The sequence below is a fragment of the Oncorhynchus masou genome, chromosome 31 (assembly GCF_036934945.1).
Source record: "Oncorhynchus masou masou isolate Uvic2021 chromosome 31, UVic_Omas_1.1, whole genome shotgun sequence".
Classification (NCBI taxonomy): domain Eukaryota; kingdom Metazoa; phylum Chordata; class Actinopteri; order Salmoniformes; family Salmonidae; genus Oncorhynchus; species Oncorhynchus masou.
This window is the reverse complement of record NC_088242.1, coordinates 42,558,891-42,703,069: the sequence shown is the minus strand read 5'-3', so window position 1 is coordinate 42,703,069 and position 144,179 is coordinate 42,558,891. Positions and strand designations below refer to the sequence as shown.

Genomic DNA, 144,179 nt, shown 5'->3' with positions numbered 1-144,179 from the left:
TAAAAGCAACACAGCTCATCACCCTGAACACGCCATACCCACTGTCAAACATGGTGGTGGCAGCATCATGGTTTGGGCCTGCTTTTCTTCAGCAGGGACAGGGAAGATGGTTAAAATTGATGGGAAGATGGATGGAGCCAAATACAGGACCATTCTGGAAGAAAACCTGATGGAGTCTGCAAAAGACCTGAGACTGGGACGGAGATTTGTCTTCCAACAAGACAATGATCCAAAACATAAAGCAAAATCTACAATGGAATGGTTCAAAAAATAAATAAACATATCCAGGTGTTAGAATGGCCAAGTCAAATTCCAGACCTGAATCCAATCGAGAATCTGTGGAAAGAACTGAAAACTGCTGTTCACAAATGCTCTCCATCCAACCTCACTGAGCTCGAGCTGTTTTGCAAGGAGGAATGGGAAAAAATGTCAGTCTCTTGATGTGCAAAACTGATAGAGACATACCCCAAGCGACTTACAGCTGTAATCGCAGCAAAAGGTGGCGCTACAAAGTATTAACTTAAGGGGGCTGAATAATTATGCACGCCCAATTTTTAAGTTTTTGAATTGTTAAAAAAGTTTGAAATATCCAATAAATGTCGGTCCACTTCATGATTGTGTCCCACTTGTTGTTGATTCTTCACAAAAAAATACAGTTCTATATCTTTATGTTTGAAGCCTGAAATGTGGCAAAAGGTCGCAAAGTTCAAGTGGGCTGAATACTTTCGCAAGGCACTGTATGTCTGACGTTCTTAAAGCACAATATCATCTGACACAAATATTGCTTGAGACATGCTTCCACTGTATTTTACATGTGGCATTGAGCTGAGCATATTAATGTGTTGTACTGTATGAACAGGTTACCACAAGGTTCAGCCCTTGTTTTCTGAACGATGCACATGCACACCGGACTACCCCACCACACGACATGCTCCAATTATATCACACCTTGTGTCTCATCCGTATGTAGAAGGAGACCATCAAAACCAAAACCCAGTGAGTAGTGAGATCCTCCCTCAGTGAGTAACCTCGTCATCTTCTGCTATTCCCCAAAGATGCATCAAGTGCCCAAACACTTCAGAAGCAGTATGGAGACCGTGTGCGGGTGTGCGTGCGCACACCGAGAGTTGAAAGTAAGAGCAGATGAGATATCTGTGATGATGTGTATCCTAGCTGAGATCCTCCTGCTACTCTGACCAGACAGAAAGAGCATCTTCAGACCAATGTCGTCATGTGACATTGACCTATAGTAACCCTGATTGAGGTTGTTAAGTCAAAACCTGCTTGAGGTTGAACTAGAAACCTATTATTTGATCCTGCCCTAAATCTACGTTTACGTAACATGGCTGAAACAAGCAAACCAACTGATCTAAACAAATGTGTCTGCTTTTGAATCAACTGTAAGTCAAGAACGTGTTAACTGAGAGTGTAGCACAATTAAATGGATCATATTAATTTTGAATATGAATGAATTATAAATGAATGAATCATCATTAATACATTCCTAAGAGATATTTGAATGTTCAATCAATTGTGCTGTATGTCTATATCTTATTGTATCAATCACATCTGTAATTTATGGTCACAAATTAACCAATGTGTTGCAGAAGTTAATTTGCAATAAAAAAGTATGGATCAAAGGCCCGTAACAGATATAGTAACCTCTGGTTATGGCAATGAGCAAGTACAATCAGACCATTATCAACATGGAGGCAAAAGTTAAGTGGTGAATAGGACAAGGTTTGGATTCAAAGACCTTGGCTGAATTGATAAGAATCAAGTCGCCACATGTAGAGTAGTCCGAGGAGCTTAAGTTATCAGGCTTTTCACAGACTTTGAACAACAACCTCACCTTGAACTGTAAATCGTCATATACATTTGTAAGAGTACACTGGAATATTGGGACAGCAGATTTACGGATAAAAGTTTTCCCTAACTACTGACACATGGTCAGATAATTTGTCCACCTAATGGTGAAGGTGAAGTTTTAGGGTAGTTTAATCTGATCCTAGATCTGTGGTTGGGAGTTGTACCTCAAGCTAGATCTCCAGTAGGTATCTCACAGCAGTAGAAAGGGGAGTAACAACCCACCGGGCACAAAAGTCAATTCAACGTTTAGCCCACGTTGGTTCAACTTAATTTCATTGAAATGACGTGGAAACGTTGAACAAACCAGTGTGTGCCCAGTGGGTACATTCTTACATGTAAATGGCATGCCACGGCTTGGGTGTAAACTTGGCCCATTCAAGGATCTCAATCTGAAACTGCCACTGGCATTTAGTAATCATTCATTGTTCGAGGCTCAACATAGGAACAATCGTTTCAATGCTATTGTTCCCTATTGACCTCATTCACTCTCCTAATGTGAGCAGATTTGAGTTACCACCTGTGAAAGAAAGTGATTCTGTTCTTGATTAGTGAAGTTATTTAGGTTGTTGAAATCTTCCTTTTGTCAACTCTTTTATGGGAAAATATGAAAGCGTCTTTCCAAGTTTCAAAATGATGTTTCCTAGCAGTATTATCCAATTGTTATGGTATTTTTGATGTTGATACTCTCTCAAAGCATGTAGTGTATATTTTTGTATATGTTGTATTCTGTGAAGCTTAACTTTGTACTTTTACACACACTTGAATTGTGTGAAATGAATGTTTTTGAAGCTTTATTAAAAACAGGAAGTGACAGTTTGTCTCTAGTTGCCAGGTAAATGAGTTAATTAAAGCTTCCCGGAATGTTTACTGTGGTGAGTCATCCAATCACCTGAGGAATCTCCCACACTTCAGCACCATTACCATTACTTGTTCAAACCTTCACCATCTCCAGGGGTTGCATGTTCGGCAACCTCAATGGAGTGGAGGTTTGAGATGGTTTGTCAAGGTAACTAAAACACAATTAGAACCTGTCATAGTTTAATAGTTTCTATAGTTTATTTAAATCTGCAATATGTAACATTTTGGGTAACCCGATCTAATTCACATAGAAATCTGAGTTATAGATCTGTCATTCTCATTGAAAGCAAGTCTAAGAAGTGGTAGATCTGTTCTATGTGTGCTATTTCGATACTTTCCATTATTAAGTTTAGTTTTGCACCTTTTACTTTCGGTTTTGGACACGAGCTTCAAACTGTCATGTCTTATTATGTCTGTTCCTGTCCTTTCTCTTCACTCTGTCTCTCTCTGCTGGTCTTATTAGGTTACCTTCTCTTTCTCTCCTTCTCCAGCTGTTCCTCATCTCCCCTAACTAGCTCGTTCACCCTTTCCCCACCTGTTCCCTTTTTTCCCTCTGATTAGGTCTCTATTTCTCTCTCTGTTCCTGCTACTTTCGGTGTCAGATTCTCGTTTGTGTTTCTCATGCCAGAAGCAAGCTATCGTCTCGTTTGCTTCCTCCTAGTCCTATCCTGTCGGAGTCTGCCTGGCAGGTGCATCCTGTACACTACTAACTATCTTTTGTTTGCACCGTGTCCAGTTCATCATATGCTACGTGTGATCAGCTACCACCGTTCCTCTGTGACCCGCACCGACCCAGAGCGACCTGCAGCCTGTCGCCGCTACCCAGCTATTCATCAGAGGGACTTTATGTTTCATTTGTCACCCTCTCTGCGGGTATTCTAATGTGCCATTGACAACGTCGGAAGAGGATCAATGCCATTCCTGTTTTTTCATTAAAAGAACTCTGTTTCTGTTAAACCGCTTTTGGGTCTTTACTCAAGTACATAACAGAAGAATCTGACCAAGAATGGACCCAGCGGCTCCGGACCCTTTTCACTCCGCCGTCGAGATCCAGGGAGCGATGCTAGGCAGACACGAGGAGGAATTGTCTGCTGCTCGACATGCCGTTGAGACCCTGGCCGCCCAAGTCTCCGACCTCACAAGACAGGTTCACCAACTCCACCTCGATCCACCGCCCACTTCCAGGGTTTCCGAGTCTCCGGAGCCCAGGATCAATAACCCGCCGTGTTACTCTGGGGAGCCCACTGAGTGCCGCTCATTCCTCACTCAGTGTGATGTGGTGTTCTCTCTCCAGCCCAACACTTACTCCAGGAGCACAGCCCGCATCGCCTACGTCATTTCTCTCCTTACCGGACGGGCGCGTGAGTGGGGCACGGCAATCTGGGAGGCGAGGGCTGAGTGTATTAACCAGTATCAGGACTTTAAGGAGGAGATGATACGGGTTTTTGACCGTTCTGTTTTTGGGGAAGAGGCTTCCAGGGCCCTGTCTTCCCTATGTCAGGGGAATCGATCCATAACGGATTATTCTATTGAGTTTCGCACTCTCGCTGCCTCTAGTGACTGGAACGATCCGGCTTTGCTCGCTCGTTTTCTGGAGGGTCTCCTCGCCGAGGTTAAGGATGAGATTCTCTCCCGGGAGGTTCCTTCCAGCCTGGACTCCTTAATAGCTCTCGCTATTCGCATAGAGCGACGGTTTGATCTTCGTCGCCGAGCTCGTGGAAAGGAGCTCGCGTTCTCCGTTGCCCCCCTCTCCGCATCACTGCCACCTGCCGCATCATGCCACCCTCCTCCGCCGGCTCGGATGCTGAGCCTATGCAGCTGGGGGGTATCCGCATCTCGGCAAAAGAGAAGGACCGGAGAATCACCAACCGCCTCTGTCTCTACTGCGGCTCCGCTGGTCATTTTGTCACCTCATGCCCAGTAAAAGCCAGAGCTCATCAGTAAGAGGAGGGCTACTGGTGAGCGCAACTACTCAGGTCTCTCCTTCAAGATCCTGCACTACCTTTCCGGTCCATCTCCGCTGGACCGGTTCATCTGCTTCCTGCAGTGCCTTGATAGACTCTGGGGCGGAGGGCTGTTTTATGGACGAGACCTGGGCTCGGGAACATGACATTCCTCTCAGACAGTTAAGGGATCCCACGGCCTTGTTCGCTTTAGATGGTAGTTCTCTCCCCAAGATTCAGCGTGAGACGCTGCCTTTAACCCTCACTGTCTCTGGTAATCATAGCGAAACCATTTCTTTTTTAATTTTTCGTTCACCTTTTACACCTGTTGTTTTGGGTCATCCCTGGCTAGTTCGCCATAACCCTTCTATTAATTGGTCTAGTAATACTATCCTATCCTGGAATGTTTCTTGTCATGTGACCTGTTTAATGTCTGCTATCCCTCCTGTTTCCTCTGTCTCTTCTTCACAGGAGGAGCCTGGTGATTTGACAGGGGTGCCGGAGGAGTATCACGATCTGCGCACGGTGTTCAGTCGTTCCAAGGCCACTTCTCTCCCTCCACACCGGTCGTATGACTGTAGTATTGATCTCCTTCCGGGAACTACTCCCCCCGGGGTAGATTATACTCTCTGTCGGCTCCCGAACGTAAGGCTCTCAAGGATTATTTGTCTGTATCGCTCGACGCCGGTACCATAGTCTCCTCCTCCTCTCCCGCCGGAGCGGGGGTTTTTTTGTTCAGAAGAAGGACGGGTCCCTGCGCCCATGCGTGGATTATCGAGGGCTGAATGACATAACAGTTAAGAATCGTTATCCGCTTCCTCTTATGTCTTCAGCCTTCGAGATCCTGCAAGGAGCCAGGTTTTTCACCAAATTGGACCTTCGTAACGCCTACCATCTCGTGCGCATCAGGGAGGGGGACGAGTGGAAGACGGCGTTTAACACTCCGTTAGGGCACTTTGAATACCGGGTTCTTCCTTTCGGCCTCGTTAACGCTCCAGCTGTCTTTCAGGCACTAGTTAACGACGTCCTGAGAGACATGCTGAACATTTTTGTTTTCGTTTACATGGACGATATCCTGATTTTTTCACCGTCTCTCCCGATTCATGTTCAGCACGTGCGACGCGTCCTCCAGCGCCTTTTAGAGAACTGTCTTTATGTGAAGGCTGAGAAGTGCACTTTTCATGCCTCCTCTGTCCCTTTTCTCGGTTCCGTTATTTCCGCTGAGGGCATTAAGATGGATCCCGCTAAGGTCCAGGCTGTCATTGATTGGCCCGTTCCTAAGTCACGCGTCGAGCTGCAGCGCTTTCTTGGCTTCGCGAATTTCTATCGTCGTTTCATCCGTAATTTCGGTCAGGTGGCAGCTCCCCTCACAGCCCTTACTTCTGTTAAGACGTGCTTTAAGTGGTCCGTTTCCGCCCAGGGAGCTTTTGATCTTCTCAAGAATCGTTTTACATCCGCACCTATTCTTGTTACACCTGACATCTCTAGACAGTTTGTTGTTGAGGTTGACGCGTCAGAGGTGGGCGTGGGAGCCATTCTTTCTCAGCGCTCCCTTTCTGACGGCAAGGTCCATCCTTGCGCGTTTTTTTCTCATCGCTTATCGCCGTCAGAACGTAACTATGATGTTGGTAATCGCGAACTGCTCGCCATCCGCTTAGCCCTAGGCGAATGGCGACAGTGGTTGGAGGGGGCGACCGTTCCTTTTGTCGTTTGGACTGACCATAGGAACCTTGAGTACATCCGTTCAGCCAAACGACTTAATGCGCGTCAGGCTCGTTGTGCTCTGTTTTTCGCTCGTTTCGAGTTCGTTATTTCTTATCGTCCGGGCTCAAAAAACACCAAGCCTGATGCTTTATCTCGTCTCTTCAGTTCTTCTGAGGTCTCCACCGACCCCGAGGGGATTCTCCCTGAGGGGCGTGTTGTCGGGTTGACTGTCTGGGGAATTGAGAGGCAGGTAAAGCAAGCACTCACTCACACTCCGTCGCCGCGAGCTTGTCCTAGGAACCTTCTGTTCGTTCCCGTTCCTACTCGTCTGGCCGTTCTTCAGTGGGCCCACTCTGCCAAGTTAGCCGGCCACCCCGGCGTTCGGGTACGCTCGCTTCCATTCGCCAGCGTTTCTGGTGGCCCACTCGGGATCGTGACGCGCGTCGATTTGTCGCTGCTTGTTCGGTCTGCGCGCAGACTAAATCTGGGAACTCTCCTCCTGCCGGCCGTCTCAGACCGCTTCCCATTCCCTCTCGACCGTGGTCTCACATCGCTTTAGATTTTATCACCGGACTGCCTTCATCAGCGGGGAAGACAGTTATTCTTACGGTTGTCGATAGATTCTCTAAGGCGGCTCATTTCATTCCTCTCGCTAAGCTCCCTTCTGCTAAGGAGACGGCTCAGATCATTATCGAGATTGTTTTCCGAATTCATGGCCTTCCGTCAGACGTCGTTTCGGACAGAGGCCCGCAGTTCACGTCTCAATTTTGGAGGGAGTTTTGCCGTTTGATTGGGGCTTCCGTCAGTCTCTCGTCTGGCTTCCATCCCCAGTCTAACGGTCAAGCCGAACGGGCCAATCAGACTGTTGGTCGCATCTTACGCAGTCTTTCTTTTCGTAACCCTGCGTCTTGGTCAGAACAGCTCCCCTGGGCAGAGTACGCCCACAACTCGCTTCCTTCGTCTGCTACCGGTCTATCTCCTTTTCAGAGTAGCCTCGGGTACCAACCTCCGCTGTTCTCATCTCAGCTCGCCGAGTCCTGCGTCCTCTCCGCTCAGGCTTTTGTCCAGCGTTGCGAGCGCACCTGGAAGGGGGTCAGGTCGGCACTTTGCCGTTATAGGGCGCAGACTGTGAGGGCCGCTAATAAGCGTAGAACCAAGAGTCCTAGATATTGTTGCGGTCAGAGAGTATGGCTCTCCACTCAGAACCTTACCCTTAAGACAGCTTCTCGCAAGTTGACCCCGCGGTTCATTGGTCCGTTCCGTATTTCTCAAGTCATTAATCCTGTCGCAGTGCGACTTCTTCTCCCGCGATATCTTCGTCGCGTTCACCCGGTCTTCCATGTCTCCTGTGTTAAGCCCGTTCTTCGCGCCCCCGCTCGTCCCTCCCCCCATCCTTGTCGAGGGCGCACCTATCTACAGGGTTCGTAAGATTTTGGACATGCGTCCTCGGGGCCGTGGTCATCAGTACCTAGTGGATTGGGAGGGGTACGGTCCTGAGGAGAGGAGTTGGGTTCCCTCTCGGGACGTGCTGGACCGTTCGCTGATCGATGATTTCCTCCGTTGCCGCCAGGTTTCCTCCTCGAGTGCGCCAGGAGGCGCTCGGTGAGTGGGGGGGGGTACTGTCATGTCTTATTATGTCTGTTCCTGTCCTTTCTCTTCGCTCTGTCTCTCTCTGCTGGTCTTATTAGGTTACCTTCTCTTTCTCTCCTTCTCCAGCTGTTCCTCATCTCCCCTAACTAGCTCGTTCACCCTTTCCCCACCTGTTCCCTTTTTTCCCTCTGATTAGGTCTCTATTTCTCTCTCTGTTCCTGCTACTTTCGGTGTCAGATTCTCGTTTGTGTTTCTCATGCCAGAAGCAAGCTATCGTCTCGTTTGCTTCCTCCTAGTCCTATCCTGTCGGAGTCTGCCTGGCAGGTGCATCCTGTACACTACTAACTATCTTTTGTTTGCACCGTGTCCAGTTCATCATATGCTACGTGTGATCAGCTACCACCGTTCCTCTGTGACCCGCACCGACCCAGAGCGACCTGCAGCCTGTCGCCGCTACCCAGCTATTCATCAGAGGGACTTTATGTTTCATTTGTCACCCTCTCTGCGGGTATTCTATTGTGCCATTGACAACTTCGGAAGAGGATCAATGCCATTCCTGTTTTTTCATTAAAAGAACTCTGTTTCTGTTAAACCGCTTTTGGGTCTTTACTCAAGTACATAACACAAACAGCTGAAAATATAATATTTTTGGGGGTCATGGAAAATATATTTCACAGTGGTTTAGATGGTACAATGATTCTCTACACAATCACTGCTTGTTTTGTTACAAACTGAAATTAGGCAAACTATTAGAATTTTTGCAACCAGGAAATGGCTGAGCGATTTCTGCATATTGCACATTTAAGTAAATTAATTGTTTGACAATGACAAGTTACTAACAGTCACAGTCAGCCAGACAGCCAACAGTTATTCCAGGATATTCAGATGCATTATGTGAAACATATAGTGTGTGTAAATAAACTCAACAAAACATACTTAGGCATGGACTGAAGATCTGCATTATACAGTAGGGCAAATGACAATTCAAATTCAAAATCAGAAAAATGGTCCTTGGTAATAAAACATTTAATCTGAAAAAATGTAAGTTTTGGTCTCAAAACCTTCTGGTTCAGTGGTAACATCGAAACCTATACAGTGTGTCAAGTAGGTTCCCTTTCAGTTTGTCAACTAGGTACAACACAGCTATTGGGTGTTCACAAGCTAGAGCCCTCTACTGAAGAACATTAAAATCACTCCTGACAATGCCAATTCTTCCGTGCTGCACCTCGAGCTGAGCAGAACAATTCAAAAAAACATTTGGAAACAAACATTGGAATACTCCAACTTAACTGTCCCACTTAAGGATGCCGTGCTCATCCTTCTAGACGTTGTATGTTGCATACTAGTTTTGTGAAGTTCCTTACCAATTTGTTAGTTATTCTTCTTTAGCCTCACTAAATGGATGTAAGTAAGATGACAAGCACGAACAAGTCCATGAAGGCTGGGTTCGTGTTCACAACCTTATGTCTTGGAATGATTCATATGAGTGTTGTCTTGTATGTCTTGGCTGGCTGTATGCTCAAGCTGCCCTGGTTCAAACCAGCTCGTGTGACACGTTGCCTTCCTTAGAAGGCTTGATAGAACTGAAGTTGACTTTCTTCCCCTGGGTACCTGTACCTCAGCGGAGTCTCAGTTGTAGGATACAAGGGTGGATCTGGGCTTGTGGTCGGATCCCATGAAGCTATCCTCCCAGCATGGTAATATAGAACTGGCTGATATCTCGGTCTCCTTCAGTGTTACACGGGAGTCAGGACTTCACATTCGATATTTCTGAGAGAGAGAGGGTTTGGCTTCTCAGCAGCCACACATCACTCCTTTGTATGGAGTAAGGGATTCCCTGGCTTCTAGTGCGCCACTCATTGATCTATGTCGCCGAGTGGCTGCATGCTTGTCAGTGGAGTGTCCGCCCACCCCCCACCCCACGGCGGAAGGTGTCTAGAATTGGTGGGAAATATCTGCCACAGGTGCTAACAGCAGTCAAACACCACTTGCCTTTATCCCCCCAGACTTGGACCCAACCACATTCTGCCAAGCTGATGTTGCATGGGTATTCCCACTTCTTGTATTTTGAGGGGATTGAGGGGGCATGGCTTATCCACATACCTCCTGTAGATGGGAAGCTAGCTAACGACCTAGCCTTGTTGGCTAACAAAGGCATGGCGAACTCCAACCCGTCGCTCCCAAATAAGCAGTCCTTTTTCTGGGGCGTAGCTGGACAAGGTGCATAGGGTCACAGTTCTGCAGGGTTACCAGAATGAGCTGTTGGTGGACCTGGCCACGGTTCTGGCTGCTGGGGAGCCCCATGCAGCGATCATAGATGATTTGTGCTATGGCCGATTTCGTCTTGCGCATGTTGCACGGTGTCGGAGCTCGGGACGAGCATGGGGGCTACATTGGTGGTGCATCCTGAACCTTTGATTGACTTTGTTACAGGTGCCTGAGAGAGACAAGCAGTTGTACTTGGATGAGATGATTTCTCCTACATGGTTGTTTGGCTAGGCCCTGGAATCTATGCAGTTTCGTTTTGAGGAGAAAAAGAAGCAGGAGGATGTCGTATTCCTTCCTCGGAGGACCTTTGCTGCTGCGGCGGCATCGTCCTCTAGAGGATCTTCAGAAAAAAGGCCAATTCTGCTCCTGTTTATCCTGTTCCACAAGAGCAGCGCCAGTCTGCTTGGCACAAGTGTGGTTTTACTTCCAAGGGTGAAGTGAAAGCTGGTCCCTCTGCAGCTCATCTAGAACAATGAGAGGGAAGGTGGCACGGTCCCCTCCCTAGATGTTCTTCGTGACAACAGTACCCCCAAGAGGCAAAGCCAATCGGGCTACGACACTAGTAGCCAAAGCCCCCACACCCAGAATGGGCCGAATACATGCAAACGTCGGAACTTAAACACCTTGTTTCTACCACAAGTTCCACAGTGTTCACAGGCGTCAAGAGTGTTGTGTCCTCCATGTGAGCTGAATAAAATTAATCCCTTGCCCACAGTCAGACACTTCATTGTCGAGAGTGGTGTAAATAAATAAAAAATCACCACTTAAATACCCTGGCCAGCAACCAATGAGGGCCTCCAATTAAGCTACATGTGTATACCATTTAAACCAGAAGTGCATAATAACACGCTGCTTATCTTTCAAACACTACAGCTCCTCCCTTGTAACCTCAACTAGTTTTGAAAACCTTACTCTCTTATTTTACCTTATTTTACCTTTAACAATAACATAACAGTACATACCCCATTTACGGCATTTTAACATTCCCTTTTACAGGTAAGAGGATTCTTCAAAACAAGTTGTTACAAAGGACTTTGTTTACATGTTGTTGTTTTTTTCAAAAAGTATTTTTCCAGTAGTCCTTTTACAAGTTCATCCTCTGTGGTGGGCGTTTTTTACGGACAGGACGGGGTCTCAGAACAACACTCTGAGGCTGTGGTGGAGGCACCTCAACTGCTTCAGCAGCTGTGCTCTGCAGCACATTGATCGCATTGTCCATATCAATGTCAACAGCATTCTAGATCCTCCCACATAAAGAGAACCATCTCCCTGTGCAGGAACATCACCTTGTCTCATTGGCTTGATGTTCAATATCTGATTCACATGTCTATTCACACAGTTACCCTCAACATTAACCATGTATGTGACAGGACCCAGAACCATTTTTCTCCTCCCCTGTAATTCTTTAACAAGACCTTGTGATCAACAGAGAAGGATCTGACCTACTGTAGTTTGTCACTGTTGATTTGTGACCACCTCAATCTATACACTCGGCGAGAACTGTGATTTGACCAGGGACAGTTGTGTACGAACCTGTCTCTTTAAGAACAGCTCTGCTGGCGTTTTCCGTGTACTAGTATGCGGTGTGTTAAGGTAGCCATATAGGAAGTTAGTAACACAATGCAGTAACGTCATACCACCTATTGTTCAGTTCTTAGCTAGCGACTTCTTAAGATTGTGTACTAGCCTTTCAGCTAACCCATTTGAAGCTGGGTGATATGCAGGTGACGTGGTATGCTTGATACAGGAGTGGGCAATTTTCTGTGACTACTTCCTGGTGCAGATTTCTGAGTACCACAACAGTTTTAGCTGAAGTAGTACTCTGCCTGTGTACAGTTTCTGCCAATCTAGCATAAGCATCCATAACAACCATAAACATTTGCTTGCAGTCTTCTGCAAAGTCTAAGTGAATTCTCTCCCATGGACCTGATGCCCTTTTTCATGTACACTGCCGTTCAGAAGTCTTGGGTCCCTTAGAAATGTCCTTGTTTTTGAAAAAAAGTCCATTAAAATAACATAAAGTTGATCATAAATAAATTGTAGACATTGTTAATGTTGTAAATTACTATTGTAGCTGGAAACAACTGATTTTTAATGGAATATCTGCATAGGTGTACAGAGGCCTATTATCAGCAACTATCACTCCTGTGTTCCAATGGCACATTGTGTTAGTTAATCCAAGTTGATCATTTTAAAAGGGTAATTGATCATTAGAAAAGCCTTCTGTAATTATGTTAGCACAGCTGAAAACTGTTGTCCTGATTAAAGAAGCAAAGAAACTGGCCTTCTTTAGACTAGTTTAGTATCTGGAGCATCAACATTTGTGGGTTCGATTACAGGCTCAAAATGGCTAGAAAGAAAGAACTTCTTCTGAAACTTGTCAGTCTATTCTTGTGCTGAGAAATGATTGCTATTCAATGCGAGAAATGGCCAAGAAACTGAAGATCTGGTACAACGCTGTGTACTAGTCCCTTCACAGAACAGCACAAACTGGCTCTAACTAGAATAGAAAGAGGAGTGGGAGGCCCCGGTGCACAACTGAGCAAGAGGACAAGTACATTAGTGTCTAGTTTGAGAAACAGACGCCTCAAAAGTCTTCAACTTGCAGCTTCATTAAATAATACCCCGCAAAACACCAGTCTCAACGTCAACAGTGAAGAGGCAACTCCGGGATGTTGGCCTTCCAGGCAGAGTTCCTCTGTCCAGTGTCTGTGTTCTTTTTCCCATCTTAATCTTTTCTTTTTATTGGTCAGTCTGAGATATGGCTTTTTCTTTGCAACTCTGCCTAGAAGGCCAGCATCCCAGCCAGCATCCCCTCTTTTAACTTCCATTTTCAGGACATAGATTTCCAAATAGATTTTTTTCAAATCTTTAACTCAGCCACTCATGAACATGCACTATATTCATTAACCTCTGTAAATATTTTTGTCACTATTGGCTTCATGGTGAAATCCCTGAGCGGTTTCCTACCTCTACGGCAACTGAGTTAGGAAGGATGCCTATATCTGTGTAGTAACTGGGTGTTTTGATATACCATTCAAAGTGTAAGTAATAACTTCAATGTGTTCAGTGTCTGCTTTTAAACTTTTGAATCTACCAATAGGGCTCTTTTTTGCAAGGCATTGGAAAAACTCCCTTGTCTTTGGGGTTGAATCTGTGTTTGATATTAACTGCTCAACTGAGGGACCTTAAAGATAACTGTATGTGTGGGGTACAGAGATGTGGTAGTCATTATAAAATCATGTTAAACCCTATTACTGCACACAGAGTGAGTCCATGCAACTTAGTGTGAGTTTTGTTAAGCACATCTTTAATCCTGAATTTATTTAGGCTTGGCATTACAAAGGAGTTGAATAGTTAATGAGTCAATACATATCAGCTTTTCATTTTTTATTCATTTGTAAAAAATGAAATATAATAATATGTTGTATTGTGTGTAGGCACGAGGATAAAAACAAAATGTTGAAAAAGTCAAGGGGTGTGAATACTTTCTGAAGGCACTGTAGCAATGGTACAGTGCCTTCATACTTTTTAACCAAATCACATTGTATTTGTCACATGCGCCGAATACAACAGTATACCTTACTGTGAAACGCTTACTTACAAGCCCTTAACCAACAATGCAGTTCAAGAAATAGAGTTAATAAAATATTTTGTAAATAAACTAAAGTACATTTTTTTTTATATCAATCAAAAAGTAACCCAATCAATTTCCATAAAAATAACGAGGGTATATACAGGGGGTACCAGGACCAAGTCAATGTGTGGGGGTACAGGTTAGTCAATGTCATTTGTAAAGTGAATATAAATAGATCATAAACAGCGAGTAGCAGCAGTGTAAAAACGGAATGTCGATGTAAATAGTTCGGGTGACTATTGGATTAGTTTAATTGTTCAGTCTTATGACTTGGGCGTAGAAGCTGTGAAGGAGCCTTTTGGTCCTAGATTTTGGTCGCTCCGGTACAGCATGCCATGCAGTAGCAGAGAGAACAGTCTATGACTTGGGTGACTGGAGTCTTTGACAACTCTTTGGGCCTTCCTCTGACACGCCTAGTATATAAGTCCTGGATGTAAGGAAGCTTGGCCCGAGTGATTTACGAGGCCATACGCACTACCCTCTGTAGCACCTTACAGATGCCAAGAAGTTTCCATACCAGTTGATGATGCAACCGGTCAGGAGGCTGTCGATGGTGCAGCTGTATAACTTTTTGAGGATCTGGGGATGCCAAATCTTTTCAGTCTCCGGAGGGGGAAAAGGTGCTGTTGTGCCCTCTTCAGAACTGTCTTGGTGTGTTTGGACTATGATAGTTTGTTTGTGATGTGGACACCAAATAGCTTGAAACTCTTGAACTGCTCCTTTTCAGTCCTGTCGATATTAATGGGGGGCCTGTCTGACCCTCCTTTTCCTATAGTCCACAATTAGCTCCTTTGTCTTGCTTAAATTGAGAGAGGTTGTTGTCCTGGCGCCACACTGCCAGGTCTCTGACCTCCTCCCTATAGGCTGTCTCATCGTTGTCGGTGATCAGGCCTACCACTGTGGTGTCCTCAGCAAACTTAATGATGGTGTTGGAGTTGTGCTTGGCCATGAGGTTGTGGGTGAACAGGGAGCACAGGAGGGGATTAAGCATGCACCCCTGAGGGCCTCCAGTGTTGAGGATCAGAATGGCAGATGGGTTGTTGCCTACCCTTACCACCTGGGGGGTGGACAGTCAGAAAGTCCAGGATCCAGTTGCAGAGGGAGGTATTTAGTCCCAGGGTCCTTGGCTTAGTGATGAGTTTTGTGGGCACTATGGTGTTGAATGCTGAGTGTCCGGGATGATGAACAGCATTCTCACAGTGGTGTTCTTTTTGTCCATTTGGGAAAGGGTAGCTTGTAATGCGATTGAGATTCTGTCATCTGTGGATCTGTTGGGGCAGAATGCGAATTGTGAGTGTTGACCTTTTTAAAGGTCTAGCTCAAATCAGCTATGGAGAGCGTGATCACACAGTCATCTGGAAAAGCTGGTGCTCTCATGCACGCTTCAGTGTTGCTTACCTCAAAACGATCATAAAAAGTATTTAGCTTGTCTGGTAGGCTCGCATCGCTGGGCAGCTCACGGCTGGGTCTCCCTTTGGAGTCCATAATAGTTTTCAAGCCCTGCCACATCCGACGAGTGTCAGATTCGGTTTAGTAAGGTTCAATCCTAGTCCCGTGTTGACACTTTTCCTGTTTGATGATTCGTCTGAGGGCATAGCGCAATTTCTTATAAGCTTCCGGATTAGTGTCCCACTCCTTGAACGCGGCAGCTCTTGCCTTTAGCTCGGTGTGGATGTTGCCTGTAATCCATGGCTTCTGGTTGGGAAATGTGCGTACGGTCACCCTGGGGATGACGTCTTCGATGCACTTATTGATGAAGCCGGTGACTGAGGTGGTACAGGAATCAAGAGGATAGAATTATGGTCAGATTTGCCAGACGTAGGGTGAGGGAGAGCTTTGTATTCGTCTCTGTGTGTGGAGTAAAGGTGGTCCAGAGTTTTTTTCCTCCTCTAGTTGAACCTGTGACATGCTGGTAGAAATTAAGTAAAACTGATATAAGTTTGCCTGTATCAATGTCTCCGGCCACTAGGATCACCGCTTCTGGATGATCCTAGATTAGCATTCATAGTCTTGGGCCCAGAAGTAAGCAGCATGTTAAGAGGATGGTTGAAGTGATGGTGAATAACCCAGTTACCAGTATATCCCTGGGTTAGTTGTGTCTATAAAAGCTTGAATGGAAGCATGGAATAGCAGTTTGACCATACTGCCACGGCCATACACTGAAAAAAGAAAATGGTTGCGACAACCAATCATATCGACATCTGCAACCAAGAAGTAACCAAGAATTGCACTCAGCCAAACAATCCGAGATGCCAGTGCAACCAAGAAGTAACCAAGAATTGACCAAGGAGGATAGAGCTATGGCGGAACCTTTAAATACTAGAAGACGACCATGCAAAAATATATTTACCCAGATAATTTTCGCGAGTTATCTTTCCACAATTTTATCTACAATTTTTTGTTGTTCCCTGTTTTCGTTGATCAACATCATCGATTGGAATATCTAGCAGGTAAGATCAGTGTATTAGGCTACAGTAATATGTTAGCATGGTTAACAAGATGTACAGTGTAGCTACAGTAATATGTTAGCATGGTTAACAAGATGTACAGTGTAGCTACAGTAATATGTTAGCATGGTTAACAAGATGTACAGTGTAGCTACAGCAACGCTACCTAACGTTAGTAAACTGTCACATCTACTCACGCTCCTCCTCTCTGGCGCTCGTTGTCAACAGTTGTCTAATCATTACGCACACCTGCCACCATCGTTACGCGCACCTGCGCCTCATGACACTCACCTAGACTCCATCATTTTCTTGATTACCTCCACTACTGTATATCTGTCACTCTCCTTGGTTCTCAGGTGTTATTGTTTCTGTTTCAGTGTTTCATGTTTTGTTCCATGTTTGTTTATTTATTAAGCTTCACCTGGAATGCTTTTCCTACAGTCTTGAATGAGTTCCCACATATGCTGAGCACTTGTTGGCTGCTTTTCCTTCACTCTGCGGTCCAACTCATCCCAAACTATCTAAATTGGGTTTAGGTCGGGTGATTGTCTGATCTGATGCAGCACTCCATCACTCTCCTTCTTGGTAAAATAGCCCTACCACAGCCTGGAGGTGTGTTGTGTCATTGTCCTGTTGAAAAACAAGTGATAGCCCCACTAAGTGCAAACAAGATGGAATGGCTTATCGCTGCAGAATGCTGTGGTAGCCATGCTGGTTAAGTGTGCCTTGAATTATAAATAAATCACAGACAGTGTCACAAGTAAAGCACCATCACACCACCTCTTCCATGCTTGACGGTGGGAACCACACATGCAGAGATCATCCGTTCACCTACTCTGCATCTCACAAAGACAGGTCGGTTGGAACCAAAGCTCTCATTTGGATTCATCAGACCAAAAGACAGATTTCCACTGGTCTATGTCCATTGCTCGTGTTTCTTGGCCCAATCACATTCTCTTCTTCTTATTGGTGTCCTTTAGTAGGTGGTTTCTTTGCAGCAATTCGACCATGAAGACCTGATACACGCAGTCTCCTCTGAACAGTTGATGTTGAGATGTGTCTGTTACTTGAACTCCATGAAGTATTTATTTGGGCTGTAATATGAGGCTATAACTCTAATGAACTACCTCTGCAGCAGAGGTAACTCTGGGTCTACCTTTCCTGTGGCGGTCGTCATGAGAGCCAGTTTCATCATAGAGCTTGATAGTTTTTGCAACTGCATTTGAGGAAACTTTTATAGTTCTTGACATTTTCCTGATTGACTGACCTTCATGTCTTAATGTAATGTTTGTTTATTTGAGCTGTTCTTGACATAATATGGACTTGATCTTTTACCAAATAGGGCTATCTTCTATACCACCCCTATCTTGTCACAACACAACTGATTGGCTCAAACGTGTTAAGAAGGAAAGACCATTCACAAATTAACTTTTAACAAGCCCCACCAGTTAATGGGAATGCTTTCCAGGTGACTATCTCATGAAGCTGGTTGACAGAATGCCAAGAGTTTGCAAAGCTGTCATCAAGGCAAAGGATGGCTATTTTGAAGAATCTCAAATATAAAATATATTTAAATTTGTTAAACGTATATTTTTTTGTTACTACATGATTTGAAATGTGTTATTTCATAGTTTTGATGTCTTCACTATTATTCTACAATGTAGAAAATAGTAAAAATTAAGAAAAACCCTGAAATGAGTTGGTGTCCAAACTTTTGACTGTACATTCAAATACCTTAACATGTAGTGTGTGTGTGTGTGTGTGTGTGTGTGTGTGTGTGTGTGTGTGTGTGTGTGTGTGTGTGTGTGTGTGTGTGTGTGTGTGTGTGTGTGTGTGTGTGTGTGTGTGTGTGTGTGTGTGTGTGTGTGTGTGCTGGGGAGTTGGTTCGTTGGAGAACACAGAGTGGTTACACATGCTGTTCATGTCAGTTCATACACACAACATGTAGGTCACATGGGGAATAGGAGTTGTGCCGTGAGGTGCTGCTTTATTTTTTGAAACCAGGTTTGCTGTCCACTTGTGCTATGTAAGATGAAAGTGAGTCTTATGCACTCATGGCTCTGTATAATACTGTACATTTCCTTGAATTTGTTCTGGACCAGGGGACTGTGAAAAGACCCCTGGTGGCATGTCTGGTGGGGTAAGTGTGTGTGTCAGGGCTGCGTGTAAGTTGACTATGCAAACAATTTGGAATTTCCATCACATTAATGTCTCTTATGAAACAAGAAGTGATGCAGTCAGTCTTTCCTCAACTCTCAGACAAGAGAGACTGGCATGAATAGTATTGATATTAGCTCTCTAATTACAATGACGAGCAAGACGTGCTGCTCTGTTCTGATCCAGGTGCAGATTAACTAGGTCTTTCCTTGCCGCACTTGACCATATGACTGGACCAGAGATTGTGAGTGGAATTGAGCGTTGGAAATCCCGCTCATCAACTTGCTCATCGCTCATGGAGCGCAGTGCTCCACATCCTTTCCAACCTCTCCGCTAAAAAACACTCCGCACTCACAGGGGGGAAAAATGCAGCTTAAAATTCACTCCATTCATTAAAATCACCATTTAACCCATCTATTTTTGTGACTACCTGGACCTACCATTTGGTTTTGAAGTATTGAAACCAAACCACATGATTTGCATGAACAGTATTCGAATTAATAATAATCAAATCAAATTTATTTATATAGCCCTTCGTACATCAGCTGATATCTCAAAGTGCTGTAGAGAAACCCAGCCTAAAACCCCAACCAGCAAGCAATGCAGGTGTAGAAGCACGGTGGCTAGGAAAAACTCCCTAGAAAGTCCAAAACCTAGGAAGAAACCTAGAGAGGAACCAGGCTGTGATGGGTGGCCAGTCCTCTTCTGGCTGTGCCGGGGGAGATTAAAACAGAACATGGCCAAGATGTTCAAAAGTTCATAAATGACCAGCATGGTCAAATAATAATCATCACAGTAGTTGCCGAGGGTGCAGCAAGTCAGCACCTCAGGAGTAAATGTCAGTTGGCTTTTCATAGCCGATCATAATTTCAAATAGGCTACATGTCATATTAAACAGCATATAAACACTCTAAATAGGTCCGGAGCCAGACAGGGAGCCGAAGAAGGAACAAAAATGAACTATTTAGGCTATATTATTTCATTTATTTCAAGACTAAAGCCTACAAAGAAATACATTGTGAAGCGCTTTTACAAGTGCGACAAAATAGCCTGGTAAGGACATAAAGCACTCAGCATTTAAATAGCATTTTATTATAGTAAATTGCGCATATAGGTTGTGACTTAGAACTAAATACAAATGAAATGAAAATGACTCATTGGTGCCTTTTGAATTCATTTTTAGCACAAGTGGCTTCAGACTCATGCGATGGTGGCTGGAGAGCCGGTCGGCAGTAGAGAATATCCTCTCCACACTTGCAGAGCCACTTGGGATGCTAAACACCCCTTTTGGCTACTCTTATCAGGCTTGGCAGAAATGCATAGTTATTTTTTATTTTTCTATAGAAAAATACAGCTTTTTAACCTGTCTCTCCTCTCTGTGGAGGTTCCCATTGCTTGGAAGACAGCCACGGTTAGTCTTTTATTTAAAGGGGGAGATCAAGCTGATTCTACCTGTTATAGGCCTATTTCTATTTTGCCTTGTTTATCAAAAGTGTTGGAAAAACTTGTCAATAAACAACTGACTGGCTTTCTTGGTGTCTATAGTATCCTCTCTGGTACGCAATCTGGTTTCCGCTCAGGTTATGGATGTGTCACTGCAACCTTAAAGGTCCTCAATGATGCCACCATTGCCCTTGATTCTAAGCAATGTTGTGCTGCTATTTTTATTGACTTGGCCAAAGCTTTCGATACAGTAGACCATTCCATTCTTGTGGGCCGGCTAAGGAGTATTGGTGTCTCTGGGGGGTCTTTGGCCTGGTTTGCTAACTGCCTCTCTCAAAGAGTGCAGTGTATAAAGTCAGAACATCTGCTGTTTCAACCACTGCCTGTCACCAAGGGGGTACCCTAAGACTCGATCCCACGCTCTTCTCAATTTACATCAACAACATAGCTCAGGCAGTAGGAAGCTATCTCATCCATGTATATGCAGATGGTAGTCTTATACTCAGCTGGCCCCTCCCCTGATTTTGTGTTACAAATGCTCTACAACAAAGATTTCTTAGTGTCCAACAAACTTTCTCTACCCTTAACCTTGTTCTGAACACCTCCAAAACAAAGGTCATGTGGTTTGGTAAGAAGAATGCCCCTCTCCCCACAGGTGTGATTACTACCTCTGAGAGGTAGTATGGCTAGACGGTACACTGTCCTTCTCTTAACACATATCAAAGCTGCAGGCTAAAGTTAAATATAGACTTGGTTTCCTCTATTGTAATCGCTCCTCTTTCACCCCAGCTGCCAAACTAACACTGATTCAGATGACCATCCTACCCATGCTAGATTATGGAGATGTAATTTATAGATTGGCAGGTAAGGGTGCTCTCGAGCGGCTATATGTTCTTTACTATTAGGCCATCAGATTTGCCACCAATGCTCCTTATAGGACACATCACTGCACTATATACTCTTCATACCCATCGCAAGACCTACTGGTTCTTGCTTATTTATAAAAACCTTTTAGGCTTCACTCCCCCCGATCTGAGATATCTACTGCAGCCCTTATCCTCCACATACAACACCCGTTCTGCCAGTCACATTTTGTAAAAGTCCCCAAAGCACACACATCCCTGGGACACTTGTATTTTCAGTTCCTGGCAGCTAGTGACTGGAACGAGCTGCAACAAACACTCAAACTGGACAGTTGTATATTAATCTCTTCATTCAAAGACTCATGGACACTCTTACTGACAGTTGCAGCTGCTTGCGTGATGTATTGCTGTCTCTACCTTCTTGCCCTTTGCACTGTTGTCTGTGCCCAACAATGTTTGTACCCTGTTTTGTTTTGCTACCATATTGTGCTGCTGCCATGTTGTGTTGCTACCATGTTGTTGTCATGTTGTGTTGCTACCATGTTGTTGTCATGTTGTGTTGCTACCATGCTGTGTTGTCATCTTAGGTCTCTCTTTATGTTGTGTTGTGTTGTCTCTCTTGTCGCTGTGAGTTTGAGTTTGATCCTACATTTTTATTACATTTATTTGTATTTGTAATCACAGCCCCAATCCACACAGGAGGCCTTTTGGTAGAGGGTTATTGTAAGTAAGAGTTTGTTCTTAACTGACTTGCCTAGTTAAGTAAAGGTTCAATAAAAATAAATAAAAATAAAGCAAGGGGCTACAGCAGCACACAAGTAGCCTACAAATGCATGCTGGGCCGGGCATGCCCTGAGCTCGTGAAGTGAGCTCCACTGGAGTGCTACTGAAGTGAAATTGGAGCAGGTGAGAAGGCCAGCGCTCCAGCCTTTGGGAATCTTGCTTTGCACTCCAGTCAAATTGGGCAACCTCCACTCCAGCACCGCTATTGTCACGAATACCACCTAAGGTGGCTCCCCTTCCTGCTCGGGTGGCACTCGGCGGTCGTCGTCGCCGGTCTATTAGCTTCCACTGAAGGTGGCTCCCCTTCCTGCCCGGGTGGCGCTCGGCGGTCGTCGTCACCGGTCTATTAGCTGCCACTGAAGGTGGCTCCCCTTCCTGCTCGGGTGGCGCTCGGCGGTCGTCGTCGCCGGTCTATTAGCTGCCACTGAAGGTGGCTCCCCTTCCTGCTCGGGGTGGCGCTCGGCGGTCGTCGTCGCCGGTCTATTAGCTGCCACTGAAGGTGGCTCCCCTTCCTGCTCGGGTGGCGCTCGGCGGTCGTCGTCGCCGGTCTATTAGCTGCCACTGAAGGTGGCTCCCCTTCCTGCTCGGGTGGCGCTCGGCGGTCGTTGTCGCCGCTCTATTAGCTGCCACTGAAGGTGGCTCCCCTTCCTGCTCGGGTGGCGCTCAGCGGTCGTTGTCACCAGTGTATTAGCTGCCACTGAAGGTGGCTCCCCTTCCTGCTCGGGTGGCGCTCGGCGGTCGTTGTCACCGGTCTATTAGCTGCCACTGAAGGTGGCTCCCCTTCCTGCTCGGGTGGCGCTCGGCGGTCGTCGTCGCCGGTCTATTAGCTGCCACTGAAGGTGGCTCCCCTTCCTGCTCGGGTGGCGCTCGGCGGTCGTCGTCGCCGGTCTAATAGCTGCCACTGAAGGTGGCTCCCCTTCCTGCTCGGGTGGCGCTCGGCGGTCGTCGTCACCGGTCTATTAGCTGCCGCCGATCCCTTTTTCCTTTTCGTTTGTTTTTGTCTACTTGTTTTCACCTGTTCCTTGTTGGGGTTTTGGGATGGGTGTTATTTAAGCTGGTGTTTGTACGGGCTTGTTGGTTTGTTACGTTTGGTGATGTATCGTGTTTGTTTTGGGTTTTCGCTGTCCAGTGTTTGTAACTAGGTTTTGGGTTTGTTTAGCGCCAGTGTTTTAGGGCATTCACCCATGTTTGGACCTGTTACGTTTTGAAGGACATTAAAGCGTTTTTCCCGTTCACTTTCGCTCTCTGCATTTGACTCCTCACTCATCACTCACCTGACATTACAGCTATGCTCCGCTCACATACAGTTGAAGTCGGAAGTTTACATACAATTAGTTTGGAGTCATTAAAACTCGTTTTACAACCACTCCACAAATTTCTTGTTAACAAACTATAGTTTTGGCAAGTCGGTTAGGACATCTACTTTCTGCATAACACAAGTAATTTTTCCAACAATTGTTTACAGACAGATTATTTTACTTATAATTCACTGTATCACAATTCCAGTGGGTCAGAAGTTTACATACACTAAGTTGACTGTGCCTTTAAACAGCTTGGAAAATCCCAGACAATGATGTCATGGCTTTAGAAGCTTCTGATAGGCTAATTGACATCATTTGAGTCAATTGGAGGTGTACCTGTGGATGCATTTCAAGGCCTACCTTCAAACTCAGTGCCTCTTTGCTTGACATCATGGGAAAATCAAAAGAAATCAGCCAAGACCCCAGAAAAACAATTGTAGACCTCCACAAGTCTGGTTCATCCTTGGGAGCAATTTCCAAATGCCTGAAGGTACCACGTTCATCTGTACAAACAATAGTACACAAGTATAAATCCCATGGGACCATGCAGCCGTCATAACGCTCCTAGAGATTAACGTACTTTGGTGCGAAAAGTGCAAATCAATCCCAGAACAACAGCAAAGGACCCTGTGAAGATGCTGGAGGAAACAGGTACTAAAGTATCTACATCCACTATAAAACAAGTCCTATATCGACATAAACTGAAAGGCTGCTTAGCAAGGAAGAAGCCACTGCTCCAAAACCGCCATAAAAAAGCCAGACTACGGTTTGCAACTGCACATGGGGACAAAGATCGTACTTTTTGGAGAAATGTCCTCTGGTCTGATGAAACAAAAATAGAACTGTTTGGCACATATGACCATCTTTATGTTTGGAGGAAAAAGGGGGAGGCTTGCAAGCAGAAGAACACCATTCTAACCGTGAAGCACGAGGGTGGCAGCATCATGTTGTGGAGGTGCTTTGCTGCAGGAGGATCTGGTGCACATCACAAAATAGATGGCATCATGAGGTAGGAAAATGATGTACACTGCTCAAAAAATAAAGGGAACACTTAAACAACACAATGTAACTCCAAGTCAATCACACTTCTGTGAAATCAAACTGTCCACTTAAGAAGCAACAGTGACTGACAATAAATTTCACATGCTGTTGTGCAAATGGAATAGACAACAGGTGGAAATTATAGGCAATTAGCAAGACACGCCCAATAAAGGAGTGGTTCTGCAGGTGGTGACCACAGACCACTTCTCAGTTCCTATGCTTCCTGGCTGATGTTTTGGTCACTTTTGAATGCTGGCGGTGCTTTCACTCTAGTGGTAGCATGAGACGGAGTACAACCCACACAAGTGGCTCAGGTAGTGAAGCTCATCCAGGATGGCACATCAATGCGAGCTGTGGCAAGAAGGTTTGCTGCGTCTGTCAGCGTTGTGTCCAGAGCATGGAGGCGCTACCAGGAGACAGGCCAGTACATCAGGAGACGTGGAGGAGGCCGTAGGAGGACAACAACCCAGCAGAAGTACCGCTACCTCTGCCTTTGTGCAAGGAGGAGCAGGAGGAGCACTGCCAGAGCCCTGCAAAATGACCTCCAGCACGCCACAAATGTGCATGTGTCTGCTCAAACGGTCAGAAACAGACTCTATGACGTCCACAGGTGGGGGGTTGTGCTTACAGCCTAACACCGTGCAGGATGTTTGGCATTTGCCAGAGAACACGAAGATTGGCAAATTCGCCACTGGTGCCATGTGCTCTTCACAGATGAAAGCAGGTTCACACTGAGCACATGTGACAGAGTCTGGAGACGCCGTGGTGAACGTTCTGCTGCCTGCAACATCCTCCATCATGACCGGTTTGGCGGTGGGTCAGTCATGGTGTGGGTTGGCATTTCTTTGGGGGGCCGCACAGCCCTCCATGTGTTCGCCAGAGGTAGCCTGACTGCGATTAGGTACCGAGATGAGATCCTCAGACCCCTTGTGAGACCATATGCTGGCGCGGTTGGCCCTGGGTTCCGCATAATGCATACCTCCAAAGTTGTGTCAAAATGGCTTAAGGACAACAAAGTCAAGGATTTGGAGTGGCCATCACAAAGCCCTTACCTCACCACTATAGAAAATGTGTGTGCAGAACTGAAAAAGTGTGTGCGAGCAAAGAGACCTACAAACCTGACTCAGTTACACCAGCTCGGTCAGGAGGAATGGGCCAAAATTCACCCAACTTATTGTGGGAAGCTTGTGAAAGGCTACTCGAAACATTTGACACAAGTTCAACAATTTAAATGCAATGCTACTAAATACTATTTTGGTGTATGTAAACTTCTGACTCTCTGGGAATGTGATGAAATAAATAAAAGCTGAAATAAATCATTCTCTCCACTATTATTCGGACATTTCTAATTCTTCTTTGGTGATCCTAACTGACCTACGACAGGGAATTTTTACTCAGATTAAATGTCAGGAATTGTGAACAACTGAGTTTAAATGTATTTGGCTAAGGTGTACGTAAACCTCCGACATTAACTGTACACTGGGCTGGTCAATAAGCAACATAAGATACAACTAGAGCCAGCAGGACTTGCTTTGTTGAGTGCGGTGTCAAAAAAGCAGAGCAGCTCTATATTACAGACAGACCTCTCCCCATCTTTACAACCATTGAACCTACACTTTATATGTTTTGACCAACGTTTGTATGACTAAATGCTGTTCAAATGTCCTATGAAATTAAAATGCCATTTGTCTCTACGTCACCTTGCAGTGGGCCTACAAAACAGTCCCCCAATGCAAATTGCCATTAAATCTGGACAGAAATAATGGAGATGCATTCCAATCTGCTTTCTTACGCTTTAAGGAGCTACAAATTTGCATGCTGGGAATATTAGGTAAAACTTAAATATAACATTTTGTTAATGTTCTAGAAATAATCTGAGAATCTCCAAGACAAGATACAATGTATGAACATCAATAGAATATTATGTTAAATCGAAAGCTAATATATTATGAACATCATAAAAACTGACTTATTTGAACATTTTGAAACATTTCTTTGTGTTTTCGGAACATATATTTTGTGATATCCCCACAATGTTCCCACCAGACTGTTCCCACAACCTAATGAAACATTCTGGTAACCTTTAAAGAACAGACAAAATGTTTTCTGGTAACATTCTTGTAACATTAGGTGAATGTTTTTTGCACCCTAAAAGAAACCTTGTGTAATCATGTGCACAACTGGACAGTGTTTTGGGAACATATCTTTTGTGAAGTCCCCACATTATTCCCACCATACTGTTCCCACAACCTAAAGAAACAAGTTGGAAACTTTTAAAGAACAGACTAAATGGGAATTTTCTGGGAATGTTCTTGAAACATCAGGGGAATGTTTTATTCAAACATTGTATAATCATCAGCATGACTGGACAGTTTTTGTGTTATGAGAACATTTTCCGCAACCTAGCAAATGTTCTGGGAACTTTCACGTAAACAATTTTGGTTTGCTGTGAAAATGTTACTGGTACATTTTGTTATTACATTACCTGGATACCTAAAGACAACCTTTGGGGAATGTTCTGTGTTGGTTGTTACAGATGTTGTTCACAATATTTTAGTGAATGTTAGGAGAACAAGGATATTTCATAAAAAAAATAAACAATGAAGATTTTGTCATCAAAAACATTTTTTGAATATTTTTTGAATGTTATCATCATAATGTGAGATAAAACCCTAACTACTGTAGAACTTAATGGGAATCTTAGCTAATGTTCTGGGAATGTTCCCGGTTTGTTGGTAGGACTATCATTTCTGTTCCCTTAAGGAGGGAAACAAGGTACAACACCTGTTCGGCTCCGCCCGCCCACTTCTGGGCTCGGTGAAGAGCGGTACCAGAATCCATGCCTCGGGTTTATCACCTGTGGAAGGTGGGGTTTCCAGTGAAGCACGGTGTTCATCTAATGCTCTTCAGTAGAGGGCAGTAGAGCACAAACTCCCCATAGCTGTATTGTAGCTCATTTCCCTCCTTCAGGGAACAGTAATTATAGTCATAACGGTATGATTCACACCACTGAATAACCCATAAAATTGGTCAACTGTACAGAAGAGACCCAGTCAAAAACCCATTCTCTGGAAATGGTCTTCTATGGAAAATGTCATTGGGGTGACATAGCTTACATCAATGATTATGCCAAATCTCTTTACGCCAGTACATTTTCAATATTTCCACTTGTTGTGCACATGCAGTCTCCAGATCTAGGCTATTTTTCCTATGAATAGGCCTACCCCAGTTTTATTCTGATTGTGTAATAATGTGTTCTTTCTCCCTCTGATTTCCCCCATACCAGAGAAGCTGAGCTCGGTTCTCTCATGTTGGCCAGCCCCCTCCCCCCTCATTGTCAGTTGCCGTGCAACAGCAAGTGACAAAGAGTTTAGCTTGCTGTACTACAGTCTGGATGACAGACAACTATCCAGAATATGGTGATAAAGACAGAATGAAAATCCCCTGCATCTGCCTTTTCACACTCTCCTCCTCCCTCGTCCTCTATTTTCATTGAGGACCTGACTGCTGTGCTGTCTCAGCTTTGTTGTGTTGCAGAGTAGCTGTTGTAACATCACTGTGAGAATGTGCTTTTAGAGTACCCTCCTGTAATACAGTACTGAGCCATTGTGCAGTTTGGACTATTGCTAGCTCCATGTTCGCCCATCCAAGCACTCATGCCTGTAGGGTTTTCAATGCTCCCTGATGGGCTCACTTATCGTTTTAGTGATTGTTAGCAGGGTCATTTTGTTACTATTGTAATTTCTACACAGCTTATATCTGTTTTTACTCATTAAAGTAGGTATTTTTCAAGAACAAAAAAACACATTCAATTTAATCGCTGGCCATTGTTCTATCTACAGTCTTTGATGAGGGAAACAAAAAGCCCATATTAAACCTTGAATAAGATGAAAATGACAAGCTTTTCTTCCAAATTCTGTTTTGAGTCTCAATACATGTAGAATTGAATCACAGATTGAGACAGGAGATTATGTGATCCACAACTAGCCACAGTCAAAGAAAGCAAAAACAGCTTCTCATGAAAACAATTGAGAGTAACATTTTGTGACGTGTTACTATACCCTTGTAAACCAATTAAATAGTGAAGAAAATGCTTGCACTGTGCAGTATTATTGTTTTGCCCACAGCTAGCTAGTATGATGATATTACTTTTAAAATGGAGCTGCAGCAAAAACCTTCCCTTGTGTTATCTTTTTCTCTTTTGAGAGAAATAACACTGATGCTCTCATACAGTAGCTATAGGATGAGAGAGCTGGGAAGTCAGGGGGCCCTATAAGTGTGCACATAGAATCCCCTGTCTCACATATTGTATCTCTGTTTCACCCCCTTAACATCCACTCATATCTTCCCCTCCTCTCATTCTCTCACGTTGTATCTCTCTCTTCCAGTTTCTCTCTCCCCACCTCCTCTCCCTCTCTCCCACTCTCTTATTCTCTCTCTCTGTATATTCCCCCTTTCTCTTCCCTCTCTCCCTCTACGTGCTTTGGCTTTGGGCAAAAGAGCGAGTGCTTGTGATTCCAATCATTACTATTGGTATGTAAGGGGGGGCGAGGGGTTAAAAAAAGAGAAAGAGACAATTAAAGAAAGAGAGAGACAGGTAAAGAAGGGTGTGTGGGGAAAGAGGAAAAGAGGGGGGTGGAAAGGGAGAGGAAAAAGGAGAAAGAGATACTGTTAATTAAAGAAAGAGAGAGACAGGTAAAGAAGGGCGTGTGGGGAAAGAGGAAAAGAGGGGGGTGGAAAGGGAGAGGAAAAAGGAGAAAGAGATACTGTTAATTAAAGAAAGAGAGAGACAGGTAAAGAAGGGCGTGTGGGGAAAGAGGAAAAGAGGGGGGTGGAAAGGGAGAGGAAAAAGGAGAAAGAGATACTGTTAATTAAAGAAAGAGAGAGACAGGTAAAGAAGGGCGTGTGGGGAAAGAGGAAAAGAGGGGGGTGGAAAGGGAGAGGAAAAAGGAGAAAGAGATACTGTTAATTAAAGAAAGAGAGAGACAGGTAAAGAAGGGCGTGTGGGGAAAGAGGAAAAGAGGGGGGTGGAAAGGGAGAGGAAAAAGGAGAAAGAGATACTGTTAATTAAAGAAAGAGAGAGACAGGTAAAGAAGGGCGTGTGGGGAAAGAGGAAAAGAGGGGGTGGAAAGGGAGAGGAAAAAGGAGAAAGAGATACTGTTAATTAAAGAAAGAGAGAGACAGGTAAAGAAGGGTGTGTGGGGAAAGAGGAAAAGAGGGGGGTGGAAAGGGAGAGGAAAAAGGAGAAAGAGATACTGTTAATTAAAGAAAGAGAGAGACAGGTAAAGAAGGGCGTGTGGGGAAAGAGGAAAAGAGGGGGTGGAAAGGGAGAGGAAAAGGAGAAAGAGATACTGTTAGTAAGTGTGCGGCAGGCAGTGCTGTAAAGTGGAAAGGGGAAGGCTACAGAAAAGTGTGGGCTGGGTTAGACTGCTAGCTACTTAAAAGGAGCTGGCTGTGGCGGCTCAGCATTGGAGGAACAGACAGTGGCAGTAGGAGAAGAGAAGTAGGAGGGAGACTGGGATGAGAGAAAACCAGGGAAGGTGTTCCTCTACTCTCCTCTCACTGCAACAAGTTCATTTTTAGACAGCTTCTCCTCCCTCCTCCTCCACTTTATTTTCTTGACTTTACTATCCTCTGATTGGAGAGACTACTCTAGGGCCAGAATGGCCAGAATGCTTTGGGCAGCGGTGGTGCTGGTACTGCCACTCTTGGGACTCTGTCAATTTGTCCTGCCACCCGAGTGGGTGCCAGAGGACTACCCTGCCACAGAGGTCGGGGCTGAAAGCTTTGTCACTGCCTACAATACCACCGCCGAGCTTGTCACCTACCAAAACCAAGAGGCCAGCTGGACATACCAGACCAACATTACGGCCCACAACTCCAACAAAAAGGTAGGACTCCTCCCCCCGGCCCCCCTTGCCCACTCTGCACACAGCACACAGAGGTGTTTCAATGAAAGGTTGACAGTTGTTGGATTAGTTAGGCGTTAGCCTCTTCAGTCCAGTGCGAACCATTATGCACCAGTTAGAGTTGTGGGTAGCACTTTACTGTAGCCCTCTTATGCATGCATTCAGAAATGCTTTGTGAATGTTGCACAGCTGTTATAAAGGCTTTATGAATGTTGCACAGCTGTTATAAAGGCTTTGTGAATGTTGCACAGCTGTTATAAAGGATTTGTGAATGTTGCACAGCTGTTATAAAGGCTTTATGAATGTTGCACATCTGTTATAAAGGCTTTGTGAATGTTGCACAGCTGTTATAAAGGCTTTATGAATGTTGCACAGCTGTTATAAAGGCTTTATGAATGTTGCACAGCTGTTATAAAGGCTTTGTGAATGTTGCACAGCTGTTATAAAGGCTTTATGAATGTTGCACAGCTGTTATAAAGGCTTTTTGAATGTTGCACTGCTGTTATAAAGGCTTTGTGAATGTTGCACAGCTGTTATAAAGGCTTTATGAATGTTGCACATCTGTTATAAAGGCTTTGTGAATGTTGCACAGCTGTTATAAAGGCTTTATGAATGTTGCACAGCTGTTATAAAGGCTTTATGAATGTTGCACAGCTGTTATAAAGGCTTTGTGAATGTTGCACAGCTGTTATAAAGGCTTTATGAATGTTGCACAGCTGTTATAAAGGCTTTGTGAATGTTGCACTGCTGTTATAAAGGCTTTGTGAATGTTGCACAGCTGTTATAAAGGCTTTGTGAATGTTGCACAGCTGTTATACAGGATTTGTGAATATTGCACAGCTGTTATAAAGGCTTTATGAATGTTGCACAGCTGTTATAAAGGCTTTATGAATTTTGCACAGCTGTTATAAAGGCTTTATGAATGTTTCACAGCTGTTATAAAGGCTTTGTGAATGTTGCACAGCTGTTATAAAGGCTTTATGAATGTTGCACAGCTGTTATAAAGGCTTTATGAATGTTGCACAGCTGTTATAAAGGCTTTGTGAATGTTGCACAGCTGTTATAAAGGCTTTATGAATGTTGCACAGCTGTTATAAAGGCTTTTTGAATGTTGCACTGCTGTTATAAAGGCTTTGTGAATGTTGCACAGCTGTTATAAAGGCTTTATGAATGTTGCACATCTGTTATAAAGGCTTTGTGAATGTTGCACAGCTGTTATAAAGGCTTTATGAATGTTGCACAGCTGTTATAAAGGCTTTATGAATGTTGCACAGCTGTTATAAAGGCTTTGTGAATGATGCACTGCTGTTATAAAGGCTTTATGAATGTTGCACAGCTGTTATAAAGGCTTTGTGAATGTTGCACTGCTGTTATAAAGGCTTTGTGAATGTTGCACAGCTGTTATAAAGGCTTTGTGAATGTTGCACAGCTGTTATACAGGATTTGTGAATGTTGCACAGCTGTTATAAAGGCTTTATGAATGTTGCACAGCTGTTATAAAGGCTTTATGAATGTTGCACAGCTGTTATAAAGGCTTTATGAATGTTTCACAGCTGTTATAAAGGCTTTGTGAATGTTGCACAGCTGTTATAAAGGCTTTATGAATGCTGCACAGCTGTTATAAAGGCTTTATGAATGTCGCACAGCTGTTATAAATGCTTTATGAATGCATGAACAAGGAGGTGGGTACTGTAAAGTCTTACTCAGTTGTGTTTGTCAGGGCTAGACTGGTTCCTTGTATGACAACAGCACCCATAGAGGGATGTTTGTTGGGTTGAGCCCCGCATGGCTTTACAACCAACCCTATTCATCCTCATCCAAAATGATATGCTCAGTTCCTCCCATTTCTGCCAACTCAGCTTGTATGTTTTCGGAAATCATCAAAAGAACCCACACACATGTGGTTTGAGCGTCTCCGAGTCTTGAATGAAGCCCGAGGGATGTGGGGTGTGTGTGGAGAGGGTAGAATGAGGGTCGTTGTTTTGTTAGATGCCTATAAGTTCAAATGCCTGATCATTTTCCAAGTATTGTACTGGCATCTGAGGAAAATGCAATTCCACAGGTTGATGCATAACATGGACTTCCTAGTACAAACAATTAAAGACGCTGTAGTGCGGTTTAAATGGGACTTTTCAGAGTGGAGTAATGAGACATTTGCATGCTAGTGCCGCCTGCTTCTCTTTTACTGCTCCTCCCGTCTCACCATATGCTATCAGGAGACATTTACATAACCCAATGGGCTGGGGAACAGTGTTAGCTAGAGACTGTGAAAAATCTGAAAAAGTAAAGCCATCCAGGCAGTTGGGAAGGATCAATGAAACTGCGGAGGTGTGAGGCAGTAATCTGTCGCTCTGAGAGAGAAACAAACACACACACATGCACAAACACGCATGCATGCAAGTGCACACACACACATGCACAAACATGCATGTGCGCACATAAACACACACACAAGCGCACCAGGCATCGAGCGTCTCTGCCAGTTATGAACGCTATTAATCCCCACACATCAAATATTGGATCAAGGGGAATCAGGGGTTTTGGTGTTCTATAAGATCTGGCAGGGTAGCCTTCCTGGTCTCTCTCCGAGTCTCCTCCCCGCAGGCTGTGACAATGGATTAGCATGACCCCCCATCACGCGAGAGAAAGGCCTGTTGACTGGTGGGGATGTACTGTAAAGTTAACACCAACATTCCATTCAACTTGGGCTGGGCCTGGGATTCCTACGTCACTGAGTTAATCTTTGTCTCAGTCCTGTCGTAGTGGATTAGTCGAAAATAGCAAAAATGTGCTGTTAAACTGTACCATGGTAAAGCATGGTAAGCATTTGAATTAGACTTGATGTATTCCCCTTGCACCTCTATGTGTACACACACACACACACACACACACACACACACACACACACACACACACACACACACACACACACACACACACACACACACACACACACACACACACACACACACACACACGCCTATGATAACCTTGCAGTCAAGTTATTTAATCTCAGTTCAAAGTGAGCTCAGACCGAGGAGAGCAAAGGATGAAACAGCAGTCAGGTCAGTCCGGGGGGGTTAATATCAAGTAGGCTCTAAAGAAATGCAATGCTCGAAGAGCACCACTGGTTGTGGGCCTCAGTTACTTTGACATGTGGATGGAATATCAACTATCCAAAAAGTACATGAAACGTGTGCACCCAGGGCTGTCAAAGCAGGTCCAAATCCATGGAGTTGTGCTTTCAATGCGTCTTCTTTCACTTAACTTTCACAGAGCACAACTGAATGAAACATTTGTTCTCCTCAGAAAATCTGAAATAATATGAAGCACAGTACTTTATTTAGCCAAACACTGAGAGTACCATTTGAATTTGACTGAGATTCCTCGTTTTTCCGAATTCCAACGTTCTAATTGGATAGGAACATTTGACTAACTCGTAACTAGGATATCTTTCCCTCCCCATTCCCCTTTTTACAAATGAACTTTATCTTGGTGAGCTTTACAAGAGTGAACCTTGGGCCATTTGGTTAATGATACTATACCTTACAGTCAGGTCCTCTGAATTACAGTCAATCTTTCATAAGTGAGTGAACACATTCAACAGCCTTGAGAGAAAGGGGGAGAGGGAGAAATATACAGAGAAAGAGCGAGAGAGAGAGGGGGGTAGTCAAAAACTTTTCACCTTATCTTTATTATCCTATTGAAAAAGAGAGGAGAGCTCAATCTGATGATATAATTGAGTGTGTGTGGCAGCAAAATCAAGTTTAAGAGAGGGAGAGAGGTCAGAGGTTAATGCCTCAACTCTGGTACTAGTTTTCCGTCCGGCCCACTGTTAATCAGTGGCGGTAGAGACACAGTGGATAAGCTGGACCTCAATGAAAACATCACGTAACAGAAGCTACTGTCTTGTCAGCCCTGACAGGATGTCTATGTCCTGGGCTGTGACAGACAGCCCCAGTGTCCTCCTGACAGTGACTCTATGTTTCTGTGGTTAAGATACAAATAATAACACAACTAATGGACTGGAGGTCCTGTTGGAGAATCTTCAACCCCTAATGCAGTGGACGTAGACAGAGTGCGCCGAACATCCCCTGTAGGAAATCACAAACAAGAAAGGCGGCTGGGGAACTAGTAGGTTTTCAATTAGAGTTTTTAACAGCGTGGCAAAAAACAACAGTACCCAAATGGGGGTTAAATGAACATTTATGGAGAGTGCACAAAAGTACACAACGGGACAGTTTACAATGGACCAGTCTACCCAGTCTAGGATCAAACACCCAGGAGGAGAAGGAGTTGCTTTGTGTGTTCCCCAAACATGATACTACAGTATAAGGAAACCCAAAACGACTGTAGCTTGTGGCATATTCACACTGGGTCCACATTGTAGCACACATGGGTGTGTGACTGCGTGTCATCCTGAGGTTATCATCCTCCCTGTTGGCCGTGTGTCATCTGTCTTTTGTCATCATACAGTACACCTTGTGTCTCTGTTGAGGCGTTCACTCGTACTGTAAAAACACTCTTAACCGATAACAAAGCAACACCATCTAATCTGTTTGTAATAGTCTAGTTCTTGGCAGGTAAAACACGTAAACTGTCAGAAGCAGTCACTAAGGTGAACTGAGGCGGTTTGGCTGAAGTCTCTCAACCCTTTGACGTAATTGTATTCCGCTTCAATCAGTGTCATAATGGACAGGATAACATGGTATGTGTGTGATGCGTTGAGTGGCCCTGTCTTCCAGCATCCCTCATGTATCAGCATTATCATTCAGCACAGCACAATGTTGAATTGACTGCATTCTACTCTAAAGTGGCCTTCCAGGATGATGTCAAGGACAGGTCTCACGTCTCATATTATGAGTTTATGTATTGCCTACGTAGTAAGAGCAAGAGAGCAGTATAATGTCTGTGTGTTGTCCTTTGACTGAGTGATTCTGCCGCTTTCCTAGTTAAGTAGTCGTCTACACTCCTTAATAAGATGCATAAGGAACTTTTTGATCCGGCCGGCCAGGGTTCTCTAGTCTTTGTACTCCCACTCAACCCCTGAGCTCTGACTGTTGTCACAAAGAGGGCCTTCTGGCCCACAGCTAACTGTCATGATCCCCATGAATATTCAATATGCTGTGGGCCTTTGCTTGGGATTTAGTGCAATGCAATCAGTCTTACGACACTAGACCAGAAGTAGGGAATAAGACAAATACAGTAGGAAAATGATTGTGTGAGTGGCCATGATATAGAAAGGGAGACTGTACAGTTAGTGGATTCCTTGTTTCTGGGAAGTAGTTTTGTAATGGCTATTCATAGTTTTCTGAACAGAATATACAGCATCATCAATTTCCCAAATGATTGGATGTCAATGGTACCTGTGCGTTCTACTTCCGACTTGGACCGTGACTACTCAAGATACAGGATGCTATGACGTGAGGGCCGTTGGGCTGCTACACTATAGTAACCCCATCACCTGTCTGTGGTTACAGGTGGAATCTGATGGGTTAAAGCAGGCCTTCACAGAAGCCTGGGGGAAGAAGGCCAAAGAAACCTTCTCTGATATGCTGGTGGCCACCTTTAATGATACTCTGCAGAGGCGTATCAAGAAGATCAACGTTCTGGGAGCGGCTAACCTACCTGCAGGAGAAAGAAATGAGGTCAGTCTCATATTATTGACATCTTTTTAGAGGAGCGCTATTACAAGCTTTGAGTCAGACTCAGAATAGATGTTGTGTATCCATGTGATAGTGAAATGTCAACATGTCTGTAGCAGATGTTATAAAACATCATATGTTTAGTTCAGCTGTTGTAGGATAGCATCAGCAAGGTCTGAATGGATTCAGAGAGCCAATTTGTCTATTCACAATCTTCTTATTATTTACCCAGTACAACGTCATACTAAGCAAGATGTCTGAAATATACTCTACTGCCAAAGTGTGTCCAAAGCCAGATGAATGCTGGTCTCTTGAGCCAGGTGAGTGGGTGTCTTCGTGTAATTACAGTTATAATTGCAATATTATGCTTATTGTAAAAAATGAATGAGGGAACGTTAAGGGAGGACGGAATAACAAGTTAGGAAAAGGATGAGGGCAATTACTTTGAAGAGGTCTCTGGAGGATGTGGTTTAAGCTCTTTAGGAACATTGAAATGGCCAACTACTGGTCATTACTACGGTGCAGAGCACGCTGACTTCATCAGTCATTCCCAATTACCTAGATGTTGGTTTAAACCCTGGCCTGTGGTTTGTGAGCTGTGCCCCCCAAAAAACTAATGTGAACTATCGTGTTGGGCAAAAAAACATTAGTGATTCAGTAATACGCCCACACAATAATTTTTGCACTTACTGTCAGTCATTTCCTAATGTCATGCAGTGTAATGGATGGAAATCAAGCATCAACAAAAGACAAAATGTTCTGACAGGCCTACTACACTGTGTACATTTTGACACCTTAGTTCAGGGTTTCCTAAACTCGGTACCCTAGGTCATGGAAATGGTTTCTGTTAATGTGTTTACACTCTAAAATTAGAGTCCACTTCCCCCAGATGATTCCTCATTTTACAATCTACTAAAGTTAACATTGGGTGGTCCAGGGTCCCTCATCCCAAAACAACGCCAGCCGTTGGATTACCAAACTCACTTTGTTCAGTGGCCTTCAACTTCCCTCTTTCCTCACCTTCACTTCCTGTACCCAACCTGTAAAATATATATGTTTTTTCAGGCCACTATCTGCCTCTGTCGTATCATCATAACTTAAGGCTAATCTCTGAGCAAATTTATATTTTAGGCACCTCTCCCACTGAGAGGAGAGCATGAGGTCATCTAAACACTTCTACACCTCATTGTTTAAGAAAAGTTAAAACTACCATTGTTCTCTTTCCATTGGCGCCGTTTGTAAATCCAGAAGTCCCCTGTTTAGGGAGTTTCTGTGTTCTGTAACTGAGGGTCTCTTTGACTTTGCCTCCACAGAGCTAACAGAGATCATGGCCAACTCACGGAGCTACAAGACACTGCTGTACGCTTGGGAGGGTTGGCACAATGCATCGGGTGTGCCACTCAAGGCAGAGTATCCAACGTTTGTGGAGCTTAGCAACAAGGCCTATAAAGCTGATGGTACAAAATATCACGTTGACCTTACATAAAGGTTAAACCCCACAACGGTGTCATTGTGAATGTCACGATTTCTAGCATATTTCATAGGCATTGTAAGTTTGGTCCATGGTTGTAGTGAGGGAGACAGAGGAGAGATGGACAAGAGGTGAAAGGTCATTGTTCATAAACATGTCGTTGTGCTGTCTCTATAGGTTTTGATGACACGGGAGAATACTGGCGCTCATGGTACGAGTCACCGACTTTCGAGAGTGACCTGGAGGCTATTTACAAACAGATACAGCCTCTTTACCAGAATCTTCACGCCTTTGTGCGCCGCAAGCTCTACAACCACTACGGCCCGAAATACATCAATCTCAAAGGACCTATCCCTGCTCATCTGCTAGGTGAGTTTACCTTTGCATTTCTTTTTGAACTTATAGCAAATGCAAAATGTTCAATCACTCATTTATCAGCTGTTTTGTCAACTTAATCTCACTCCATCAAAGCTTAGCATTAACTTTAGGTAGGGCCCTGACTTTTTCCTGACCACTTAGCCCTGACCTGGGCCGTGCTTATAGACGTTACTATCAGACACATAATGTAGGTTAGAACAGGCCCTGCGGTTTCCTGGTCAAGTCACGTAGTCAGGAAACATCAGATGCTAGCTATAGCCCATTGCTCACCGTGTTTGTGAATAGTGAGGCTCTGCCAGTAGATTTATTAAGCCTCTGGCTAATGCTAGGTGCGTGTGCTTCATTTCTTCAGGAAACATGTGGGCACAAACCTGGAACAACATCTATGGCATGATGATCCCCTTCTCCAACAAACCCAATGTGGACGTGACAGATGAAATGATGGCCCAAGTAAGCTGGTGAAATTGGAGAAATGGTTATCAGCTCAGTTTACATGTAGATCACTGGGTGGGAAATAGTTGAAAGTTAAGAAATGGTAATATATCCAAAAACAATATCTAAAACTCACTCTGTGTTTGTTAAAAATAAAATCCCAAACTCTTGTCTAGCCTAGTTGAAATCGTTTGTACCAACTCAAAATTCATCCACTGAAAGTCTGTTAAGCTTGGCTGTATATACCTGAAATACAATGATTTCCTCCTCCTAGAACTGGAATGCTACTCATATGTTCCGGGTGGCTGAGGAGTTCTTCACCTCCCTGGGGCTCATCAAAATGCCCCAAGAGTTCTGGGACAAGTCTATGTTGGAGAAGCCAGCAAATCGGGAGGTGGTGTGCCACGCATCTGCCTGGGACTTCTACAATAGAAAGGACTTCAGGTGAGCAAGTGGAAATGAGGTTATGGTAATTAACTCCGGAGTCGAGGAAAGAGAGGCTTCAGTTACCCGATGCTATGAAAATGAAATGTCTTCATATGTGATGTTTTCTCACATTCAGGATCAAACAGTGCACCACAGTCAACATGCAGCAGCTTTTCACAGTGCACCATGAGATGGGCCATGTTGAATACTACTTGCAGTACAAGGAACTGCCTTATAGCTTCCGCCGCGGGGCTAACCCAGGTTTCCATGAGGCAATTGGTGATGTCATGTCCCTCTCTGTGTCCACGCCTAAGCATCTGGCCAGCATCGGCCTATTGCCCAATGTGACCAATGATAACGGTACGCAAAAATATATCTATGGCACACTGTTATAAAACAATTCGATTTTTGGTGGTTCGGAAGTTAGTAGGTACAGTGTTGCAAAGTAAGTAAGTAAATAATTAAGAGAGTAAGTAGTATGAAAGTAGCAGCTTAAGTAAGAAAGTAAGTTAGTACGTAAGTTAGTAAGTAGTTATTTAGTTAGTTACCGACTTGCTTGCTTACGTACTTAGTGAGTAAGTTACTTACTTACTTAGTTATTGTGGTGGCTATTATTTTTGTGTGTGATTTAATTGGGTTGTTCATTGTAGAGAGCGACATCAACTACCTGCTGAAGATGGCTCTGGAGAAGATAGCCTTTCTTCCCTTCGGCTATCTCATTGACCAGTGGAGGTGGAGTGTGTTTAGTGGGCGCACCCCCCCAGAGCGCTACAACGCAGACTGGTGGCACCTCAGGTAAGAGCCAAGAAAATACTTAACATGACAAATGTTTGTGGAGGGAAATTGTTTATATCCAAGATAATAGTACATTTTATACAATGGGAATATGTTTAATTTAAAAAAAAAACATTGTCGTTTTGTCTTCCTTTGTTCACTTTTCAAGGACAAAATACCAGGGTATCTGTCCTCCCACCAAACGCACAGAAGAGCACATGGATGCTGGAGCCAAATACCACATTCCAGGAAACACCCCATACATCAGGTAGGATTCTCTTTCAAACCATCTCACTTCTTTCCTCATATCCACATACAGGTATTTTTATTGATGATTATTATACACATACACTTCAGGAATAAAGACCACTAAGGGAATATATATATATTTCAAATACGCATTCATTAATAAAAAATTGATCCTCAAATGCCATCAATCCTCAAACATTCCCAGAACATTAGATAAGATTCACATTAAGTTATAGTTTGGGTTTTATCTAACATTAGGGTGATAGCCTCCTAAAAACATTGAGATAATGTTTTTGATAACAACATATTTTTTTAACAAAACAAATATAATGTTTTAAATGAAATATCCTTGGAATGTTCTCCTAACATTCACTAAAATGTTAACTTTTAAAGAAAAGGTGACTGTTTTTTGCACCCCAAAATAAATATTGTATAATCACCTGGACAGTTCATATTTTGTGATATCCCTACAATGATTCCATAAGACTATTCCCACAACATTTAAAAAACAGTCAACATGTGTTCTGGGAGCGTTCTTACAATATCAGGCAAATGTTTTATGCGAACAAACCAACTTTGGTTTGCTGGGATGATTGATTCAAGATGTTGTTTGGTCTCCTGCAGATACTTTGTGAGCTTCATTCTGCAGTTCCAGTTCCACAAGAAGCTATGTCAGACAGCCAATCAGAGTGGACCCCTGCACACATGTGACATCTACCAGTCCAAGGAGGCGGGAAAGATTTTAGAGTATGTGTTCTGTTATTGCCTCTCTTAGAACATTCATTACAGCCATATAAACAATGGTGTTACCTGATCAAGTTAAGAGATGAGACACAAAATATATTTAATCTCAAATGACCCTAAAATGTAGCCCCCCCCCCTAACTGAATCAGTCATAAAACATTGTCCCGAGACTTGCTAAAGCTAAACCATACAAAGCTACATTAGTAAATGAGGCTTAACACATTTCCCCATGTGGCCTCTGTTGAATTTGAAAGGACGGTCCTTAAATCCGGAGAATCAAAGCCCTGGACACAGGTGCTCCAGGAAGCCGTCGGAACAAACAAGATGGACGCCAGCGCCCTGATGGAATACTTTGGTCCCATCATCACATGGCTGGAGGAACAGAATGCAGCGACGAATGAGATCCTGGGCTGGCCAGACTTTAACTGGGTTCCACCCGTACCAGAGGGCTACCCCGAGGATATTGGTAAGCCAGTAAACAGGTTTAACCGAAGGAGGAGGAGGATTTTTCTATCAAATAAAACATGGAGAATTCTAAAAGTCAACCTTTAAATTTGGTGGAGGAAAATGATCATCTTTCAATGTGATTTATATGGTTATTGATGATATAGCTGATGACAAGTGCACTATAATTAGCTTTTCAACATGGTTACTTTGAATTGGCAGAAGTCTGCCCCTCCTACTTTTGGCAGATGCATCAACGTTTTTTTCCCCACTTGATTGATTGATTAATTTTATTTGTCAGATAAAAAACATATATACACACAGTACAAAGATTCAAACAGGAAAATATCAAATTCAGTTTATACGATTGTAGGACAAATTAAGGAAAATCTTAATCTGTAAACTTTTGTTTTGTTAGATTTTTGATTTATTTAACTATTTATTCTAATTCATTTATTTGTGTATTCATTTTGTTTCTTCTTTTTTTTTATTCCATTTTCATTTCCTGACTAAGAACAGTGTTACAAACTCTCTATACCATCTATCTATAATTCTAATATGAACCCTTCATTGTTGGTGATTCATCTATTTTTGTTGTTGATTGATTCCACTTACATGTTGATGAAATTGTAGGCAGTGCAATTATTATTGCGATTGTTGTAATAGTTATTATCAATGAACATGATAACGATAATCATTTTGTTACTGGTGGTGAGTATTGTTTCCATTGTTTGGACATTACATTTAGAACTCTCATTGTTGCAAACTAAATTGAAACCTCGTGCTGAAAATCAATAAAACGATTCTTCAAACAAATTCACTTCTCTCTTAAATCATGCATGGATGTCACTGGAAGATGAACCTTTATACAAATTCAAGCTATACCCTCAGATCTTAAGTTAGAAATAGGCCACAGTCACATAGCCATGTAGCTTTAAATGTACCTGTACCTTTCTCATAACCTAGACAAGATTGCAGATGAGGTGCAGGCTAAGAAGTTCCTGGAAGAGTACAACAGTACTTCTGAGGGGGTCTGGAATGCCTACACTGAAGCATCGTGGGCCTACAACACCGACATCAATGAGGAGAACAAGCAGAACATGGTAAGAGTTGGGTCTGGTGTCTTAATGGAACATCGCCCTCGCTCGTACTGTACACATTGGCAATTGGCTTTCACACAACTAACCCACAGCTCAAAAACTGCTCTTAGTATTGATGAACCAGGGTTTGGAGGAGCTACAGGATGAGCAGGCTTTTGTTCCAGCCCAGCATTACCACACTTGATTCTACTGCACATCCTGTAGCTTTTCTAGCCCATTTCTTGCACTTGGACAAATCAATGGACCGTTGTGACGAGTGAGTGTATTCTGTCTCCAGCTGCAAAAGAACTTGGACATGTCTATCCACACACTGACCTACGGAAAAGAGGCCCGCAAATATGACACCACAGACTTTCAGGATGGTTCTGTGAAGCGTATCCTGAAGAAACTCAGTGACATCGAAAGAGCAGGACTTCCCGACGAGGAACTGAAAGAGGTAAGAATGGGTTGTGTGCTTTTATTGACCCAATACCTTCGAAATGATCCCCTGTTCATTGACAAAAATCAAGGGCAAAATCACACAGTACATTAACCTCAATCGTTAATGAAATGATGCTACAGCTATTTAACAGGTACGCAGGACTATAAAATGTTTTTAGGGCAGTCGCAAGTTCTTATGCCATTGATTGCTTTTTTATTAGTACAACATTCTGCTGGCGAACATGGAGACCAAGTACAGTGTGGCACAGGTGTGCAGAGCTAATGGGACTTGCCATCCACTGGACCCAGGTAAGATCCCACAATACACTTGCTGAAACCCATGCCTGGTTCAGGACACTAAAACACTTACCTAATTAAAAGGTCCATCTATTGTCCATTTTTCTAACTGGTTTGTATTATTAGTCCATGTGATATTTGTTTTACATCCAAGATATATATATATATATATATATATATATATATAGTATATATAGTAATAAATATAACAACTTATCTTGATAACATTTGGCAAAAGAGGTGGCAACTAACTCTGCAAAACCAGACAAATATGAAACTTCAAAGAGGTTTGTCTCAGTTTTTAACTGTGGTCATGTGGTCAAGATACACAAACTGTTTTAATTGCTTGGTCTGGCTCTTGCCTTTATACACTTGTTCTGGGTCTCAAACGGTTGGGTCTGATCTTGGTTTGAGTCTCGAGAGTTCTGGTCTTGACTCTTTCTCTGGTTTGTGTCTTGTTTCAGACCTCCAGCAGATTATGGCTGAGTCCAGAGACTATAATGAGCTGTTATTTGCCTGGCAGGGCTGGAGAAACGCCTCCGGCAGAGAACTGCGACAGGACTACAAGAGATATGTTCAACTGGCCAACAAAGCTGCCACTCTTAATGGTAAGGTCTTCAAAATAACAGACCCAAAGACATTTCTACAGAGGCTGGCAGTTGGTAGGTTTTCTAATTGGTTCAAGAAAAATGTAATGTACTAATATGAAAAAATAAGCAATAGGGAGCAGCCCTGTCGGTCTCCGCAATCTACTTATGTTCTATTCTGGCACTGAATTCTCCTTCCCTCTAATGCTTCTGTTCATAGGACACTCTGATAACGGGGCATTCTGGCGCTCCCTGTACGAGACCCCCACCTTCGAAGAGGACCTGGAGCATCTGTGGAAGGAGCTGGAGCCCCTCTATCTCAACGTGCATGCCTATGTGCGCAGGTCTCTCTACAAAAAGTATGGGGGCAAACACATCAACGTGAGAGGGCCCATCCCTGCCCATCTTCTAGGTGAGACCAAGAGTCAGAATCCCGCATGGATTCCAGCACTAAGGCCAAAACTCTTGTTATGTATGACCATTGCACATTGATATTCTGCTGTTGTTTTGTGGATGTTCCTTGAGCATGACATTGATTGTGACAGGTCCACCAGGCTAGGGATTGCAATGGCTCTGAATCTAAATCCCACTGTTTTTAGCTCTGTCAGGGGTACAAGACTGAAAGATAGCTAATACCTTTAACATTTGTTTAGTTATGGATAAAACAGCACAGCCATGTTTCTCTTGTCCTATCAGGTAACATGTGGGCGCAGACCTGGTCTGGCATCATGGACTTGGCCATTCCCTACCCCGATGCCACACAAGTAGACGCCACACCGGCCATGATAGCCAAGGTAACAAATTTGACCACTACCAGTTTTTCTGTTTAACGGTGGAATATTATTGCGTTTCCATGTGACCTGACCAGGTAAACCTTATAGGCTTTCCTAAACTTTCCCCACAGGGCTGGAATGCCACCAGGATGTTCCAAGAGTCAGACAACTTCTTCACTTCTCTGGGGCTGCTGCCCATGCCTCCAGAGTTCTGGGCCAAGTCGATGCTGGAGAAACCCAAGGATGGACGCAATGTGGTGTGTCATGCCTCCGCCTGGGACTTCTACAACCGCAAAGACTTCAGGTAATTTGGAGGGATGTAGAGTCTGTAGCTTAGTAAAACAACAGAAACTTTGCAAAGAGCTTTGGAACTCTTGGTGTATGCTGTTGGGACTCACATGTACAGGATTGCAGGTTCGAGTTTCACTTGAGGTACCCCCACCCGTTGTCGTTGTATTCTAACCCGTTCAACTTTCAAGATGTGTTTGCGTTCCCCATGAAAAACAAAGATGACTGCCCTTTTTGGCCATTAAAATGATGAGTTCATATGCTTCATTTTCAGGATCAAACAGTGCACCGTGATAACCATGGATGACCTCATCACCGTTCACCATGAGATGGGTCATGTGCAGTACTTCCTGCAGTACAAGGACCAGCCCATCTCCTTCCGTGAAGGCGCCAATCCAGGTTTCCACGAGGCCATCGGTGATGTGCTGGCCCTGTCTGTCGCGACTCCCAAGCATCTAAAGGAGATTGGTTTACTGGATGTGGTGGAGGACAACGCAGGTGAGCTCTTACTTATGAATCATTTGGACTCTGTCCTGCTTTTTGGTCCCTGTCATAAATATGAGGAAAATAAAAAAGCTTTTTTTTTTGCAAGATACATTTTCAATTCACTACTAAGACCTTCTTCGAACCGGGAAAAAAATGGTTATGTGACGACAGTATAGCTGCAAGACAGAGCATCAACAAAATGTAATATTTTAAAGCAGTCGGTGTGGCGAACATAAATGAACTAGCTATAACGCTGTGACTGCACTGTGAATGTGCTATGCACTCGAAACGTGAATGTGTCTGTTCATTTCCATAGAGAGTACGATCAATTACCTCATGAGCATCGCCCTGGACAAAATAGCCTTCCTGCCCTTCGGCTACCTGATGGACCAGTGGAGGTGGAAAGTGTTTGACGGGCGCATCTCTGAGGAGGAGTACAACAAGGAATGGTGGAATATGAGGTAAAGACCAGTACTTTTAGTGAATAACCTCCATCCTCCATATCTCATCTATCTAAAAGGAAGACTGAATTGTTTCTTTGTACTGTGTCTGTCCCTTCCAGAATGAAGTACCAGGGCTTGTGTCCACCTGTAGCCCGCACTGAGCAGGACTTTGACCCAGGGGCAAAGTTCCACATCCCTGCTAATGTGCCCTATGTCAGGTACGGTGTCTGCCATGGTGTCTGCCACATTTATTACTGGAGATGAAAGGAGATGAAATCAGTGGTGCAATGTACATGCTGAAAACAATAGTCAGCCAAATGTTCAACGTTAAGTTACCTAACTTCAATTTGATCACTTCTCTTTCGTGCCCATAAAACACAAGTAGGTCCACATTGCATTAAGTGACATTCGTTCATAAAACAGATTGGTTTTGCATGTGAGATGCAGTGGGAACGTCATGTGACTGTGTGTCTTCCTATCAGGTACTTTGTGAGCTTCATCATCCAGTTCCAGTTCCATCAGGCTCTGTGTAACGCCGCCGGTCATGTCGGCCCTCTCCACGATTGTGATATCTACCGCTCCAAAGAGGCAGGGAAACTTCTAGGGTCAGTACTGTGCACCCGCAAAACAAGTAGCATTCTATCACCGTGAGGACAGCACTGTCAATATTGGAATGTGATAAATGACGTTGTTTTGAAGTTACCGTATTTGTGAGACTATAGTGAAACAGACAGCCGTTCTGATAGACTCTTGGACTTGTTTCATCTGCTGTATCCATTCCGTGTGTTTTGCAGTGACGTGATGAAAGTGGGTTTCAGTAAGCCCTGGCCTGAAACGATGGCCATGATCACTGGAAAGTCCATCATGTCTGCCAAGCCACTGGTAGAGTACTTCAAACCTCTCACTGACTGGCTGGAAGCAGAGAACAACAAGAACGATGAGGTCAGAGGCTGGCCTGAATATGACTGGAAACCACCAAGTAAGTCTGATAGCTGGCTTTAAACGCTATCTTCAACTACAATTCAACTTCCTTCATTGATGGAAATTGCACTTAATTGCAACGTTATGCGTCAGGATTCAGACTCCCGCGCATAACTGATGTTTTGTTACGTCTGAGGTGTAACTGCGTTGGAGCTGTCAAAATCGGTCAGCCGGTGTTCTTGTGATCATTTGCACAAAGCCACACCCATCCCACTCGCATTAGAAGTTCAGAACGAGAAAGTGTAGTCTACAAGAAAAATAATGACGCTCAAATTGAAACTTATTTAAACAAAATAATTAGGAATTCTATCAGCCTAATCGAGGTGTAGATTGTGCTTGTGGATTTGACAGCTCTAATGTAGTTTCACATTGGACACAGACAAAACAACTGCTATCAATCAATCAAATGCATTTACATCAGCAGATGTCACAAAGTGCTTATACAGAAACCCAGCATAAAACCCCAAAGACCAAGCAGTGTAGATGTGGATAAAGGGTGGCTCAGAAAAACTCCCTAATAAGGCAGGAACCCAGGAAGAAACCTGGAGAGGAACCAGGCTCTGAGGGGTGGCCATTCCTCTTCTGGCTGTGCCGGTGGCGATTAGAAGAGAACATGGCCATTAAGGCTTCATCGTTCTTCAAGATGTTCAAACGTTCATAGATGACTAACCGGGTCAAACAATAATTACAGTGGTTATAGAGGATTCAACAGGTCAGCACCTCAGGAGTAAATGTCAGTTGGCTTTTCATAACTGAGCATTCAAAGGTTGAGACAACATGTGAGGTAGAGAGAGAGAGAGAGAGGGTCGTAATAGCAGGTCTGGGATAAGGTAGGAGCTCCGGTGAACAGGTAAGGATTCCATAGCCGCAGGCAGAACAGCAGAAAGTGAATCAGCAGCACGACAGGAACAGCCAGGAGTCGTCAGGCATGTTCCTAGGGCTCAGGTCCTCCGGGAGGGGAGAGAGATAAGAGAATTAGAGGGAGCATACTATCACACAAGACAGGAGAAATACACCAGATAGGACAGACTGACCCTAGCCCCCCGGCCCAGACTATTACAGCATAGATACAGGGGAGGGGTTGAGGGACATCATGGTCGCGTCCGATGACACCCCCAGACATGGCCAATCAGGCAGGATATAACCCCACCCACAACACAGCCCCCATACCACCAGTGCCAGACTATTTTTATTATTATTTTTTTACCTTTATTTAACCAGGCAAGTAAGAAAAGACTGAGCGTGCGCCACCTACATGCATCGGCAGACAATTTCATAAAATGTGAGCGCAATAAGGGATAGCCCTGCCTCCAGCTTAGAAATTCTAGGAACAATAAGGAGACCTGCGTGTTTTGACCTACACATACGTGAAGGTAGCGTTCGTGTAGGTATGTACGGCAGGACCAAATCGGACAGATAAGTTGAAGCAAGTTCATGTAATGTTTTGTAGGTTAGCAGTAAAACCTTGAAATCAGCCCTTGCCTTAACAGGAAGCCAGTGTAGAGAGGCGAGCACTGGAGTAATATGATTGAATTTTGGGGTTCTAGTCTACATTCTAACAGATGTACGTAGCATTAGCATTATCCCGGTAGCCGGAGAATAGAGCATTGCAGTAGGCTTATCTTGAAGTGACAAAAGCATGGATTAGCTTTTCTGCATATTTTTTTCGCAATGTTACAGAGTTTTGCATTGTTACAAAGATGGAAAAAAGCTGCTCTTGAAATATTTTTTATATTTTCATCTCTTTGTTTTTTTGGACCTAGAAATAGGTCTGTCTCTGTTTTGTCCGAGTTTAAACGTTTAAAACAATTGCTGCCATACACTTATGTCTAAAACACAGGCTTCCAGGGTAGGTTATTTTTGGGCTTCATCATGTTTCATCGAAATGTATGGCTGTATGTCATCTGTATAGCAATGAAAGTTGACAATGTGTTTCCGAATGATATCACCAAGAGGTAGCATATATAGTGAAAACAATAGTGGTCCTAAAACGGAGCCTTGAGGAACATCGAAACTTACCATTGATTTGTCAGAGGACAAACCATCCACAGAGACAAACTGATACAGGTGGACACCAATCAAGTTGTAGAAACATCTCAATGATAATCAATGGAAACCTTCAGAAAGTATTCAGACCCTTTGACTTTTTCCACATTTTGTTACGCTACAGCCTTATTCTAAAATTGATTAAATAACAAAAAATCCTGAGCAATCTACACAAAATACCCCATAATGAAGAAGCGAAAACAGATACCTTATTTACATAAGTTTTCAGACCCTTTGCTATGAGACTCAAAAGCTCAGGTGCATCCTGTTTCCATTGATCATCCTTGAGATGTTTATACAACTTGATTGGAGTTCACCTATCGTAAATTCAATTGATTGGACATGATTTGGAAAGGCACACACCAAGTCATGAGGTCAAATTAATTGTTCGTAGAGCCCCGAGACATGATTGTTTCGAGGCACAGATCTGGGGAAGGGTACCAAAAAATGTCTGCAGCATTGAAGATCCCAAGAGCACAGTGGCCTCCATCATTCTTAAATGGAAGAAGTTTGGAACTACCAAGACTCTTCCTAGAGCTGGCCGCCCAGCCAAACTGAGCAATCGGGGGAGAAGGGCCTTGGTCTGGGTGGTGACCAAGAACCCGATGGCCACTCTGACAGAGCTCCAGAGTTCCTCTGTGGAGATGGGAGAACCTTCCAGAAGCACAACCACCTCTTCAGCACTCTACCAATTAGGCCTTTATGGTAGAGTGGTCAGACTTGGAGGTTTCCAAAAGGCATCAACAGTAAAGACTTTCAGATCATGAGAGACAAGATTCTCTGGTCTTATGAAACCATGATTGAACCATTTGGCCTGAATGCCAAGCGTCACGTCTGGAGGAAACCATCCCTATGGTATGGTGGTAGCAGCATCATGCTGTTGTGATGTTTTTCGGTGGCAGGGACTGGGAGACTAGTCAGGTTTGAGGCAAAGATAAACGGGGCAAGGTAAAGAGAGATCCTTGATGAAAACCTGCTCCAGAGTACTCAAGACCTTAGACTGGGGCAAAGGTTCACTTCCTAACAGGACAACGACCCTATGCACACACAGCCAAGATAATGCAGGAGTGGCTTCGGGACAAGTCTCAATGTCCTTGAGGGGCCCAGCCAGAGCCCGGACCTGGACCCCATCTAACATCTCTGGAGAGACCTGAAAATAGCTGTGCAGCGACGCTCCCCATCCAACCTGACAGAGCTTGAGAGGATCTGCAGAGAATAATGGGAGAAACTACCCAAATACAGGTGTGCCAAGCTTGTAGTGTCATACCTAAGAAGACTCGATGCTGTAAACACTGCTAAATCTGCTTCAACAAAGTACTGAGTAAAGGTTCAGCCAAAATTGGTTTTTAGAAATGTTTAAAAACTGAAATATTATTCAATGTTATTATGGGGTGTTGGGTGTACATTGATGAGGATTTATTTTAAATCCACTTTAAGAATAAGGCTGTAAGGTAACAAAATGTGGAAAAAGTCAAGAGGTCTGAATACTTTTCGAATGAACTGAATCTACAAAAGTATGTGGACACCCCTTAAAATTAGTGGATTTGGCTATTTCAGCCACACCCGTTGCTGACAGGTGTATAAAATCAAGCACACAGCCATGCAATCTTCATAGACAAACACTGGTAGCAGAATAGACTCACTGAAGAGCTCAGTCAGCTCACCTGTCCTCGGGTTGTAACACTCAATACCGAGTTCCAAACTGCCTCTGGAAACAACGTCATCACAATAACTCTTTGTCGGGAGCTTCATGAAATCAGTTTCTATTGCCGAGCAGCCGCACACAAACCTAAGATCACCGCAGTGCCAAGAGTCAGCTGGAGTGGTGTAAAGCTTGCCACATTGGACTCTGGAGCAGTGAAAATGCGTTCTCTGGAGTGATGAATCACGCTTCACCATCTGACAGTCCGATGGACGAATCTGGGTTTGGCGGATGCCAGGAGAACGAAATAATGTTCCAACTTCTAGTGGAAAGCCTTCCCAGAAGAGTGGAGGCTATTATAGCAGCAAAGAGGGGACCATCTCCATATTAATGCCCATGATTTTGGAATGAGATATTTGATTAGTAGGTGTCCACATACTTTTGGTCATGTAGTGTATATTTCCGACAGATAAGATCTAAACCAGGTTTCCAATCGAAAAGATTGTGGTGATCGATGGTGTTAAAAGCAGCACCAATGCCTAGGAGCACAAGAACAGACTCAGTCTTGGTCTGACGTCATTAAGAGGTCCTTTTCCACCTTCATGAGTGCAGTCTGAAATCATATACATTATTTGTTTTGAGGAAGGCAGTGAGTTGCTGAGCAACAGCTTTGTCAAAAATGTTTTAGAGGAATGGGAAATTCGATACAGGCTGATAGTTTTTAACATTATCCAGGTCAAGGTTTCACTTTTTCAGGAGAGGCTTTATTACTACCACTTTTAGTGAGTTTCATACACATCCGGAGGATAGGGAGCCATTTATTATTTTCAACATAGGAGGGCCAAGCACAGGAAGTAGCTCTTTCTGTAGTTGAGTTCGAATAGGGTCCAGTAGGACAACTGAGGATTGGAGAAAAATGCATATTGAAAGAGGAGACTGTAATTTGTTTTCTAATGATCATGATCATTGCGTCAAAGAAATTCATGAATTCATCACTGCTGAAGTGAAGACCATCCTCACTTGTTGAATGTGGCTTTTTTAGTTAGCTTTGCGACAGTATCAAAAATAAATGTTGATTGTTTTCATTCTCCTTAATCAGGTTGGAAGAGTAGGCTGATCGAGAAGCAGTGATGGCTTTATGATATTGCACGGTACTGTCTTTCCAAGCTATTCGTAAGACTTCCAATTTGGTGGAGTGCTATTTCCGTTCCAATTTTCTGGAAGCTTGTTTCAGGGCTCGGGAATTTTCTGTAAACCTGGGAGCTAGTTTCAGGGCTCGGGAATTTTCTGTAAACCTGGGAGCTTGTTTCAGGGCTCAGGAATTTTCTGGGAACTAGTTTCTTATGACAACTGCTTTTGTTTTTAGCGGTGCGACTGCATCTAGGGTTTTACATAAAGTTCAGTTTAGATCATTAGTTAGGTAGTTAACTGATCTTTGTACTCCTAAATCCTTGGGTAGGTGGAGGGAGTCTGGAATGGCATCTAGGAATGCTATGCGGGTGTTGACTAGTGCAGATCTGATAGAATCTACCCCTAAAGCTCAATATTGAAATTACAGATGTAGGATCTTCATTTGAGCCTTTTTGCTACAGAAGGAAAATAATCCTGCAGCAACAGGAAATGTGAATTATTATGTGAATTATAATGAATAGATATATATACTGTACATACCGCACCAGTCAACAGTTTGGACACACCTACTCATTCAGGGGTCATTCTTTATTTTTACGATTTTCTACATTGTAGAATAATATTGAAGACATCAAAACGATGAAATAACACCTCCTGTATGGAATCATGTAGTAACCAAAAAAGTGTAAAACAAATCAAAATATATTTTAGATCCTTCAAAGTAGCCACCCTTTGTCTTGATGACAGCTTTGCACACTCTTGGCATTTTCTCTACCAGCTTCACCTGTAATGCTATTCCAACAGTCTTGAAGGAGTTCCCACATAGGCTGAACACTTGTTGGCTGCTTTTCCTTCACTCTGCGGTCCAACTCATCCCAAACCATCTCAATTAGGTTGACATCGCGTGATTGTTGAGGCCAGGTCATCTGATGCAGCACCATCACTGTCCTTCTTGGTCAAATAGCCTTTACACAGCCTGGAGGTGTGTTAGGTCATTGTCCTGTTGAAAAACAAATGGTAGTCCCACTAACCACAAACCAGATGGGATGGCGTATCGCTGCAGAATGCTGTGGTAGCCATGCTTGTTAAGTGTAAATAAATCACAGACAGTGTCACCAGCAAAGCACTCCCACACCATCACACCACCTCCTCCATGCTTCACAGTGGGAACCACACCTGCGGAGATCATCCATTCCCCTACTACACATCTCACAAAGACAGATTTTCACCGGTCTAATGTCCATTGCTTGTGTTTCTTGGCCCAAGAAATTCTCTTCCTCTTATTGGTGTCCTTTAGTAGTGGTTTCCTTCAAGCAGTTTGATCATAAATGCCTGATTCACGTAGTCTCCTCTAACAGTTGATGTTGAGATGTGTCTCCTACTTGAACTCTGTAAAGCATTTATTTGGTCTGCAATCTGAGGTGCAGTTAACTCGAATGAGCTTATCCTCTGCAGCAGAGGTAACTCCGGGTCTTCCTTTCCTGTAGCGGTCCTCATGAGAGCCAATTTCATCATAGCACTTGACGGTTTTTGTGACTGCACTTGAAGAAACTGTCAAAGTTATTGACATTTTCCTGATTTACTGACCTTCATGTCTTAAAGTAATTACGGTCTGTCAGTTCTCTTTGCTTATTTGAGCTGTTCTTGCCATATTATGGACTTGGTCTTTTACCTAATAGGGCAATCTTCTGTATGCCACCCTTACCTTGTCACAACACAACTGATTGGCTCAAACACATTAAGAAGGAAAGAAATTTCTAAAATGAACTTTTAAGAAGGCACACCTGTTAATTGAAATGCATTCCAGTTGACTACCTCATGAGGCTGGTTGAGAGAATTCCAAGAGTGTGCAAAGCTGTCAAGGCAAAGGGTGGCTACTTTGAAGAATCTCAAAAATCAAATCAATTTTGATTTGTTTAACACTTTTTTTGTTACTGCATGATTCCATATGTGTTATATCACAACTTTGATGTCTTCACTATTTTCTACATTAAAAATAAAGAACCCTTGAATGCGTAGGTGTCCAAACTTTTGACTGGCACAGAATGTTTTTTTCCGAATGCATCAGAGCTACCAAAATTCCAATGTCAACTTGAAACCAATGCCTTTGCAGAGAAACAACTGTTGTCAGAGCTTAAGCATTGATTTTTAGGGGTTTGAGGCGCCTAGCAATGAAATCAATCCCTCCAATCCATCATGTACTGATGAGTTCCTGCTGAAAGGAGGAGTTCGAGATTAGATAGAGGGGAGACAGGACTCAAATGAGAGAAATCCAATAGGTGGAGAGAACATTGGAGAGCAATACACTGGGATGTGGAAAAAAGCTGAAGAAGAGAACATGATAGAGGAAATAGAATGGGGTTAGAAAAGAGGGGGAGCACAAAATTGACAGACCTATGTTCTCAGACCCACTGACTGTACAACATTTAAATGGAGGAAAGGATACGAAAAATGTACTATTTCCTTTCTAAATATGCATCAAATAAGTTGTTCTGCGTTTCAACACTAGCAATCTTGAAAAGTAATGTAGGAGTGAGTCTTTTGTAGCTATAAGGCTATTGATGGGTGTATGATGCCACAACCTGATTTGCATCACTCACCTCTGTGTGTGTTCCCAGGTGACAGCTCAGAAACGCCCCCCCCAGCCCCAGAAGAGGGTAAAGTGGACTTCCTTGGGATGAGTCTGGATGGTGCAGGAGCTGCAGCAGGCCAGTGGGTCCTACTATTCCTGGGTCTGGTGCTTCTAGTGGCCACCATCCTCCTGGGCTACAAGTACAAAAAATCAAAACGGAGAAATCTGTCCTCATCTGAGCTGGAGCTGAAGTGAGTCCATACTTACTAACCTTATTGGAAGATCCCCTTCACCTGGCAACAGCAATGTCATCATCAGTGTTTGTTTGTACCGTGCATCCTGATTGGTTCATTTATTATTTTGCTCTGCTTCTCGCCTAAATTTGATGTCTGTATATTTATTGTATACATTTGGAGTCAAAATTATTTTGACTATGCAAAGAACAAAGAAGCTAACAGTTTTGTAATTTATTTGTAATATTTTAAATGCTGAGCCTGGGGAACAAATGTTTCAAGTAATTGTTTGTAAAGTCTTTAATTGTGTACACATTGTTTTTGTAATATTTGATTTGATCAGTGAATACTTTGCCTTTCTAGAATAAAGAGAGAGAAATGTCAATTTGCTCTGTATTCATTGGCCAATTATGTTCTGTGTGGCAAGATAAGATGGATAAAAAACAATCAAATTAATGTGTTCAATATTGCAGGTAATAATTAGTAATATATTCAAATCAAATAAGGGGTTATTTAAAAAAATATTTAATTATAGTACATCGAAAAAGCACAATATAAAATAACCACCATACACTATACATCCCCCTTCCTCCCCAGCCACTGTGTGAGTAAATTGAACCTCTGTAGCAATGACCACAGATGACTGGATAAAGAATCTCTTAGCAGAATGTCTCTGGTGTCTCAGGTGACGGCTACTGGAGTGATCACCCAACTGTCTGGATGCATACCAAATAGCACCTTATTCCCTATTTATTGCATTACTTTTGACCAGGGCTCATAGGGTTCTAGGCCCGGTTTCCCAAAAGCATTTTAAGGCCAAGTTCGTCGTTAGAACCTTCGTAGGTACATTGATACATCTCCAAGCTGTTTCCATCTTTAGTAAAGTTGCACTTGAAAAGGATCGTTATCATTCAGATCAAGCGTTAACCGGCGATAGCCTATACGCGCATAGCTGACGTTTTGGAGGTGTAACTGCTTTGGAACCTTCCAATCAGTGAGCAGCTGCTCTTGATCATTGTCACATGGGATTCTGCATGGGATTTCTCCTAATTAGACAACGGCAATGTCCACTTTAGGACAATGTCCATTTGACAGCTCTAACACAGTTCTACCTCGACACCACAAAAACAACCGCTATGCAGATGTTGGCTTAGGCGGATCTGATTGTATAGATCTGAACAAACAGATATGCTTTCGAAGTGCGTCGTTAGATTTTTAGCTATTTTTGCCTTTCTGCATCACTTTATACACAGAAGATCTCCGCTAAACAGAGAATCAAGCTGACAGACAATAACTTCGGAACGAAGCTGACTACAATTATAGAATTGGCAATGTCTTTGCAAATGTTACAAACAAGCAAAGCATAAAAACATGTTTCAAACGACCCGAGATGACTGCATTAAAATATACATTCAGTAGGCCTATAGGCTAAACAGGATTTATAAATTTAAATAAATGTCATGTTCAGTCTATTGAGTTATATTTTGCTAATTGTAGGCTACACTGTCAATTTTTTGCCTCAATATACAGTACATGACCAAAATTATGTGGACACCTGCTCGTCAAACATTTCATTCCAAAATCATGGGCATTAATATGGAGTTGATCCCTCCTCCACTCTTCTGGGAAGGTTTTCCACCAGATGTTGAAACATTGATGCTGGGACTTTCAGCCACAAGAGCATTATTGATTAGGGCGATTAGGCCTGGCTCGCAGTCAACATTCCAATGAATCCCAAAGGTGTTTGTTGGAATTGAGGTCAGGGCTCTGTGCAGGACAGTTAAGTTCTTCCACAACGATCTCGACAAACCATTTCTGTGTGGACCTTGCTTTGTGCACAGGGGCATTGTCATGCTGAAACAGGAAAGGGCCTTCCCCAAACTGTTGCAACAAAGTTGGAAGCACAGAATCATCTAGAATGTCATTGTATGATGTAGTATTAAGATTTCCCTACAATGGAACTAAAGGGCCAAGCCCGAACCATGAAAAACAGCACTAGACCATTATTCCTCCTCCACCAAATGTTGCAGTTGGCACTGTGCATTGGGTCAGGTAGCATTCTCCTGGCATCCACCAAACCCAGATTCGTTCATCGGACTTGCCAGATGGTGTGGCTTGATTTCCACTGCTCCAGAGTCCAATGGTGGCAAGCTTTACACCACTCCAGCCGACGCTTGGCATTGCACATGGAGATCTTAGGCTTGTGTGCAACATCTCGGCCATTGAAGCCCATTTTGTGAAGCTCCCGACGTACAGTTCTTGTGTTGATGTTGCTTTCAGAGGTAGTTTGGAACTCTTTAGTGAGTGTTGCAACCGAGTACAGACTCTACGTGCTTAAGCACTCCCGTTCTGTGAGCTTGTGTGGCCTACCACTTTACGGCTGAAGTGGATTTAACTTCTTAGGGCTGCAATCTCGTTTACGGGATCGATATGACAACAGCCAGTGAAAGTGAAGGGTGCCAAATTCAAAACAATTGAAATCTCATAATTACATTTCTTCAAACATGTATCTTATACCATTTTAAAGGTAATATTGTTGTTAATCCCACCACAGTGTCTGATTTCAAATAGGTTTTACAGCGAAACGATTATGTTAGGTCACCACCAACACAGAAAAACAGCCATTTATCCAGCCAAAGAGAGGAGTCACAAAAAGCACAAATAGAGATAAAATTACTAACCTTTGATGATCTTCATCAGATGACACTCATAGGACTTCATGTTACACAATACATGTATGTTTTATTTGATAAAGTTCATATTTAAAAAATCTCAGTATACATTGGTGCGTTACGTTCACTAGTTCCAAAAACATCCGGTGATATTGCAGAGAGCCACATCATTTTACAGAAATACTCATTATAAATGGCGATGAAAATACAATTGTTAGACATGGAAATATAGATATATTTCTCCTTAATGCAACCGCTATTTCAGATTTTAAAAAACTTTACGGAAAAAGCAAACCATGCAATAATCTGAGAACGACGCTAGGGGAAAAAAATGTATCCGTCATGTTGGAGTCAACAGAAATATCATTATTAATATTCCCTTACCTTTGATAATCTTCATCAGAATGCACTCCCAGGAATCCCAGTTCTACATTAAATGTTTGATTTAGTTCGATAATGTCCATTATTTATGTCCAAGTAGCTACTTTTGTTAGGGCGTTTAGTACACAAATCCAAACGCTCGTGCAGGTCCAGCGAACGTCGGACGAAAACTTCAAAAATATTTATATTACAGGTCGTAGAAACATTTCAAACTAAGTATAGAATCAATCTGTAGGATGTTTTTATCATAAATCTTCAATAACGTTCCAACCGGAGAATTCCATTGTCTGTAGAAAAGCACTGGAACGCAGGTCGCTATCATGTGAAATGCGCATGACCAGGACCTGGCTCTCTGCCAGACCACTGACTCAAAGAGCTCTCATCCTGTTCCACATCACAGTAGAAGCCTAATTCAAGTTTTCTAAAGACGGTTGACATCTAATGGAACCCTTAGGAAGTGCAACATAACCAATATCCCACTGTGTATTCAATAGGGGCTGGGTTGAAAATCGACCAACCTCAGATTTACCACTTCCTGTTTGGATTTCTTCTCAGGTTTTTGCCTGCCATATGAGTTCTGTTATACTCACAGACATCATTCAAACAGTTTTAGAAACTTCAGAGTGTTTTCCATCCAATACTGATAATAATATGCATATATTAGCAACTGGGACTGAGGAGCAGGCCGTTTACTCTGGACACCTTACATCCAAGCTACTCAATACTGCCCCTGTAGCCATAAGAAGTTTTAAGGTAATATTTTAATAGAGAAAGCTGTTATGAGAGCAGTGCTGCCTTTCTTTCAATCCTGTCAGTATCGGCACATGATCCAACGACGCACTTACCTAACGTTCTTTCTGTGTGGTGTTTTGGGAATCGCATTCTGCATCTGTTTGTAGGAACAATGCATTTTAAAGCACAAGGTCCATCGCTATCGGGAAACCTGGCCCTGGTCAAAAGTAGTGCACTACTGTGTGTAGGGAATAGGGTGCCATTTTGGACGCAGGGACAATATTTACTCTCTGTTGACTGAGAACTGCTCTGTGGGCATTAGTTCTGCAGGTTGACCGCAATAAGATCTGTTCTGCTGCCCACCAAACACGAAGCGCAGTAAAAGAACGGTGAAAGAAAACACACAAGTAAAATGTGACAACGTAAATGACTCAGGAGAAATGCAGTCATTCAGTCATTTGCACACTAGGGCTCTATTCAATCCGTATGGCGGAGGTTCAGCGCTCCAGCGTGATGGAAATGTAAAGGCAATGTTCCCACATTAGCCAAGACTGCATTCACGGTAAACGCTGCATATGTTCAATCGAACATTATCATCTCGCAATCTGTAACGCTTCAGCGATAAAGATTGGAGAGAGCCGTAGGGCTTATTAATTACTCAGAGAAAATGAAAACCTAAAACCCCTTCAATCACGCTCTGTAGGTTGTCTCTAGCCCGCCGATATTGCTGTCACACACAGTAATCTCATGCAGGTTACAGACCTGCAGTATACACTTGTGTCATGACTCCCTCTATACGATTACCACTAGACCAACAGCAACGGAGCTCTACTGTCATAACCACACAGAAATAAAGGATCATTAAGTGACGCGTCCATCTTCTGTCAGCCATTCAGAATTCAAATGCACTCCAACCATCCCATCACCCAATATGATCTAGTTCAAAAGATGGAGCATAAAAAACAAGCAACTCCTAGGCTATTCTATGTCTTCCTTCTGGAGTGCTTAGCAGTCATAATGAGAAGTAGATATACAGAGGATAGATAGGGCAAGCAGGGCCACCTAAACAATGCACTCTCATTTCTTTCTCTACTCCTGTAATGTGCTTTCTGTCCAACCAAAATCAACTGCAAATAACAGGGTCTTTAAACTTCAAATGTAAACTTTTAACCCTGCAAATATACAGTAGATCAAATTAGCCTGTGTTTACAACCAAACGGGGATTTTTGAACACACCCCACCCACAATGTACAACACTCCTTTCATCAAAAATAATTTAAACATTGTGATTTCCAAATCATATTTGGCGCATTGCACAAAAAATAACCAAAATATTTTGATGAAATCTACGAGACTTGCACACAGTGGAGAAAAGTTCCAGAATCAATCAGTCCATGTGCTGTGACCTCCAAGTTGTGTGACATCACAAAAACCCTTTTGTTCTTCCATCACCTCACTCCTGAGACGAGTGGAGAGTTCAGGGTCAAAGGTCAGGGTTTCAGTAGTAGTAACGTTGCATCTCTGTCCAGTTGGTGCTCCAGGGCTTTTTGCCTGCATCCTCCGTCTGGAAGCCAATGTTGAACTTGTAGCGCTCCGTGTTACGGTTTTTCACTCCATAGTACTTTGGCATAATCTGGTAGTAGATGGCCCGCTTGAAGAAGCCAAGCTGTTGGGAAGACAGACAACACATTAGGGAAAGCCATATTCAAATATTGTTGATTTTAGAATGGTTGATTTTTTTATGTAACAATTACAAAATCTGGAGGCTAAACTAAGGAATTAGACCAAATTAGACCATGTAGGTCAGATTGAAGAGGAGAGAGAGTAAAGACATTCATCCAGAGAGTGAGAGATGCAGTAGAATAGACACTTAGTAAATGAGGTAGAAAAGACAAGGAGAAATTTAGGCAAAGTACAATCTATCAGAGTGGGTGACATAAAAGCTCATTAGTGTCACGCCCTGGCCATAGTTTACTTTGTATGTTTCTATGTTTGGGTTGGTCAGGGTGTGATCTGAGTGGGCATTCTATGTTGGATGTCTTGTTTGTCTATTTCTGTGTTTGGCCTAATATGGTTCTCAATCAGGGACAGGTGTTAGTCATTGTCTCTGATTGGGAACCATATTTAGGTAGCCTGGGTTTCACTGTGTGTTTGTGGGTGATTGTTCCTGTCTCTGTGTTTTGCACCAGATAGGGCTGTTTAGGTTTTCACACATTTGTTATTTTGTTAGTTTATTTCGTGTATAGTCTCTCTATTGAAATAAAATTAATCACAACCACGCTGCATTTTGGTCCGCTCCTCCTTCTACAGACGAAAGCCGTGACAATTAGAATTGACAGTGAAGAAAAAAATTGTATAGGAGAAGTCCAAATTCCCCTTCAACACATGAATTGCCTATAACCAACTACATCCCACAATCTACACGCCATTACGTCTAGTGTGCCCGAAGCTGCCAGTGGCAGAGGCCAAAGGACTGCCAGGAGACCTAGAGAAGTATTGCATGGTCCCTCAGTGTGGGCCTCTCTTGTCTCAGTAGTCCTCAGTCAGCCTCTGAGGGCAGGATCTTACTCTCAGCCTTCTGGGCCTTGGTCTGCTGGCCCTCCTGAAGAAACCACACTGGGGGACCATGCAATACAGTTTACTGGAGCTAAATGGAGAAGTGAATGGCTAGTTAGCGGTAGCGAGCTAGTGCCACTCTCTTTAAAGGGGCAGCACTTATACATACTGTAGGTTATTTGATAGTGGTGTCATGCTAAAACTAGCCTGCTAGCGCAATTGAGTGTAATGGAGTATCACTGTACAGTACAACAACATATTTGATTAAAAAAACAGTCAATATGAAAAGGCACTCACACATGTACAGTAGGCAACATATAAATGTTTTTTCCCTTGGTACATTGGGGGAGACAGGATACTGTTGCATTGCAAGCAATATGCAAGATACAATATCATAACAGTTATACATTCAAAATTATATAGAATAAGAATACAAATACAGGATGAGATGGGTTAGCTGACAACATCACCAAAACAATGTGCACGCCTTTATGGGGTAGAAGTCCACGAGTTGTTGTGATTCTGGATGGCCAGATGGCTAGCAACAGTGACAAGAAACTGCCATGTTGGGAAGCGTAAATGGCTAGTTTCGGCTCGTTTCCTCTTGTCTTTTTCATGTCAATGCTAATATGGAGAAAATGTGCTAGCTGTGTAACTAACAACTGTAACGATATATTTGAGAGGCAACAAGTGCTCATTATGCAAATGTATTCATGTTTTCAAAAAACATTGGAGACAAAATATAATTTCCATGTTGTCAACATTCTAAACCAACCCTGTCTGTTTTGCCCCATAGTTGCCACCCGTCGGTTTTGTTGCTAAACAACCAACCAGTCTATACAGTAGGCATTGATCAAAAAGTAGTCCTTAGGGTTCTCACTTTCCATAGTATGATACTGATGACTCCTAACAGTAGGATCCCTGCTACCGCGGCAATAATGATGATCCAAAAGGGAACCTCGTAAGGTGTCTCCTCTTCAAGGACTGGGTCAATGTCCACTATGAACTGAAGGATGGAAATGAAAGGGAAGAGGATGGGGAGAGTGAAAGAGAGAGAGGCAAGGAGAAGAATAGCATGATCAACATCCATATAATCCATACCATTTGTCTACATATCATCATTATCATCATCAGCTACCATTATCATCAAGGCACTAACCTCTCTGGTCTCACTTTCCATCTTGATGGCGGGGTTGTCCGTCACCAGTTTCAGTTTGACCTGACCTCTAACCTTGATCCTCAAAGCATTGTTGTAGTCCTGTCAAACACACACAACAAGTTATGTTCATGACACTACTGGATGCAATACAATTTAGCAATTTGACTCTTTTGGTCCAAGAGTATTGGTTTAACCTCTGACCTCTCACCTCTAGCATAGTGCTGTTCCACACCCGTGACCTCACAATGATCTTGGCAGAGGTAGACATATTGATCAAGGGACAGGTGAACGTCACACAGCGGGCCGTCCACTTTGAACATTCCTTCACAACACAGACAAGCTAAAAATTAGGACCAGGCACTCTATCCGCTCCATCATTTTCAGACTGAAGTGAAAGCTCACCAACGTTGTGTCTATAGCCTCTAATTGACCATACATCTGTCTAGATGTTATGTTATATTCAGTATCAGAATTAATAGATGATGGACTAATGGTTAATTATTCTAATCTCCTGTCCTCACCAGTAGATAGGTTTCTTTGCGACGTGTCAGCACAGTAATGGCTGCCTGCGGCTCGATGATATGAGGTTGATCATCCTCCAACCCTCGTTTGGGACGCTTGCTCCTGTTCTCGGACAACTGGGGAGAGAGAGAGACAGACAGGAGAGGAAGAGAGGGGGAATAAGAGAGAAAAAGTGATTCGAGGAAGGGACAAAAAGGAGAGGAGGTGGGGGGGCAGAACAACATTGCATCACATAATTACTGGTATGGAAATAAAGACAACCCCTGCATAACTTCCCAAAATATCATTGACCTTTTCAGTCTATCTTTGTGCAGACATAATTCCTATTTAGCCTATTTTAGACTTGTGAGTCACGCCCAAGTCTGGTTTCATTGGGTGTTTTGTTCCAAATAGTATTCCTTATTCCAAATATTGGTGATTAACTGTGGGTGTAAACATAGATTATGTTAGATAAATCAAATAAAACCATTGCAAGAGAAGTCACCAGATCAGTTGAGGGACCTTTATTTTGAAGAGGCCTCCGCTGCTGGAACATGTGTCCCTTCCCCCGCCCCCACTGACTGCTTTGTTCTCACTCTTGGTTGTTACAAGCAGTGAGGCAGTGTGTGATTCAGGGGAAAAAGCACTGTGAAGCACCACAGTCATTACTCACTGCACTGGGGGGAGTAATTGTTGTTGGCAACAACAAAGCATGTTTAAGTAAAAGGTTTGTGAATGTGAATTAACTTTGATATGTGAATGAACGTGAGCGACTATAAGCTTTCTCCTGGCTAATAGCTAGTTTGCTTTACATGTAGATTTGTTAGTTTAGTAATTTTTTGCTGTGTCAGACAGGCAGAGAAGGAGAGAGGACACAAATCAACAGGTAAGAGATTGAGAAGTGCCTCTCCAAGCCCATAGAGTTCATAGGCTGATGATCTGTCATAGTGTGAATCTGAATTATCATATATGATCTCTGATGAACTGATAGCGCCTTAAGTCTAGAGGGTTTATTGCATGTGTTAACTTCATGAAGAGGAAAGTACCCCTTTCCGTGGCGCACAGAATGGGGCGGGGGCGGCTGTTTTCATTCCACCACGCTCGACACAACGTAGCATGCATGGTGATACATGAGCAGCCAGCACGCCTTTTCCACAACATGTACAGTCATTGCACTCTACGGCGCATTCGGAAAGTAGACACCTTCTCTTTTTCAACATTTTGTTACATTACGGCCTTATTCTAAAATGGATTAAATAAATTAAAAATCCTCTGCAATCTACACACGATACCTCATAATGACAAAGCCAAATCAGGTTTTTAGAATTTTGGCAAATAAAAAATGTAAATACCTTATTTACATAAGTATTCAGACCCTTTGCTATGAGACTTGAAACTGAGTTCAGGTGCATCCTGTTTCCATTGATCATCAACTTGATTGGAGTCCACCTGTGGTAAATTCAATTGATTGGACATGATTTGGAAAGGCACATAACTGTCTACATAAGGTCCCACAGTTGACAGTCCATGTCAACGCAAAAACCAAGCCATAAGGTTGAAGGAATTGTCCGTAGAGCTCTGAGACAGGATTGTGTCGAGGCACAGATCTGGGGAAGGGTATAAAAAAATGTCTGCAGCTTTGAAGGTCTCCAAGAACACAGTGGCCCCCATCATTCTTAAATGGAAGAAGTTTATAACCACCAATACTCTTGGTAGAGAGTGGGAGACTGGGAGACTAGTCAGGATCGAGGGAAAGATGTATGGAGCAAAGTACAGAGAGATCCTTGATGAAAACCTGCTCCAGAGTGCTCAGGACCTCAGACTGAGGTGAAGGTTCACCTCCCAACGGGACAGCAACCCTAAGCACACAAGAATGTCTTTAAAACCTGTTTTCGCTTTGTCATTATGGGGTATTGTGTGCAGATTGATGAGGGGAAATAATTTGATCCCTTTTGGAATAAGGCTGTAACGTAGCAAAATGTGGAAAAAGTCAAGGGGTCTGAATACTTCCCGAATGCACTGTATGTTTGTACAACTTGGAAAGTGTCATCAAAAAGTCAGCCCGCTGTTCTATAACAATGATGTGTAGAAACCCTGGATTGCTGATGCTATGTATTGGCCATTGAGAGGCTTTGAAGCCTTTTTATTGTTATGTTTAGCTCACATAATGTAATGTAAAAGTGTGCATTAAGGTGTCTGTTATAAATTAAATGTGGCAAAAATGACTGTAGTCAATAAATGCATTTCTATTTATGGGTTAGCTGGCATCTCATGAAACCGGCGTGTGCGTTTCCTTGGGGCAGAAGTCAACATGTTGTTGTGATTCTAGATGGCCAAATTGCTTGCAAAAATGACAAGAAATTTCCATTTGGAATCGTAAGTGTCTCGTTTCACCTCATTTCATCTTGTTATTGATACCATGTCTTGTTTTGAGGTGTTTTGACTGATTTCATGTCAATGCTAAAATGGCAAAAAGAAATGCTAGCTATCTTGTCAGTTTATCCATAATCTTTGGTTCTAGTGCCCTGTTCAGCTAGAGGACCGACATAACATTGGGCAACATTCAGATAGAAATGTATTATCTATAACAAACATGCCTCTCTGATTCTAAAGAATCATGTCAGTTCAATTCATGGCATTTCTATCAACAACAAGCCCAACACAAACCCACTGAGCTATATAATCCCCTCTCTGCCGATCGCTTGTCTGTTTGGAAAGCCTCAGGATCCCGCCCACAGCCGACCTGCTCCGTGTGTCGCGCGAGGGGTTTCTCTGGAGGAGAGGCAGACTTGATGATACCCATGGACAGACAGTTTGAGAGAGAGAGGCTACAAACCAACAGGTACGACAGTGAGAAGTGCCTCTCCAAGCTCATAGTTCATAGACTGAATGATCATAAATGGTCTCGAGGGTGTATTGCATGTGTGAACTTAATGCAGGAGAGAGTCGGCCACGATGATATTTTATTTGTGATCATTGTGGAGTGGAGATTGATTCATTTCAGTTTGACCTTTTTATAATTAAAACAGTTTTGAACTGTGCGTGTTGATGGTTATTATTACAGTATAATAACTGTATTATAAGTTGAAAATTTGACATTATGTTTAAAACCATATATTATGCAGAGCAGCATTAGTAACAACCTGGCAGGGGCAGAGAAAGAGTAAAAAATGGTTGTTTAATTGAATATATCCACATTAACAGTCAGACTGGTATTCAGTACAGTATGAATAGCCATGGCCCAAAGACTGATTAGACTGTACCAGAGTAAGTGCCCCTCTGCAAGGCCCCTTAGCCTTGTAAATTTGCTCATTTGTATGTTAAGATTTGTCTGTGTCCTTTTCTCAAAAGTCACTACAAATTAGCACCTGTTTCTGTGGCCTCTATAGACTCTGGTAACTCATCGTGAGGTTGAGCAGATTGACGATGTCCCCTGGAGGGACACAGTGTGTCTCAGTTGTTCCTTTGGTGACGATCTCAGTCAGGTAGAGAAGCCACTTCCCATTGGTCACCTCGTGGGGCCACTCAAACTCCATGGCCAGGGTCCCCAGCGCACCCAGAGGCTCTCCCTCCACTGGCACCTGGTGGTAGAACGGTGGTATCACAGCCACCACAGGAAAAACACATGGCAACAGAACAGATATAGATATGACAATGTATAGACAGCATACGGGATTTCTCATTCTGTGTGACTACAAAGCATGTCTATTCTACATAAATAATTTATATCTAAATGTTATGTAATGTGATCCAGTTAATTTGGGTCTCTTCCCCCACAACATCACAAGAAAAAGCAGTGTAGCTAGGAAGAAACCTAGAGAGGAACCAGGCTCCGAGGGGTGGCCTGTCCTCTTCTGGAGATTAAAAGAGTACATGGCCATTTATGCCAGATCGTTCTTCAAGACGTTCAAACTTTCTTAGATGACCAGCAGGGTCTAGTAATAACCACAGTGGTTATAGAGTGTGCAACAGTTCAACACCTCAGGAGTAAATATCAGTTGGCATTATGACACTATTACATGTATGTACAGAACATAGTTGACAGAACAATTAAAGTCAATGGACCTGTCAATTGTCAGACTTCACCCAACCCTTTGTAACCCTCTGGTGGATGTACCTGGGAGTGCACGCCAGAGTATCTGAGAGTGGGGGAGATGGAGATGTTGAGCATGGCTTGGTGGTCAAACTGTAGAAGACATAGAGAAGAGATGCCAATGCTTCATTTTAAGGGGTCCTTATTACATTGTAATTACATGCAGTATGTATGTACACTGTAATAAGTATCGTAATTAAATTGTAATAATTCATAGTTATACTGTACTAACAACATGTAGCTGGTGGTAATTGCAGTCTGTAATTACAGAGGCGTAGCAACAAATGCATGTTGCCATGCTTGTTACAAATGTTAAAGTTTCTGATAGCATTCGAAAGCACCATACTTCAGCCTGCACAAACCAACTGATAAGTGTTGAAAGCCAACCACCTCATTCACACAACTCTGAAATAAAGGGCTCTGGAGTCTGATCCCCAGGCTCCTCAAGCTTTTGTTTCAAATTCATGGAAGTCATTACACAATTAAAGACATACAACATGAAAAACTACAAGTAATCTAGTAAAAACCATAGAAATCACAGGAGTATAACAAAGTCATTAAACAGCAAATTAAAAACATTGACAGGTCAAGAAATCAGCCTCAGAATCATTCATCAATGATGAACTTCTTCGAGTTTAAAAGTATTTTGTAAGGCATTCCAAGCCGATGGTGCAGAGTACATAAAAGCCCTTTTACCAAATTCAGTTTGGACATTTAGAACAGTTAGCAAGTTAGCAGGATAAAGCTCTGCGAACGAAGAGAGTACCCACCACATTTCTGAACAATAAAAATGCACAAATAAAAAGGTAGTAAACCCAAAATGGCTTTGTAAATACAAGTATACCAGTGACTGAGCCTACGAGTGACTAGAGACGGCCAGCCAACCCTGGTATACAAAGTGCAGTGGTGCGTAAGAGTTTTGCAGTTTAAAATAAATCTCAAAGTGCCATGGTAAAGGGGGTAAATTGATCTCAAACACTTAGTGGAAGCATTCAAATCCCCATAGTCTAGTAAAGGTATAAATGTAGCTGATTACAAGCCTCCTTCTTGCTTCAAAAGAAAAACAGGCCTTATTCATAAAAGCTTAAACTTTTTTGTAAGTTCTTGAATATGCAATTGAAAAGAGAGGCCGTCATCATTTAAAATTCCAAGATATTTATATGAGGTTACAGCCTCAATCTCCTTGCCCTGACAGGTAGTAATGGGTAAAAGGTCCAGAGGTCTATTTTTTTTCCTTAGAAAATACCATTAGTTTAGTTTTTGTCAGCATTGAGGATAAGCTTTAATTGACACAAGGTACGTTGAACAGTATAAAAAGCCATTTGCAAATCTGGAAAGCTTTTGTGAGAGATGAGGCACAACAATAAATAACAATATCATCAGCATAAAAGCGAAGTTGCGCATTTTGCATATTTTTGTCTAAATTATTTATATAAATACTGAATGAGATGAGACCAAGTACAGAACCCTGGGGCACACCATTACAGACAGACAATTTAACAGACATAAGCCCACCAAATTGAGTCCAAATTGAGTTCTATCAGACAGATAATTAGCAAACCATGCAACTGCATGAGCCGAAAGACCTACACTCGACAATCTTTACCTCAGTATAGCATGATCAACTGTATCAAAAACAATAGAGAGGTCAATAAAAAGTCAGACACAGTGCTGTTTTTCTGATCAAGGGATTCAGTGATATCCTTTAAAACCTCCATGGCTATTGTAATTGTGCTATGCTTCTTCCAGAAACCCGATTGGTACATTGATAAAATAGAGTTAGTATATAACAAATTATTTTAGCTATTCTCTAACAAGGGTTTCAAGTATTTTCCGCCAGGGGTGACAGCTTTGAGATAGGCCTATAATTATTTAAAAGAGTTGGATCTCCCCCTTTTAAAAGTGGTAGGACAAATGCTGATTTCCAGGTCCTTGGGATTTCATTATGTAACGGCGTTCTTCGTTTGTCGAAAGAAAGTCGGACCGAAATGCAGCGTGTTGGTTACTCATGTTCTTTAATGGAACAAATGACGATACACAAAATAACTTATAAATACAAAAAAAAAAAAACGGAACGTGAAGCCTATTACAGCCTATCTGGTGAACACTACACAGAGACAGGAACAATCACCCACGAAATACAAAGTGAAACCCTGGCTACCTAAATACGGTTCCCAATCAGAGACAACGAGAATCACCTGACTCTGATTGAGAACCGCCTCAGGCAGCCAAGCCTATACAACACCCCTACTCAGCCGCAATCCCAAATACTACAAAAAACCCCACTATGAAATACAACAACATAAACCCATGTCACACCCTGGCCTGACCAACTAATTAACGAAAACACAAAATACTAAGACCAAGGCGTGACAGAACCCCCCCCCCCTAAGGTGCGGACTCCCGGACGCACCTCAAACCCATAGGGAGGGTCCGGGTGGGCGTCTGTCCATGGTGGCGGTTCCGGCTCGGGACGTGGACCACACTCCATAAATGTCATAGTTCCTCCCCTTCGCGTCCTGGGATGATCCACCCTCGCCGCCGACCATGGCCGAATAGTCCTCACCCAGAACCCCACTGAACTGAGGAGCAGCTCGTGACTGAGGGGCAGCTCGGGACTGAGGCAGCTCGGGACTGAGGGGAAGCTCGGGACTGAGGGGCAGCTCGGGACTGAGGGGCAGCTCGGGACTGAGGGGCAGCTCGGGACTGAGGGGCAGCCCAGTACTGAGAGGAAGCCCAGTACTGAGAGAAAGCCCAGTACTGAGAGGAAGCCCAGTACTGAGATGAAGCCCAGCCAGACAGTTGAATCCGGCAGATCCTGGCTGACTGGCGGATCTGGAAGAGTCTGGCTGACTGGTAGATCTGGAAGAGTCTGGCTGACTGGCAGATCTGGAAGAGTCTGGCTGACTGGCAGATCTGGAAGAATCTGGCTGACTGGCAGATCTGGACGAGTCTGGCTGTCTGGCAGATCTGGAAGAGTCTGATTGACTGGCAGATCTGGAAGAGTCTGGCTGACTGGCAGATCTGGAAGAGTCTGATTGACTGGCAGATCTGGAAGAGTCTGGCTGTCTGGCAGATCTGGAAGAGTGATTGACTGGCAGATCTGGAAGAGTCTGGATAACTAGCAGATCTGGAAGAATCTGGCTGACTGGCAGATCTGGAAGAGTCTGGCTGACTGGTAGATCTGGAAGAGTCTGATTGACTGGCAGATCTGGAAGAGTCTGGCTGACTGGCAGATCTGGAAGAGTCTGGCTGACTGGCAGATCTGGAAGAGTCTGGCTGACTGGCAGATCTGGAAGAGTCTGGCTGTCTGGCAGATCTGGAAGAGTCTGGCTGACTGGCAGATCTGGAAGAGTCTGGCTGTCTGGCAGATCTGGAAGAGTCTGGCTGACTGGCAGATCTGGAAGAGTCTGGCTGACTGGCAGATCTGGAAGAGTCTGGCTGTCTGGCAGATCTGGAAGAGTCTGGCTGACTGGCAGATCTGGAAGAGTCTGGCTGACTGGCAGATCTGGAAGAGTCTGGCTGACTGGCAAATCTGGAAGAGTCTGGCTGACTGGCAGATCTGGAAGAGTCTGGCAGACTGACGGCTCTGACTGTTCCATGCAGACTAACAGTTTTGGCAGCTCCTTGCCGACTGGCAGCTCCTTGCAGACTGGCAGCTCCTTGCAGACTTGCTCTCACTGGTTCATCCACACGGGGTTTTATAGAGACAAAGGTTACTGAATCAAGCAAAATCAAATCATTGAAACAATTCAGCATTTCAGTTTTGTCATATGCAGCAACAGAGTCCTTCAATTCATTAACATGACTGGTACCTGACATACACTACAGTTCAAAGGTTTGGGGTCACTTAGAAATATCCTTGTTTTTGAAAGAAAAGCACATTTTTTGTCCACTAAAATAACATAAAATTGAGAAATACTGTTACGGTTTTCTTCTAACTCCTCCTCTGACGAAGAGGTGTAGCAAGGATCGGACCAAAATGCGGCGTGGTAATTTTCATACATGTTTAATGAACGAATAAACACAAAAAAACAACAAACGTAACGTAAAAACCTAAACAGCCTATCTTATTTTTTTAATAAAAAATAATTTATTACCTTCAATACCATTCATTCTTTACAACTCATAATTTTCATACATACTCCAATAATGGTATTTTAATTTAACTAAACAACAACCCCAAACAAAAACTCAGGGGAGCATCTTCCCTCCCGGTCACCATACAAACTACCTTTCCCTATCTCCCCGTCCCTAATCTATCCCCTTACAAATCTAAATAACACCCAGCCCTAAACCCCCCTTCCACCTCACCTGTGCAGCATGCTGCCCCCACTTCCTCTCCTCCCTCTTCATCCTCCCCCTCAAATCTCCTTCCACCCTCCTCATTATCCCTTCCACCCCCCAATCTTTCCCTGTCTTCACCATGTTCTGCCTGGCTTCCCACAGCCCCCGTTTAAAGAGACTCATGAGAAGCCAGAGCAGAAACCTGTCCCTATCCGTCCCTCTTGCTCTCCCTACACCTCTCTCTAACCTGGCCCACGTCAATACAAAATCCCCCCTTACCAAACCTAACAACACCCGTGCCCTAGCCCATACTACTCCGGCAAAGGCACAGTCCCAAAAGACATGGCGCACAGTCTCCTCCCTGCCACAAGAGGATCTTGGACAGGTAGGGGATTGCACCAAACTATACCGGTACATGATGGAACGTACCGGCAAGCACTTATGGAGGCTCAACCAATTCAGGTCCTTGAGCCTGTTGTCCAGACCCCGCGCCTGCACCCCCTCCCAGACCACTTCCGAGATGCCCACTACAGGCGCCGGACTCCCTGCCTTTCTGACCTCCTTGTACAGGTGCCTGTGATCTAAACCTACTCGGGCAACTTCAACCTCAGGGTGCGCACGCAGCCACTTGGCGGAGGTAACCGGCAGGAGGTAATCGGACGGGTGTATCACTGGATGAGCAAGCTCCGTTAACAAGAAAGAAACAAAAATTGCGTCCAGCTTGAGGGGGAAATGTGGTACCCCCCTACCTGGCGACCCACTCGCACCTGCCACTCCACATGAACTGAAACACAAGCCTCACTAGAGGCCTCCTCAGACAAGCCGGCAATGGGTAGATGTACGCCAAAAACAAAAGAGACGGTAACACATCCACCTTTAGGACCAGGACTTTGCCCATAAATGACAAATACCTAGCCTTCCACATTGCTAGCTTCCTCTGTACCACTGCGATACGCATGTTCCAGTGTAGCGTCGCTGAGCCGGAGGTCTCAAAATGGACCCCGAGAATCCTCAGGGCCCCCTCACAGAGAGATAGCCCCCCGGGCACATCCGTTCTACCGCGCCATCTTCCAAAAAACTTGACGGAAGACTTTGCATGGTTCAGAACCGCTCCCGACGCTCGGGTGAAATCCCCAAAGATGGCAAGGGACCTTGTCAGGCACGAGTCCTTGCATAGCAGCAAGGAAGTGTCGTCGGCGTACTGCGTCATCTTAACACGCAGCCCACCACTTCCAGGGATCAGCAAGCCTTCCACCCCTGTGTCTGCCCTAATGGCAGCCCCCAGAGGCTCCATGTACAGAACGAAGAGGAGAGCCGAGAGTGGGCACCCCTGCCTGACCCCAGACGAGAGGTCAAAAACGTCACCCAAGTGACTATTTACACTAACTCGGCACCCCGCTCCGACATATAATGTACGAATCCATCCTATGAACTTCTCCCCAAATCCTAATCGACCTAACACTCTGAATAAAAAGGATCTATTCACGCGATCAAAGGCTTTCGCCTGATCTAGCGCTGCTACCATTAAAGGCAATCCTCTATCTTCAACCCAAGCGATGGAGTCCCTGATTAACTGTAGGTTCCATCCAATAGAGCGGCCCTCTACCCCGCACGTCTGATCCTCATGGACGACGTAGTGAAGGGCTGTGCGCAACCGGTCTGCTAAAACCTTTGCAAGTAGCTTGTAATCTACACACAGCATGGTCAACGGCCGCCAGTTGCCAAGGTCTGTTACTTCCCCCTTCTTATATAAAAGTGACAGCACACCAACAGCCATTGATCCCCCCCGGCCTTCTCAAGGATGGCCTTCAAGACTTCGAGAACCACTGGTCCAAGTATACCCCTAAACTTGAGATAAAACTCAGCCGGCAGCCCATCCATCCCAGGCACCTTCCCTTTTCCCATCCTCCTAAGAGCACTCTCAACCTCTTCTAGTGAGATCACTTCTCTAATGTCCACCGGCAACCGCCTGGACAAGTGTTCTAAAAACACATTTCCCTGCTCTACATCTATTTCCCTTTCCTTAAATAAACCTTGGAAATGATCAGTTGTCACCCTGACCATATCCTCTGGTTCTCTAACTATACTACCATTTTCTTCCCTAACGCCATGCATTACCTTCCTACTTTGTCTGGCCCTAACCGACTTAAAGAACATAGCAGAACAAGTCCCATTGTGTTCTAGAAAGCCACTATGCGCACGCTCCAGGAAAACTTGAGCCTTCCGCTCCTGCAACTCCCTGAGCTGCGCCTTTAGGGTTGCGGATCTCTCCCAGTCAAACGACCCGCCGAGGTTGCCTGCCTCGTACTCTAGTTCAATTAACCTTTGGTTACGATCCACCTGCCTCCTCTCCTCCCTTTTTCTCCTCTTGCAATACCCTATTATAAAAGCCCTAATCCTCACCTTAACTAATTCCCACCACTCTAACACCCCCTCGCACATGGACCGGAGACCTTCAAGCCTCCAAAAGAAACAAAAAAACCCATCAACAAAAGCCTGCTCCTCCAGCACCTCCCGATCTAACTTCCAGTACCCCCTACCAAAGAGGCAGACTGGGGACCCCACCTGCAGGAGCACCCCGTCGTGATCCGAAAAGAAAACAGGCAACAGCCGCCCAGACAACTTACCCAAAGACCTGGGTACAAAAATATAGTCGAGCCTCCGCGCAACACCCCTGGAGTTGCGCCATGTAGGACCGGCCATTTTTGGAGTAGTGTGCAGGCCACCATCAACCAGACCATGGCAAGCCATTAGCCCAGTGATGGCGCCTGCACTGCTATCCCCCCTATTACTAAATCTGTATTAAAATCCCCCCTATCACTAATTTCCTATTTGTGACACACAGGGGCGCCAGACAGTCCACCATCTCCCTCCTGACTGCCACCACCTGTGGCCCACACACCACCACTAATCTAAATTTACAATCCCTTATCGTGACATCCACCCCTATAACCCTCCCCTGCATCACCACAAAAGAACCCTCCACTTTTACCTCCCTGTGCCCACACAAAATCCCTACCCCCGATGAGTGCACCCCCCCAATACCCCAAACCGACTCCCCCCTTGTCCCACTCCCTCTTAAACCTACTAACATCCCCTCCATCCCTCAGGTGAACCTCCTGTAAAAAACTAAAATCAAACCCCACACCCTCCAAATAACTAAAAACCGCCTCCTCTTAACAAAATCCCTTAAACCCCTTACATTTAAACTAACAGAAGTAAAATTAGACCCCATGAAATAAAAACATGTAATACACTCAAATACTAAACCCAGACACAAAAAACAAAAACAGGAGACTCACCCGATGCTCCCCTGCTCCATATCTACCTGTGAAAACACCATCGACATCCCCCCCTCTTCCTCCATCTCACCAACCCAGGATGCAGGAATAGTGTTTGGCTCCGGGGTGCCCTGCACCCTGGGTCTACCCCCACACTCCTCCCCCTCCCCAGTGCTGCAGCTGGTTTGGAAAAAAATAGGGGAGGCTGAGTCCCCAAACAAAAAACTCCCCACCTCCTCCTGTACCCAGTCCTGAGTCTTGTTAGGTTTGACCCCACCCACCAGAAGTTTAGGGTCTGGGGAAACCAGCAGCAACCCAGAGGTTTCTCCCACCCATCACTCTCTTGACCATCCCCTCCCTCTCATTGTCGGCCAATCGCACCCTCCTCTTCATTCTCTTCTTTGGTGATGGCGGCAGTGGAGAGATACCAGCCTCCCCCCGCCAGCTCCTCCACCATACCCCTCATCTCTTCCACCAGGGCACTTTCCCCCCACTCCACTTGCTCTTCCACCGTCTCCTTCTCCACCACCCCTCCCTTGCTTTCTTCTCTCTCATGCTACTCCACTCGCTTGCCTTCTTCCGCCGCTTTTCCTGGTTCTCCTACTCCCGTGCCTTCCGTTTCCTTCTCTCTTCCATCCGCCGCTTCTTGCTCCTCCTCCTTCCTCGCGGCCTTCCCCTCTGGACCTGTACTCTGGTCATGAGGCGTGCTTCCTTCCCCTCTTCTTCCCCCATCCCCGCCCCTGCTCCCCCACCAGCCGCAGATGCGTATGACCTCTGACGAGCCGAGCACCCTCGCCACAGGTGTGCTGACGAGCCACACCCGTGGCACGCCTTAGGCTTGTCACAATCCCTCGCCTCGTGCTCCCCAGATCCACAAAATCTGCATTTTCTTGCGCTGCACGAGGCGAAGATATGGCCGTAGGCCATACAGCGCCTGCAAAATGGAGGCTGACGTGAATAAAACAACGTCCCCCTGTCAGCCCCCAGGGAGAACAGTAGTAGCAGGAGGATGGAGGTAGCCACCATGTCCCTTTGGGTCCTCCCTGAGGAGGGCCTGGAAACCTCTCCTCCCATTCCTAAACCCAAGAGAGTCTTTGAGGTGCCTTGCTGAGGAGACGTTGTCCATGTATCTCCCCAGAAAGGCCCTCACCTCTTCGTCCTTAACGTATGGGTTGTATATGTTGACAGTTACAACCCTAAAGTTGTTCTTCGCCAGGCTTGTTATTTCATAGTGGCTCATCGGCTTCTCAACTCCCACTGCTCTTGCCCTTCTCAGGATATCATTGTGTTTTTCCTCTGTATGTAGTGCCACGTCGTATGCTCCCTCCAACGAGTTGCCTTGGAAACAAAACACGTCCTTCACCGTCAGCTTTAGAATCCCCATCCAAAAGTTTCCCATCCTAAAGGCTCCAACTCCTTTTCCTTCCAAGCAAACCGAATTGTGTTGGCCAGCCCAATCCCAGGGACCGACCGTGTTGATGAATTTTGCACCATCTCCGCAAGGAGAATGGCGCACCCGTCTCACGTTCTCTTCTCTTACAAAACAAGGAAAAAAGAAAAACCAAAGTGACCGAGCCTATTCTGGTGCAAACAAACACAGAGACAGGAACAATCACCCACGAAATACTCAAAGAATATGGCTGCCTAAATATGGTTCCCAATCAGAGACAACGATAAACACCTGCCTCTGATCTGAGAACCACTCCAGACAACCATAGACTATGCTAGATACCCACACTAAGCCAAAAAGATACCCCCACTAAGCCAAGAACCCCCTCCCCCCCCAAGGTGCGGACTCCCGGACGCACACCAAAAACTTTAGGGGAGGGTCCGGGTGGGCGTCTGTCCATGGTGGCGGCTCCGGCGCGGGACGTGGACCCCACTCTATCAAAGTCTTAGTCCCTCCTCCTCGCGTCCTTGGATAGTCCACCCTCGCCGCCGACCATGGTCTAGTAGTCCTCACCCAGAACCCCACTGGACTGAGGGGCAGCTCGGGACTGAGGGACAGCTCGGGACTGAGGGACAGCTCGGGACTGAGGGACAGCTCGGGACTGAGGGGTAGCTCGGGACTGAGGGGTAGCTCGGCACTGAGAGGAAGCTCGGCACTGAGAGGAAGCTCGGCACTGAGAGGAAGCTCAGCACTGAGAGGAAGCTCAGGCAGGTAGTTGGATCTGGCAGATCCTGGCTGGCTGGCGGTTCTGGCAGATCCTGGCTGACTGGCGGATCTGGAGGAGTCTGGCTGACTGGCGGATCTGGAAGAGTCTGGCTGACTGGCGGATCTGGAAGAGTCTGGCTGACTGGCGGATCCTGGCTGACTGGCGGATCTGGAAGAGTCTGGCTGACTGGCGGATCTGGAAGAGTCTGGCTGACTGGCGGATCTGGAAGAGTCTGCCTGACTGGCGGATCTGGAAGAGTCTGGCTGACTGGCAGATTTGGAAGAGTCTGGCTGACTGACGGATCCTGGCAGACTGACGGATCTGGCTGCTCCATGCTGACTGGCGGCTCTGGCTGCTCCATACTGACTGACGGCTCTGGCTGCTCCATGCAGACTGGCAGCTCTGGCGGCTTCTTGCAGACTGGCAGCTCTGGCGGCTTCTTGTAGACTTGCAGCTCCTTGCAGACTGGCAGCTCCTTGCAGACTGGCAGCTCCTTGCAGACTGGCAGCTCTAGCTGCTCCATACAGACCGACAGCTCTAGCTGCTCCATGCAGACTGGCAGCTCTGGCTGCTCCATGCAGACTGGCAGCTCTGGCTGCTCCATGCAGACTGACAGCTCTGTCTGCTCCATGCAGGCTGGCAGCTCTGGCTGCGCTGAACAGGCGGGAGACTCCGGCAGCGCTGTAGAGGAGGAAGGCTCTGGCTGCACTGAACAGGCGGGAGACTCCGGCAGCGCAGGAGAGGAGGAAGGCTCAGGCAGCGCTGGAGAGGCGAGGCGCACTGTAGGCCTGATGCGTGGTGCTGGCACTGCTGGTACTGGGCCGAGGACACGCACAGGAAGCCTGGTGCGGGGAGCTGCCCCCGGAGGGCTGGTGCATGGAGGTGGTACTGGGAAGACCGGACCATGCAGGCGCACTGAAGCTCTTGAGCACCGAGCCTGCCCAACCTTACCTGGTTGAATACTCCCGGTCGCTCTGCCAGTGCGGCGAGGTGGAATAGCCCGCACTGGGCTATGCAGGCGAACCGGGGACACCATGCGCAAGGCTGGTGCCATGTAAGCCGGCCCAAGGAGACGCACTGGGGACCAGATGCGTAGAGCCGGCTTCATGGCATTTGGCTCGACGCTCACTCTAGCCCAGCCGATACGCAGAGCTGGAATATACCGCACCGGGCTATGCACCCGCACTGGGGACACCGTGCGCACCACAGCATAACACGGTGCCTGCCCGGTCTCTCTAGCCCCCCGGTAACCACAAGAAGTTGGCGTAGGTCTCCTACCTAGCGTCGCCATACTCCCTGTGAGCCCCCAAGAAATTTTTGGGGCTGACACCTGGGCTTCCTTCCGCGCCGCCGTGCTTGCTTCGCCAACCTCATTCTCTCGTAACCTTCTGCACACTGCTCCATCGAATCCCAGGCAGGCTCCGGCACTCTCCCGGGTCAACCGCCCACCCGTCTATCTCCTCCCACGTTGTGTAGTCCAGATTCTGCTCCCATGTCCCGAAATCCTGACCTCGTTGTTGCTGTTGCCACTGTTCCTTCTCCTGCTGCTGCTTTTGCTGTTGCCCGTTACCACGCCGCTTGGTCCTGTGTTGGTGGGTGATTCTGTTACAGTTTTCTTCTAACTCCTCCTCTGACGAAGAGGTGTACCAAAGATCGGACCAAAATGCGGCGTGGTAATTTTCATACATGTTTAATGAACGAATAAACACGAACAAAACAACAAACGTAACGTGAAAACCTAAACAGCCTATCTGGTGACAACAAACACAGAGACAGGAACAATCACCCACGAAACACTCAAAGAATGTGGCTGCCTAACTATGGTTCCCAATCAGAGACAACGATAAACACCTGCCTCTGATTGAGAACCACTCCAGACAGCCATAGACTATGCTAGATACCCCCACTAAGCCAAAAACCCAATTCCTAACAAAACCCCAAGACAAAACACACCACAATAAACCCATGTCACACCCTGGCCTGACCAAATAAATGAAGACAAACACAATATACTTCGACCAGGGCGTGACAAATACGGTGTATTAATGTTGTAAATGACTATTGTATGTGGACACGGCTGATTTTTTATGGAATATCTACATAGGCGAGAAACAGACGCCTCACAAGTCCTCCACTGGCAGCTTCATTAAATAGTCCCATCAAAACACCAGTCTCAATGTCAACAGTGAAGAGACGACTCCGGGATGCTGGCCTTCCTGGCAGAGTTGCAAAGAAAAAGCCATATCTTAGACTGTAAAATAAAAAAAAGATTAAGATGGGCAAAAGAACACAGACACTGGACAGACAGACGAAGACTGGAAAAAAGTTATATGGACAGACAAATCTAAGTGTGAGGTGTTCGGATCACAAAGAAGAACATTCGCGAGACGCAGAAAATATGAAAAGATGCTGGAGGAGTGCTTGATGCCAACTGTCAAGCATGATGGAGGCAATGTGATGGTCTGGTGGTGCTTTGGTGGTAGTAAAGTGGGAGATTTGTACAGGGTAAAGTGGGATCTTGAAAAAGGAAGGCTTTCACTCCATTTTGCAATGCCATGTCATATCCTGTGGGCAGCGCTTAAATGGAGCCAATTTCCTCCTACAACAGGACAATGACCCAAAGCACAGCTCCAAACTATGCAAGAACTATTTAGGGAAGAAGCAGTCAGCTGGTAGTCTGTCTATAATGGAGTGGCCAACACAGTCATTGGATCTCAACCCTATTGAATTCTTGTGGGAGCAGCTTGACCGTATGGTATGTAAGAAGTGCCTGTCAAGCCAATACAACTTGTGGGAGGTGCTTCAGGAAGCATGGGGTGAAATCTCTTCAGATTACCTCAACAAATTGACAACTAGAATGCCAAAGGTCTGCAAGGCTGAAATTGCTGCAAATGGAGGATTCTTTGACGAAAGCAACGACACAATTATTATTTCAGTTAAAAATCATTATTTATAACCTTGTCAACATCTTTACTATATTTCCTATACATTTTGCAACTAAAACAAGGACATTTCTAAGTGACCCCAAACCTTTGAACGGTATTGTATACTTAATAGCCTTTCAAAACTTTCTAGAGTCATTCAGGTTATCAATGGTAACAGACATGAAATATTCTGACTTGGCCTTCCTGAGAAGAAAATAACACTTGTTTCGTAACTGCCTAAAAATAAGACAATCAGCATCAGAACATGATTTCTTTGCTTTAGCCCAAACTAGATTACGGTCGTGAATAATACAAGACAGCTCAGATGAAAACCATGGATTAACCCGCCCTTTAACCCTGAACCTGTGGAATGGGGCACGTTTGTTTACTATTTGGAAAAAAACATAATGAAAGAATTTCCAGGCAGTTTCCACATCAAGAATAAGCTCAATCTTGATCCAGTCAAAATAAAACAAATCATGAAAGAAAGCCTGCTCATTAAAACTCTTAAAAGTTCTCTTATGAATAAAGTGTGGGTTTGTTTTGGGAACCTTAGCACAATGGTCACTTAAATCGTAACAAAAAACACCAACTGCAGAATATTTATGTGGAACATTTGTCAATATCAAATCAATCAGGGTAGATTTGTCTGGGCATTTAAGATTTGGGCAAGTGTGTCATGTCTTGTTATGTCTGTTCCTGTCCTTTCTCTTCACTCTGTCTCTCTCTGCTGGTCTTTTTAGGTTACCTTCTCTGTCTCGTTCGGGGTACGCTCGCTTCCATTCGCCAGCGTTTCTGGTGGCCCACTCGGGAACGTGACGCGCGTCGATTTGTCGCCGCTTGTTCGGTCTGCGCGCAGACTAAATCTGGGAACTCTCCTCCTGCCGGCCGTCTCAGACCGCTTCCCATTCCCTCTCGACCGTGGTCTCACATCGCTTTAGATTTCATCACCGGACTGCCTTCATCAGCGGGGAAGACAGTTATTCTTACGGTTGTCGATAGATTCTCTAAGGCGGCTCATTTCATTCCTCTCGCTAAGCTCCCTTCTGCTAAGGAGACGGCTCAGATCATTATCGAGAATGTTTTCCGAATTCATGGCCTTCCGTCTGACGTCGTTTCCGACAGAGGCCCGCAGTTCACATCTCAATTTTGGAGGGAGTTTTGCCGTTTGATTGGGGCTTCCGTCAGTCTCTCGTCCGGCTTTCATCCCCAGTCTAACGGTCAAGCCGAACGGGCCAATCAGACTGTTGGTCGCATTTACGCAGTCTTTCTTTTCGTAACCCTGCGTCTTGGTCAGAACAGCTCCCCTGGGCAGAGTACGCCCACAACTCGCTTCCCTCGTCTGCTTCCCTCGGGTACCAGCCTCCGCTGTTCTCATCTCAGCTCGCCGAGTCCTGCGTCCCCTCCGCTCAGGCTTTTGTCCAGCGTTGCGAGCGCACCTGGAAGGGGGTCAGGTCGGCACTTTGCCGTAATAGGGCGCAGACTGTGAGGGCCGCTAATAAGCGTAGGACCAAGAGTCCTAGATATTGTTGCGGTCAGAGAGTATGGCTCTCCACTCAGAACCTTCCCCTTAAGACAGCTTCTCGCAAGTTGGCCCCGCGGTTCATTGGTCCGTTCCGTATTTCCCAGGTCATTAATCCTGTCGCAGTGCGACTTCTTCTCCCGCTATCTTCGTCGCGTTCACCCGGTCTTCCATGTCTCCTGTGTTAAGCCCGTTCTTCGCGCCCCCCGCTCGTCCCTCCCCCCCCATCCTTGTCGAGGGCGCACCCATCTACAGGGTTCGTAAGATTTTGGACATGCGCCCTCGGGGCCGTGGTCATCAGTACCTAGTGGATTGGGAGGGGTACGGTCCTGAGGAGAGGAGTTGGGTTCCCTCTCGGGACGTGCTGGACCGTTCGCTGATCGATGATTTCCTCCGTTGCCGCCAGGTTTCCTCCTCGAGTGCGCCAGGAGGCGCTCGGTGAGTGGGGGGGGGTACTGTCATGTCTTGTTATGTCTGTTCCTGTCCTTTCTCTTCACTCTGTCTCTCTCTGCTGGTCTTTTTAGGTTACCTTCTCTGTCTCTCATTCTTCAGCTGTTCTACATCTCCCCTAACTAGCTCATTCACTCTTTCACACCTGTTCTCTCTTCCCCCTCTGATTAGGTCTCTATTTCTCTCTCTGTTCCTGCTACTTTCAGTGTCTGATTCTTGTTTGTGTTTTTGATGCCAGAAGCAAGCTGTCGTCTCGTTTGCTTCCACCTTGTCCTATCCTGTCGGAGTCTGCCTGGCAGGTGCATCCTGCACTATACTACGTTCTTTTTGTTCCATTGTCAACGTTGGAAGAGGATTTATGCCATTCCTGTTTTTCATTAAAGAACTCTGTTTTCTGTTAAAACCGCTTTTGGGTCTTCACTCAAGTACATAACAAAGTGGGTGAGTACATTTCCATTACATTTAAGTCATTTAGCAGACGCTCTTATTATCCAGAGCGACTTACAAATTGAGTAAATCAACTGGGTAAGATTCATAGAATTACAAAACATTTCAAAACATTTCAAAACCATCAGACGCTGGCTTTAACCAACACCAATCAAGATCATTTCACTGTAAAGAAGTTTAGACATAAGTTGCGTCAAAGAAGAAAATGCATCATATAGAGCAGAGGGGGGGAGGTCTATAACAGCCAATCACAGTTATAGAGAGACCCTTTTAAACCTCAATATTCAAACAAGAAATTCCAACTGTTTATAAATAGTTTCAGAATTTGACATACTGACAAGGAATTTAGTCGTTACATATATAGCCACATCCCCACCTTTCTTAACTCGATCAGTGTGATATACATTGTAACTAACCATTTTTTACAAATGTCCTTATCAAGAACAGACATGCTGAGCCAGGTTTCAGAAAACACAATTACATCAGTATCAGTTGATTTAGCCCAAATCCTAACCCCATCCATTTTTGACAACAGGCTGCGTACATTTAAATGAAAAATACCAAAACCAGAACTAGATTTAAAATCAGAGGGGTTTTGGAGACAATGCGTATCAGGGCCAGGGTTTGGTTGAATTTGTTCTTAACTGACTTGCCTAGTAAAATAAAGGTAAAACAAACAAAATGCCACAAATGCATCGGCACTTGGACGAGGGGACAGAGGGAAAAATTAGCGAGTTCCCGCAGACAAAATGTCTAATGGACGGGAGAGCACATTGTCACACAGATACCCCAACCCTGGCTAACAGCTTCAACACCCGCCGCAGCTACTTGCCCAAGCCTCCCTAGCTTCTCCTTCACCCAAATCCAGATAGCAGATGTTCTGAAAGAGCTGCAAAACCTGGACCCGTACTAATCAGCTGGGCTAGACAAGCTCGACCCTCTCTTTCTAAAATTATCAGCCGCCATTGTTGCAACCCCTATTACCAGTCTGTTCAACTCTCTTTCGTATTGTCCAAGATCCCTAAAGATTGTAAAGCTGCCGTGGTCATCCAACTCTTCAAAGGGGGTGACACTCTAGACCCAATCTGTTATAGACCTTTATCCATCCTGCCCTGCCTTTAAAAAGTCTTCAAAAGCAATGTTAATAAACAGATCACTGACCATTTTGAATACCATGTGCAATCCGGTTTCAGAGCTGGCCACGGGTGCACCTCAGCCACGCTCAGGGTACTAAACGATATCATAACCGCCATCGATAAAAGACAGTACTGTGCAGCAATCTTCATCGACCTGGCCAAGGCTTTTGACTCTGTCAATCACCGTATTCTTATCGGCAGACTCAACAGCCTCGGTTTCTGAAATGACTGCCTCGCCTGGTTCACCAACTACTTCTCAGATAGAGTTCAGTGTGTCAAATCGGAGGGCCTGTTGTCCGGACCTCTGACAATCTCTATGGGGGTACCACAGGGTTCAATTCTCGGACTGACTCTTTTCTCTGTATATATCAACGATGTTGCTCTTGCTGCGGGTGATTCCCTGATCCACCTCTAAGCAGATGACACCATTCTGGCCCTTCTTTGGACACTGTGTTAACTAACCTCCAAACGAACTTCAATGCCATACCACACTCCTTCTGTGGCCTCCAACTGCTCGTAAATGCTAGTAAAACCAAATGCATGCTCTTCAACCGTTCGCTGCCCGCATCCGCCCGCCCGACTAGCATCACTACTCTGGACGGTTCTGACTTAGAATATGTGGACAACTACAATTACCTAGGTGTCTGGCTAGACAGTAAACTCTCCTTCCAGACACATATGAATCATCTCCAATCCAAAATGAAATCTAGATTCGGCTTCCTATTTGGCAAAACAAAGCCTCCTTCACGCATGCCGCCAAACATACCCTCGTAAAACTGATTATCCTACCGATCCTCGACTTCAGCAATGTCATTTACAGAATAGCTTCCAACACTCTACTCAGCAAACTGGGTGCAGTCTATCACAATGCCATCCGTTTTGTCACCAAAGCCCCTTATACCACCCACCATTGCAAACTGTATGTTCTAGTCAGCTGGCACTCGCTACATATCAAATCAAATCAAATCAAATGTATTTATATAGCCCTTCGTACATCAGCTGATATGTCAAGGTGCTGTACAGAAACCCGGCCTAAAACCCCAAACAGCAAGCAATGCAGGTGTAGAAGCACGGCGGCTAGGAAAGACTCCATAGCAAGGCCAAAACCTAGGAAGAAACCTAGAGAGGAACCAGGCTATGTGGGGTGGCCAGTCCTCTTCTGACTGTGCCGGGTTGAGATTATAACAGAACATGGCCAAGATGTTCAAATATTCATAAATAATAATAATAATATAATAATAAGGCAGAACAGTTGAAACTGGAGCAGCAGCACGGCCAGGTGAACTGGGGACAGCAAGGAGTCATCATGTCAGGTAGTCCTGAGGCATGGTCCTAGGGCTCAGGTCCTCCGAGAGAGAGAAAGAAAGAGAGAAAGAGGGAATTAGAGAGAGCACACTTAAATTCACACAGGACACCGAATAGGACAGGAGAAGTACTCCAGATATAACAAACTGACCTCAGCCCCTCGACACATAAACCACTGCAGCATAAATACTGGAGGCTGAGACAGGAGGGGTCAGGTGACACTGTGGCCCCATCCGAGGACACCCTCGGACAGGGCCAAACATATTCGTCGCCAGACCCACTGGCTCCAGGTCATCTATAAATCTATGCTCGGTAAAGCTCCGCCTTATCTCAGCTCACTGGTCATTATAACAACACCCACCCGTAGCACTCACTCCAGCAGATATATCTCACTGGTCATCCCAAAAGCCAACACCACCTTTGGCCGCCTTTCCTTCCAGTTTTCTGCTGCCACTGACCTGAACGAATTGCAAAAATCGCTGAAGCTGGAGACTTATATTTCCCTCACTAACTTTAAACATCAGCTATCTGAGCAGCTAACCGATCGTTGCAGCTGTACATAGCCCATCTGTAAATAGCCCACCCAATCTACCTACCTCATCCCCATATTGATTTTATTTACTTTTCTGCTCTTTTGCACACTAGTATTTCTACTTGCACATCATCATCTGCTCATCTATCACTCCAGTGTTAATTTGCTAAATTGTAATTACTTCGCTACTATGGCATATTAATTGCCTTACCTCCACACGCCATTTGCACACACTGTTTATAGACTTTCTTATTTTTTCCTATTGTGTTATTGACTGTACGCTTGTTTATTACATGTGTAACTCTGTGTTGTTTTTTGTGTCGCACTGCTTTGCTTTATCTTGGACATGTCTCAGATGTAAATGAGAACTTGTTCTCAACTAGCTTACCTGTCTAAATAAAGGTGAAATTGAAATTGCCGGTTAGTAACAGTTTCTAAGGTGCAGGGTAGAGTACCTGGTGGTAGCCGGTTAGTAACAATCTATAAGGTGCAGGGTAGAGTACCTGGTGGTAGCCGGTTAGTAACAGTCTATAAGGTGCAGGGTAGAGTACCTGGTGGTAGCCGGTTAGTAACAGCCTCTACGGTGCAGGGTAGAGTACCTGGTGGTAGCCGGTTAGTAACAGCCTCTACGGTGCAGGGTAGAGTACCTGTTGGTAGCCGGTTAGTAACAGTCTCTACGGTGCAGGGTAGAGTACCTGGTGGTCGCCGGTTAGTAACAGTTTCTAAGGTGCAGGGTAGGTGCAGAACCGATTTCCGGTTCCGGGTTGGAGCGAGCGGTCGCATCTACACTTCGGTCCGCAGGTAGTATAACTTTTTATAACCTTTCATTACATTTCATTATAGTACAACGGTTTGATTTGTCTAATCTTAGCAATTTCTTCTTAGCTAGCTACATAGCCGTCTTTGTATCAAAGATAATTGCGTAATTATCGTATTTCGTCGTCCTAACGTAGTCTACACTGCTTTCTGCCCAGCAGCTAGCTAACGTCCACTAGCACAGCAGCTAGCTAACGTCCACTAGCACTGTAGAAACTATTACACTCAACGACTCGATTAGTGTAGTGTTAGCTAGCTACATAGTTGTCTTTGCTGTCTTCGTATCCAAGGTAATTGTGTAGTTTAGAGTGTGTAGACTTAGAGTGATTATCTTAATTTACCGAGGTTAGCTAGCCAGCTATTTGTCGTCCTTAACGTAGGAGTCACTGCTAGCTAGCTAGCCAACAGCTAGCCAACGTCTTCCGAATTGAACTTCAACAACCCGGTCAACATTCCGCCTCGCTCCACAGGTAGTATCACATTTTCATTTCACTTCATTACAGTACAACGGTTTGATTTGTTTGATCGTAGCTAGCTAGCTACATAGCCGTCTTTGTATCTAAGACAATTGTGTAGTCTGGAGCGATTTTCTAGGTTAGCTAGCCAGCTATTGTCGTTCTTTTAACGTAACGTTACGTAATCAACACTGCTAGCTAGCCAGCTAGCCCCCGAATAGCAGCACTGTAGAAACTATTACACTCGACGGAACGACTTGATTAGTGTAGTGTCAACAACGTAGCCACTGCCAGCTAGCCTACTCCAGCAGTACTGTATCATTTCAATAATTTTAGTCAATAAGATTCTTGCTACGTAAGCTTAACGTTCTGAACATTCGATAAGTGTAGTCCACTTGTCATTCCAATCTCCTTTGCATTAGCGTAGCCTCTTCTGTAGCCTGTCAACTATGTGTCTCTCTATCCCTGTTCTCTCCTCTCTGCACAGACCATACAAACGCTCCACACCGCGTGGCCGCGGCCACCCTAATCTGGTGGTCCCAGCGCGCACGACCCACGTGGAGTTCCAGGTCTCCGGTAGCCTCTGGAACTGCCGATCTGCGGCCAACAAGGCAGAGTTCATCTCAGCCTATGCCTCCCTCCAGTCCCTCGACTTCTTGGCACTGACGGAAACATGGATCACCACAGACAACACTGCTACTCCTACTGCTCTCTTCGTCCGCCCACGTGTTCTCGCACACCCCGAGAGCTTCTGGTCAGCGGGGTGGTGGCACCGGGATCCTCATCTCTCCCAAGTGGTCATTCTCTCTTTCTCCCCTTACCCATCTGTCTATCGCCTCCTTTGAATTCCATGCTGTCACAGTTACCAGCCCTTTCAAGCTTAACATCCTTATAATTTATCGCCCTCCAGGTTCCCTCGGAGAGTTCATCAATGATCTTGATGCCTTGATAAGCTCCTTTCCTGAGGACGGCTCACCTCTCACAGTCCTGGGCGACTTTAACCTCCCCACGTCTACCTTTGACTCATTCCTCTCTGCCTCCTTCTTTCCACTCCTCTCCTCTTTTGACCTCACCCTCTCACCTTCCCCCCCTACTCACAAGGCAAGCAATACGCTCGACCTCATCTTTACTAGATGCTGTTCTTCCACTAACCTCATTGCAACTCCCCTCCAAGTCTCCGACCACTACCTTGTATCCTTTTCCCTCTCGCTCTCATCCAACACTTCCCACACTGCCCCTACTCGGATGGTATCGCGCCGTCCCAACCTTCGCTCTCTCTCCCCCGCTACTCTCTCCTCTTCCATCCTATCATTTCTTCCCTCTGCTCATACCTTCTCCAACCTATCTCCTGATTCTGCCTCCTCAACCCTCCTCTCTTCCCTTTCTGCATCCTTTGACTCTCTATGTCCCCTATCCTCCAGGCCGGCTCGGTCCTCCCCTCCCGCTCCGTGGCTCGACGACTCATTGCGAGCTCACAGAACAGTGCTCCGGGCAGCCGAGCGGAAATGGAGGAAAACTCGCCTCCCTGCGGACCTGGCATCCTTTCACTCCCTCCTCTCTACATTTTCCTCCTCTGTCTCTGCTGCTAAAGCCACTTTCTTCCACTCTAAATTCCAAGCATCTGCCTCTAACCCTAGGAAGCTCTTTGCCACCTTCTCCTCCCTCCTGAATCCTCCTCCCCCCCCCCCTCCTCCCTCTCTGCAGATGACTTCGTCAACCATTTTGAAAAGAAGGTCGACGACATCCGATCCTCGTTTGCTAAGTCAAACGACACCGCTGGTTCTGCTCACACTGCCCTACCCTGTGCTCTGACCTCTTTCTCCCCTCTCTCTCCAGATGAAATCTCGCTTCTTGTGACGGCCGGCCGCCCAACAACCTGCCCGCTTGACCCTATCCCCTCCTCTCTTCTCCAGACCATTTCCGGAGACCTTCTCCCTTACCTCACCTCGCTCATCAACTCATCCCTGACCGCTGGCTACGTCCCTTCCGTTTTCAAGAGAGCGAGAGTTGCACCCCTTCTGAAAAAACCTACACTCGATCCCTCCGATGTCAACAACTACAGACCAGTATCCCTTCTTTCTTTTCTCTCCAAAACTCTTGAACGTGCCGTCCTTGGCCAGCTCTCCCGCTATCTCTCTCAGAATGACCTTCTTGATCCAAATCAGTCAGGTTTCAAGACTAGTCATTCAACTGAGACTGCTCTTCTCTGTATCACGGAGGCGCTCCGCACTGCTAAAGCTAACTCTCTCTCCTCTGCTCTCATCCTTCTAGACCTATCGGCTGCCTTCGACACTGTGAACCATCAGATCCTCCTCTCCACCCTCTCCGAGTTGGGCATCTCCGGTGCGGCCCACGCTTGGATTGCGTCCTACCTGACAGGTCGCTCCTACCAGGTGGCGTGGCGAGAATCTGTCTCCTCGCCACGCGCTCACCACTGGTGTCCCCCAGGGCTCTGTTCTAGGCCCTCTCCTATTCTCGCTATACACCAAGTCACTTGGCTCTGTCATAACCTCACATGGTCTCTCCTATCATTGCTATGCAGACGACACACAATTAATCTTCTCCTTTCCCCCTTCTGATGACCAGGTGGCGAATCGCATCTCTGCATGTCTGGCAGACATATCAGTGTGGATGACGGATCACCACCTCAAGCTGAACCTCGGCAAGACAGAGCTGCTCTTCCTCCCGGGGAAGGACTGCCCGTTCCATGATCTCGCCATCACGGTTGACAACTCCATTGTTTCCTCCTCCCAGAGCGCTAAGAACCTTGGCGTGATCCTGGACAACACCCTGTCGTTCTCAACTAACATCAAGGCGGTGGCCCGTTCCTGTAGGTTCATGCTCTACAACATCCGCAGAGTACGCCCCTGCCTCACACAGGAAGTGGCGCAGGTCCTAATCCAGGCACTTGTCATCTCCCGTCTGGATTACTGCAACTCGCTGTTGGCTGGGCTCCCTGCCTGTGCCATTAAACCCCTACAACTCATCCAGAACGCCGCAGCCCGTCTGGTGTTCAACCTTCCCAAGTTCTCTCACGTCACCCCGCTCCTCCGCTCTCTCCACTGGCTTCCAGTTGAAGCTCGCATCCGCTACAAGACCATGGTGCTTGCCTACGGAGCTGTGAGGGGAACGGCACCGCAGTACCTCCAGGCTCTGATCAGGCCCTACACCCAAACAAGGGCACTGCGTTCATCCACCTCTGGCCTGCTCGCCTCCCTACCACTGAGGAAGTACAGTTCCCGCTCAGCCCAGTCAAAACTGTTCGCTGCTCTGGCCCCCAATGGTGGAACAAACTCCCTCACGACGCCAGGACAGCGGAGTCAATCACCACCTTCCGGAGACACCTGAAACCCCACCTCTTCAAGGAATACCTAGGATAGGATAAAGCAATCCTTCTCACCCCCCCCGCCTTAAATTATTTAGATGCACTATTGTAAAGTGGCTGTTCCACTGATGTCAGAAGGTGAATTCACCAATTTTATAAGTCGCTCTGGATAAGAGCATCTGCTAAATGACTTAAATGTAAATGTAATGAGTACCTGGTTGTAGCCGGTTAGTAACAATGTCTAAGGTGCAGGGTAGAGTACCTAGTGGTAGCCGGTTAGTAACAGTCTCTAAGGTGCAGGGTAGAGTACCTGGTGGTAGCCGGTTAGTAACAGTTTCTAAGGTGCAGGGTAGAGTACCTAGTGGTAGCCGGTTAGTAACAGTCTCTAAGGTGCAGGGTAGAGTACCTGGTGGTAGCTGGTTAGTAACATTCTCTAAGGTGCAGGGTAGAGAACCTGGTGGGAGCCGGTTAGTAACAGTTTCTAAGGTGCAGGGTAGAGTACCTGGTGGTAGCCGGTTAGTAACAGTCTATAAGGTGCAGGGTAGAGTACCTGGTGGTAGCTGGTTAGTAACAGTCTCCAAGGTGCAGGGTAGAGTACCTGGTGGTAGCCGGTTAGTAACAGTCTATAAGGTGCAGGGTAGAGTACCTGGTGGTAGCCGGTTAGTAACAGCCTCTACGGTGCAAGGTAGAGTACCTGGTGGTCGCCGGTTAGTAACAGTTTCTAAGGTGCAGGGTAGAGTACCTTTTGGTAGCCGGTTAGTAGCAGTCTCTAAGGTGCAGGGTAGAGTACCTAGTGGTAGCCGGTTAGTAACAGTCTCTAAGGTGCAGGGTAGAGTACCTGGTGGGAGCCGGTTAGTAACAGTCTCTAAGGTGCAGGGTAGAGTCCCTGGTGGTGGCCGGTTCGTAACAGTCTCTAAGGTGTAGGGTAGAGTACTGGGCGAGGCCAGCTGGTGGTGACTATTTAACAGTCGGATGGCCTGGAAATAGAAGCTGTTTTAGAAGCAGTCTCTCTGTCCCATATTTGATGTACCTGTACACTCTCCGCCTTCTCGATGATAGCAGGTGAACAGGCCATGTCTCGGGTGGCTGAGGTCCTTGACTTCATTGTGTGTGTGTTCATTCGCGTTCGAGACAGGGGTATGTAAAGCAAAATAATGTGACGTCTATACCACCTGTTGGATGGTCTATATCACTACAGTGTTGTTCTGTAATCTCATTGCATGTGACTGGAAGTGTGCAGAGACTTTTTCCTGTTTCTCCAGTTTTGCATTTTGCCTCCAGTACCTTCACTTTATTTGGTGTGCTGTGGATTCTGACTAGGATTGGGTGTGCAGTGGATTCTGACTAGGATTGGGTGTGCTGTGGATTCTGACTAGGATTGGGGGTGCTGTGGATTCTGACTAGGATTGGGTGTGCTGTGGATTCTGACTAGGATTGGGTGTGCTGTGGATTCTGACTAGGATTGGGGGTGCTGTGGATTCTGACTAGGATTGGGTGTACTGTAGATTCTGATTAGGATTGGGTGTGCTGTGGATTCTGACTAGGATTGGGAGTGCCGTAGATTCTGATTAGGATTGGGTGTGCTGTAGATTCTGACTAGGATTGGGTGTGCTGTAGATTCTGACTAGGATTGGGTGTGCTGTAGATTCTGACTAGGATTGGGTGTGCTGTAGATTCTGACTAGGATTGGGGGTGCTGTGGTTTCTGACTAGGATTGGGTGTACTGTAGATTCTGACTAGGATTGGGTGTGCTGTGGATTCTGACTAGGATTGGGGGTGCTGTGGATTCTGACTAGGATTGAGGGTGCTGTGGATTCTGACTAGGATTGGGGGTGCGATAGATTCTGATTATTGTGAGAGAGGTTTTCAATAAAGGATCATAGGCCTACACCTTGCCATCTACTGGACAGGTCATGTTACTACTTCTACACTGTCAGGTAAATAAAGATGAGTAAACTACATGATTTAAAACTAAGTTTAAAACTAAGATAAAAAAATAATAGAGACGGAATATCACTTATAAGTTATTACATGCTTTTATTTGACACTTCTCAATATAATAACTTACCCCATACCTATACTGCAGTCAATATAACACAATGTTTTTTAAAACCTCCACATCTTAGTTAGATTGACATTTCTCGGGTTAGTAATACAGTATAACCCCCTGAATCCACGCAGTGGGATCAACGTAATTCTGATTTGCGGCATCAAAACTATCATAATCAGTTCCTTTGAGTTCTGAAATATTGAAAAACAACATTTAATCCTGATTGCAGTTTTTGTAATCACTTTGGTACTTTTTCACAAGCATGTGGTACATTTTCACAAGCATGTGGTACATTTTCACAAGCATGTGGTACATTTTCACAACTCTAGCAGATGTTGCAGCAGGTGCAGTGAAATGTATTGTTCTACTTCTACTACAGTGCACAAATATAATATCAATACCAATATGCAAATAATCCAGAAAGTCCATTAAGAAAGAAATGCATCCCCTATACAGTAATAAACATGTATACAAAATGAAGTTTCTGGGGTCATTTTGCTTATACTAAAATTGCATAAGCCAATACAATACTGTAATATATGCCATTTATGTAGCAGATACTTTTATCCAAAGTTACACAACGGTCCACACATTTTAGTGTGTGACCCCAGTGGGAATTGAACCCAGAACTCTGATGTTGCTGGTTCCATGCTCTTATTAACTGAGCCAGGTAGATTAACTCTACAATACATAAGTACAATGCAATACTGTAAAATACAATACACGATTACAATACAGATGAAATATGTATTATTGCCATCCCCATGAGCGTACCACCCTCCTTCAGGCCAAGGACGAGGCATGCAATGATTTCAATGCAGAACTATGTCAGGTTGAATTTGCTATGCCAAAAGGTTTTTCCCCAGGTGTATGAACAATGACGATGTTTGCTGCGATTTTGATGAGAACCTATGGCCAAATGCTCAAGACAGGCTTGATGCAAACTAGCTCCTGCTAAACATGTTTCTTTCATTTCTTTCATTTGATTACATTGTGAACTTAATGTCTTAACTCGAAGCACGTGTTGTGTGTAGGCCGTCATTGTAAATAAGAACTTGTTCTTAACTGACTTGCCTAGGTAAATATAGATTAAATAAATGTGTTTTTTTAAATTCAATGATCTCACATTTGATCACACATGGGATGGAAATTTGTTCAGTCAATTTTAATGGGTAGTGCAAGTGTACTGCCTAATGTGAAAACAGTGTGGTTGTGTGGTGAAAGATGTCTACAAACAAAATGAATGCACAAAAAGGCAGCATTCCCCAAGTGAGGATGGCATTCACTTCAGCAGTGATGAATTCATAAACTTCTTCGACGAAAAGATCATGATCATTAGAAAGCAAATATTTGAATATGCGTATTTCTCCAACACTCAGTTGTCCTGAGTCTGCACAGAACAGCCAGGACCTCGGATCAATGGAGACATTCTAGTTCTTTAATCCTGTATCGCTCGACACATTCACTAAAAAAAGAATGGCCTCTAAACCTTCCAGCTGCCTACTGGACCCTGGATGGCTTGTCCTCTGAAAAAATAAATGGTACATTTAGGTGTTCCTCAAGGTTCCGATTTAGAACCACTATTGTTTACACTATATATTATTCCTCTTGGGGATGTCATTTGGAACACATTGTCAAATTTTCACAGCTGTACCTTTAAAAAAAATGTTTTACCTTTATCTAACTAGGCAAGTCAGTTAAGAACAAATTCTTATTTTCAATAACGGCCAGGAACAGTGGGTTAACTGCCTTGTTCAGGGGCAGAACGACAGACTTTTACCTTTTCAGCTCGGGGATTCGATCTTGCAACCTTTCAATCTTGCAACCTTTTGATCTTGCAACTTCAAAGAAACATGATGAAGCTTCAAAATCACTTACACTGGAAGTCTGAGTTTTAGACATAAGGAGGTGGATGTCGGCAAATGGTTTACTTTTAAATTCGGACAAAACAGAGAGGCTAGTTCTAGGCCCCAAAAAACAAAGATATCTGCTATTTGAGCTGACAAATAATCTTGACGGTTGTACAGTCGTCTCAATTAAAACTGAAGGACCTTGGCGTTCCTCTGGACCCTGATCTCTCTTTTGACTAACATATCAAAAATATTTCAAGAGCAGCTTCTTTCCGTCTTCGTAACATTGTAAAAATCTAACTTTTTGTCCAAAAATGATGCTAAAAACCGAATCCATGCTTTTGTCACTTCAAGATTGGACTACTACAATGTTCTACTCTTTAGCCATGTAATGGGTTCTGCACATGTATTGCCTAATGTGAAAACAGTGTAATTTACAATACTGTAACATACTACAGTCAAAGGGAAATTTAGAAACATGTTTTGCATTGGATTAACTTTTTGTTCAAATAACTAAATTGAGAAGATATAATTTTGTTGTGTTTTGGCAATTAAACCACTGTACTTATTATATTTCACAGTAAACTTAGATTTTGGATCAGTGGTTGTGTGGTGAAAGATGTCTGCAAACTAAATGAATGCACAATGAAAGGTATTGAATGTAAGACTATCTGTATTGCAAGTGCAGTTTTGAGTTTCGTGCTAAGAGTTTAGAAAATTCAGCACTATACTTGTGAAAACAGTACCAAAGCGAGTTTAAAAAAACTGTACAGGACAGATTGAATTACCAAATCTGATCCCTATTCAGAGGATCAGAATCAAACGTTTCAGTTTTTAAATACCCAATTTTAACATTTAGGGCTAGATTCAATCCGTATCGCGGAAGATCCACATTTATTGCTTGATTTGAATGTAAAGGTCATTTACGATTGAGCCGACATGTGCAGCAATTACCACGAATGCAAACGCAGGAACATAACCTTTCAATTTAAATCGCGCTCTAGCGTTCATCTTCTGCAATACTGATTGAATCTAGGCCTTAATGCAATCTGATTGCAGAAATCCAATCAGAAAAGTTTGAAAAACGGCCCAGAATGTCACCAATTGGAGAGCGCAAGCAAGGCAGGCCAAAAGCAACATGGCGTCAGACAGGTGGCTGAGCTGGAAAAGATGGGTCTCTCATGGGGCACAAGCTGTGGGACGAAGAGGCCTTAAGAAGTAATTATCTTTAGGCCTACTTCTCATAATAGCCAAATATATTCATTTATTTCACCCCAATAAAGCATGTGGTGTCATTCTATTGCAAAATTGCAGTCACACATCCGAAAGTCAAGGTGAGCGCAGGCTGCAATGCATCTGGTGAAGGACAGACACACTCTTCAACACCCACTGCTGCCTACAAAAAAAGGTGATTACATCACTAGGCTCCTGAGAAACAGCCACAAACTGTTGTGTAATCCTGACCGTACGAACCGCCTGAGAATTCCACTCTACTGCTGTCAGACGGGACAATAACTCTAGCATTTAAATGTTTATGATGTGATCTCTTTTAACAATTCAGTTTTCCATCATGAAAAGAATGTCCTGATATATGTTTCTAAGTGTCCTGTATTCTATTCATGCCATGTATTGGTTTTTTTTGTGAGTTTTTTTTGAATGCTATTTTCTATGCATTTAAAAAAAATCATATACATTTTTCTGTAAATGGTGAGCAAGAATTAACAAAGTCAAGTTACACAATGTAATCTTCTCTGGTGATGAGTTTCCCAGAATCAGCTTTATAAACGAATGAATTACTTCCCCCCTCCTCCCAGTTACGACAGTTTGCATCTACTGCTGAACCTTCCATGAATACACCACAAGGGGGTAGTATAACCTCATTCTTTAACTGGTGTGGTTCAATGTGTTGTACTGAAAATGCAATGTAATACTGTACTTGGAGGAATTAATTTGTGGAAAATGTTAGGCTTGGACTGGACTGCCTGAGTAACATATGAAAAAAAAATACATATCTTATGTGAGTAACACCGACAGGAGTATGAATGCATAGAGGTGAATGGTGTCACTATAGTCTGGTAAAATAAGTGTTTTTATGTTAGCACCTCAACTTTTATCACAATCATAAAACCAAACACTACGGAGCAGTGTAACTGTATGTAAAAAAAAAATTAAAGTATAATAATTAACTACATAAAAAAAACTAAATAAGAAATGTTCTATACCTTTCACTCTTATATGACTTGCAAGAGCAGAAGTGAACATGCACTATATGTGTTTTTTGTTATATAAAAAAAATGGCAAAGAATATCATTGGTTTTCAAAATTACTAACACCTTGGGGTAGCCTAATGGCCTCCACATAATGACCATGGATGATGACAATATCACCAAAGATAAACTCTACAGAGCCTGGATGTAGTGTTACTTCATACACCTACTTCACATCATTTTTGAGACTGAATCAATGAGCACTCCTTTCATTAAGCATGACAATTACAGTAGGCCTAACAGTTTTTGTTTGTTTGTTTTAAATAGATTTTGGAAAACACACACACAACAAAAGAAAAGAATTCACCCCAAAGGCATTCAGTGGAATGGTTTTCTTATCATTTTGATCTCTTTCACCCCAAGCTCACTGTCCTAGGACACTTCTGAATGTTGAATTAGAATGAATAGGCTAAGGGCACAGTTTGGCGGCTTTGAATAATTAGCCTTAACTCTGTATCTTAGCTCTTCTCAAGAATAAGGACAAGGAATGAGACAGACGTTCTGGCTACAGTGGGATAAGTAGTAGGCCATAAGAGTGTCAGTACTCTGAGCTCCATTTCAAACAAAGCACAGGATCACTGGAGAATCCATGCAAAGTTTGTTTGTAGTTATATGCTTTTGAGTGATGCTGTAAACAGCTAAATAACTCTAAATTGTCTCTAAAAGACCAGCCTGGTCTCATAGACTAGACATAAAATAGTAAACGTAAATCCAGGACATTCAAATTAGTATGATATGTTATGTTTGGTAAGGTTACATATGACAATAGGTTACTTAAGGCAAAAACAAAAGTATGGGTGGACATGTAACTCAAAGATCTAACATCCAAAAGGTTGCGTGTTCAAATCTCATCACAGACAACTTTTGAATTTTAGCTAATTAGTATCTTAGTATGCAACGACTTACTACTTTTTAGCTACTTTTCAACTATTTAGCATGTTAGCATATCCTTCACCTAAGTCCTAACCCCAACCCCTAGCCTAGCTAACATTAGTGTTATCCACCTGGCTAGCTTTAGCCACAAAAAAAATGGAATTTGTAACATATTATACATTTGGCAAATTTGTAACATATAGTACAAATTGCAATTCATAACATATTGTAATACTTGCAATTGGTAACATATCATGCGAATTGGAATTCGTATTATATCATACGAAATGGATGATGGACATCCACAAATTAATACATACCATGTGAAAGGTAACAAATCATGCTAATTGGAGTGTTGTGGATTTACATTTGCTATGTTACATCTACCCCTGGGTCCAGGTTGAAAAGACAAACCTGGAGCGCCAAAAGACATGTGTGTTTTGGCACTTTAGTCCAAGGGTAGGATTTATTGAGCGCCACCATTTCGCCTTGAGGGCAAGAGGGAGAGATAAAAAAAATAAAAAAAGGATTGACTGGAGCCAATGAGAACGCAGCATCCATCCCAGCACTCTATAATTCAGTTTCACTGGTGTAGTGCTGCCACAATCGAGTTACTACAGCTAGGAGAGTTTGAGAAGGACTTGCTCTCCAAGGACTTGCGTTCAGGGCACGACTGACTACATCTATTCACTGCGATTTCTTTGAACACTACTACACAAACGTCCTGTGTTTACGAATTATCGTGGACTTTATTTTCTTTGGAGGGCTGCGACCCATGATGAGCGGACAGACTTATGAGAAGAAGGTAGCGAGCATTTTGACCGATCTCCCCGGATCTATGAGTTGCCATCCGAGCTCCAAGGACTCTCCGACTCTCCCCGAGTCCTCCGTCACGGACATGGGCTACTACAGCGGACAGACGGCTCACAGCCATCACGAATATTACCAGAGTCAAACCTACGGGCAACAAATGAATGCCTACCATCACCAATTTAACCTGAATGGAATGGGTGGTGCAGGAGTTTATCCCACCAAGTCTGAATATCCTTACACAAATTCCTACAGACAATATGGACATTACAACAGAGATCATCTCCAGGCTTCGCCTCAAAGCTCAGGTAAATACTTAAACATATTTGAATGATTCCTGTGTTATATTTGTCCTGTGTCGTTGTATGTGTAAAGAGAGAGAGACGAATGCATGCATACTCTGGAAAAACATTAGTGTCTTGGGAAGTTTTATATTATATAGGCCCGCTCAATTGAGAAACATTTGCATTGGTGTAATCTATACTGGTAGACTGTTACAGCTGAAAGAAATCGAATGAGATAGCAGAGATAGCAGAGATAGCAGAGATAGCGAAAACATTGTAAGGGTGAAAAGTCATATTTGGGTTTCAGACATTAATTTAAATTGTTAAATGTATATTTTGTAAAGGTGGGATGTATTACAAGTTACTAGTAAAACTACAATACTGAAGTTGGAACCATGCTGCTAATTGATGGCTTTTGATAAAGAATAGACAGCTATTAGGTAGTCGTAAAACCATTATGGTTAGTAATTGTACTGATAGCAACTGTCTGCGAATCACTGGGCAGATATTTAGTGTTATTATGCAAATCACTGACCGATTATTTGAGGCTATTATTGCAGGTTGAGCATGATCAAGACTTGTTCCATTTATTTGAGCGTTGCACCACTCATGAAAACATTGCTATTGCAACTTCAACTAGCCTATAACAATGTAATAAAGATTATAGTAATAATATATTAATTAACACAATAATAACATGAAGTTTATCATGATGATGACTTATTGTCATTATTATTAATACATTGTTTAAATGTTTTCCATAACTAATACTAAGAACTAATGAAACAATTGTTGCTTCTTTCTTTATAGTGAAAGAAGAACCCGAGCCTGAAGTTCGTATGGTGAATGGAAAACCAAAGAAAATCCGCAAGCCGAGAACAATTTACTCCAGCTACCAACTAGCAGCGTTGCAGAGACGTTTTCAGAAAGCGCAGTACCTCGCCCTCCCCGAGAGAGCCGAACTTGCTGCTCAAATGGGACTGACGCAGACACAGGTAAATATCATGACGATTACACACATTGTAAGTGCAGTCACTCATAACAACTTGCTTTGACTTCTGTAGGTTGTCCTCAAATAGTGAAATGTCTCATATCTAGCATACCTCGCCAAATTAATCATCGGAAGCCTATAGGCTATTTCTCATTGATAAATGTTTGTATTGTCAAATAGCATTGGTTATTACATTGCACTTGAATATTGGCCACATTTTTTCACGCAATTAGTTTTTGTGTGATCTTGGCCAGATGTCCTTATAATGTAGGCCTATAGGCCTAGCTTTATATTTAGACCGAGGCCACTATGATTATTTGACTATTTAAAATGCAGATGTTTTGTTGAAAATTACATTTTCCTCTTTTGACATGACATTTAGACTAACAACGTTAATATTTTCCCTAACAGGTCAAGATTTGGTTCCAAAACCGGAGGTCCAAATTCAAGAAGCTCTACAAGAACGGAGAGGTTCCCCTTGACCACAGCCCAAACGCCAGCGACTCCATGGCGTGCAACTCCCCGCCATCCCCGACGGTCTGGGACAATAACTCTCTCACTTCCCCGCCCAGCAGGCCCCAAATCCCGCAGCCACCCCTCAGCTCGTCGCCCCCCTACCTGGAGGATTATAACAACCACTGGTACCAACAGGGATCGCATCTACAGCACCCCGGCGCAGTGCACCACCCAGTAGTACCACAGCAAAGCGTTGGGGCTGCTTATTAACAAAGACTATAGAGTTTTAATACGAGGCCCTTCCAAATCAACGGAATTTAATAGAGATCTAAAAGTATAAACTGGCCGGTTTTGGACGTAGACTTGACAAAGGTGAAACATTGGTTATTTTGGATAAAGTTGAGCGCAGTAGGCATTTCCCTGAAACGTTGGGTAAAACCATTTCTCCTGCAGGCTACCTACCATGGGAATATTTCAAAACTCAGTCTCAAATTCACAAGCACATAAGAGATGTCGAATCACTTGTAGCCTATTTAAAGGAAGTCTGGCGTGGTTTTAAATTATTTCTCACTTCCATTGTATTTCTTTTTTTCTTTTTGTAAATGACTATGCAAAATCATATTTTAACAAGATCCAAAACTGAATCATGAAAAACTGTGCAGTTGATCCATATCATGGTTATGGGTTTGCAGAGCGCACGTCAGAAACTCAGGTCATAATTTATATCGATTTGTAGCCGACAAAATGTCGAAGGCTGTACATAGGTGTTAATAGAAAGCAGAACCACTAAGATCATATTTGTTTGGAATGGAAGTACTGCACTGTGGTGCTGCAAACCTTTTTATATTATTGTTGCAATTAGTATGTTTTTATTGTCTTTCTGTCAAAACAAATAAAGATTATCAATTGAATATTGTTTTTCACTTGTCCATTTTCTTCAACGTTTTTCCTCACTTTTAATTAATCACATATATGAATTGTTTCCTCTGTATTTGGCTTGTCCAGTCGACATGAAATAATAAAACAAACGTGGCAGCTTAATTCTACGTGTATTTCAGATTTGTTGATACTATCTCGTAAAATTGAAATAACTGTTTTCTTCAATGCTGAGTGTTGCACCAAATGGCCAACGCCAGGAAAGGGTTGTCGGTCTGTGTGACAGTTTGCCTGCTTCCCTGAAGGTTGATACAGTCATAATCGCTTCAGGTTTGGTTTTTAGGGCTGCGTGCAAAGAGGCCATTGGAGGAGAAAGGCAAACAGAAATGCTTGAGTCTCTTAATTTTATTAGTATTCTGTTGTCAGAGTACAAGAAAGAATAGAGCAAGTCTCAAGTCACAAGGTCCAAGTCCAATTACAACCGGTCGATTCTTGACTCAAGTCCAAGTCGTGCATTCTAAGAGCAAGTCGATTCGAGTCACAAGTTTTTTCAAGTCAAGTCTCAAGTCAAGTAAAAAAATATATAGGCTTCAGGCAATAACTTCTTCAAATACAAATCTTTGTCTATTTATAGAGGCTACCAGACAGCCCTTTTCATTATTTTGTCTACAACACATTTTGATTATGTAATAATTCATTTTAACAACAAATTCAAAATTCCAGCTTCATAACTAAATGATTAATTTCAAGCAATTTGAACATACCAAAAGACCGTTAGTCTTGTGTTTGGGTTAGGGTTTTGCCCCATTGCTGGTGAGCTTGCAAAGTAAACGGTTCATATTCTTGATCATTAAAACAATTTTTGAACCTGCTTATTTAACATTATGGTAATCCTCTCTCCTTACAATTTAACGTTTGGCTGTACCGGTTCCTATAACTGTACATCAAATCAGCAATTGTTCACGAGCTCAGTGGTTTTCACACTTTTTGATCCACAACCCCCAAAAAGGAGTGGTTCAAAGCGGCCCCATTGCACGCACATGCACGCGCGCACAGGGCGAACACCTCTGCGCAAATGCAGCATATCCTGACAGCCATAAACGATCAAGCATTTACAAAATGCAAGATACAGAAAAATAAACAGCGTTTTACACCTGGATTTTGAGCTGAAAGTCATTCATGTTAGCAGTCAATATCAACTAGGGATATTATGTCACATTGTCACTTTGGAGTTCAGAGCTTGCAGGATCATATGGCCTACCTGTGGGCCTATGCAGCGGAGGTAGCAGGATCATATGGCCTACCTGTGGGCCGATGCAGCAGAGCTAGCAGGATCATATGGCCTACCTGTGGGCCTATGCAGCGGAGGTTGCAGGATCATATGGCCTACCTGTGGGCCTATGCAGCGGAGGTTGCAGGATCATATGGCCTACCTGTGGGCCTATGCAGCGGAGGTTGCAGGATCATATGGCCTACCTGTGGGCCTATGCAGCGGAGGTTGCAGGATCATATGTCCTACCTGTGGGCCTATGCAGCGGAGGTTGCAGGATCATATGGCCCACCTGTGAGCCTATGCAGCGGAGGTTGCAGGATCATATGGCCTACCTGTGGGCCTATGCAGCGAAGGTTGCAGGATCATATGGCCTACCTGTGGGCCTATGCAGCGGAGGTGCAGGATCGGATGGAAAGCATGCTCTCTGTTTGTAGCCTTTTTCTTCCTCACAAATATCGCAATTAATTCGCCAGAGTATGTTACATCTTCATCCCATAAGTATTGAAGGTTGAATGTTACAGCCATCATTTATAAACTTTGCAAATTAACAAAATATGCCCCAAAACATGCGTGAACGCAAAAGTTGGCATTTATGAAAACTGAACTTGAAGTGGGGATGTGCTTATACTGCTTCGACCATGCGTACTCACAGTTTCTAGACCATGCGTACTCACAGTTTCTAGTGGTTGAAGTCTTGCATTTCAAGGCAAAAAAAAGTAGCCTGGTAGCCTTTTGCAAATTAGGAATATATGATGACACTTATTCATAACAACAACAAAAAAACAGGTAGGTCTAGTTAAATGTAAAATACAAGGTGCAATCATTTGCCATGAGTACATTCTTTGAATTCTAAAAGAATTTGAAATAGGAATATATTTCCTATTATTTATTTCATGCCCATGATCATTGCAGAATACAGTCCTCACCATTTCTGACTATGATGGTTTCATAGGCTACTCACAAAATAGCCTATAGGCCAACAACAGATTTGGATAGACTACCATTCGTCCCATCTCTCATTTAATTGGACCCACTACACAGTAGTAAATAGATAAGGTCTTTCTAGTAGTCTATTTTGCTCTATGCGATCCGATCCTACGGTAGAACAGACGGTTCACCTTTTCCATTGACGTTTGTAGGCTACGTCTGAGTACTGTAATGTGATTTCTAGCGTAGGCAATATTTCATTTATGAACGTAATACTTACAGTACCGTTCAAAAAGTTTGGGGTCACTTAGAAATGTTCTTGTTTTTGAAAGAAAAGCACATTTTGTTGGCCATTAAAATAACATCAAATTGACTAGAAATACCGTGTAGACATCGTTAAATATCTTAAATGACTATTGAAAACGGATGATATTTAATGGAATATCTACATAGGCGTACAGCGGCCCATTATCAACAACCATCACTCTGTCACGCCTGCTCCCGCTCCCACTCCCTGGCGCCCGCCAGGCTCCCCAGCATTAGGCACACCTGCCTTTCCCCATCATGTGCATCAGCGTATTATTGGACTCACCTGGTCTCAATCCCCTGTTTATTTACCTCCCCTATATTTTTCAGTTCCCCATCTCTGTTCCCCGCTGCTGCATTGATTGTCGTATGCCGTTGTTTTGCCCATGTGCTGACGCTGTGCCTGTCGTGTTTCATGTCTGTTCCTTCTTAAATGTTGACTCGTTGGTCCTTACACACTCCTGTGTTCCAATGGCAAATTGTGTTAGCTAATCCAAGTTTATAATTTTAAAAGGCTAAGTGATCATTAGAAAACCGTTTTGCAATTATGTTAGCATAGCTGAAAAACCTTTGTCCTGATTAAAGAAGCAATAAAACTGGCCTTTAGACTAGTTGAGTATCTGGAGCATCAGCATTTGTGAGTTAGATTACAGGCTCAAAATGGCCAGAAACAAATAATTTTCTTCTGAAACTAGTCAATCTATTCTTGTTCTGAGAAATGAAGGCTATTCCATGCGAGAAATTGCCAAGAAACTGAAGATCTCAAACTACTTCCTTCACAGAACAGCGCAAACTGGTTCTAACAAGAATACAAAGAGTGGGAGGCCCTGGTGTACAACTGAACAAGAGGACAAGTACATTTGTGTCTAGTTTGAGAAACAGGCACCTCACAAGTCCTCAACTGGCAGCTTCATTAAATAATACCCGCAAAACACCCGTAGCAACGTCAACAGTGAAGAGGTGACTCCGGGATGCTGGCCTTCGAGGCAGAGTAGCAAAGAAAACGCCATATCTCAGACTGGCCAATAAAAATAAAATATTTATGATGGGCAAAAGAACACAGACACTGGACAGAGGAAGATTGGAAAAAAGTGTTATGGACAGGCGAATCTAAGTTTGAGGTGTTTGGATCACAACAAAGAACATTCATGAAACGCAGAAAAAATGAAAAGATGCTCGAAGAGTGCTTGATGCCATCTGTCAAGCATGACAGAGGCAATGTGATGGTCTGGGGGTGCTTTGGTGGTAGTAAAGTGGGATATTTGTACAGGGTAAAAGGGATCTTGAAGAAGGAAGGCTATCACTCCATCATTTTGCAACGCCATGCCGTACCCTGTGGACAGAGCTTAAATGGAGCCAATTTCCTCCTACAACAGGACAATGACCCAAAGCACAGCTCCAAACTATGCAAGAACTATTTAGGAAAGAAGCAGTCAGCTGATATTCTGTCTATAATGGAGTGGCCAGCACAGTCACCAGATCTCAACCCTATTGAGCTGTTGTGGGAGCAACTTGACCTAAGAAGTGCCCATCAAGCCAATCCAACTTGTGGGAGGTGCTTCAGGAAACATGGGGTGAATGCTGCAAATTGAGGAATCTTTGACGAAATCAAAGTTTGAAGGACACAATTACTATTTATAACCTTGTCAACGTCTTGACTATATTTCCAAAACATTTTGCAACTAATTTCATGCATGTTTTCCCAAAAAACAAGGACATTTATAAGTGACCCCAAACTTTTGAACGGTATTGTATCATAACGGAATATTGCGGAATAAATTCCTCTCCTTTTTCTGGCCATGAGTTGATATTCCCATAGTAGCCATACACCAAATTACCATGCGCGTCTCTCAATTACCTGGGACTATTAGTTAGGCTATTATAAATTCAAGTTTTTTGCTCTATGCATCCGATAGGGTGCGCGTTTTTTTTAAACATATTTTGCGTTGAAGTGTGTAGGCTACCACTGTAGATTACATTTTTTTTTTCAGAATTAGCGGGCAGTGCAGCATATTTAAATTCGGGCAAAAGTGAATGCAACACATTTTTCCATTCAAACGATCTGTTTACAGGTCCACAACAATTTGCAATTGTTTTAGTCTTTCAGAAACGGTCAGATACCGCAAATGTCACTGCAAAAGAAAACATTCTGCCAACACCTCCAAAGACATTTCATCAAATTCGACATTGCTATTTCCTTTAGATAGCCTACTGTCTTGGCCTAATTCCAATACTTCCAAACTATACATCAGCAAATAAGGGCGTTATTGTCACCATAAAGGGTACAAGTATGGGGGGTTTTCGGGAGGTTATAATGCTCGTTCACACGTGCACAGTTAAGAGGACAGGTCTGATTTATAACGGGAAACATGCGGTTGTACGTCTTGCACCAAATAGAGAAATCCTTGTGCACCCAGATATTTAGTGTTACATTTATGCCGCGGATATAAATTAGGCCCCAGGTATTGCTGTGGCAAAGATGCATCTGTAGCAGATTGGTAAATGGTTAGTCTACTTTATATGGATAATATTAACATAGGTAGGCTACTCTGTTTTGCCAGTCAAAACCCGAGAAAATTAAACAAGGTCTTTCTGGTCACTAATCTGGTGATGTGCGCCCGCCTTTGCGCGCCAATGCTGATGACTGGTCATTGGTCAACAGTCAAGACACGCAATTTTGGGGTCTTGAAGCAGAGATTAGATGTTTTTGAAAGGAGAATTTGGTCCAATGCAGTAAATTGATGTTATTGACCAGATCGAACACTCAAAGACAGAAATATAAAATACAAATCGTATATGTAGCCTAGAAAATGTGTTTTGTTTGTTTCCCCATTGTTCCCCACTATCAACCCCCCCCCCCCCAAACCTTCTCAATGCTCTAGCTCAGTGGTTCCCAAACTTTTTATAGTCCTGTAACGCAGGCCTCCTAATTGTCCCTAGAATTTCTAAGCAAACAGCTGGAGACAGGGCTTTCTCCTATAGAGCTCCATTTTTATGGAACGGTCTGCCTACCCATGTCAGAGACGCAAACTCGGTCTCAACCTTTAAGTCTTTACTGAAGACTCATCTCTTCAGGGTGTCATATGATTGAGTGTAGTCTGGCCCAGGAGTGTGAAGGTGAACGGAAAGGCTCTGGAGCAACGAACCGCCCTTGCTGTCTCTGCCTGGCCGGTTCCCCTCTTTCCACTGGGATTCTCTGCCTCTAACCCTATTACAGGGGCTGAGTCACTGGCTTACTGGGGCTCTCTCATGCCGTCCCTGGAAGGGGTGCGTCACCTGAGTGGGTTGATTCACTGATGTGGTCATCCTGTCTGGGTTGGTGCCCCCCCTTGGGTTGTGCCAAAGAGTAAGTATTTTCAATAATAAGGATTTGACTTCATATCATAAACAACAATCATTGGTGCATTTATGTTACTCCCAGACGATTTAGGCCTACCTTTCTCCTTCTCTAGGCAATTGTTTTGTGTTTTTACTTTTTTGTGTCTCTGTTTCTCTCGTAATTTTAATTCTGACAGAACCTGCATACCCTTAACACTGGCCACATAAACCCAAGATTATGAAGTATCTTGGTAAAATCATACGATATACAAACCGCTAATGCTGAGGTTCATGTAACCATGGACCACCAATGATCCGCTATTGCAATGCATGGGCCCCATTGAACACAGATGTAATATACGCATAGATCAAACACCCTTTGGAATCCGAAGGGCATAATATAATATTGACTATTCCGATCTATGTAATATCGATGTATTTTATGTAACCTATGACGTCTTGAATGACAGGGACATTTTTATGTTGATTGAATATTAACATACTGCATTTGAATGTGATGTTACATTCTCAGACAATGTACATTTATTTGGGAAAGATGTGATAATTCTGTAAGCTTAGTAGAAATAAAATATATGTATTTAACTATTGCATTTTGGAATTAAACCCCCACAACAGATTACTATTCAAATGCAACATACACTTAAGACTGTTCACTTTCAAAAACCAGTTATGCCACATACAGCACTTCAGTCATATTGATATATAGGCTACCATCCATTAAAGGCCTATAGCATCACTGTCTATATTTGTTTGTAATTACAGTAACATGACTTTACTTTGGGTTTTTACTGTATGTCTCATTATTCAAAATGACATGACACAACCTTTACATACCTCTGCTATCTTTGACAGCTCAGAAATACACATATGACCTTCCCTCTGTGCCTCCCTCACCGTGTGTGGCCCATGGTCATGACTAGCTGCTTATGTGTCACCAGGGGATCTATTTCTGCTGAAGACAAATGCACCTGGTGGCTATAGGGCTCTAGACTGGTGTGTGTGGGCTGTAGAGGTTACAAAGGTCTCCTTATAATCTCCAAACTTTAGCAAGTGTAAGTGCCCTGGCTGGTCGTGAACTGTTGAACTTGAATGTAATACGCCATGGCAACACTTCAGAACAGCCCTAAATAGAGATTGTGCCAAGGATCCTGCACTCTTCTTCTCTAGCACAGTAACTAACAGTCAACAGCATAGTGTCACAGAGGTCTCTGGGGTTCTGGGGTATGGGTTGAACTGGGGGTTGACATGTAATCAGGATGGCAAATGTAGCCATGGAAAGACTGTTTGCAGCTGTCCCACAAGTATTCAAAGCCTCATGCCTCCCCCTTGCATTGGAATCACTCACCAGAGCCATTTTGCTACAAATGTCAATTAAATTAAATGAGAAAGGCATTCTTGACAGCTGTGGACTCGTGAACCCCAGTTGACCTCAGGGCTATGGAGGTTGGTGGTACCCAAGCCAGTCAGATCCTGACTGGTGGTGGATTCAATAACGCGTGATCATGGAATTTACTTGGTAGGCTGCCAGCATACACATTGATGGGAGTGTCATCATATTGTTTACTTTTGCTGTGGTCAAAGCCGTTTGAAGTCTGCCTCTGTTTTCTTTCTCTATCTCGGTGTGTTTGTTATACACTGCTCAAAAAAATAAAGGGAACACTTAAACAGCACAATGTAACTCCAAGTCAATCACACTTCTGTGAAATCAAACTGTCCACTTAGGAAGCAACATTGATTGACAATACATTTCACATGCTGTTGTGCAAATGAAATAGACAACAGGTGGAAATTATAGGCAATTAGCAAGACACCCCCAATAAAGGAGTGGTTCTGCAGGTGGTGACCACAGACCACTTCTCTGTTCCTATGCTTCCTGGCTGATGTTTTGGTCACTTTTGAATGCTGGCAGTGCTTTCACTCTAGTGGTAGCATGAGACGGAGTACAACCCACACAAATGGCTCAGGTAGTGTAGCTCATCCAGAATAGCACATCAATGCGAGCTGTGGCAAGAAGGTTTGCTGTGTCTGTCAGCGTAGTGTCCAGAGCATGGAGGCGCTACCAAGAGACAGGTCAGTACATCAGGAGACGTGGAGGAGGCCGTAGGAGGGCAACAACCCAGCAGCAGGACCGCTACCTCCGCCTTTGTGCAAGGAGGAGCAGGAGGAGCACTGCCAGAGCCCTGCAAAATGACCTCCAGCAGGCCACAAATGTGCATGTGTCTGCTCAAACGGTCAGAAACAGACTCCATGTGAGTGGTATGAGGGCCCGACGTCCACAGGTGGGGGTTGTGCTTACAGCCCAACACCGTGCAGGACGTTTGGCATTTGCCAGAGAACACCAAGATTGGCAAATTCGCCACTGGCGCCCTGTGCTCTTCACAGATGAAAGCAGGTTCACACTGAGCACATGTAACAGACGTGACAGAGTCTGGAGACGCCGTGGAGAACGTTCTGCTGCCTGCAACATCCTCCAGCATGACCGGTTTTGCGGTGGGTTAGTCATGGTGTAGGCTGGCAGCCATACAGCCCTCCATGTGCTTGGCAGCGGTAGCCTGACTGCCATTAGGTACCGAGATGAGATCCTCAGACCCCTTGTGAGACCATATGGTGGTGCGGTTGGCCCTGGGTTCCTCCTAATGCAAGACAATGCTGGACCTCATGTGGCTGGAGTGTGTCAGCAGTTCCTGCAAGAGGAAGGCATTGATGCTATGGACTGGCCCACCCGTTCCCCAGACCTGAATCCAATTGAGCACATCTGGGACATCATGTCTCGCTCCATCCACCAATCCATTGCTCCATTGCACCACAGACTGTCCAGGAGTTGGCGGATGCTTTAGTCCAGGTCTGGGAGGAGATCCCTCAGGAGACCATCCGCCACCTCATCAGGGGCATGCCCAGGCGTTGTAGGGAGGTCATACAGGCACGTGGAGGCCACACACACTACTGAGCCTCATTTTGACTTGTTTTAAGGACATTACATCAAAGTTGGATCAGCCTGTAGTGTGGTTTTCCACTTTAATTTTGAGTGTGACTCCAAAACCAGACCTCCATGGGTTGATAAATTTGATTTCCATTGATAACTTTTGTGTGATATTGTTGTCAGCACATTAAACTATGTAAAGAAAAAAGTATTAAATAAGAATATTTCATTCATTCAGATCTAGGATGTGTTATTTAATGTTCCCTTTATTTTTTTGAGCAGTGTAGTTCTAAGCCCTAGCATTGTGCCTAGGAGTCAATCATTCCCTCAAATGAAACAGGGGCATTCTATCCAAACAGGAAGTTGCACACAATTACACTAGATGTCAGATCACTCAAGTTAATAACAATAATCACCATAGAGCAGCTTTGCTATTCGCCCACCACTGAAGGAACTGGGATTTACTGCAATAACATCCCCATTTTCCCTCTCATTGCTATCCTGCGATTCAAATCCATCAGACACCTCTGATGCTCATAAACCAAGCAAGCCTCCATAGCATTGATCCATTAGAACTTATTGTATCCATATCATAACCCATCTTGCACTCTCCCTTCCCCTTCTGCAGCCTACTCTGTCTCTCACAGGAACGTTCTTTTGAGTTTCCCTTGAGTCTTCCTGATTGCACTGTTTAAAAGGCCATACTCTCTCTCTCTAACTTGATTACCCATTATTCTAATCTTGAGATGTGAAATTGCATATAAGATGCCTTGTCACTTCATTCAGCAACTACAGTGCATTCGGAAAGTATTCAAAACTTGTGACTTTTTCCACATTTTGTTATGTTACAGCCTTATTCTAAAATGGATAAAATTGTTTTTTCCCACTCATCAATCTACACACAATACCCCATAATGACAAAGCAAAAACAGTTTTTTGACAATTTTTCAAATCAATTTTTTTCAAAGCTGGAAATATCAGATTTACATAACTATTCGGACCCTTTTCTCAGTACTTTGTTGAGTCTTCTTGGGTATGACAGCCTCAAGTCTTCTTGGGTATGACTCTACAAGCTTGGCACACCTGTATTTGAGAAGTTTCTCCCATTCTTCTCTGCAGATCCTCTAAAGCTCTGTCAGGTTGGATCGGGAGCGTTGCTAACAGCTATTTTCAGGTCTCTCCAGAGATGTTCGATCAGGTTCAGGTCCGGGCTTTGGCTTGGCCACTCAAGGACATTCAGAGACTTGTCCCGAAGCCCCGTCTGCATTGTCTTTGCTACAGTGCCTTGCGAAAGTATTCGGCCCCCTTGAACTTTGCGACCTTTGCCACATTTCAGGCTTCAAACATAAAGATATAAAACTGTATTTTTTTGTGAAGAATCAACAACAAGTGGGACACAATTATGAAGTGGAACTACATTTATTGGATATTTCAAACTTTTTTAACAAATCAAAAACTGAAATATTGGGCGTGCAAAATTATTCAGCCCCTTTACTTTCAGTGCAGCAAACTCTCTCCAGAAGTTCAGTGAGGATCTCTGAATGATCCAATGTTGACCTAAATGACTAATGATGATAAATACAATCCACCTGTGTGTAATCAAGTCTCCGTATAAATGCACCTGCACTGTGATAGTCTCAGAGGTCCGTTAAAAGCGCAGAGAGCATCATGAAGAACAAGGAACACACCAGGCAGGTCCGAGATACTGATGTGAAGAAGTTTAAAGGAATGGGAAAACATTTCAGTCTCTCGATGTGCAAAACTGATAGAGACATACCCCAAGCGACTTACAGTTGTAATCGCAGCAAAAGGTGGCGCTACAAAGTATTAACTTAAGGGGGCTGAATAATTTTGCACGCCCAATTTTTCAGTTTTTGATTTGTTAAAAAAGTTTGAAATATCCAATAAATGTCGTTCCACTTCATGATTGTGTCCCACTTGTTGTTGATTCGTCACAAAAAAATACAGTTTTATATCTTTATGTTTGAAGCCTGAAATGTGGCAAAAGGTCGCAAAGTTCAAGGGGGCTGAATACTTTCGCAAGGCACTGTATGTGCTTAGGGTTGTTGTCATGTTGAAAGGTGAACCTTCACCCCAGTCTGAGGTCCTGAGCACTCTGGAACAGGTTTTCATCAAGGATCTCTGTACTTTGCTCAGTTCATCTTTCCCTCGATCCTTACTAGTCTCCCAGTCCGTGCCGCTGTAAAACTTCCCCACAGCATGATGCTGCCACCATGCTTCACCGTAGGGATGGTGCCATGTTTCCTCCAGTCGTGACGCTTGGCATTCAAGCAAAAGAGTTAGTCTTAGTTTCATCAGACCACAAAATCTTGTTTCTCATAGCCTGAGAGTAATTTAGGTGTCTTTTGGCTAACTCCAAGCGGGCTGTCATGTGCGTTTTACTGAGGAGTGGCTTCCGCCTGACCACTCTACCATAAAGGCCTGATAGGTGGAGTGCTGCAGAGATGGTTGTCATTCTGGATGTTTCTCCTATCTCCACAGAGGAACTCTGGAGCTCTGTCAGAGTGACCATCGGGTTCTTGGTAACCTCCATGACCAAGGCCCTTCTCCTCCGATTGCTCAATTTGGCGGCCAGCTCTAGTGTTCTTGGGGACCTTCAATGCTGCAGAAATGCTTTGATACCCTTCCCCAGATCTGTGCCTTGATGCAATCCTATCTCGGAGCTCAACGGACAATTCCTTCAACCTCATAGCTTGGTTTTTGCTGTGACATGCACTGTCAACCGTGGGACCTTATATAGACAGGTGTGTGCCTTTCCAAATCATGTCCAATCAATTGAATTTACCACAGGTGGACTCCAATCAAGGTTTACAAACATCTCAAGGATGATCAATGGAAACAGGATGCACATGAGCTCAATTTCGAGTGTCATAGCAAAGGGGCTGAACAGTTATGAAATATAATATTTTCGTTAAAAATGTATAACCTGTTTTCGCTTTGTCATTATGGGGTATTGTGTGTGGATTGATGAGGGGGATTTAAAAAAATATTTTTTTTTTAGAATAAGGCTATAATGTAACAAAATATGGAAAAAGTCAAAGGTCTGAATACTTTCCGAATGCTGTACACTTACCGTACACTGAATAAAATACAAACTCAGCATGCAACAATTTCTAAGATTTTACTGAGTTACAGTTCATATAAGGAAATCAGTCTTTTTTAAATAAATTCATTAGATCCTAATCTATGGATTTCACATGACTGGGCAGCAGTGCAGCCATGGGTGGGCCTTGGAGGGCATATGCCCACCCATTTGGCAGCCAGGGCCACCCACTGGGGAACCAGGCCCAGCCAATCAGAATACGTTTTTCCACACAAAAGGGCTTTATTACAGACAGAAATGCTATTCAGCATCACCCCCTCCCCCATCAGATGATCACGCAGGTGGTGTGGAGGACCTGGGTTGGCGTGGTTACGCGTGGTCTGCGATTGTGAGGCCGGTTGGACCTACTGCCAAATTCTCTAAAATGACATTTGAGGCAGCTCATGGTAGACAAATTAGCATTCAATTCTCTGGCAACAGCTCTGGTGGACATTCCTGCAGTCAGCATGCCAATTGCACACACCCTCAAAACTTGAGACATCTGTGGCATTGTGTTGTGTGACAAAACTGCTCATTTTAAAGTGGCCTTTTATTGTCCCAGCACAAGGTGGTGTAATGATCATGCTGTTTAATCATTTTCTTGATATGTCACACCTGTCAGGTGGATACATTTTCTTGGCAAAGGAGAAATGCTCACTAACAGGGATGTAAACACATTTACGCACAAAGTCTGAGAGAAATAATCTCTAAGTGTGCATGGAAAATGTATGGGATTTTCTATTTCAGTTGATGAAACATGGGACTAGTTTATATGTTTGTTCATTGTATAAAGAAATAAAGCAGGGGCGAGGACATGTAAATATTAAAAACAATATTTATCTTACTTCAGGTGGGGGAATATAAGGCTCTTTGGTTTTTCCACTCTTTCTAGTTTATGGCCTCGCGAGACCCCTGTTAAAGGTAAGTCTGTACAGTATGTCTATGACAATCGCTGAGGCAGTGGTGGTATGGGTTTATTAGGGATCAACAGCAAGGCATAGAGAGATTCGTGTAATGTTATAATATATTCATATGTTACCATAGATGTGGTAAGAGGTCAATGGAACTCGACCCAAACGATGGAAATGCCATGGAAACGCGTGGGGGTCAAATGCCATCCGGGAATGATCCCAAATCTCCTCATTGTCGCCTGGCAAAATTAGCCTAATATATGTGTGGATGTCAAACCCAAAAGCCTACACGTTTATGTTATCGCCATTAATCAACTGCATTGCAGTTAAAAACAACTTTGACTACCACTACCGATTTATGAATGCTAGCTATGCTACTAGCTTATACGAACGGGAGTTAGCATTTAGCACTCACGTTTAAACCTGAAAAGGAACAACTTCTAAATGTTGTGCAGAGAAAACAGAAACGCTCAAATACAACCAGCATATAATATTCTTAAAATTATTTATGACAAAAACAACTCTGAATGTAATTGTTAATTCAAGTAAAATTATATTTATATGATATTTAGGCTACAAGTAAAGTCCAAAACGAATTCCTTATGGCGAAAATGCATATGTTCATAATGGATTTTACATAACTGATACTTTTTTGCCAAGACACTGAAAGCAAGAGGCTGTGTGAAAAATAAAAAAATGGTCGTTGTTTTTCTTCTTCGAAGACGCATGCATTCGATGTCATTAAGCAAGCTCACTACAACGCAACTTGCACCGTACTGAATTAACATCAGCTCGCTCCAATGGATACTGTATAAAGTAATACAAATAGCTTTTTTCAGGATGTTTAAACAGTTTAAACGCAAGGGTGTGCAAATCAGTTGGAAGTACTATCAATCAGAAACTGCTTCGTGGTCGAATAATGCACCCATGTATAATTTTATTATGACAACAGGCAGTTTTATTCCGGGAGTGGGAGGGGGGGAAATACCGAGAGAATTTTGGCAATGCCCGCTCGCTCCCTTCTACTCATGTCATGAAGAAGGAATACAACGCAAAAAAAGTGTGGGAAAGATTAAGGAAAACCTACTTCTTTATACGTCCCTTGCAACATACAAAGCAGAAAGTGTGCTCTTATAATTGAAAACGAAAATATGCAGTAAACGATTCCTCGTCCACTGCAATTTAATGAGCATGCTTTAATTGTCCGTTTTCTCAAAGGCTGCTACACGGAAATGTCCACTCCTTACCGGAAAAGCTTTATTTATCGGTAACTATGTAATGGCTATTCATGATCGATTAAAAAAATTCATATAATGTGACATGCTAGCACTGCCCTGCTGGTATAATCGAACACCTGTCTCGTGCAAATGGTGGCAAATGTTCCATGTCCCCGCCAGTATAACTAGTTATCTTCTCATGGACATTCGTTCTTTCTACCACTTAATGAGGATGTATATTTTGTAGACTTTGACTAGGTTTATCCCGCACGAATAGAAGCTTTATTCAACAAACAATGTCGAAATGACCTTAATAGGTGGGCCCATTCAACGAAGCACCGACGATTTCTCGCTCGTTCAGATGTTCTTAGAGTAGGCCTAGCTAAGGCTTTGACCTCCTTAGTTGTAGGCCAATCGAGAGGGGATAGCTCGCATTTGAAATTCCGTGCAAGCTAAACAAGCATACTGTGTACACCAATAAGCAACACAAATACGAATGTACGATGTTTCAAAACGAATATTTGACAGTGGTGTGATGTACTTAAGTAAAAATAATTAAAGTACGATTTATGTAGTTTTTTAGGGTATCTGTAGTTTCAATTTATATTTTTGACAACTTTTACTTTTACTTCACTACATTCCTAAAGAAAATGATGTACTTTTTACTCCATACATTTTCCCTGACACCCAAAAGTATACTCGTTACATTTTGACAGGAAAATGGTCCAATTCACCTTCTTATCAAGAGAAGATCCATGGTCATCTCTACTGCCTCTGATCTGGCGGACTCACTAAACACAAATGCTTCGTTTGTAAATTATGTCTGAGTGTTGGAGTGTGCCCCTGGCTATCCGTCAATAAATAGAAAAATAACAAAATTGTGCCGTCCGGTTTGCTTAATTACGGAACAATAAATTATTTATACTTTTACTTGATACTTAAGTACATTTTAGCAATTCCATTTGATGTTGATACTTAAGTATATTTAAAACCAAATACTTGTTTACTTTTACTCAATTGGTATTTTACTGGGTAACTTTCACTTTTACTTTAGTCATTTCATGTCATGGTATCTTTACTTTTACTCGAGTATGACAATATTTGATTGTTTTTTCTTATACACCCTTAAAAAAAAGGTTAAATGCTTGCTTCCTTTATGGCATCCCTTAAGGTTCTATACATGACCTACATTGGTGCCATATAGAACCCTATATGGATCTCAAGGGTTCTATATAGAACCAATTTTGGTTCAGTGAAGAAGAACCCCTGGGGGTTCTGATAAAATAACCCTTCAACGGGTTCTATATAGAACCTTAAGGGGTGCTCTGGATAAGAGCGTCTGCTAAATGACTTAAATGTAAATGTAAATGTAAATGCCCTAATATACGAAGCAAGCAATTAGAGCCATTTTTTGATTCTCCTTTTCAAAGAGTGTAGATTGGAACTGTTGATAGAAGTTTTTTTGCAATTCAGATTTAATACCAATAGCACTTGTCATATTCATAATGTCAATAAAATAAATATCTAACAAAATGCAATATTCGGAACAAAGATGGGTTCCAATATTGTAGGCTGAACTATACTGGAAGAAGCTCAGACCTATCATAGGTCTACCCACGCGTATAATCATAGACCTCACCTGAATATGAATTGTTTGGAAATCTAACTATCACTCACTGTCAAAGGTCTTTAAAATACATTTCAATCGCTCTAGAAGAATGCTTCAATGGTAGGCCTATATATAGGATGGTAGACTGTATAGCATATAGGCCTACTATAGTGTTAAGATAGATATGCTACTATGAAGACAATAGAATATCAAGACAAGCATTTCAAAATTGGACTCGAACAGCTGCAGATATTTGCAGGTCGATAAACGTCACTGCAGGCTCCAGTTAATTGCGTAGTATCCCCCGCAAATTGTCCGCAGCCCTGGTAGCTCGCCGTGATCGTATAGTGGTTAGTACTCTGCGTTGTGGCCGCAGCAACCCCGGTTCGAATCCGGGTCACGGCATTGCGAATACAATGTCACGGCAAAAGGGATGTTTTGAAAATAATAGGATTATAATTTTATAGAAAATACTAGTATTACCCCACATTGGCTTGCGGGTGATTTATTTTAATTGCAATAAGTGATTATAGGTCTACTCATGCATTTGATTAAATTACATTTTCATACAGGTTTGTAATTATCATATTTTCACCATGCAGAAAATATTCATACCCCTTAATTTATTCCACATTTTGCTGTGTTACAGCCAGAATTCTAAATGGATCAAATTAAACATTCCCACCCATCTACACACAATATCCCACAATGACAAAGTGAAAACAGGTTTTTAGAAATGTGTATTGAAAATGAAACACAGAAATATCTAATTCACATAGGCCTATGTATTCACACCTCTGAGTCAATACAAGTTAGAATCACTTTTGGCAGCAATTAAAGCTGATTCTTTCTGGGTAAGTCTCTAGAAGCTTTGCACACCTGCACAACATTTGCACATTATTCTTTTTCAAGGGCTATCAAGTTGGTTGTTGATCATTGCTAGACAGCCATTTTCAAGTCTTTCCATAGATTTTCAAGATCATTTAAGTCAAACCCGGAACATTCAAGTTGTTTTGATAAGCAACTCCAGTGTATATTTGGCCTTGTGTTTTAGTTTATTGACCCTCTGAAAGGTCCATTTGTCTCCCAGTGTGCATGTGCTTAGCTTTAATCCATTTCATTTTATAAAAAAAAACAACATCCAAGTTCTTGCTAATGACAAGCATACCCATAACATGATGCAACCACCACCATGCTTGAAAATATGAAGAGAGGTACTCAGGACATGGAGTTAATTTCTTTGCCACATTTCTTTGTTGCAGTTTTATTTTAGTGCCTCATTGCAAACAGAATGCGTGTTTTGGAACATTTTTATTCTGTACAAGCGTCCTTCTTTTCACCGAGTCATTTAGATTAGTATTGTGGAGTAACTACAATGTTATTGATCCATCTTAAGTTTTCTCCTATCACAGCCATTAAACGTTGTAACTGATTTAAACCTCTACAGGATCGGTGTCCCCCCGCGGGACGGTTGAGCTAATGTAGGCTAATGTGATTAGCATGGGGTTGTAAGAAACAAAAAAAAATCCCAGTACATAGACATATCTGATATGGGCAGAAAGCTTAAATTCTTGTTAATGTAACTGCACTGTCCAATTTACAGTAGGCATTACAGTGAAATAATACCATGCTAATGTTTGAGAAGAGTGAACAACTATGAACTGGAAAATGTATTAATAAACCAATTAGGCACATTTGGGCAGTTTTGATACGACATTTTGAATAGATATGCATGGTTCATTGGATCAGTATAAAACTTTGAACATACACTTCTGCTGTCTAGTGGCCAAAGTCTAAATTGCACCTGGGCTGGAATAATATATCACGGCACAAAAAAATTCATGTTTTTTTCTTTGTATTATCTTTTACCAGATGTAATGTGTTATATTCTCCTACATTCATTTCACATTTCCGCAAACTTCAAATATGCAAATTCTTGCTTCAGGTCCTGAGCTACAGGCAGTTAGATTTGGATGTCATTTTAGGTCTTTAAATTCAAAAAAGGGTTGGGTCCTTAAGAGGTTTTAAAGTCACCATTGGCCTCATGGTGAAATCTCTGAGCGTTTTCCTTCCTCTCCGGCAACTGAGTTAGGAAGGACGCCTGTATCTTTGTAGTGACTGGGTGTATTGATACACCGTCCAAAGTCTAATTAATAACGTCAACATACTAAATGGGATATTCAGCGTTAGATTATTTTTTTTACCCATCTACCAATAGGCAAAGTTATTTAATCTTTGCCAGGCATTGAATAACCTCCCTGGCCTTTGTTGTTGAATCTGTGCTTGAAATTCACTACTCGATTAAAGGGACCTTACAGATATTTGTATGTGTGCGGTACAGAGATGGGGTAGTTTTTCAAAAATCATGTTAACCACTATTATTGAACTTGGAATAATTCCCTGCAACTTACTATACAATTTGTTAAGCACATTTTACTCCTGTGCTCATTTAGGCTTGCCATAACAAATGAGTTGAATACTTATTGACTCAAGAGATTTCAGCTTTAAATGTTTAATTCACTTTCAACATTTTTCTACAAACAAAATTCCACTTTGACACTATGAGATATTGCATGTAGGCCAGGGACACACAATCCCAATTTAATCCATTGTAAATTCAGGCTGTAACACAAAAACATGTGGAAAAAGTAAAGGGGTGTGAATACTTTCTGAAGGCTCTGTATATCAAAGAAAGCACTTTAAAACGTTCAATAACTATTGACACCTTCACAATAATAGACGTTGAGATCCATCAGTGCATATCAAACAATTCTGAAATGTATATGCACAATAAATTCATATTTGCTGTGACGAAGCTATCCAAACATGGACTGCCTGGGACACTACTGTTAATCACATTAATAATACGGTCATAACCAATTGCCACACATATTCAGGTGCATGTCCCTTGCTGGAATCAAACCATAAGCATGTTGCCACCTGACAGCACATTTCTCACCAAAGCCATTCCAAAAATTAAGAACAGTGCGTAAAGTGGACACAAGAAATACAAATCGTCACCCAAAAACATAGGCTACATTGCAATGAAAGAAAAAAAGATAATTGACATTAATTAAACACGCAAATCAAACTTGATAGGCTAGATGAGACGTGTTCGGGTGTGGGGTAGGCAGATATAGCCTTATGGCCCTTGAAAAGTTAGAAATGGCCGGGTGAGTTTTGCAGCACCGTGCAGTGTGTTGAGATGGTCTGCTTACATCATTTGAGGTCTGGACATAGGATCCTGGAGATGGTTTGGGTACCAGTGACCAAAATTGTTCATGTAATTGTTGGGGTGCGTAGGGGTCCCTTTGTTTGCCATTGACACCTCCCAAAGTTGAGGCATTCCGGGTGAACAAGGAGAAATAGATGACGTACTGTGGAGATGTTCCCCCTCTGGCCCGCTGCCATGCTTCAGTATCTTCTTATATTTCGAGCGCTTGTTTTGAAACCATATTTTAATCTAAAAAGATCAAATAGATGTTTAGAAAGTGAAAATATGAGGGGAAAGCAGCATATTACAGCGTATGCTATGACATCCCTCTCTCCACCACCACAACAATCATTAAACAATTATCTTCCACACAATAGAAATGATTTACATTCGTCATGGCTTGCAAACTCGTAAAGGCTTGTCATATTCACATTTTATAATTTTGAAATTACATTGAAAATTGGAACAATTTTATACGTTTAAAAGGAAAATAGCCCAGAAAGTGGCATTCGTTCTTACACTTCTTATAATTTTAACACATTTCTTCAACTTTGCCAGTCAGTGCATGGATCCAGAACCATTAGGCCTATTGCAATTCAGCAAAATGGATGAGCGACACTTCACTAGTTCATTAAATGCTAGCTCCCCTATTGTTCAACATTTTATGAGTCCAATGATGCATGAGTCTGACAACAATCCAATGCTAAAAATATAGTAAAATAGAATAGCCCCAGCGAGCTTGAATATAACACTGTAAACAAGGAGGGAGGTCAGATGCATTTCTATGTATGATGTATTCTACTTAGTCAGAACAAGATGCTATTCTGATCGATTTTACGACGGTATAAAATATTAAATAAAAGCCACAGAGCCTGAGGTGGACAAAGTCAAACCATTCTCATATATAGCAACAAGACACAAAGCCAAATCAGACCCAGACAGGATGGTGTAGTTCAGAGATTTTGCCAGGGACTGTTTTGAATGACAATTTAATTCAATCAACCTAGGATTGCCTATCATTTAAAAACATATTAATTTTATTGATTTTAGAAATTGAATAGAAGTGTTGCCGATACAGTATAGCTAAAATATATTGAGCAAAACAATGTTTAAAGGCTTGAAAATGTTTCCCATAAAAGACAGATGTGCATGGTGAGATGTTAGACCCAAACATTATGCTCACCACCTGTTTATTTGCCTTTCATTATGTTTATAGGTCCAAGGGAAATGGTTGCCATAATCTCTATTTCAACCTTAGATTTCAGAATTTCACCTGACATAAATGAATAATGCCAACAATGACTTTGAAAATAGACCATCTGCATGACAGCCTACTTGTCCTATTTTCTTCAGTTACAATCTGTAAACTGTGTGTGTGTGTTCCCACAGCCTTCATTGCACTGCTCTATGCCCATTTCTGTGGTAATGTATAAGTGTGCTTTAACATGACTTTGACCAAAAGATTGTTGGTAATTAGACACGGATGTTTATAAAGACAATACATCGGCCTATAGTTTAGAGTGGCAGCATGTATTTCAGTCTTTCTGTTACTCTGTTAAGCCTATTTGGACTTGCAATATTGCAATTGAGCTATGTTTGCTTTAAGTCACAGAGAGCTCTCTGTGAGAAGGTTTTAGCCGCAATGGTAATTTAAGACTAAGAATAAAGCTGCATTAAGAAATTGACTTAACAAAGCTCTCAATTAGCCTTTTCAGTTGGTCTTGAGCAGTGCAGAAAGCCACAATAATACCCACAGATCTGTGATCTATGTAAACCCTCTCCATACAACTATAGGGGAAGGTTGTTTTGTGTTTTTCTACAATCAAACATAAACATGAACTTGTGGCAGTATTGGTGTTACATTTTCAAATGTTAACCTGTGTGAGACAGATTCAAGGGTTTCATGTCAACATTTCTGGAAAAAATTGTCAAAATGCTAGTAGACAGCATTGCATAATATTTAAGTATCTGTCACGTCTATCAAGAAGGCTAGTAAGTGGATCTGTGCATAAATTCAAATAGTCCAGTCTTGCAGTAGCATTAAGTTATGAGAGGCCTTTGGATCTTTAATTTTATTTAATTTATCCGTTATTTTATCAGGTAAATTGACTGAGAACACGTTCTCATTTGCAGCAACAACCTGGGGAATAGTTACAGGGTAGAGGAAGGGGATGAATGAGCCAATTGCAAACTGGGGATTATTAGGTGACCGTGGTGGTTTGAGGGCCAGATTGGGAATTTATTGAAATTAATAGGGAAAAAGTGAAATAAATACAATGTGTATTTAAAACGATTAATGAGGTGTTTTGTACCTATCTAACCCGTCTGCACTTCACTTTAATTGTTATAAACTATTTGGTTTCTTAGGCCTGAACATAAGGATGACCTAGAAATACAACACTTAACAAATAATGTATTATAATTTGGTAATTGGTCTACTAAGATAGTATAAGATAGTTTTAAAATCACATTTCCTACTGTTGACGGCTATTATGTCAAGTTTAATTTAGCCCACCTGTGTTTGGGTCAGCCCTAATTTAGCCGCCAAATCTGCGCGCTCGGGTAAAGCCAGGTACTGGGTCTGCTGAAACCTATGTTGGAGCGCCTGTAGCTGAAGACTGGAGTAGATGGTCCGTGGTTTGCGTATTTTCTTTCCTTTACCATTCAAACGAATTTCCCCGTTCTCAATCACTGTAGACTTCTCATGGTCTGTGGATAGAAGAGAGAATTTCAGTCAAACTGCGCTGAACAGTAGCCCAATCGGGTGTAGCCTACATTCACTTTGATTTACAACTTTCCACTTTACGTCAGGGCAGAAGATAAGGCCTAGTATCTATGTAAGAGTTTGTATCAACATAGGCCTATGCCTAGGCTACTTTGAAATTCACGGCCTGGAATTCAGGCTGCATGCCCAAATGTCAGGCTGTGTCTCCTATGAAAATGCCACAGTTGAACAATAAATAGACACCACTATAGTGCGGTGCATGGATGAAATGGTTCTTCTTTTCTGGAATTGCTTTGTTATCTTGACTAATAATGGGAGTAAACGACTGTTTGAAGTACTCATGCATAATCGGGCTAACCCACAGAAAATGATGGTTAATAAAATGAATGACTCCATCTGTGTTCATTACGGAACACGAGTAGTAAAGATAACCCCAAAATGCCTGACATGCATTTAAAGTAGGAAAACATTTTGATTACCGTAGCACTGACTGTAAATTGCGTTTGATTGTATTGATTTGATTAGGACAATTTTTGTAAACAACAAATATGTACACACTGACAGGTATAATGCATGTACATCTGAGGTATAGGCCTACCATAGCCTACAAAGAACCGTCTGATAATTTAGCCTACATCTGATAATATGTAGCCTTCAATTGCAATAGGCCTACATTTTAAAGCACAGTTCCATACAATCCACACTCATTTTACACATTGCACACTTTCATTGTAGACGACGCGTTTTATTTATTTAAAAAATGATATGGTGGTGTGATAGGCCAAGAGCTGTGAGGAACTAACAGATATATATATTACACGTACCTGTCTCATCTAATCTGGAGTGCGCCAAACTGTGATTGTTGTGCTGGTAGGGCATGTAGGCACTCGGGTGATGAGTGTTCACCGCTCTGGGGTAGGCGTAGCCCAGGGAGCGGCCATAGGAGGACGCGCTGGGGGAGAAGGGACTACCGTGTTGAGAGTGTCCGGCAGATTGTAAACCACTAACGGGGTAGATGTGAGAGTGTCCTTGGGAATGCTGCTGGTGCGCAGGGTGCCCGTGCCCAAACTCGAAAAAGGTCGATTTGGAGGGATCTGAAGAATTCAAACTATCAGGCATGAAACCTATAGACATCATTAGCTAATACAGAAGTCCATAAAACCGTCCGTCTAAAAAGGGATGCATTGAGAAGTGTTGGAGAGCGAGTAAAAGTTTAACTGTATCCACCATCAAGTCAATAACATTGCCTGTATAAAAAAAGTTATTCCAAACGAAGAAAATGTACATCCAGGGATCTGTGAAACGGAAAAAAAAGAACCACATAAAAGTCAACCCTTCTTTACATCATTCGTAAACCTCACAATATCCTCCAGACACTCATGTAGACCCGGTGTGCCTCAAACCCCACTGCCTTCCATCAGCGTGCGCTCTGATTGGTCTCGAATACCTACGATGTCACTCGAGCCTGCAGGAAAGACTCATTAAGTTCATTAACATATGTTTCGTGAATGCACTCCTTCAGCCACTAATGTAATGTCACTCAAACGATTTGATAAACAATCATTTGCGCACAGTGCGCTGCTCGATTTACGTAACATAATAAATCATTTATTTTGAAACAGAAAGTCCAGTAATTTAAATATAGCCTAATGTTATTTATAACTATTTTTGCAGTAAAAGTTTCCTTCCATTAACTCAAAGTGCAAATAACATTGATTAATCGCATATTTTTATTAAAACGTTGTTTAAAATAAAAATTTAAGCAAATCAATTAGGTGGTCTAAAAGTTTGCGAAATTGGCCATCCTTTGTAAGATTGATTTAGATTGTGTTACCAAAACAGAACAACATTTTTTAGAAACGTTCATAATAGACAAGCAGTGATTTGGGGTTTGAGCGGTCACTTGGTGCCAATAGGCTTCAAGCCCCGCTAAGGGTCAGATACCAAACACGTGTAGTATTAGGCCTAAGGCTATTTCCATGTCACTCTCATTTGAGTAGATGCAGATAGATAAGCTATTTGTTTATGTTGACAACACATGCCTACAAGGGAAATTGACCAAATATTGGCATATTCATTGTATATACTTCATTGAATGAAACACTTTGACCGTCAAATGATAAACCTCAGCCATGGGCTATTTAAAAAGCATATAGACATGGAAAACATGGCAGGTGCATTATTGATCTTAGTTTAACTAACACAATAATCTAGATAGGCACATGCGTTTTCAAACATCCAGTATTTTACACTATTATAACGCAATAGTAGGTCATAATTAACCCTCAATAATAAACGTTATAACTAATATTCACTAACGGAAATCTTATCCAAATAGGTCTACCCTATGGGCTACTTGGTTTATAAGGAAGGATCAAATTCCCATCAGAACGGCCAATTCTGACTCAATCGAATGAACGGTATAAATATCTGATCCTGGTGATTTAATTGCCCCCCCCCTAGGCAAAATAGTTTCTTAATCTCAGCAGTTTGACAGCTGTTTTAATGTCAGTGTCTGTAATTCTCATCGTGGCGCCAGTTAAAGTGAAAGCAATTTAAGTACCAGCAAAGCCTTTCTTTCACATCAAGGTGACACTTAATCGCATATGTAAGGCCTAGTTTTTGAATGGCGCACAACCACTTACGGTTTTCTATAGATGTACTTATATTTTTGTCATTCTATTAATTATGGGGTCCACATGATGGTATCAGGAACAATAAAATAGCCCAGAACATCCCTCTGTCATCTCTGGCAGCAAGTGTGAAGAAAAAAAGGAACTAAAGGAGCGCAACGTGACAATGATGTTTACATGCGTGTACTAATTCTATCATTAGATATTGACCTACACATAACAGTTTGAGTCAGTAGAGCGATGCAGACTACAAGGTAACGGGCAAAGGTTCGGGCAAAGGTAAAGGTTCACTCGTTGCTAACCGGTAACTGCTGCAGAGCCTGCTTTAACAAGGGGCTACGTCTCAAGGATAAGGTGTGGCCTTTTATCAAGTGCCAAGATTCACCCAACCTTTATTGAGCCTAAACTTCAACCCATTGTTGAAGATGTGCTTTTTGGTTATTTTCATAATGTAAAAAAAAATGCAATGGGATCATTTTCATAAAATAGGGACTAAAATGATTATGTCGGAATATATTTGTTTTATTCTTAGATCGATAATTAAACTATAACAAAAACAGAAACATTTAAACACACTCATATTATCTAAAACATGACAGGGACTAATGGCTTGTTGCTTAGACCTAATCAGTGGACAGTCAGCAAAACACATTTGATGGGACATGTTCAAGAAAGTATACAATTCCTGACCACAGGCTCAGAGCAAACTTGTCTCAACATCTCAGCCTCTGACATACTGAACTCAAACACTGAGCAAATTCACATACACTATTCAGTACCAGTCCAAAGTTTGGACACAGCTACTCATTTAAACTATTTTCTACATTGTAGAATAATAGTGACGCCATCAAAACTATGAAATAACACATATAGAATCATGTAGTAACAAAAAAAGTGTTAAACATATCAAAATATATTTTATATTTGAGATTCTTCAAAGTAGTCACCCTTTGCCTTGACAGCTTTGAATACTCTTGGCATTCTCTCAACCAGCTTCACGAGGTAGTCACCTGGAATGCAATTCAATTAACAGGTGTGCCTGGTTAAAGTTAATTTGTGGAATTTCCTTCCTTCTTAATGCGTTTGAGCATATCAGTTGTGTTGTGACAAGGTAGGGGTCATATACAGAAGATAGCGCTATTTGGTAAAACACCAAGTCCATAATATGGCAAAAACAGCACAGATAGCCCTCCAGGGTGGTGCAGTGGTCTAAGGCACTGTATTGCAGTGCCAGCTGTGCCACCAGAGATTATGGGTACGAGCCCAGGCTCTGCTGCTGCCGGCTGCGACTGGGAGGCTCATGTGGCGATGCACAATTGGCCCAGCGTCTTCTGGGTAAGGGAGGGTTTGGCTGGCAGGGATATCCTTGTCTCATTGCGCACTAGTGACTCCTGTGGTAGGCTGGGTGCAGTGCAAGCTGGCCAGCTCGCTAGGTGTACGATGTTTCCCCCAACACATTGGTGTGGCTAGCTCCTGGGTTGGATGTGCGTTGTGTCAAGAAGCAGTGTGGTTGTGTTTTGGATGCATGGCTCTCAACCTTCGTCTGTGCGGGAGTTGCAGCGATGAGACAAGGGAAGAAAAGGGGGTAAAAAAACAGGTAGGCAAGTTCTCATTTACAACTGCGACCTGGCCAAGATAAAGCAAATCAGTGCGACAAAAACAACAACACAGAGTTACACATAATCAAATGTATAGTCAATAACACAGTAGAAAAGAAAAATTGAAAAATCTATGTAAAGTGTGTGCAAATGTCAAAGAGTAGGGAGGAAGGCAATAAATAGGCCATAGAGGCGAAATAGTTACAATGTAGCATTAATACTGGAGTGATAGATGTGCAGATGATGATGTGTAAGTAGAGATACTGGGGTGCAAAAGAGCAAGAGTGTGTGTCATATTTACAGATTGTCTGTGCACAGGTACAGTGATCAGTAAGCTGCTTTGACAGCTGATGCTTAATGTTAGAGAGGGAGATTTTAGACTCCAGCTTCAGAGATTTTTGCAATTCATTCCAGTCATTGGCAGCAGACAACTGGAAGGAAAGGCAGCCAAAGGAGGAGTTGGCTTTGGGGATGACCAATGCAATATACCTGCTGGAGCGTGTGCTACAGGTGGGCGTTGCTATTGTGACTAGTGAGCTGAGATAAGGCGGCACTTTACCTAGCAAAGACTTATAGATGACCTGGAGCCAGTGGGTTTGGCGACGGATATGTAGTGAGGACCAGCCAACGAGAGCATACAGGTTGCAGTGCTGGGTAGTATATGGGGCTTTGGTGACAAAACGGATGGCATTGTGATAGACTACATACATTTTGCTAAGTAGAGTTTTGGGGGCTATTTTGTAAATGACATTGCCGAAGTCAAGGATCGGTAGGATAGTCAGTTTTACGAGGGTATGTTTGGCAGCATGAGTGAAGGAGGCTTTGTTGCAAAATAGGAAGCTGATTCTAGATTTAATGTTGGATTGGAGGTGCTTAATGTGAGTCTGGAAGAAGAGTTTACAGTCTAACCAGACACCTAGGTATTTGTAGTTGTCCACATGTTCTAGGTCAGAACCGTCCAGAGTAGCGACAGACACATCTCAAAATCAACTGTTTTGAGGAGACTGCGTGAATCAGGCCTTCATGGTCGAATTGCTGCAAAGAAACCACTACAAAAGGACACCAATAATAAGAAGAGACTTGCTTAGGCCAAGAAAAAGGAGCAATGGACATTAGACCAGTGGAAATCTGTCCTTTGGTCTGATGAGTCCAAATTTGAGATTTTCGGTCTTTGAGACGCAGAGTAGGTGAATGGATGATCTCAGCATGTGTGGTTCCCACCGTGAAGCATGGAGGAGGAGGTGTGAAGGTGCTTTGCTGTTGACAATGTCAGTGATTTATTTAGAATTCAAGGCACACTTAACCAACATGGCTACTACAGCATTCTGCAGTGATACGTAATCCCTGTGGCTGACAGATGTATAAAATCAAGCACACAGCCATACATTCTCCGTAGACAAACATTGGGAGTAAAATTTGCCTCACTGCAGAGCTCAGTGACTTTCAAAGTGGTACCGTCATAAGATGCCACCTTTCCAACAAGTCAGTTCGTCACATTTATGCCCTGCTAGAGCTGCCCTGGTCAATTTTAAGTGCAGTTATTGTGAAGTGGAGATGTCTAGGAGGAACAATGGCTCAGCTATGAAGTGGTAGGCTACACAAGCTTACAGAACACACCCGGCGAGTGAAGGGGGCAACGCTCACTACTGAGTTCCAAGCTGCCTCTGGAAGCAACATCAGCATAATAACTGTTCGTCTGGAGCTTCATGAAATTGGTTTCCAAGGCCGAGCAGCCTAAGATCACCATGTGCAATGCCAAGCGTCGGCTGGAGTGGTGTAAAGCTCACCACTACTGGACTCTGGAGCAATGGAAGCGCGTTCTCTGGAGTGATGAATCACGCTTCACCATCTGGCAGTTCGACGGACGAATCTGGGTTTGGCGAATGCCAGGAGAATGCTACCTGTCCGAATGCATAGTGCCAACTAAAGTTTGGTGGAGGAGGAATAATGGTCTGGGCTGTTGTTCATGGTTTGGGCTACTGTAGGTCCCTTAGTTCTAGTGAAGGAAATCTTAACGCTACAGTATACAATTACATTCTAGATGATACTCTGCTTCCAGCTTTGTGGCAACAGTTTGGGGAAGGCCCTTTCCTGTTTCAGTATGATAATGCCCCCGTGCACAAAGCGAAGTCCACACAGAAACGGTTTGTTGAGATTGATGTGGAAGACCTTGACTGGCCTGCACAGAGCCCTGACCTCAACTCCATCGAACACTTTTGGGATGAATTGGAACGGCGACTGCGAACAAGGCCTAATCGCCCATCATCAGTCCTCGACCTCACTAATGCTCAGTAATGTTTCCGACATCTAGTGAAAAGCCTTGCCAGGAGAGTGGAGACTGTTAAAGTAGCATATGGGGGACCAACTCCATATTAATGCCTATGATCTTTGAATTAGATTTTTGACGAGCAGGTTTCCACATACTTTTGGCAGTTTAGTGTATGTACAGTAATTTCAGAAAGTATTCATACCGCCTTGACTTATTTTGTTGTGTTACAGCCTGAATATAAAATGGACTCATCAACAAACAATCTGCCATAATGAAAAAGTGTACAGAAATGGAACATTTTTGCTAATTGATTGAAAATTAAATGCATACATATCTAATTTACATAAGCATTCACACCCCTGAGTCAAAACCTTGTAGAAGCACCTTTGGCAATAATTCCAGCTGTGAGTCTTTCTGGGTAAGTCTCTAAGAGTTTTGCACACCTGGATGGTTCAACATTTGCCCATTATTATATTCAAATATCTTCAAGCTCTGTCAAATTGGTTGCTGATCATTGTTAGACAACCATTTTCAGGTCTTGCCATAGATTTTCAGGTAGATTTAAGTCAAAACTGTAACTCGGCCACTCACGAACAGTTGGTAAAAAAAAGTGAATTGATCTCCCAGTGTCTGTTGGAAAGCAGACTGAGCCAGGTTTTTATCTAAGATTTTGCCTGTGCTTATCTCTATTCCATTTGTTATTATCCTGAAAAACTCCCCCAGTCCTTAACGATTACAAGCATACATAACATGATGACTCCAGCATTATGCTTGAAAATATGGAGAATGGTACTCAGTAATGTGTTGTATACAGTTTGTATTCATTGCTTTGCCGCACGTTTTTTTGCAGTATTACTTTATTGGCTTGTTGCAAACGGGGCACATGTTTTGGAACATGTTTTATTCTGTACAGGCTTCCTTCTTTTCACTCTGTCAATTAGGTTAGTATTGTGGAGTAACTACAATGTTGTTGATCTATCTTCAGTTTTCTCCTATCACAGCCATTAAACTCTGTCACCATTGGTAAAATCTCTAAGTGGTTTCCTTCCTCTCCGGCAACTGAGTTAGGGAGGACGCCTGTATCGTTGTAGTGACTGGGTGTATTGATACACCGTCCAAAGTGTAATTAATAACTTCACCATGCTCAAACCCGTCTACCAGTAGGTGCCTTTCTTTGCGAGGTAATGTAAAACTTCCCTGGTCTTTGTAGTTGAATCTGTGTTTGAAATGCACTGCTCGACTGATGGACCTTACAAATAATTGTATGTGTGGGGTACAGAGATGATGTAGTCATTCAAAAATCATGTTAAACACTATTATTGCACACAGAGTGAATCCCATGCAACTTAGTGTGACTTGTTAAGCACGTTTAATCTTGAATATATTTAGGTTTGCCATGACTAAGGGGTTGAATACTTATTGACTCAAGACATTTCAGCTTTTCATTTTAAATTTGTAAATCTAAATTCATCCATTTTAAATTCAGGCTGTAATACAACAAAATGTGGAAAAAGTCAAGGGTTGTGAATACTTTCTGAAGGTTTTGTAAAAGCAAATATAAGGATGCTTTTGGAAACAGTTTACCCTGCCTATTTTGTCAAATTTCAACACGTTTCATAAATATTCAAGAAAAACCTGTGCTGATGAGAACTGTAATCTATTTAAGTTTATAGCAAAACCAAAACTGCACATTCGTCTTGTACCTGAACTCAATCATATGGACAAAATGTAAACAGATGGTGTATGTAAAACGTAGCATCAAGCATCCATTTGGTCATGTTTTTAATGTTACATAATTATTTTTTCTTCAGATAGTTCTTTTTAGCCCCCACAAGGTGCAATTTCGAAATTTGGTTGTGCATCAGCATTTCTCTTGTTTTGTCAGTCACTTAACCCATGTAAGCATCCAATTTTTTGATTGCAAAATTTGTTTACTGGCCAGCTGTCTAAAACTTGTTATCATGGTCGAATTACCAGTCGGCGGGATCCCTGTTTAATTTGGTTAGTCAGTCTCACTCAGATACCGTATTTAAAACTGCAAACATCTCTCCACTCTATGGCAAAATGTGTGGAAATGCAGGAAATTAGCTGTAAAACATGGATGTCGGTACACAGGCCCGCAGGTACACAAAGTTTTTTTGTGGCCCCCACCCCCATCAAAGTTGCTCATCACTGTTATAGAATAATGTGTCAAACAAAAAAATGAAGAAGATTTTGAATTTGTCATATATAAACCAGAGTTTTAGGTGTTGAGTATGGCAATGGGCATGGTCGGTCTGTCATTGCAGCTGAATCCGGTCTGGGACCTTGCAAAAACATTTTAGAGCCCCCATCTTGGCGGGGGAGAGCAACATTTGCTGCTTTAAATCTAATTTCCTGCACATTTTGCCATAGAGCTAAGAGAAAATGTTGCCTTTTTAAAACGAATTTACTGCAATTCCACACATTTTGCCATTGGGCTGAGAGAATTTTGCGGTTTTAAAGGGTAAATCACAACCCCCATCTCAGTCTTTGCCCAACCACTTAAAAAATGCATTCAAGTGAGAAGCCTACTTAACAGGAGTCCACTGGCACACACTGATAATAACCTTATGTGCAAGTACGGCTCTGTTAGCTCACCATGTCATGGCACCGAGTTCCTGCGTTAGTTTGAATCCTCTTTTGGATGCAAAACATATCTTTGAAATGTGGACTCACAGTATTTTGTTGGGAATAAAAGTGCAATCATTACCTTGAAAATGAAGATTAGGAGCTCAATTCAATCCAACCCGCATGGCAATATTTATGCAGTAGTTATTTTTCCAATTGATATAGGTTTTGGGTACTGTATAAAAACCTACAACTACCACCAGGGCGACCCCTCTCCCAGGTATGCTTTCACTTTTCAGAATTAAAAGTGTGTGGGAATGGGATGAATGTTGTAAATAAAGGATTTGGGGGAAAAGATAACTCCACCATTTGTGATAAGAATTCTCAACCATCGAACTATGAGCCAACTATTATAAAGGACTGCAACACCAATCAGTCATAGCGGGTAGGGAGAAAATACAATGATTTGACATGACCACCAGTGTCATATGTATCTTGTTACGATGGATGTATCTACGAATATAATTGTATAGTCTTCATGTTTTTTTCTTCTTTGTGAAAACGGTAAGCAAAAAGTTGAATTTGGGCATAAGCAGAAATGTTCCTGATGCCGCCTTCAAAACAACTGGGAAATCGGAAATCTCAGATTTCCAACTTCAGTGCGTTCAAGACAACTGGGAACTCGGAAAAAAAATAGCTCTGACTGGGAAAAATTATTTTTAACGGTCACGCAACTTTGAATTCCAAGTCGGAAACTTTGGCATCTTTGTAGAGGTCTGACTTTCCGACTTGGAGATCACATGACATAATTATTTTCAGAGTTCCCAGTTCTCTTGAAAGCACAATTGCCTTTTGAAATTTGTGTAATATCAGTAGTCGAGTCAAGGAAGCATCATGCAAAATATATTGGCACCATTCCACTTTAGCTAGTCCATTGTCAAATGAGGCTTTTATAATAACTTTTCAAGTGACAGCATACAGCACATTTTGAAGCTGCATATTTCATACTGAGCCCTTCCCTTGAGATGACAGAGAGGACTCCATATAATGATTTCAATGGTAGAGTTGAACCACTAGGGGTAAAAACAGCTAGCTTTACTACTAAAAGACCAAAATATCCTTTTTGTTACGAACTGTCAAAATTAAGACCAGAATTGATGTGTTTTACTATAACTAAGGCTAAAACATCTGGTGTTCAATGAAAAATATGCAAAGTTATTCTTTAAGGCTGATTCCTTGCATTTTGCCATGGATTATGCTGTGTTATTATGCTCAAACATGATAAGAAAATCAATGGAGTTACTTCTGAATGCATCATTTTTGATTCTCCGTGACTGTCTAGCTTTTGTGATTTAGTTCTCAAAAGGTTATCTAATTTAAAAAAGATATAGGTCCATTATCTTTCAACATGTTTTCTATCTGGTTTAAGTCATGTAGACCTTTCCTGCAGGCAAATGACCAGATCATCCTCTGGTGGCTTCATGGGTGGAATGTGAAATATTTTTCATAATTTCATAATTCATAAACATGATTTAAAAAACCTGTTGAAAAGACTGTTTCTATGTTAAACGGTTATCCTATATTTCCATCTTCTGTGATGTACAGTATATAATGTGTAATATTGGGATGCAAACTAAAAAATGAATACAATTCAACTCTATATCTGACATGGTACAGGTTTCTTCTTTACGTAAGCCCATAACCATGTGGGTGAGTTGTATACTTTTGTTTCAAAGTAGATTTGTTTTAAGGCTACCAAGGAACACTGTGTGATCCCGATGAAGCCCATTGTAGTAAAAGGTTACTTTTACATAAAAAAAGTTTTACCATGACATACCTACTGTATATACAGTGCAAGTCAAAGGTTTGGACCTCTACTCAATCAAGGCTTTTTCTTCATTTTTACTTTCTACATTGTAGAATAATAGTAAAGACACCAAAACTATGAAATAACACATGTGGAATCATGTAGTAACCAAAAAAGCGTTAAACAAATCAAAATATTTTTCATATTTTAGATTCTTCAAAGTAGCCACCCTTTGCCTCGATGACAGCTTTGCATACTGTTGGCATTCTCTCAACCAGTTTCACCTGGAATGCTTTTCCAACAGACTGTTCTCTCTGCAACCGCACGGCAAGCGGTACTGGAGCGCCAAGTCTAGGTCAAAAGGCTCCTTAACAGCTTCTACCCACAAGCCTTAAGACTGCTGAACAATTAATCAAATGGCCAACCGGACTATTGTGTTAAATTTATTACATTTTTACTCTAGTTTATTTAGTAATATTTCGATTCGACACATATGACAAATGACATTTGATACATAAAATTTGCAGGATGGAAAAACTTCTCTGCATTGTTACTGTTTGGACTTCTTAACCTTTATTTAAACAGGCAAGTCAGTTAAGAACAATTTCCTATTTTCAATGACAGCCTAGGAATAGTGGGCTAACTGCCTGTTCAGGGGCAGAATGACAGATTTGTAACTTGTCAGCCTTCCGGTTACTAGTACAACACTCTAACCACTAGGCTACCTTGGCCTGCCCAAAAATTTCTTTGCAGAAAAAATCCTGTATACTTAACATGATGAACATGAATAACATTTACCCTTATTGGTGGCCAATAAGATCAAGCTGAAAGCCACAGCCCTAATACACCACACCTCCTGAAAATATAATAAGATAAATAAATAAAATAAAAATAAAATAAGGATTGCATTCAAAATGTCCCAGCTGCTTGGTCAACCCAGCATGAGAGTAAAAATGACGGTTAAGGGTTATTTAACTAAGGGTTAAATTACCCAAATTATTCACGCAACCCAACTGGCTGGGTCAAAATTACCGAACGTGTGTTTTGTCCAATATTTACAGAGTGCTGGGTTACCAAATAACCCAAATTGGGTTGCTTTTAACTAGCAGTTTTTTGAGTGTATATGCATACTGAGAGTACTCAACCACTGGGTTAGGGCTGGAACAACTGTGTCCCTCCCTGTAACCCCCGACACAGCAAACCAGCCTGAACAAAGCCACCAATTATTGTCAGAGAAATTAGTCAGAAAAACGACCGCCAAGCTGAATTGCATGCAGGCTTTGTAATCGAGTACTGCTATAGCTCCATACAACACCTCAGCTGCATAGGCTTTCGATTTGGGAAGCTTGGTGAAATGACCTGTAGCGCGATGTAAAATGGAGCAATAATATGGCAAACTGCTGTACTGTTACCTGCAGTATCTGTTCAACCTGTTACGGAAAATAGTGCATTATTTTTGTTGTGACGAAAACAATAGCTAGTCATAAAAAGGAACCTCGACTATGGTAGACCGTGGGATCAGTACTCATTGGACAGATTAGCATGTGATACTCCTAGACTCTTAATTCATCACAGCAAAACAACCATTATGGAAATCCTACACGTGGAACTGACAGCTTGATGCACGAATGGATCAATAGGTCAAATGAACAGAAAGAGAAAATAAAGGCTTTGGGACTGAAGCCTATGGGCATGTACCTCGCCGCTTTCAAGGCACTTAGTTGCTCAATCCATAGGGCTGAGCTCTGATCTGAATGTCTGTCATAACCGTACAGGTTGAGGGCCAGGGTGTGAGGCAGACGTGCGAGTGAGAGAAAAGGAAAGGTAGACGCTCTTTAAGGCTTGTAATCATGTCTGCATTACAGGAGAAGAACAAAGGCGAGCCCTGCAGTCATAGCACTGGGATGAGTCCTCGCTGTGGCTGCCTTAATACACGCAAGGGAAAATGTTAATAACAATACTCCTGAGCAAGGCCCAGACTCACTGGCGTCTCCCTTGTCCACAAGGTGTGCATGGGCATGTGTTTGTGTGTGTGTGTCTGTCAGTCCGTTTTGTCCATCACACTGCACTGATACAGAATGACAACATTCCCCATGTACAAATCAAATGCACATTCTCATGTAACTGCTGTGGCTGTGATCTTCCCCCTTGGCACGTCATGTTTTACAAGCGGGGCTCTGTTAGAATAGTGAGGCCTGGTGTTAGACTGACTGTCACACCACTGCCCCTGAGAGAACATCATGAATGCCTGGGATCAGATCACAACGACAACATAGAACATTATGTAGATTGTGCACATTATGTGTATCAGTTTTGAACATGAAGCTGAAATGCTAATTGTCCCAAATTAAAGCTTTTGAACTTTTGTAGGCTGTTCTCCCCCTTCCAATAGTTAAATTACACCCAAAATATATCTACAATTGTAGATAGTCTATGGTAAATATCCACTTCATTTTAACAGTTAATATTGTGTATTTGTAGTTTTACTTGAGGCAGAGATATCAGAACCTCTATTTTGAAACAGAACTATTTTGCATATACTGTACAGTGCACATACCACTCAACCGGATTTGCTGTTTTCCATTCATGTTCTCGTCCTAGGAGTGAAAACAAGAACAGAACAAGAGTTTATGTCACAGAGGATGAACTCTTAATATCTCCTTCAGGCACCATTTGATTGAGCATAACACTCATATCTGCCTGCTTAGCCCATCGCTTCAGACTGTGCAGCCATGATGTTTCTGATGGGTGCTTCCTCTGAGGCTGTTTGAGGACTGGGGCTATTCTGTGAACAATAAATACATCTGGTGTGCGTGTTTATTCCTCTATTAGCTATTCAAAGTCCTAAGCCAATTATAAGAAACACTCAACATACTCATATGATGTTATAAAAATCTGCAGTATTGATAATTGGATACATTAATTGAAATGACTATTATTTGGCTCATAAAATGTGGTCCAAGCTGATGGGAAACAATATTTTCTTTATGCATTATGTTTTTATATATGGTTTTATATTGATCAACTAATGAAAAGTATTCCTACTGTAAAGTATACACAGTAGCCTCTACATTGTGTCAGGGGTTCAACTTTGGTTTTAGAAGTGTGTGGGACATAACTTGGCAGGGGGGGGGGTCTGGGTGTACTCCCATTTTTTGGGGCACCTAAAAAATCCTGCCTTTCTACACAATCTAATAAGACCCATGGCCCTTCTAGCCGTCTCTATTTAGAACAACAAAAAGTAAGCAAAAATTCCCACTGTAACGGGGTAAGTGACTGGTTGTCGGGAAGTCAGGCACAGGAGAGCAGAGATGGGTGATAACAGGAGAACTTTAATATACACCCTGGCCCAAAGGCACAGGCGAGGCAGCACAAAGCACAACCACGGTAACATGAACCGGATATAACAAAACAAACAAACCTAGGTTTGTAACAAACCTAGCGCAAGCCAGCCTGTAGCGTAACACCCTACACAAAGAACAATTCCACACACAGACATGGGGGAAACAGAGGGTAATATACATTAGGTCTGATGAGGGAATGTGAACCAGGTGTGCAGGAAAACAAGGCAAAACAAATGGAAAATGAAAGGTGAAGCGGCGATGGCTAGAAGACCGATAACGTCGACCGCCGAACGTTGCCCGAACAAGGAGAGGGATCGACTTCGTGACCCCCACAGTCATGACACCCACAGTCATCAAGTTCGGTAAGAGATCATTATTAAATACGTTTAAATGATTCATAAGACTGATCTAGTTCAATGTTAATTAAATTATCAATGGTGTGTTGCACCTTTAACCAACATCCTAACAAGTGAACAACTCTTACAAATAAAGTGCAAAGATTTAACTTGGTTGTCTTTATTAAGATATCTTATATATCAAATGTATATATCAAATTTCAGCCAGCCCAGCAACTTCTTTTCCACATTTTTTTTCTGTCTCAGGAAAAAGGTTTGGAAAACAAAAGTTTAATAAAAACACACATACACCTACACAATAACACAGAAACAGTACATCCTCCATATAATTAACATCATAGGCCTAATAGTACTGTAGAGCTCTGTTTACTTATCCACAATATAGCTGGATTATCCCGTCCTACCCCTAGGGGGACACGGCCTTGCAGCACCCCAACCCAACACCCCCCTAAGCTTTAGGATCATAGTGAAACATTCATTATTGATTTCAGGTATGTTAGGCCAAGACCAGAGTGACAACCAACAGTGCGGCAGACCCCCAGGGATTGTCTTAATAGGTATCTCCACTGATGTGGGCATGTTTTCAATGCAGACTCATTTTGTCGTACAGTATTCCATATAAGGCATCCAGACCTTATGAAAGTTGCACAGTATACCCTTAATCTGGTAATAAATCAAATCTAGTGATACAAAACTTGACATTCTGCCATCCATTGTGGGATGATAACCAACCTTCCAATGAATGGCAATTCATTTCTTAGCCGCTATAAATGCTGGGTTACACAGCAGTATTTTCAACATTTTCAAGCAAGCAAAAATAAAATAACATTCTCTGCCAGAATTCAACCATCCTTCACAATACCATAACAAATATATTACCTTTTGTGTTTTACACCTCCAGCAGAGGAATTCCATGTCTGAGTGCATGATATTCAGTTTCACTGGCACATAGTACATTCTATTGACGGTCTTAAAATGCAGTAATTTCTGTCTGAGATGATATGACCATGACTGGGCATTCTAACATATCTGTATCCATTCATCATCATCAATAGCATCTCCCAAGTCTTCCTCACATTTTTGTTTTACATGTTTTGTGTCCTTGAAAAGCCTCTCAACCCCTAATACAGTTTGGAAATCAACTTTAGAGGTTTGTCAGACTGCCTTAAAATAGTTTCAATCTTTGAAGCTTCTTGCTTGTCCAGTGTTTGCTGCACAGAGAGAATAAAGTGTTGTATCTGCAAAAGTTCCCCTCTGCTCTATCACAGACTGGTCATCCCTGGCTACCTGACCCTGATGAGACCCCTGTCACCATCTGATCCTGCCCAGATGAGGCATGATGAATAATTACCTTGGTGGACATTTATACATAACATTATCCAAGAATAGAATCAATTGTTCAACAATCGAAAATGACCATCATTCCCAGATCCCAGACTGTAGCCCACCCATCAACTCAATATGGAACTTTGTATCCATTCACTGTTTGTTATAATATACTGCCAAAATTCACCTGACCTCCATAGGCTGGTCTTCCTGGCTGTTTGACACTGCAGGGACACCTGTCACCATCTCATCCTGCTAAGACATGATGAGCATTATGATGAGTTCTGACTGTGCACCATGACAGAGAAGCCTGTAGAGCTGTTTATACCATGCCAGTGTGAAAAGTAGGGAATTAGCTAGGGAAACTGACAGATCAATAATGTTATATTGCTATACTGACTAATAAAAACTCACATTGCCCCGAAAAAACATCAGAATATCTGTCGCAAATCATTATTATTTTGAAAGGCTGTTTTTCCATTGAAAACCTATCCACCATACAAAGACTGAGAATCCAGTTCACAACCTCTATGGCTTCCTCAACATGTGGCCAGTCTTTAGGCATTGTTTCAGGCATTTACTCTGAAAAATGAGGGAGATACACCGCTTTCAATGAGAGGACAGTGGACATTTCCAGACATGAACCAAGCCCAAGACCAACCAAACATTTCTTGTTTACCTTTTCCATTGTCAAAGCTTTTGTCTGGTTGAAATATTATTTATTATTTATGACAAAAACAACCTGAGGATTGATTTTAAACATCGTTTGACATGTTTCTGCTATCTTTTATTGTACATTGTTTACATTTCGTCTTGGTTTTGAGAGCGCGCATTGTGACTTTGGATTTCTGAACTAAACGCACCAACAAAACAGAGGTATTTGGACATAAAGATTAACTTTATCGAACCAAACAAACATTTGTTGTCTAACATGGAGACCTGGGCGTGCCACCAGATGAAGATCATCAAAGGTAAGTGATTCATTTTAATGCTATTTCTGACTTTTGTGAAACTCTCCTTGGTTGGAAAATGGCTGTATGGGTGTCTGTGTCTAGTCGCTGACCTAACATAATCACAAAGTGTGCTTTCACCGTAAAGCCTTTTTGAAATCTGACACAGCGGTTGCATTAAGGAGAAGTTTAGTTTATCTGTAGTCGTAGGTTTAACACTTGTATCTTTTATCAATGTTTATGATGAGTATTTCTGTTATTTGATGTGGCTCTCTGCACTTTCACAGGATGTTTGAGACAATGCATTTCTGAACACAGCACACCATATTCAAATGAGGTTTTTGGACATAAAGATGAACTTTATCGAACAAAACGCACATTTATTATGTAACATAAAGTCCTGTGAGTGCCATCTGATGAAGATCATCAAAATTAGTGATTTATTTAATCGCTATTTCTTACTTTTATGAGCCCTCTCCTTGGCTGGAAAATGGCTGTACGGTTTTCTGTGACTAGGTGCTGACCTAACATAATCGTTTGGTGTGCTTTCTCCGTAAAGCCTATTTGAAAACGGACACTGTGGCTGGATTTAGTAGTTTATTGTTAAAATGGTGCAAAATACTTGTATGTTTGAGGAATTTTAATTATGGTATCTATGTTGTTTTGAATTTGACGCTAGCGTCCCACTTTTACCAGAGAGGTTAACCAACCATGCAATTATTATTTTTTTCACATTGTTCGTTTCTTGTTTTGTACACAATGTTGCTGCTACCGTCTCTTATGACCAAAAAGAGCTTCTGGACATCAGAACTGGGATTACTCACCTCAAATTGGAGGAGGAGTTCTTCTTCCATGAGTCGGACGTGAGGGATATACTACCGACACCCGACCAGGCCCAGATCCCCATGATTCGCTGGAAAAAGGACATGTAGGTGTTGTGGAAAGAGATCAGGATGCCTTGTGAGGATCAGGCAAAGAGTGGCTAATCTGCCCTTGCCTTCCATTTTGCTAGCTAACGTTCAATTGCTGGAAAATAAATGGGATGAACTGACAGCACGTATATCCTACCAACGTAACATTAAAAACTGTAATATCTTATGTTTCACCGAGTCGTGGCTGAACGACGACATTAAGAACATACAGCTGGCGGGTTATACACTCCATCGGCAGGACAGAACAGCAGCCTGTGGTAAGACAAGGGGCGGGAGCCTATGCATTTTTATAAACAATAGCTGGTGCACGATATCTAAGGAAGTCTCAGGGTTTTGCTCTCCTGAGGTAGAGTATCTCATGATTAGCTGTAGACCACACTATCTACCTATAGAGTTTTCATCTGTATTTTTCATAGCTGTCTACATACCACCACAGACAGAAGCTGGCACTAAAACCGCACTCAGAGAGCTGTATTCAGCCATGAGCAAACAGGAAAATGCTCATCCAGAGGTGGCACTCCTAGTGGCCGGAGACTTTAATGCAGGGAAACTTAAATCAGTCTTTCCTAATTTCTATCAGCATGTTATTTATAGGGGGCGATATTTTAATTTTTGGATGAAAAATGTTCCCATTTTAAACAAGATATTTTGTCTATCAGCATGTTAACAAAAGGCTAAGCTTGTGTTCGAATATATTTAATTAATTTCATTTGCGATTTTCATGAATAGGAAAAAACATCGTTCTTCAAAGGTGCGTTTTTGTGATGGTAATGCGCTTAATGAGGCTATGATTACGCTCTTGTGTTTCCATTTCATTTGGATACGGGATTGAAGTATTTTTCTGTCGATTTCTCAGCCGCAGGATGAGAGGTTAAAAAAAAAGGAACATGTATAACCAGAGGGTTCTTCAAAGGTAAATGACCATTTTTGTGAAAATGTTGCCAGACCACCTTTTACTCCATACACATAGAGACTAAGCTTGTGTTCGAATATATTTAATTAATTTCATTTGCGATTTTCATGAATAGCTCTCCCTAGCCCTCCATTTGGAAAACCATTCCAGACCACCTTTACACCAACCATAACTCTTCTCCCTATCCATTTGGAAAACCTGATTCCTTCTTACAAGCAAAAATTAAAGCAGGAACACCAGTGACTAGATCAATAGCAAAACAGAATATGTTCCGGGATTCTTCCGATGGCATTGAGAAGTAGACCACATCAATTACTGTCTTTATCAATAAGTGCATTGAGGATGTTGTCATCACAGTGATTGTACGTACATACCTGAATCAGAAGCCATGGATTACAGGAAACATCCGCACTGAGGTAAAATGGTAGAGTTGCCGCTTTCAAGGAGTGGGACTCTAACCCAGAAGCTTATAAGAAATCCTGCTATGCCCTGCAATGAACCATCAAACCGGCAAAGCATCAATACAAGACTAAGATTGAATTGTACTACACCGGCTCCGACGCTTGTCAGATGTGGCAAGGCTCGCAAACCATTACAGACTACAAAGGGAAGCACAGCTGAGAGCTGCCCAGTGACACGAGCCTACCAGACGAGCTACAGTGCCTTGCGAAAGTATTCGGCCCCCTTGAACTTTGCGACCTTTTGCCACATTTCAGGCTTCAAACATAAAGATATAAAACTGTATTTTTTTGTGAAGAATCAACAACAAGTGGGACACAATCATGAAGTGGAATGACATTTATTGGATATTCCAAACTTTTTTAACAAATCAAAAAATGATTCAGCCCCCTTAAGTTAATACTTTGTAGCGCCACCTTTTGCTGCGATTACAGCTGTAAGTCGCTTGGGGTATGTCTCTATCAGTTTTGCACATCGAAAAACTGAATTTTTTCCCATTCCTCCTTGCAAAACAGCTCGAGCTCAGTGAGGTTGCGTGGAGAGCATTTGTGAACAGCAGTTTTCAGTTCTTTCCACAGATTCTCGATTGGATTCAGGTCTGGACTTTGACTTGGCCATTCTAACACCTGGATATGTTTCTTTTTGAACCATTCCATTGTAGATTTTGCTTTATGTTTTGGATCATTGTCTTGTTGGAAGACAAATCTCCTTCCCAGTCTCAGGTCTTTTGCAGACTCCATCAGGTTTTCTTCCAGAATGGTCCTGTATTTGGCTCCATCCATCTTCCCATCAATTTTAACCATCTTCCCTGTCCCTGCTGAAGAAATGCAGGCACAAACCATGATGCTGCCACCACCATGTTTGACAGTGGGGATGGTGTGTTCAAGGTGATGAGCTGTGTTGCTTTTACGCCGAACATAACGTTTTGCATTGTTGCCAAAAAGTTCAATTTTGGTTTCATCTGACCAGAGGACCTTCTTCCACATGTTTGGTGTGTCTCCCAGGTGGCTTGTGGCAAACTTTAAACAACACTTTTATGGATATCTTTAAGAAATGGCTTTCTTCTTGCCACTCTTTCATAAAGGCCAGATTTGTGCAATATACGACTGATTGTTGTCCTATGGACAGAGTCTCCCACCTCAGCTGTAGATCTCTGCAGTTCATCCAGAGTGATCATGGGCCTCTTGGCTGCATCTCTGATCAGTCTTCTCCTTGTATGAGCTGAAAGTTTAGAGGGACGGCCAGGTCTTGGTAGATTTACAGTGGTCTGATACTCCTTCCATTTCAATATTATGCACAGTGTTCTTTGGGATGTTTAAAGCTTGGGAAATCATTTTGTATCCAAATCCGGCTTTAAACTTCTTCACAACAGTGTCTCGGACCTGCCTGGTGTGTTCCTTGTTCTTCATGATGCTCTCTGCTCTTTTAATGGACCTCTGAGACTATCACAGTGCAGGTGCATTTATACGGAGACTTGATTACACACAGGTGGATTGTATTTATCATCATTAGTCATTTAGGTCAACATTGGATCATTCAGAGATCCTCACTGTACTTCTGGAGAGAGTTTGCTGCACTGAAAGTAAAGGGGCTGAATAATTTTGCACGCCCAATTTTTCAGTTTTTTATTTGTTAAAAAAGTTTGAAATATCCAATAAATGTCGTTCCACTTCATGATTGTGTCCCACTTGTTGTTGATTCTTCACAAAAAAAATACAGTTTTATATCTTTATGTTTGAAGCCTGAAATGTGGCAAAAGGTCGCAAATTTCAAGGGGGCCGAATACTTTCGCAAGGCACTGTAAATCACTTCTATGCTCGCTTCGAGGAAAGAAACACTGAAACATGCATGATGCAAAGCATCAGATGTTCTGGACGTCTGTGTGATCACTCACTCCGCAGCCGACGTGAGTAAGACCTTTAAACAGGTCAACATTCACAAGGCCGCTGGGCCAGCCGGATTACCAGGACGTGTACTCCGAGCTTGCGCTGACCAACTGGCAAGTGTCTTCACTGACATTTTCAACCTGTCCCTTTCTGAGTCTGTAATACCAACATATTTCAAGCAGACCACCATAGTCCCTGTGCCCAAGAACACTAAGGTAACCTGCCTAAATGACTACCGACCCGTAGCACTCACGTCTGTAGCCATGAAATGCTTTAGGTAACAACACATCCGTCACGCTGATCCTCAACACGGGTGCCCATCAGGGGTGTGTACTCAGTCCCCTCCTCTACTCCCTGTTCACTCATGGCTGCATGGCCAGATACGACTCCAACACCATCATAAAGTTTGCTGATGACAAAACAATGGTAGGCCTGATCACCGACCACGATGAGACAGCCTATAGGGAGGAGGTCAGAGACCTGACCATGTGGTGTAAGGACAACAAACTCTCCCTCAGCGTGATCAAGACAAAGGAGATGATTGTGGACTACAAGTTCCTTGGCGTTCACATCACCAACAAACTAACATGGTCCAAGCACACCAAGACAGTCGTGAAGAGGGCACGACAAAACCTATTCCCCCTCGGGAGATTGAAAAGATTTGGCATGGGTCCTCAGATACTCACATTTTTTACAGCTGCACTATCGAGAGCATCCTGATGGTTTGCATCACTACCTGGTATGGCAACTGCTCTGCCTCTGACTGCAAGGCACTACAGAGGGTAGTGCATACGGGCCCAGTACATCACTGGGACCAAGCTCCCAGCCATCTAGGACCTCTATAGCAGGCGGAGGAAGGCCTTAAAAAACTGTCAAAGACTCCAGCCACCCCAGTCATAGACTGTTCTCTCTGCTACCGCATGGCAAGCGGTACCAGAGCGCCAAGTCTAGGTCCAAGAGGCTTCTAAACAACTTCTACCCCCAAGCCAAAAGACTCCTGAACAGCTAATCAAATGGGTACCCAGACTATTTGCATTCCCCACCCCCCATGCTGCTGCTATTCTGTTATTATCTATGCATAGTCACTTTAATAACTCTACCTACATGTACGTAATTATCTCAATTACCTCGACACTGGTGCCCCCGCACATTGACACATTGACTCTGTACCGGTACCCCCTGTATATAACACCGCTATTGTTATTTACTGTTGCTCTTTAGTTATTTGTTATTCATATCTCTTACTTGTTTAGAGATTTTCTTAAAACTGCGTTGTTGGTTAAGGGCTTGTGAGTAAGCATTTCACTGCAAGGTCTACAGCTGTTGTATTCGGCACAATAAAATTTGATTAGATGTTTTATTTGATAGCTAGCTAGAGGCTAGCTAGAACTGAACTAACTGTGGTAGCTACTAGCTAGCCAACTAGCTGCCAGTTTATTCACTTTAGTCGAGAAGGGATGAACATTAGCTAAAGTAACATGTCAGTTATGCTGCTAGCTAAGCACTTGGAATAATAACAATGTTTTCTGTCAAACAGCAGTTATATTGCCAGCTAGATCAGTCAACTAAAGAGTAGCCAGTTTCTGCTCTGTTTGCTTTTACAATTCAGAGAAAAAGCGCAACACACAGACATAGGCTGCCTTTTCTGTGCTGGTCCTATATGCCAGCCTTTCAGAAGCTTTGCTTTCACACAGCCTGTCTGCACACTCTGTGGTGTCAGTGTAGTCCTAAATCCAGCCAGCTGAAACCGGAAAACAGTCTACCTAACCGCTCAGAAGCATCCGAATGGTCCTAAAGCACACCGTTCCCGCATTGTGTATCACAGCAGAATGATAAAAATTGGCAAGTCAGTTAAGAACAAATTCTTATTTTCAATGACAGCCTCAGAACAGTGGGTTAACTGCCTGTTTCATGGGGAGAACAACAGATTTGAACCTTGGGAATTTGAACTTGCAACCTTTCAGTTACTAGTCCAACACTCTAACCACTAGGCTACCCTGCACCCTGATGACCAGCAGAACTTTGGTATTATGAATGCAGGCACATATTCCTAGTTTATGTGCATACAAAATTATGGTAAAATGTCTGTGCAACTGAAAAGACATGTACACTTATATTGTCAGGATTCATTGTAGAATTCCAGTAATGCAGTGCTTTCCCCTCAATTCGATACTTTATTATTTTGTAGGCATAATATATATAGGCCAACAACTCTACATTTATACAGCACGAAATACAATTGCAATTCTTAAACAAACAACCAGAAAATAAACTAATATTACACAATTTGTAAACACAAAAAGAAACAGAATCAGCATTTTGCCAGACTGAAACAAATGCATAAATGCACATTTCAGCTCTGAGAAATGTATTATTTGCCTGGTAGGCTTTCACTAAATTGATTATTTGCAGATAATTAAAATCTGTCAATATTTTGATGTCTGACCAAAAGGGATAATTTAACATGTTGAAATCAAGCTTTGAATATTCATGAACGACTGACTCCTGCGGCCTGGACCAAACCATAATTTTACGCACATCAATATGACGGATTCAGATCTCGCTTACCAACAGCAGGACCAACGACCAACACCTGCATCGAGTGTAAGAGGGTGAAATGAACCTATAGCAAGCCTCCAAACCTAAGTGACTGACGAGTTCCCGGAATACCTCTATACATGGGAAATACCAGAGTACGTCTGGTTTTGGGCCAAAGCTTTGAATTCATCGTTGGAGTAATTGTTGCCAGAAAGCAGAGTGAGGAGAGACTTCTGCAACGCACCTCAACCTCGCCACTGATAGACTTACATTTGTAATTGATTGGCTGTGTAAAGGACCGTATCTTACGGTGATTTTAAGACAAATTGGAACTCTGAAAAAATGAGCTAAGTTAGTGGTCTTGACGTCGGGCGGGCTTCAAAATATGTTTTCCCAGTCAGAGCTTGTTTGTACAAATACTAATGCATGCACATAAACTAACGTATTTATAATCTATTGGAATAGGCACATGG

At 43.1% G+C, this 144,179-nt stretch overlaps 4 protein-coding genes and 1 non-coding gene across 5 annotated transcripts; 3 read left to right on the top strand and 2 right to left on the bottom strand.

The window, feature by feature from the left end:
- Positions 1-29,380: 29,380 nt before the first annotated feature.
- LOC135523963 (angiotensin-converting enzyme-like) lies at positions 29,381-53,760 on the top strand. The gene is made up of 25 exons (XM_064951005.1): positions 29,381-29,795; positions 35,294-35,461; positions 35,691-35,778; positions 36,772-36,915; positions 37,107-37,298; positions 37,660-37,757; positions 38,014-38,183; positions 38,302-38,525; positions 38,816-38,960; positions 39,109-39,207; positions 39,813-39,935; positions 40,187-40,398; positions 41,343-41,479; positions 41,754-41,912; positions 42,118-42,205; positions 42,658-42,801; positions 43,001-43,192; positions 43,477-43,574; positions 43,685-43,857; positions 44,116-44,339; positions 44,644-44,788; positions 44,890-44,988; positions 45,253-45,375; positions 45,565-45,749; positions 53,189-53,760. The coding sequence occupies exons 1-25, from the start codon at positions 29,568-29,570 to the stop codon at positions 53,395-53,397; spliced, it is 3,867 nt and encodes a 1,288-aa protein (XP_064807077.1). The 5' UTR covers positions 29,381-29,567; the 3' UTR covers positions 53,398-53,760.
- Positions 53,761-58,658: 4,898 nt separating this feature from the next.
- On the bottom strand, positions 58,659-89,180 carry LOC135524951 (integrin alpha-3-like). The gene is made up of 10 exons (XM_064952779.1): positions 89,136-89,180; positions 65,494-65,562; positions 64,768-64,957; positions 63,216-63,235; positions 61,397-61,513; positions 61,084-61,197; positions 60,876-60,974; positions 60,597-60,722; positions 59,729-59,776; positions 58,659-58,826 (listed from the first exon to the last, which is right to left on the bottom strand). Exons 1-10 carry the CDS (start codon positions 89,178-89,180, stop codon positions 58,659-58,661), a joined length of 996 nt encoding a protein of 331 aa, XP_064808851.1.
- A 6,580-nt stretch (positions 89,181-95,760) lies between these two features.
- On the top strand, positions 95,761-98,597 carry LOC135525195 (homeobox protein Dlx3b-like). The gene is made up of 3 exons (XM_064952926.1): positions 95,761-96,263; positions 97,050-97,234; positions 97,642-98,597. Exons 1-3 carry the CDS (start codon positions 95,921-95,923, stop codon positions 97,954-97,956), a joined length of 843 nt encoding a protein of 280 aa, XP_064808998.1. The 5' UTR covers positions 95,761-95,920; the 3' UTR covers positions 97,957-98,597.
- Positions 98,598-114,500: 15,903 nt separating this feature from the next.
- trnah-gug (transfer RNA histidin (anticodon GUG)) lies at positions 114,501-114,572 on the top strand. Its single transcript has one exon. It is a non-coding gene; the product is annotated as a tRNA-His (tRNA).
- Positions 114,573-116,659: 2,087 nt separating this feature from the next.
- On the bottom strand, positions 116,660-121,527 carry LOC135523962 (homeobox protein Dlx4b-like). Its single transcript, XM_064951004.1, has 3 exons — positions 120,931-121,527; positions 119,897-120,090; positions 116,660-117,630 (listed from the first exon to the last, which is right to left on the bottom strand). Exons 1-3 carry the CDS (start codon positions 121,241-121,243, stop codon positions 117,382-117,384), a joined length of 756 nt encoding a protein of 251 aa, XP_064807076.1. The 5' UTR covers positions 121,244-121,527; the 3' UTR covers positions 116,660-117,381.
- Positions 121,528-144,179: the final 22,652 nt, after the last annotated feature.

Excerpts from the sequence above, each read along its gene's own strand:
- LOC135525195 (XM_064952926.1), top strand. The coding sequence starts at position 95,921 with ATGATGAGCGGACAGACTTATGAGAAGAAGGTAGCGAGCATTTTGACC. Across the intron at positions 96,264-97,049 it reads GGCTTCGCCTCAAAGCTCAG|TGAAAGAAGAACCCGAGCCT; the intron begins GTAAATACTTAA and ends CTTTCTTTATAG. Across the intron at positions 97,235-97,641 it reads TGGGACTGACGCAGACACAG|GTCAAGATTTGGTTCCAAAA; the intron begins GTAAATATCATG and ends TTTCCCTAACAG.
- LOC135524951 (XM_064952779.1), bottom strand. The coding sequence starts at position 89,180 with ATGGCCTGTTCACCTGCTATCATCGAGAAGGCGGAGAGTGTACAG. Across the intron at positions 64,958-65,493 it reads ACTCTGGCGTGCACTCCCAG|GTGCCAGTGGAGGGAGAGCC; the intron begins GTACATCCACCA and ends TTCTACCACCAG. Across the intron at positions 58,827-59,728 it reads CAAGGCCCAGAAGGCTGAGA|CTTGGCTTCTTCAAGCGGGC; the intron begins GTAAGATCCTGC and ends TCTTCCCAACAG.
- LOC135523963 (XM_064951005.1), top strand. The coding sequence starts at position 29,568 with ATGGCCAGAATGCTTTGGGCAGCGGTGGTGCTGGTACTGCCACTCTTG. Across the intron at positions 35,462-35,690 it reads CTGCAGGAGAAAGAAATGAG|TACAACGTCATACTAAGCAA; the intron begins GTCAGTCTCATA and ends TTATTTACCCAG. Across the intron at positions 42,206-42,657 it reads TTGCCATCCACTGGACCCAG|ACCTCCAGCAGATTATGGCT; the intron begins GTAAGATCCCAC and ends GTCTTGTTTCAG.
- LOC135523962 (XM_064951004.1), bottom strand. The coding sequence starts at position 121,243 with ATGATGTCTATAGGTTTCATGCCTGATAGTTTGAATTCTTCAGATCCC. Across the intron at positions 120,091-120,930 it reads CTCCAGATTAGATGAGACAG|ACCATGAGAAGTCTACAGTG; the intron begins GTACGTGTAATA and ends TTCTATCCACAG. Across the intron at positions 117,631-119,896 it reads TAGGGCTGACCCAAACACAG|ATTAAAATATGGTTTCAAAA; the intron begins GTGGGCTAAATT and ends TGATCTTTTTAG.